General features: G+C 37.5%; 4 protein-coding genes across 5 annotated transcripts; 1 reads left to right on the forward strand and 3 right to left on the reverse strand.

Moving 5' to 3' along the window:
• Window positions 1–18,603: 18,603 nt before the first annotated feature.
• On the forward strand, window positions 18,604–69,184 carry LOC127636073 (signal peptide peptidase-like 3). 2 transcript variants are annotated; one of them, XM_052116451.1, is made up of 10 exons: window positions 18,604–19,033; window positions 34,575–34,652; window positions 42,449–42,537; window positions 42,973–43,092; window positions 43,248–43,326; window positions 46,836–46,966; window positions 47,100–47,206; window positions 50,342–50,687; window positions 51,052–51,161; window positions 66,363–69,184. In XM_052116451.1, the coding sequence occupies exons 1-10, from the start codon at window positions 19,011–19,013 to the stop codon at window positions 66,432–66,434; spliced, it is 1,155 nt and encodes a 384-aa protein (XP_051972411.1). In that variant the 5' UTR covers window positions 18,604–19,010; the 3' UTR covers window positions 66,435–69,184. The 2 variants fall into 2 exon arrangements, with proteins under 2 accessions (XP_051972411.1, XP_051972412.1); XM_052116452.1 differs by having other exon boundaries at window positions 46,854–46,966.
• A 26,362-nt stretch (window positions 69,185–95,546) lies between these two features.
• LOC127635686 (cytosolic purine 5'-nucleotidase-like) lies at window positions 95,547–112,739 on the reverse strand. Its single transcript, XM_052115894.1, has 18 exons — window positions 112,577–112,739; window positions 110,114–110,187; window positions 109,910–110,027; window positions 108,374–108,469; window positions 105,793–105,884; window positions 105,484–105,541; window positions 105,148–105,241; window positions 103,038–103,091; window positions 102,115–102,198; window positions 101,966–102,007; window positions 101,591–101,692; window positions 99,294–99,360; window positions 99,028–99,198; window positions 98,799–98,850; window positions 98,402–98,462; window positions 98,122–98,298; window positions 96,303–96,395; window positions 95,547–96,079 (listed from the first exon to the last, which is right to left on the reverse strand). Exons 1-18 carry the CDS (start codon window positions 112,687–112,689, stop codon window positions 96,074–96,076), a joined length of 1,554 nt encoding a protein of 517 aa, XP_051971854.1. The 5' UTR covers window positions 112,690–112,739; the 3' UTR covers window positions 95,547–96,073.
• A 3,148-nt stretch (window positions 112,740–115,887) lies between these two features.
• LOC127635474 (solute carrier family 2, facilitated glucose transporter member 11-like) lies at window positions 115,888–127,649 on the reverse strand. Its single transcript, XM_052115561.1, has 12 exons — window positions 127,544–127,649; window positions 127,364–127,462; window positions 126,961–127,121; window positions 123,659–123,783; window positions 123,435–123,564; window positions 123,177–123,325; window positions 121,294–121,484; window positions 120,863–120,973; window positions 120,019–120,120; window positions 117,700–117,775; window positions 117,483–117,610; window positions 115,888–116,896 (listed from the first exon to the last, which is right to left on the reverse strand). The coding sequence occupies exons 1-12, from the start codon at window positions 127,565–127,567 to the stop codon at window positions 116,678–116,680; spliced, it is 1,515 nt and encodes a 504-aa protein (XP_051971521.1). The 5' UTR covers window positions 127,568–127,649; the 3' UTR covers window positions 115,888–116,677.
• Window positions 127,650–128,146: 497 nt separating this feature from the next.
• LOC127636092 (spindle and kinetochore-associated protein 1-like) lies at window positions 128,147–135,539 on the reverse strand. Its single transcript, XM_052116479.1, has 7 exons — window positions 135,472–135,539; window positions 134,695–134,786; window positions 134,435–134,559; window positions 132,094–132,197; window positions 131,787–131,927; window positions 131,160–131,329; window positions 128,147–130,912 (listed from the first exon to the last, which is right to left on the reverse strand). Exons 2-7 carry the CDS (start codon window positions 134,780–134,782, stop codon window positions 130,764–130,766), a joined length of 777 nt encoding a protein of 258 aa, XP_051972439.1. The 5' UTR covers window positions 134,783–134,786; window positions 135,472–135,539; the 3' UTR covers window positions 128,147–130,763.
• Window positions 135,540–141,103: the final 5,564 nt, after the last annotated feature.

Raw genomic sequence — 141,103 nt, forward strand, 5'->3', positions numbered from 1 at the left:
GGTTGGATAATGCTGTAATATGTTGCTTCTGTGCCAACTGTTTCTGTGACAGAAAATCCCCTTCCTCTGCAGCCATTGGTCCCCTTCTTGTATGGATGGATGTGCGGACAAATAAAATATCCTGCAATAGCTTGTGGGTGATTGGAGCATGCATCCCCCAGCCCAACCCACCTCACACATCCTGCCCCCCTTTTGAGGCAATGAGATGCTGCCTCACCCCAGGCAGCTAAGGACAACATCCAGTGCATTTGTGCCTAGTATCCCAAACATCACTTAACACTAAAGGTGCATCCCTGACTCACTCTCTATCTTCAAAAAACAGCAAAAACACATATTTTCCAAGAGCACTTAACCAGTCACAAAAAAAAGAAATTTACAATTCTTGTTGAACTTAAATCTGTTTTGTATACTATTCTGATGATAGTGAAACTTTGAAACGTCACTTCCATCAGCTGTCTAACAGCAAGCGCTTCAGTGTACTAAAACACAGTTATGTGTCCCTTTTGGGACGATACTATACTTTGAAAATTCATACACTACATGGCTGAGTGCATAGTATATTTTGTAAGTGCATAGTTTATAGTGGGACACAGCTTCACAAGCACGTGCACTTTTAGGTGCGTAGACCAGGTATATTCTATTCCAGGAGGGCCACCATCTTGCAGAATTCAGCTTCAACTGTAATCAAACACACCTGAACCAGTTATTTAAGGTCCTGAGGATTTCTTGAAATTTACTGGCAGGATTGGAAGTTAATTTTTCAGGATTTGGCCCTTCAGTGGATTTCCAAAACGCAGGATGGTAGGGAAAGAGTTATTCATAATTATGAGCAAAGCACTACCTGATTGGTTAGGGTTAGATTAGGGGGGTAAGGTTATGATCGGGTTGTAGATTTTTATAGATCAGGTAGTTCTTTCCTGAGGAATATTATTGAATTGTCCAACCAGTTATGGCTTTCCTCATGAAAATAAATGCCTATTCCCCTCCCATCTTACATTTAAAAAAATCAAGGCCTTGCACAAATGGGTGTGAAAAGCCCTGCACTAGGCCAAAGCTATTTAAAATCCACTTCTAGTGAGCAACCATCCAAAATCGAGAATAAGCTCCAACCTTAATCCAATACACCTGGGACATTTGATCAGGAAGTTAACTTTGCATAAAGTGGCCATCCAGCGGAGTCATTTATAATGTATCAAACATATCTGAGCCATCTAATCAGGGTATTCAAGATTATCTGACAATTTTAGACAGGTGTAAGAGCAGGGAAGATAAAGGTGCTTTAAGCTATTTTTTTTAATGGAAAACTATGCAAAAAAATGTTCCTACTCCCTGATATGCATGAAATAAGTGTCCTGAGATATCTCAACGGTCTCTGTGACAGCTGTAGACTTAGTAAACAGCAAGCAAAATGTGTCCACGAACCGTGGGCATTGATGCTTTTCACCTGTCCACGGTGAAGCGGACATTCATAATGTTTGTCAGTTGAGGCCGCTATTGTGTCACTGTTGAATTTGACAGCCACAAGAACAAATAGCGTTGCTCCTTTGTTGGATTTGGTCTCAAAATTATCTTTGGAAGGTGGAGTTTTGGAATGAGGAGGTGTGGCTAATTCAATGGCTCAGTCACGTGAAAGCTTAAGAACGCTAAAATCACTTACAGCACCTTTAACTTTACAGAACATGACCCTCCACAAATGGAATTAAATAGCTATGCTCTTACATACCAGCCGGCAGTAATTTTCAAGGAATCATGAAGGGGTCACGTGGCGCCATGCAAAGGTCGGACATGTGAACGGTGAGCTCTGCACACTTTGCTAGTTTTAATAATATTTATGTCATAAACCTGTGAGATTTGAAATGCTCATATTCTTGACTCTACTTGAAAGACAATATTTCAAAGAATTCAAAATCCTCTGACTCTGGAAACATTAAAAGACACTTACATGATAAAGCTGAAGCCCCTGAGGAGGCCGCAAGCCCGGAACTCAATTTATATTGTGCGATGAAAGAGATTCAGCGTCAGCTGTTGAACATGTTGGCAATGATGGAAAAGGTCATTGCTGACTTGAAGGATCTTGCTGTAATACATCGATCGATCACTGCCATGGAGACAAAATTCATTGAGATGGTTACAAGAGTGTCGGATGTTGAGAAACGGAATGAATATCTGGAGTCATCGGAGAGGGAATTAGCTGCTAATCTGCTAGCAACCAAGATAGACTTGGAGTGTGTCCGGTAAAAGTTGGAAGACTTATAGAATCGTAGCCTGTGAAACAACATCCAAATTGTTGGAATTCCTTAAGACGAAGAAGGTCGAGATATGGTGAAAATTCTAGATGGGCTCTTCCCAAGTCTGCTCGACATAACAGGCCATAAGATGGAAATTGAGCGAGTTCCGGCTTGGAGATCCGCTGAGGGAGACAGGCCCTGATCAATTCTGGCAACATTTCTGAGATCATCCAATAAAGATCTCATGTTATGCGAGGAAAGGAATAAAGGAAGGCTTTCTTGGAAGAACCACAAAATGTTCTTGTTCCCAGACATTGCAAATTTGACAAGAGAGAAACGTGATCAATTCAAGGAATGCAAGAAACTCGTATATCAACAGAGGTCGCTTTTGCACTGTTGTTCCCGGCCAAATTGAGAATAGATACTAAGGATGGCCGCAAAATATTGACATGCCCACAGCAAGCAATGTCCTTCATAAAGTCAAATGAGTGAATAGCATATTGTGTGATACATTCTATGCAGCCGAGTGGGCCTGACTCACTGAACATTTACTTGACCGTCCGAGGAAACTGAGCGCCTTCTTTGTTTCTCTTTGTGCTGGTTCCGCCTTGCAGCTGGTGTTTGTTTTGTTTGATAAAACTCCTTTGGGACAGTCTGTGGATGAATCTGCACGTTCTTTGTGCTTACGCCTCCTGTTGGTTGGAGTTTGTTCTGTGGAATATTTCTTGCAAAACATTGGTGTGATTAGGGCATCTGTTGCACTCATGTAACTGCCGAATTGGCCTGACTCAATGTCCTGAACATTTACTGGACTGTCTGAGGCCTTTTGTGTTTCTTTTTGTGCTGGTTCCGCCTAGCAGCTGGAGTTTGTTTTGTGGAGGAATACGCCATCGGAGAAGCTATGTGGATGAATCTACATGTTCTTGTGTTTATGCCTCCTTTTGGATGGAGTTGTTTTATAGATAAAAGATCCAAACGAGTGTAAGGCCTGATCCAGTTAGAAGTAAAAAATACTGTCAGAAATTTTGGCTAAACGATTAAGTAAAGTTATGACATCTCTTATACATATTGATACGGTGGGGTTTATTCGGGGCTGCAGCTGTTCTGATAACATCAGGCATCTCATCAATATCATGTGGTCAGTGGCGAATGATCAGACTGCCATCTCACTTGATGCCAAAAAGGCGTTTGATATGGTAGAATAACATTTCGGAAATATACTGGTTTGGGAATATTCTTATTAGATGGATTAAGTTACTTTATAGACAGCCGGTAGCGGCGGTACAAACAAATGGATTAACTTCAAATTTTGTTATGTTACAGCCTATTCCAAAATGGATTAAATGCATTATTTTCCTCAAAATTCTACACATAATCCCCATAATGACAACGTGAAAGAAGTTTGTTTGAAATCTTTGCAAATGTATTAAAATAAAACACACAAAAAATCACATGTACATAAGTATTCACAGCCTTTGCCATGACACTCAAAATTGAGCTCAGGTGCATCCTGTTTCCACTGATCATCCTTGAGATGTTTCTAAAACTTGATTGAAGTCCACCTGTGGTAAATTCAGTTGATTGGACATGATTTGGAAAGGTACACATCTGTCTATATAAGGTCCCACAGTTAACAGTGCATGTCAGAGCACAAACCAAGCCATGAAGTTCAAGGAATTGTCTGTAGACATCCGAGACAGTATTGTATCGAGGCACAGCTCTGGGGAAGGGTACAGAAAAATGTCTGCAGCATTGAAGGTCCCAATGAGCACAGTGGCCTCCATCATCCGTAAATGGAAGAAGTTTGGAAGCACAAGGACTCTCCTAGAGCTGGCCGCCCGGCTGAACTGAGCGATCGGGGGAGAAGGGCCTTAGTCAGGGAGGTGACCAAGAACCCGATGGTCAATCTGACAGAGCTCCAGCATTTCTCTGTGGAGAGAGGAGAACCTTCCAGAAGAACAACCGTCTCTGCAGCACTCCACCAATCAGGCCTGTATGGTAGAGTGGCCAGACGGAAGCCACTCCTCAGTAAAAGGCACATGACAGCCCGTCTGGAGTTTGCCAAAAGGCACCTGAAGGACTCCCAGACCATGAGAAACAAAATTATCTGGTTTGATGAATCAAAGATTGATTTCTTTAGCCTGAATGGCAAGCGTCATGTCAGGAGGAAACCAGGCACCGCTCATCAACTGGCCAATACATCCCTACAGTGAAGCATGGTGGTGGCAGCATCATGCTGTGGGGATGTTTTTCAGCAGCAGGAACTGGGAGACTAGTCAGGATTGAGGGAAAGATGAATACAGCAATGTACATAGACATCCTTGATGAAAACCTGCTCCAGAGTTCTCTGAACCTTAGACTGGTGCAAAGGTTCATCTTCCAACAGGACAATGACCCTAAGCACACAGCCAAGATAACAAAGGAGTGGCTACAAGACAATTCTGTGAATGTCCTTGAGTGGCCCAGCCAGAGACCAGACTTGAACCCGATTGAACATCTCTGGAGAGATCTGAAAATGGCTGTGCATCGACGCTCCCCATCAAACCTGATGGAGCTTGAGAGGTCCTGCAAAGATTAATGGGAGAAACTGCCCAAAAATAGGTGTGCCAACCTTGTAGCATCATACACAAGAAGACTTGAGGCTGTAATTGGCTGTAATACATTTGCAAAGATTTCAAACAAACTTCTTTCACGTTGTCATAATGGGGTATTGTTTGTAGAATTTTGAGGAAAATAATGAATTTAATCCATTTTGGAATAAGGCTGTAGCGTAAAAAAAAAAATATTTAAAAGTGAAGCTCTGTGAATACTTTCCGGATGCACTGTTTATGCCTTGCCTCCAAAGGATTATTAATTCCTTCTCTAAATTCTCAGGATACAGAGTTAATTGGTCTAAATCCAAAGCTTTGTGTCTGACAGCATTCTGCCCAGTAATGGCTTTTCAGCCAGGCACCTTCCAGTGGCCCAAATAGGGCATTAAATATTTGGGTATTTTATTCCCAGAAAGTTTGTGTGATTTAGTTTTGACTCCTTAATAAAAAGCCATTTTCAAGCAATGTGGGCAGGTGGACTTCATTACATTTATCTATGATTGGGAAGTTTAATGTTATTAAAATTATTTGTATTACAAAATTTAACTACCTGCTACAAACTCTCCCTATAGATGTTCCCCTCTCTTATTTCAAGCAATTTGATGTCCTTCATTTGAAGTGGTAAGCGTCCCAGATTACATTTTAATAAGTTTCATAGACTGATTGACAATGGTGGGCTAGGCCTACCCAAGGTTTTGTTTTATTATTATACATTTAGTCTCAGATATTTGGCTCATTGGTCACTTCTACCTGAGAGATCCCCTCCCTGGATTTGTATTTAACAGGAAGTTCTTGCCACTATTTCGCCATTGCAAAGCATTTCTATCCAACTAAAGGAGAAGATAAGTTACACCCTGTTATCTCGCATTTGCACTTTGTATGGACAAAATTGTCCAGGGTGCTTAATTTGGACATTTATCTTAAGCCTCTAACATATGACTGAACCCAATATTATGTATTAATAAGTCCCATTTCTGCTGGTCAGAGTGGATTGTGAGAGGGGTTGCTACACTCGGTGACCTATATGAGAGTGGAGTGTTGAGATCCTTTGAAAATTTGTTTTAACATTTTGGGATTCCCAGGGCTTTTAGGTATTTCCAGCTGTGTCACCAGCTCTGTACTATTTTTGGGAGTAGCATACACCTCCCTAAAGTGGCAGACACTCTGGGATTGGTGGTTACTGCTTTTGGAAAAGGTCATGAGGCATCAGTGTATTACTCTAATTTTGTCCCCGGCTCTGTGTTTTGGGCGATGGGGCAGTCATCGATATAGGAGATAAATACATAAAACCAGTGTTATGATAAGCAGACAGATTGTTTTAAAGGGGATGGAAGTCAGCTTGAGCACCTTCGATTCGGGAGTGGTGCGAGGAGATGGGGAAGGTGGCAGCTTTCGAGGAGGTGTTGTGTAGAAGGCTGGGGATCTGGGATTCATTTGATGGGAAATGGGGCAATCAATTGACGTTTTTGGGGGACACTCGGGTAGGGACTGTGAAGAGAGAGGCATAGTTTTAGATGTGTATGATTATTACATTTATTTTATTTCATTTATTTTTTTATTTTATTTTTCTTATGTGAGACCACAGGGATGTTTGTTTGGGGTCGGGGGTTGATTGGGGTGGAGGAGGAGTAGTAGTGGGAGATAAATGTTGAATCATTGTATATATGTTTTGTTTTTCTTTGTAATTTCTATGAATCAGTAAAAATGTTAATCTTAAAAAGGAATCCTGAAGACCTTGATAAGCTTGCCCGAATAAGTTTGATTAGGGCTGGAGCTAAACTCTGTAGGATAGTGGTCATGAAAGAGCTGATTTGAATAGCCCTTGTTGAGATGGATTGTTCGGTTACCTTATATTTTCTGACACTACTGTACACACATAGTTTAACTTGTAGGATTTATCATAAGTAGAAGCCTTAAAACACAAAATTTGAGCTAATATACACATCTGCCATGCAAAATAGGTGCAGAGCTTCTGAAATGATAAACGTTGAAATGTTGTATTGCATATTCCATTTATTCTAGACAACTTTCATTGGCACTGATCCTAAAACCTACAGAGATGCCTACATAGGCAGCATCGCAGGTGCACTCCCAATATAAAAGATGTCTCAAAATGTAGTTCTATTCCAAAAGAGCTAATATACCTTGTAGAATAACACGTATCCAGAATGCACTCCGAAGATTTCAATTAAACAAAAAGTCCTTTCAAGATGGCAGACAAAGCAAGAGAGATATACATATAATTCATTTAATAATACTCAATTACAGTAACCAAAGTATTTGTAATTCATTACTTTACACCCCTGGGTAAATTTACCCAGAGGTGTAAAGCAATGAATTACAAATTCATTTATAAAGTACAAAAAAATCTAGAGTTGCTGCTAACTTGCAGCAAACTGGCAGCAAATTTGTTCTCTCATTAATTTTCTGTTGCAAATAAGCTTCGCTGCAAACTCTTCACTGTCACCAAAGGCTTGCCGAAGGTTCACCACTACTGATGAAGAGATGCAAACTTCTGACAAACATTTGCAGCGAATAACATGCTTGTTTGCATGTGAAAAAAACTTTGTGGTGAATCTGCATCAAGTTTGCTACAATTTTATGGCAACTCTAGATTTTTTTTGTAAGGGCCGTCATCAACTTAACAACGTGCTAACACCAGACTATATATAAGAACCACGACATATTAAACAGAAAGTGGAGGTGAGGATCATCCTGAAATGTTTACACTGCAGACATGAACAATACATGCATGTTTCATTTAAGTAGGATTACGATTACGACAGTAATCACTGTACAGGGCTTGATTAAATTGGTCTAGAGTGAATGTGTCAAGTGAGGTGTAAGAATATCGACTATAAATGCTTTTTAAACAGGCATTTTAACCTGGGCCTGTTTACTTGCTGAGGGTGATTTTATGGTACATTTCTATAAACAGCTCTCTTGTGGGAGTTGTAATGTATTTGCAGTCTGTCCATGCATGCGAAAGGAAGAGCACATGAAAAATGCTTTGTAATTCCATGAAATGACACAATAGTGCATTGGCTTTATAAATATAGCAGGTAAATCAGATTTTGTACACTACTGTAACAGCAAATCAGATGTGTCCTTACACATCAATACAGCACAGCATTTGATCTCACAATAGCATATATATTCATGCGGGCCATGCAATGAGAATCAGACAAGATGCTAACCATTTTCTTGTTTTTTGTGCTTTCTTCAATCACAGTTAAAGAGAAACTGAATGCATAATCTGCTTGTGCATGCTGTGATGCATTTCAGAAAAGGTTCATTCAGAATTGTAATTAATTAGAGCCATTCAAGGCCCATGTGTTCAGTTGCTTGCGCCATGTTTAATAAATTCTTACAAGATTTCAATGCATTAGGACCACATAACTCCAAAAGACCTGTAGTAGTGATGAATACAGGACCACGGTGCTGCATGGGTTTCAGGGGAAATGGATGTCACAGATGCAAGATGTGACCACAGGCGCCTTATCAGATATAGCAGAGTGAAGACAGAAATGGAGAAATCTGTAGTATAGTTCCACAACATCTCATTATGAAGTATTTGTTTAATGATTGTGAAGTTCTTCCGGCTGAAAATAGATGCCGTATTGAGTAACAGAGGAAAAATGCCTACTTTGGCAATACTTTCAAGGGGTCCATGGCTTCCTAGAATTGCGCCATCCATTATAAATGTTTTAGAACACAGGATGTTCTGTGTTAAGTTACAGTTGTTAGGGTTTAAAGGTGAAGTGTTATTTCTGCACCACTCACCAAAAATGAAATTGCGAAAATAATGACTTTTTGTTTTCAAACAGCTTTCCTGAACATTCCCCATGTCTGCCATTGGTCGTAAAAAAAACAGATAGCTCCGCCCCAAACTCATGCCGCCAGTTTTGGGCTGGAAGGGGTGCACAAAACTACTTATTTTCCTTATTGACTAGTAGGTTGGTTGTCTGAATGATTCGTTTTCTAATTGGTCTTTAGAAAGTCTTGTATAATTAGGTTGGTTTTGACTAATTGCTTGTTTGACAACGACTTGACCATCATGACCCATCCCTAAAATGGATAAATGTTTTGAAAGCACCACAGAGCATCAGTGTTTACACTTTTCGAGATAATCAACTTACAAATGGCTAACTTATAGTTGTCTTTCCATATTGAGAACATCGATAAAATTACATACACCACCTTTAACACATTTCACCATCATTTTACACATTATTTCGGCATTCAGCATTTAATTCCACATAATTATAGCTTCGTCTAAATGCTCTTTTTGTCTGTCTCTCTCTCATTCTGCATCTTCCACCTCTCCCTTTCTGTCTGTCTCCACGCATTTCTCGCTGCTTCCTGTCTCCCTAATCCGTAATCCTGTGAAAATCGGGCAGGCGAAACAGGGAGGCTTTGATCAGGCTCTTATATCAAAGGTGGATTTGGTGTCAGCTCACCCGGATTCCACAGAACCCTGGAGCCCCACACATGAGCTCATGACAGCAGTTCACCAACACAGAGACACCATGATCCTAATGACCTGTGATGCCTTATTATGCATATCGATTTCTGAATTTGTGGAATTTGCACGTTGACTTCCCATTTGAATGCAGACTACTGTAAGTGCTACTGTTATTGTTTTAAGCTAATGTGTGTAATTTCACCACTAGCAAATGAAATAGCAAACAAATGATCGTTTCAAACAGTTTTCATGAACACTCCACCCTTTCCATCCTTGCAACAAACAAAAAAAGTACATGTAAACAGCATACAGCTCAGATTTCACTGACATCATTACTTTTCAAGTTTCATGTCTTCAAGTTATCAGCAATAGAGGATTTCGTAATAATAGCACTGTACTATTTAACAGCTACAACAAAGATTCACAACAAAGAAAACTAATGATAAATAAAATATCATCCATGGCATTTTATACAGCAATGTCTTTGATAAATACCAGCTACGTTTTAATTTGTAATCCTTCTAATCATGTTGAAGGTAATTTAATAATTGGTGTTTAGTGGATCAAGACCCTTGCTAGTGCCCTAAATAGGTAGTGGAATGAGACACGCCCTCGTTTTAGGTTCGGCTGCTACAAGGGATATGGATTTAGTTTAATATTGTTAATATATGCTACATCTGATGGATATGACTTACTATGGGTGTACACTGTATCGGTTTGAGTTGACATGTGCTGTGTTTTTGTTTTGTGCAGGTATCAAATCCTCTGTGTGGTGATGTTGAGTAGCTTTGCTCGCCCAGGGGATGTAAACTTTCCACTTCCTGTACAGTGATATCACATACCCCGACTGGTAACCAGGGTGCCCATTTTGACTTGGACAGAAACTTTAAACTCAAGGGAAGTGAATTTATCTCAAGCCAGACATCTTATCTTTTAGTTTAGCACAGTGTTAAAGCCAGTTGTGTGTTTAATAGGAACCTGGTTTATATCAACAGTCCCTTTAAAAAAAATTGTTTCCCCAAAAATGAAAATTCTCTAATCATTTACTCACCCTCATGCCATCCCAGATGTATGACATTCTTTTTTCTGTAGAACAAAATTTAAGATGTTTTGAAGAATATTTCAGCTCTGTAGGTCCATACAATGCAAGTGAACGGCGACCAGCTCAAAAAAGCACAAAAAGGCAGCATAAAAGTAATCCATATGATTTCAGTGGTTAAATCCACGTCTTCAGAGGCAATCAAACCAGTTTTGGGTGAGAACAGACCAAAATATAATTCCTTTTTTACTGTACATCTTGACATCAGGAGTCACCTTGGTGAACATAATTTCAAGCTTGATTACACTTCCCAGAGCCATCTAGCACTCTGTGCATGCATCAGCATATCACTTCAGAAGACATTGATTAAACCACTGGAGTCATTTGGAATACTTTTATACAGCCTTTATGTGCTTTTTGGAAATTCAAAGTTCTGGCCACCATTCACTTGCATTTTATGGACCTACAGAGCTGAAATATTCTTCTAAAAATTATCATTTGGCATGAGAGTGAGTAAATGATGAGAATACTTACATTTTGGAGTGAATAACTCCTTTTAAGGGAGAGTTCACCCAAAAATGAAAATTCTCTCATGATTTAATCACCCTCCTGGAATCCCAGATGTGATTGACTTTCTTTCATCTGCAGAACACGAACAAGGATTTCTAGAAGAATATCTCAGCTGTGTAGGTCCATACAATGCAAGTGAATGGGTGCCAAACATTTTGAAGCTTCAAAATTCACAAAAAGGCAGTGTAAAAGTAATCCATATGACTCCAGTGGTTAAATCCATGTGTTCAGACATGATATGATAGGTGTGGGTGAGAAACAGATCTATATACTGTATAATATTATAGAAAAATTATTTCCACCAAAAACTAAGGTTACAGTTTACAATGTTACTATAGTAAACCATAGTTAAATTGCAGTATTTGTGTAGTAAAACCATAAGAACCACAACTATATGGTTTTTATTACAACAGTTTTCATTTTATTGTATAATTATTACTATGGTTTTACTATGAATATCAAGGTTAAAATATGGTTACTGTAGTAAAACCATGATACGTTTTTTGAGAGGGAATGCAAAACTTATTGCGAGGGAATACAAAATATTGCGAGAAGGCACAACTTAATGCAAGGGCACGCAAAACTGTTTCAGCCTTAGTGGCTGCGTAGATTGTTACTGCATTAGAAAGCTAAATATTAAACCAGGTGTCATCTCCAAATAAAAGATGCTAAACCTTTTTTTTTTTTCAGAACTACCTTAACTTTTGAGTCAGTTTTGCAACTGCTTTTAACCAACTAGTGTCAAGGTGATTTTAGTGGATGTATAAAGTCAGTTCCTCTCAAGTTCACCTATGGTACTTGGTTTGACATTTTGTTGTATTATCCAAAAGCATTCATACATTTTTCATTGCAGCTTATGTGTCCAAATACAGCACTGTAAATGAAAGGTCAAAACATGAGTTTCATGTAACAAAACAAAAACAGGAAGAGAAAACGTTGATGGAATAATGTACCGGTTTCACTGATCTCAATTCAGCCATTATAATCAGTTCAAATTGATGTCTGTTACAGTAATAGCAATGAAACATTACATTTCTCATGCACCTATGTTATCAGGTGCTTTGTATCAGCAAGTGTGCATGAGTATTGGAGCCAGAGTTGCTTACAGGAAGTATGGTATCTGCTAATCAACCAAGATTTAGATTGGACCGTATTTCTTCTTTTGCTCTCTCATTTCTGCTATTTCAGCAGTTCCTGTCAGGGAATAATTCACCCCCAAAAAATGAAAAAAATTTCAACATTTGCTCACCCTCACCTTCCATGGAACACATAAGGATTAATTGTTACATTAGTTTGGAGCAACATGATGGTAAGTAAATGAGGACAGGGTATCTATCTATATATCAACTGACAGCTGTGCAAGGATGCCGTTGAGACGTCCCTCCAATGCCCATTGATTTAGCAGAAGTTCATTAGTGTGCTTATTGACAGATGGGTATAAAGTAATGTATTGCGATATAGGCCTTGATGAGGAGGTGCAAACCATCACCCACCCCTCTTATGACCTAGATAGCATGTCACATCTAACACATTACCCTCCTTCTTGCCCACTTCATGCCTTGTGTTTGCTACTATAACACACCTGAAGCCTAACAGTCTTCATTTATTTGATGGTAAATATTAATACAGGCATTCAACTGTGTAAACATATATTGTAAATATCTGGAAGTAATTTTGATTCAGTCATTAAAAGGATACACTGGATATGTTACATGTACATTTCAGACAATACTGAATATAGTGGTCATTCACTATTGTGAGTCCACATTCAATGGATGATGGTGGGCTGTTGAAAGTCCTCTGTTTTGTTAGTGAAGCTTAATTTTCTCTTTCACTGGTATGCCATCTAGTGGTTAGAAATTATATTATGAGTCAGCATGAAAGGAAGTTGACTTGAGTCTTCTGATACACAATAAATGTCTCAAAGGAAATTAAAGATGTGTGTAAGAGAGCTGCATTCATGTGATTTTATTCATGTTACTTCTAGATTGCATTACTTGGTGTTTCGGTTGTAAAATATTAGGTAAGTGCTGCTTACAAAGGAAAGCATCATTACATCTTTACTTTTCCCTGATAGCACAAGTACATCACAGAGACATCTATTTGATGTGTGTTTACATCTGGAAGACATAGTTTTTACGTTGTTTGCTCATCGCCAATATATCTATAAGATGTTACCTCACAAATGTAAGAAATAAAATTAGTCGGCAGATTTCTTTGATACGTTTAGAATGTATGTAAATCTGATCTTTTTAAGATGCTTATCAGATGTTAATTATAATGTGATGTTTTCCAGATGAAATGCTCTTAATCAGAAAACTCAGAGATGTATGTGTAAACCATACTTAGGATTAGGCATTTGAACAAACCTCAAAACTATGGAGGGACAAATTACTCAAAATTAAATCATGAAATAAATATTTTAATTAATAAATAAATGTGCAATGAAAAACAAAAAAAAAAAAATAATAAAATAATAATTATATCCCTTGTATTTAATTTTCACGCTAGTTTGCAGCCACTTTAATTTTAGCATTATCTTTAGGTTGATTTTTCATTTAATTCTTCATGTATTTTCATTTTCATTTTCAGGGTTGTGGCTGCATGTCACTCAATTAAATGATTGTAAGTTTTTAGATGGCAACTTCATCTGCACTAGTTAACAAGAAATCTTTTATTGTACCAAGCTCAAACACATCTAAACTCACTAAACAGAATGTCCAAAGAAATACATTTTGACAGCCACTGTCGTTGAGTGCTGTGCCAATAACGTAACCCTGAAAATGAAAAGTCACGAAACAAAAATGCTTAGCTTAAAAAGTGCAAGCTTCAAGCCTTTTAATTTTCAAGGTTAGCAAAGATATGACTAAAATTAAAATGTTTACAATTTCAGTGTATATTTAATGATTTTATTTTAATTAATTATTTAATTTTGAGTAAACTGGCCCTCAATATGGAACCAGTATTAAAACTATGAAATGCTATTACAATAATAAATTACTATATCTACTGCTTGAGTGACTTGAGCAACTGCATTACAGTAGGTGGTAGACCGGCTAGATCTTCCGTGTCCCGTCCAAGGGCCAGATGTGGAGGTTCCAGAGGTCTGGGTACGGATGCCAGAGCGTGCCCCGTCCCTGAGAAAGTAGGTCCTTCTTCAGGGGAATTTACCAGGGAGGGGCTGTCGCGAGAAGCATAAGGTCTGAGAACCAAGTCCGAGTGGGCCAGTACGGAGCCACTAAGGTGACTTGCTCCTCGTCCTCCCTGACCTTGCACAGCACCTGTGCAAGAAGGCTCACTGGGGGGAATGCATACTTGTGCAGCCCCGTGGGCCAGCTGTGTGCCAGTGCGTCTGCCCCGAGGGGAGCCTCTGTTCGGGCGTACCAGAGCGGGCAGTGGGAGGTTTCTCGGGAGGCAAACAGGTCTACCTGGGCCTTGCCGAACCGTTCCCAAATCAGCTGGACCAACTGGGGGTGAAGCCTCCACTCTCCACTGGGCAAGCGTTGTCGTGACAGCGCGTCCGCTATCAGATTGAGGTTGCCGGGGATGTGAGTGGCACGCAGTGACTGCTGGCTCCAAATGAGGAGATGACGGGCGAGTCGTGACATGTGGCGGGAGCGTACTCCGCCTTGGCGATTTATGTACGCTACCACCGCGGTGCTGTCTGACCTGACTAGGACATGTTTGTCCCGAACTAAGGGGAGAAACTTCCTCAGGGAAAAGAAAACAGTCAGCAACTCTAGGCAGTTGATGTGCCAGCGCAGCTGGGCCCCTTTCCAACGGCCCGCAGCTGCGTGCCCGTTGCACACGGCGCCCCAACCCAATCTGGAGGCGTCGGTCATGACCAGGACGCGTCGGGACACCTGCTGCAAGGGTACTCCTGCCCGTAAAGAGCAGAGGTCTGTCCAGGGTTTGAATGTCTGGCGGCAGGCGGTGGTGATCATCACACGGTGCGTGCCACAGAGCCTTTGGAAAAGTTTTAAACGGACCATTGCTCCTGGCTTGAAGGAAGCGAGGCATTTCAGCACTGACTGCGCACGCTTGTTGGTGAGATGTGCTGTCATTGAGACTGAGTCTAACTCCATGCCGAGAAAAGAGATGCTCTGAACCGGGGTGAGCTTGCTCTTTTCCCAGTTGACCTGAAGCCACAAACGGCTGAGGTGCTGAGCACCTGGTCTCTGTGTGCACATAGTAACTCTCGCGAGGGGGCCAAGATGAGCCAATCGTCGAGGTAGTTGAGTATGCAGATGCCGGCTTCTCGGAGCGGGGCAAGGGCTGCCTCTGCGACTTTTGTTAAGATGCGAGGGGACAGAGACAGGCCAAAGGGGAGGACTTTGTACTGATATGCCTGGCCGTCGAACGCGAACCATAGAAAGGGTCGATGTCGCGGCAGAATTGAGACGTGAAAGTACGCGTCCTACAGGTCTACCGCTGCGAACCAATCTAGATGCCGGACGCAAGTCAGGATATGTTTTTGCGTGAGCATTTGAACGGAAAACTCACAAGTCCAGATCGGTCGTAAGCCACCACCTTTCTTGGGTACAACGAAGTAAGGGCTGTAGAAACCCTTCTTCATTTCGGTTGGAGGAACAGGCTCTATCGCGTCTTTGAGTAAAAGAGTAGCGATTTCCGCGTGCAGGGAACCGGCATGTTCACCGTGTACTGCGGAAAAATGGACGCCCACGAAGGGGGGCGGGCCTGGCAAACTGAATTGCGTAACTGAGTCGAATGGTCCGGCCCAGCCAGCGTGACGGGTTGGGCGGTGAGAGCCACGCCTCCAAACTCCGCGCTAGGGGCACCAAAGGGACAAGTATTTTTACGTACCCGGCGGGGCTTCACAGCGGGGCGGAGCAGGTAGTTCGGAGCCGGGAGGCAAGGTTGCGTCCCGAGGCGTTGGTGCTGAGAAAGACTCAAAGCACTTACCTTGCTCCGCACTCCCAGCAGGGGGCGGGTTCATGACTGAGAAGGAGGTCCAGTGCAGGCGTCCTCTAGACTCATCAGAACAGGCCGGCCGGGGAACAGTCCCCCACGACTGAGGTCGGTGGTCCGCGTCCAGTGTGCCGGGACTGTTGAAATCTGGCGGCCATGTGTTACGTTTCCGGACCACGAGGGTGGCCATCGCCTGTTCGAGTGCAGTTCCTGCGGCACGTCAAGAACAGGACTGCCCAAGTGTCTTGGCCGGTGGACTTGCAGGAGGGGGCCATGGCATGCAGGGCGGAGCGGTCTGGGACCGTTGGAGCGAGAAAGCTCGGCTTACTCAGCTTGTCATGCACGTCTAGGAAGAAATGAACCGGGGGGGGGCTGTGAATGGCGCACATGCCCGCGGAACCAATCAAGCCCGGGGAAGCATTGCAGAACTCTGTGCGTCAGGCTCAGACTGGGCAAGCAGACCCGAAGGTGGCCCAGGCGAGTCATCCGCATCAGAAGCCGCTGTAAAGCTCTCCGAGGCAGCGGTGATGTCGTCATCCAATGCAAGCATGCCGGAGAGGCGGGGGGTTTCGAGGGGATTTTACCCGGCGAAACGGAGCCCGTCATTATCCCCAGATCGTCTTCATCACCCACGGCGCCTGCCCCAATCCCGTAGGAAGGAGGCGAGGCGTGGGGGGGGGGGGCGGCTGAAGTGGCTTTCTCTCATTACAAAAGAAAGCCGCGACCGCAATGCTGCCATAGCTATGTTCTCGCACTGAGAACATAACCATTCATAAAACGCTGCCTGTGTGTGATCGCAGCCCATGTATGCGAGGCAGCTTTAATGACCGTCAGTGGTGGGGAGAAACTGCATCCAGAAACTACACAGGGGCGGAAAAACGACTTTAAAAAGACGCGTCCTGAAAAGGACGTTCAACGCCAGGTGTGTATTTGCTCTAATAGAGGAAAATACTCTTTTACAAAGAAAATCACTCTTTCAATAACAATGTTTTCATTCTGGAATAATTGAACAGTTGTTTAATAATATAAAATAAAAGATAATACAATTCTGAGATTCTGCAAAAAACATTTGTTAGTTTTCAGTTTTCATTCTGTGAACTGTTTCTAAACCTTGATAAAAAAGAAAACTGATAGCCTTTGTTGGCTTTAGGTCATTATAGTAAAATGTATTGTACTGGGAAAAAACATGTTTGTGTAATATTTGCAAGGTCGATCTTTTAGTATGGTGATGATTTTTCAGGGTTGGAAGAGGTAAGAGATGTAACCTTTAGTTATTTGCTTTTAGCTTTGTGAAGCATGTGTCTATTTTTAATTTCACAATTAACCTTTGCTTTTCGTAATTACTTCCCCACATTCTCAATCATCTTGATCATCTGTAATATTCAGTAAGCAATTTTGAACATTCTTAAAATTTTATAATATACTGTAAACTTACAATTAGTTTGGCATATGCACGCCTCATGATTGAGCACTCTTTGAGCAAGAGAAACAGTCTGACACTCAGACTTTCAAAAAAAAAGCTCTTCACTCCAGGCAAAACTAACCAAACCTGACAAAACAGTCCCTTAGGGAAATCCAGTAATGTCGTCAATTGGAAAAATTTATACTATATTAAAAATCTTTCTTTCTTTCTTTCTGCTTTCTTTGTAGAAATCTGATTCTGACCTAGCGGCATGGCTGCAGCATTATTTAAAACCAATAGTTTTCATTTTCTGATGCCATTGTAGAAATTCAATATTCACACTCAGCCAGGATTAAATTAAATGAATTGTCCAATAACAGGGCAGTTACTGATATTAAGCCAGTAGTATTTAGCTGGTCATGTGATCATATCATGGCCGCCCCCACGAGGGGACCCTCTCCAGGCAAAATAAAAGTCTTCGGGGCCTGTGTGGCTCAGCAAGTAAAGACGTTGACTACCACACCTGGAGTTGTGAGTTTGAATCCAGGGTGTGCTGAGTGACTCCAGCCAGGTCTCCTAAGCAACCAAACTGGCCCGGTTGCTAGGAAGAGTAGATTCACATGGGGTAACCTCCTCGTGGTCGCTATAATGTGGTTCTCGCTCTCGGTGAGGCACGTGGTGAGTTGTGTGTGGATGTTGCAGAGAATAGCGCAAAGCTTCCACACGCGCTACATCGTCGCGGTAATGTGCTCAACAAGACACGTGATAAGATGCGCTATGAGTTTTGTCCTCCGCCACCCGGATTGAGGCGAGTCACTATGCCACCACAAGGACTTATAGCGCATTGATGATTATGATTATGACATGTCTTTCAAAAATACAATTTATTTCTTAAGGAGTAAAACTTATTTATTGAGGAATAACTGAGAGCACCTTTAATGATCAGATTATTGTCAAGTGTCAGATGAAAAAAACATATCTTTTAATATAATGTAGTAAAATTAAAGTACAGAAACTATACAAAAATATAAAATAAACATTAATGCTCTAGGCTATATGATGGGCTAAAAAATTATAATAATATATGTAGTCTTTAGGTATTGTATTATTTCCTGAAGCATTGAATGGCTAGTCTACTTAATACAAAGGAAATGAGAAAATATAATGAGGATGGCACTGGCATTTAATCATAAGAGTGATTATTACCCTGTATCACCTCTGTAATGCTTGTCAGTTTTCAAATGTATTGCATTATTTCTCCAGCTCGCTCGGCCAACTATTGGTTGTGAGTAGCATGTCACCTAGTGGCAGAGACTGTCCCTTCAATCTCATCATTTTGGGCAAAGCCGTGCACGCGCATTTCTTTGGCAGAGGCGACATTCACGCGCATCGTATGTTCGCCATAGAAAACAAAGCTATCTGTGCGCTTCCAATACAGCTAACAGGGCAAACACAGTACAGCTCTCTCGGTCTCTATCTCTCTCTGCAGGTACACACAAGATGGGTTTGCAGCTCATCTAAGGGCCTTTGATCGCGGGCCTGTTCTGACAGTCAGCTGAAGTCGTATTTTTACGGACCGCTTTTGTTTCTTAGCCACGGCTAGCAGCAAAGCCACAGTCATTGTCGTTTCTGCTGCGAACTGCCGACGGAAAACACATCGACATGTTGTTATCGGAGCGGGCTTATTAAAGAAGGCGAAACCGTGTGCTCGTGGAGGAGATAATCTCGTCGTTTGAGCCGAACCTGAGTCCTCAACGCCGACTGCCTCACTGCCTGACTTACTGATATGGCGGAGCAGAGCTACTCCTGGTGAGTGCCAACAAACATTACCATTCACACACAAACACCGACATTTAACACGCTTTATACACGTATATACACGTATAACGACTGTTGGCATCTAAAAATTATTATTTCTCTACCGCGATATTTTTGCTCCTGTCCAAGCTCGAGGCGTATTTTGCTTCTAATTTAGCCCATTAGCTCTCATTTATACGGGGTTAGTGCTTTAATCCAAACAACTGCTGAACAGAACATTCATTTGAACTATTTCACCTCATAAATCGTTTCTTTCCAGTTGCAAGGCTGTTAATGTACATTTCCTGTCGTTTGTGTGTGTTTGTGTTGTGTGTCTTAGTAGTGACAAAGAGAATTGCAGTGCGCTAGCGTGCTAGCACGACCATCATAACCCGAAACATGGTTATTTCAACATGATCTTGTTGATTTATCTTCATTTCATGGTTTCTGATACGAATCTGTGCTTTAGCTGTGGGCAATCGTATATTTGGTCGTGGTGGCCGTGGTTTAGTGTATTAGCTGCTCTAATCCTCTCTTTAAGGAAGAGAGCTGTGTAAGACATGGGCTGTCTCAATCTCTAGTGAGCTGCCTGCCTAGACAGCATTTTTGGACACCACAGTCGCTCTCGGAACGTTAGAAAATGCGGATATGATACTCTAAAATGATATACAGGTAGGCAGCTTACTAGGCTTTGAGAGACAGTCATGATGTGTAAACAAAGTCTAAAGATCAGGGTGATTTCCTCTCTTATTAGGCTCACTCAAGCTACTTCTAGGCTGTTATGAATGGCCTCATGTCTCATTTTTCACCTTTTGCAAGCTTCTGGGTCAGGGAAGAGATGTTTGTGGTGGTCATTATTAGATGTCTTGAGAACTAAACCTCAAAGTATATGGGTTTTGGGCCTATGTTGAGATTTAAGTGGGAAATGGACTAATATATATATATATATATATATATATATATATGCACTTAAGCAGAAATCATTCACTAATTTGAAGTGTAAATCTTTGCTGTACATTTGAGGTTTACAATATTTTTTTATTTTCTTTAAGCTTGAATGAATATTAGTGATAATTTTATTTATTTATACTGAATGAAAAAATAACACTCAAAGTAATATAGTGCTGAACTTTATTACAAAAATAAACGGTATTGACTGAACCAAGAAAATGTATTTTACTTTTTTTAATTAAATAAATATTAATATATATGAACTAATATAAAAAAAAATTAAGTCAGCTGATTTATACATTTATGTCGTTTCCATAGTCCACAAGAGGGCGCAAGAAATACATAAACCATATGGCACAGTTATATTATTATTTATTACTACATAGAACATTACAATCCTGGCTGTTAAAAAAGAGCATTCAATTTTCAACTAATGTGCATAAAATAAATAAATACAAGTTTTAGACGGTCCATATTCTCAAATGTTTAGTCAGAAGTAGATAGTAGACTTTAATAGACAGTTCACATGGTGTTACACTTGCACTGATTCCTACTACTCCAGACTTAAGCTTCATAATAACAGCGAAATACCACATTGTTTTTTATTGTTGTATGTAGAGTAGCTATATTTACAGATAGCAGTGGTATTCGGCTGAACTTGGTGGTGAAGCGGCTCAGACTATGAGCACAGTCCACGGGCTGTTCAAACAAATGGTCCTCAACAGACATGAACTGAACGCAAGGATCTCGAGACACACATTTCCATTTCCAAGCAATGACATGTACATAACTGTATACATAATAACATGTCTGACAAACATCTATGGCTGCTACATTGTGCCTTGTTGTTCCAGTGTATCGTCTATTTATTATTATAGGCTGTTATAAAATAGTATGTTACATAATGTACAAAAGATTACATAATCAAAATATAATGCATCATATTTTGTCATTATGTGAAGATTCGCTGCCCAACTCTCGCGCGTCTGTCTGTTCTTCCTTCAGGTTACTGTAGTTGCTTAATAAGTGTGCACCAGTTTTTTTAGTGACCGTCTGAACGGTCTATTTTCAAATAGTAGGAGACGCTATGACCATTGTTTATTTAATATGCACGTTAAGATGAAGTTGTATTGTTCCATTTAGCTGCACTCTGTCTAGCTGTTTGAAACACTCGCCTGCTGTATATGTGCTGCTACAGCATGTTGAGTCCACTGCTACACGCCTGGTGTGTTCGCTCTAGTGAGGAAAGCCGCAATGTTCTGTATTGTTGTTTCTGTGATTCATCAAGCGTTCCATTCTACTCTTAAGAGTCTGAATTTCCACCTTTCAACTGGGGAAAGTGCAACGGAATGACACTTTATAACAGACATTTAACTTGAAAATCTTCATTCATCTCGTCGAGATGCAGGTGTATGTCACACAGTGCTGGGAAGTTTACAGTCAGTGACAAACATTCACTTTTATTATATAATATCCATTAATGAGTCAAAAATCTTACATTAAATGATGATAAATTGTGTTTAGTAAATGTTTTGCAGAGACTGGTGTTTAACCCTCTGGGGTCGACGGACGTACCGGCGCGTCCTGCTGGATTTTTTCGTCATTACAGCGGAAATAACATAAAATTCTACGTATTTTGGGGCATACAGATAAGTGTAAGACATCATTAGAGACTATAAAGGGTCTATTTTTATTTGTGTACACTCACAATAACAACAAGACCTTGTGCTTTTGTAAAATAAAGAAAATAAAAAGGGCGAGCTGTAAGCAGTCTCTGGGTTTGTGAGCCTGTATCTGAAACACGTCACAAAAATGAACTGAAACTCCGTGAATACTTATCACACAAACATGAAACATATGTCTAAATGAAGCTTCAAATGTCTACTTTTAAATAAAACAATTCACATTTAAAACAAATATTCTCCTGCAATGTAATCTGTATAAAACAAAGCGATGTACAGTTTCTCCTGGTTCAGCGAATTATCTCTAAAGTGATCACACCCACCAGCAGAGTGTGCTATTCATACGCTAATGTGCTGAGACGATCAAATGGTAAATGCCCCCGGCTGTGCCTTAAAAACAAAGTTCATTCACTTTTCTGTGCATTTGAAAGACAGCACGATACTCAAGTGAGAACTCCTGGATAGTGATGAAGAGTTATAATTTTCCTCAGAAGAAGAGCGGGACTCCAATGTACGTTTGTATTTTAAAGAGACTTAATCCAGCCGAGGATACAATTTCAGACGAGTAAGTTATTTAGTTTTAATTAGTTGACATGCCATTTTATATAAACATGCACATATTTTTCTAGTGGGACTGTTTCCAGACTTGCCAGCCAGGATTCAGAGTATTGAAATTTGAAATGTCCTATAGGCAAGTTTTTGTTACATTTAAATGCTGTTTTGGCTAAAGCGGGTATTTAAATTGTATGCTGTATGATATCAATATGTTATAAAAATCATATGTTTAGATTATATTTTATCTAGTGTTTATGCTGCCTCATTATCATCAACAAAGCTTGTGCTTGCAAATATGTGTTCAGGTTAAATTAGTAAAATGCACTTTAAATCAGCATATTATAATGATTTCTGAAGGATCATGTGACACTGAAGACTGAAGTAATGATGCTGAAAATTCAGCTTTGATCACAAATTGCCATTTACAATATATTTAAATAGAAAACGGTTCTTTGAAATTGTAAAAAGAGTTCAGAATATCACTGTTTTTACTGTATTTTGGATCAAATAAATGCAGCCTTGGTGAGCAGAAGAGCCTTCTTTTAAACAGTAGTGTAGGTCTAAAATTAAGTCTTTATGTAAAGAGAATGTATAGTCAGATTACTTCTTTTAACTTAAAACTTGACTTTGATCATTAAGTCTCCTCACATTCATTCTCTTTCTGTCACATTCCTCATTGATGGGCCCAGGGGAGGGGTCTTTTGTCTCCTCAGGTGTGAATTACAATCAATATTCATTAGTTCACATCGCATATGACCTTTCTAACACTAAAAGTGTCTCACAAAAGTTAAATGACTATATTGTTTTGTATGAATGAGTGATCAGGATGGTTTTCACATAACATATTTTTTTGTAGTAAAAACTCTAGGCTACAAGATCTAGTTCTGAAAATGTGTTTTTTGTAAAACCATGCATAAACGTTACTTTCTCAAAAATACAAACATGTTCACTCATGTTGCTCTCATATTATTGTAGCCCAGTTTGTGATGAATACAGTGTTATCAGACTTTAGCCATTAATGTGTTTTTAAGCAACTGAACAAAGAACAAATGTCAAAACGTGTCAACTTCTCCAGGGCCCAAAACAGACACCAGAGGGTTAAAACATGATTAATTACACTCTTTTGATGATCATAATGTTAGCATTGCAGCATCGTATAGCATTTTGGTTGCTATGAGACATCTCTGACAATTAGTGTACCCTTCAAAATCACAACCTAATCAATCTCAAAATTAAAAATAAGCTACCTTTTTGGCACGTTTGTGTTTAGTTATCCGGTAATTGTTACTGAATTTCAAATTAATTGAGAAACGCCACATCATGCATCGTTTTCATGATCGATCATTGCTGCCATGTCCGAGTACTCAAGTACACGTGCCCATCCCTAATATAACAAATGCAAATAGATGGTAAAAATTATGACATTTTAAATTTGGGTACAAAAACATTTAAGGTAATTTTGTCACATTGTTGTAACCGCTTGAGGTTAGCTTTAATGTTAGCATCCTTTCAGCCTTGTTGGCAAACACACTGCTGTTCTCTACTAATGCAGCATCTAGTCAACAAATTAATTACTTTATAATGAAATGAAAATGTGTAGTGTACTGTATACATTTTTGGTGTTGATGTCTTAAATCAACATCGGAAATGCTTCGCTCCATACTGAGTACAGTCTCACGTGTCAAAAACATCACAAGGCAGCAGTGAAATGATCGCTCAGCTCCGCTCCAGCACCGGACACAACGGGGAAAAGCTATCGGTAGGTATTTTTGCAGATAACCGATAGTTCCAGAAATCTGTTATTGGTGCTGATTAATCGGCAAAACCGATAAATCGGTTGACCTCTAATAGCAGCATTCTTCAACTACTATCTTGTGAGGGCCAGATTATCCAGATGAAAACTTGGCAGGGGCCCAAATTGTTTCCGGATTCATCTTAGCTAGCACTTTCATTACAAATGACATGTTATTTTAAAAAAAACACCCTTAATACTGTGCATATTATACACTTATTTATAATAAATAGTCACAGGGTATTTTATATATTGAGTTATGTTTTAAGGTCTGTTAAAAAATTCCTTCATAAGAACTGGCTCTTAACTAACAAATAACTTTTGATCAACTTTACTCTGGGAAAAAAAAACAATAATAATTTCAACATTTTAGGTCTATAGATAACAAATTATGAAAAATGAGGAGGAACATTTAGATATGCTAAAACTCTCTCACAGTATCAACCCACATTTGAAAACAATGGCCATATAGAATTGTCATGTTTACTTAAGAATATATTTAAATAATTTTCTTTTTGAAAAAAAAAAAGAATAAGTTCAGTTCCACATTATCACTTTTTATGAGACCCTAATTAGATGAGACATACCCATTTAACACATCGAGAATAGTGAATAAAAGCAAACTTTTCAGCACATTTTCTGTGAACGTTCGGTTTTCATCATCTGTTTATATTATGTTGTCTGAGATGTGCGTATGGGCTGACAACATTTCTGTAATAACTGCAATAATGTTTTTACATCTGTAGATTTGACCACACTCCACTCACATACTCAAAATCCTGCCAAATGGTAGGTGCACACTTATTTGTCATTAGTTAAACTTGTGTTATTTTTTTGCATTAATAGTTGCCTTTACTTTCCGATAAAAAATGAGGAAGAGCTTGTTAATAAAAAAAACTACGCCCTCTGTTGTGTGGAACTGACCATACGCTGAGCCACTCTCTCCTTAGTTACTTTAGCATATGCCTTCAAGATTTCTACCTGTGCCTGTTAAGCTGAAACAATCGCACTTAGAGTAAATTACACCTTTTGTCAACTGTGCATTCATATCTAATATAAAGGTGCACCGATACCAGTTTTTCCTTACTGATCCCATTCCGATACTGAAAATCTCAGTATCGGCCAATACCAGTGTTTTTTTCTTTATCAGTGTAGAATATCTTTAACTCACTGTGTGGAACTGATTTGGGGTGCTCTTTTTATATGAAAAGCACAAACCTTTAACCACACATTATTTCAATATAAATGTGTAGCCCATTAAGAACTTGTACTTGCACTCGTGGTTTGTGTGAAAGTGAATCAAACTCACAGTTGTTGTTAGGGATGCACCGATCATGCGATAGCTCTGTAAATCACAAAAGGCTGTGTTTAATAAGTAAATATATAGTACGCAGTGCCAGTGTGTCAGTAAATGGCGCTACTCTGTTTACACACACTTCGCAGCTATTTTTAGCCTTCACAGCAGTGTGCAATATTTGAGTGCTACTCACGAACATCATCTCAGCTATAGATGCTCAATAGTTCGGTTCACTTATAATATGCATTTAGAATGGCACCGGTGGTGCATTTTGCCACAATTTGAATAAGAAGCCAATTAAACTACTGTGAATTTGCGTGCAAACAGACACATACAGGACTTCCTGGAGAGTTCAGAATGTCAAAATAAAAGCCTGGGGGTTTAAAAAGTGCACGATTTAAATATATTACTGTTATATTTAAAATTAAAAGTCAATAATAATAACTATTATTATTATTGTCATCATAAGTATTTGTTTACAATTATAACAATATATTAAAATTTATAACAATTGTATGGTATGACTCAACGAGAAAGGAGGAACGCCTTGATGGGAAAGCAAGACCAAAAGGCAATTGAAAGGATCCGGTGTCCAGCTGCGGGGCGTGGCAGGGAGATGTCCCTGGCTGCCGCCCCTCCACCAGGAGATGTTCCGGGATTAATGGGGCGAAACATCTGTGATCGGTGGCTCCTGGCTGACACCCTGTAGCTGGATTACTGAAGGCACCAGCGGAGGTGTGGCAGGCAGTAATTCCCAGCAGGTTTAGACATCTACCTGTACATCTGAATAAGAGCCACATTTCTGATGATGTTGTGTTTCAGCACTCTAACTTTTTAGAGGTTAAGTTTATATCACTAAAACGATATTCACATTTCTGTACAAAGCTAACTTATGTTGATGTTAAGTATGATGGACAAATGGTCTTTATTTACTATAAACACCCATTAAAAATGTGTTACGGACATGACCGCTATGAACTTCATAGCAAATCATATTTATGTCAATGAGAGAATCACAAACCACCACAAAAAACCACTTGTGCCACCAAACGGATTTGCAAAAATAGGTTTTTAAAACATCTTTCTGAATATGCCCTTCATCTGCTGTTGTTCGAACCTTCAGATAGTCCTGCCCACAACTCAAGTTATTGGTTGTGTACACAGGAATTTTATAGTGCCACAGAGATTAAGTGTTTACAGTTTTCGAGAAAATGAACCACAGAATGACTTGTAGTTTTCTCTTCATATTAAGCTGGAATACTGAAAATGTTACATACTTCAGCTTAAAAACTGTTAAAAACAGGTTTCTACTTTGCACCGTTTTCCCATAATATATGGCCATTAACAGGCCACATTATGTTTTTACTAATATCATTAATTAATATCATTAATATCATTAATTATCATTATCATTAATACTAGCCACATTATGTAGGTAGGTTGGAACTCCTAAGAACATGTAATGATTAATTTTTATTAATTGTTGATTTCACATAAATGGGGAAAAACCGTCGATATGGACGTGAGGACTGTTCCCTCTAAGCTGCACGTGTGCTTGTAATATTTCTCCCACCCAGACAGAAAAAACATCCATGCACTGCTTGCAGGCTCTAAGGCCGGCCACATGGTTTAATGTTGCCCGTGGCTCATCTACCGTAAAATCGTTTTTATTTTTCATTGGATATTTCAGTTAACTTGCATTGGGACCTAACGCTTCTCCACAAGCGTTTAACATGCTCAGGGTTGCCAGATAAGAGATGCAACACCCCCAGTTTGAGATTTATACTTGCGCAAATTGGAAATATTCTGCCTAACGTTATACTTATTTAGTGCAATCTGGCAACCATGCATGTCTCACTTTCTCCTTTGAACAAACTCAACGATCTGTATTGCAGTATTCTGCTCAAGTAAAAGTGTTATACGGCTACTCTGTGTCCATTCTTGAGGCTGCTTGTGATGTTTGGTGCTACTAATTCTGCAGGTAAACCTTCTCAGTGATTAAATTAAATATAAAAGTAGATATCGGCATCATGGAGGGGTAATCGTTGACATGCAAGCAAAAGCAAGCCAGAAATGAATAATGTAAATTAATTTTGTATTTTTGCAAAGTAAACTCGGCAGCTTTTGCGACAAACATTAAAAGTACTATAAATGTAGTTTTTTTTTGTGTTATTATTAAAACTGAATAATAAATTAATAGGGAAGTAATACATTTATAATCTCCACCTTTATTCAGGTTTTTAATGCCTGATAGAAAAGTATCTATATTTGTAGAGCAATACAATACTTTAAACAATTGCAGAATAGTCTCACTTGTCACAGATACACTTCAGAAAATTGAGTACATTACTATTTCTGGGCTTAAAAGATACAAAAACCAAATCAATGCAGAACATTGTATCTCAAAAGCAATACAATGTGGCCCCTTATGCACTAAAAGCCCTATGTGGGGCCCCTTTACCAAAATAGTTAAAAATATTAATAATTACACACATCACCTTTACAAATTTGTTTCAGGATTTTACATGAGTAAAAGAAACCGTTATATTTTGACAAAATGTTTGTTTCATTTGAAATGATCTAAAGGTAGAATCTATTAGACCTCATTTTATATCAACAGTGGCAATTTTAGTTAAAGTTTCAAGATGTGTTTCAGCTAGTATTTATTTTTCATAAATGCATTAATTTATTATTATATTACTATTATTTAAGACTAGCACACTGACCATGGTAATGAGGAGCCTTTCCTTCTGTGTAATATGTGTATAAATATGTAATATTAGTTAACAAACGGGATAATAACGGGCTCATATAAGTAAATATGTTCTTCAATTTTTAAAAGGGGGAGAGACAACTTCCTGTAGATTTTGTTGTTGACATCATCAACAAAAATAATGTCCTTGTACTGGAAAACCATGAATAAAACTATCCAACATAAAAGAAAATGCAACCCAGGATACATTAAATACAGGTTACGTTTTTACTATGGCAGGTCGACATGTGATTTCCAATGTAAAATCTGTCCTGAAGCAAAACCAGTTGAGAACCACTGAGTTAATGGTACAGACAGAGCAGTCTGGCTGTGCTGTCGTGCAATTACAGTACATGTCAACTGTTAATAGTCATAGGACATTACTTCAAAAGTTCACAGCTGATGTTATTTTTCATTTAGTAGTTCATTTAACATGTAAACTAACATGCTTTAGTTATATAACATGTTATAGTTACATACTATTTTTATCATGTTTATAATTCTGTTCGCTTTCTTATTTTTTCTATTTATTTTATTTTCAAAAGGGAGATGTTTTTTTTACACATACTTCAATAATATAAATGGTTTCAAGTTTCAATTATAATAAAGTGTTTGCTCGAAAATAAATAGATAAATAAAATAACCCTTCTGTTTTCACTGATAATAGTAATTGTGTAATACCGTTTCTGAGACTGTTTTCATACCGTGAAAATCTCATTCCGTTGCAACCCTAGTCAGCACAACCCTATGTGCCTTTCTCTCTGTAAATGAATAAAATGTTCAGACAGTCTCCTTGCTTTTTTTCTGACACATTCAGAATCCTTGACACTTTTGCGCTGCTACTCGCTTCATGTATGCGCTTGTAAAATGTATATTTATTACGCTTTAGTATTTCTCTGTAATGTAGAACATTGTAATGTTACTTATAACATTCTTTCTCAGCCATGGAACGCAAACCATTTTCTGATGCCCCCAAAAAATATATATTGAAGTAATTAAATTAATATCATAAAAGTGCGAAACTAGTCGACTAATGGCTTAAACTAGGGGTTTTCTTGTGTAGAGAATTATGAGGTGGCCGGCTCCGTCAAATTTCGTGCCGCCACCAACTGTCAACGAAACTCAGGCAGTCAGTCAGTCAAGTGCACAGATAATGCTCGAGCATTTACATTTATGCATTTGGCAGACACTTTTATCCAAAGCGACTTACAGTGCACTTATTACCCTCCGGAGCAACCTGAAGTGCCTTGCTCACAAGCCCCTGCCACCTCTTTGAAATTTTTTGTCACAACCTCCACAAAGTTAACACAACTACCTGACCAGCCTTCATTTGTGACTGCCAGGTAAGGATGTTTGCCCTAAACTTCGACATTGTTTGCCACTGCTGTGAAATTAAACCACTTTAAAAAAAAAATCTCCATAGAGCCAGCAGAACATAGGCAATAGCCCTCCATTAAGTTTAACAACAAGCAAGCTAATCAGGTGTTGGCTCAAAATAGCGTCGTATAGGGTCGAAAATGCCCCCAAAATGCAATATTTGAATTGCTCCTGTTTGAGTTGTTTTTTTATATTGATAACATAACATAGTCAATCCTCTGTGGTCACTGGAGTCGTCGAAGCGATCGCCTGAATATTTCCCCTGATAAAAGCAAAATCTATTATGTGTTTCATGGCCTTATTTCAGTGACTTAAAAATGACTAAACATGCATAATCTTGATTTTCAAAAAAAATGCAAACATGTACATCTTATGTTTGGATGCTCTTATGTTACAACACTGCTGAGAAAGTGATGCAGTTTATTTATTCATTTTGTTAATTATTCATGCTTGACATGATGACTACAATCATGTCAACTGTATCTGGGCAACATTTTTAATTGTTGTCTCAAAGCAAGTTATGACATTTGGAACCAAGGTAGCCTTTTTTTATCAAAAGTCCAAAAAAACTCTCCAAACAAGTGATCTGATGGTTTTACTGAACCTAAGAACTACTTACATTTGTAAATGCCATAATAAACCAGAAACATAATTACATGGAATAAGTAACAAGTAATCAGATTCAGCACTGTTTCAGTTGTGCGCATTGTAAAACGAGACCTGTCAATCTCAGCGATCAGTCCAATCCTAGCTATAAAACAGTGGCCGATTGGTCTCTACACATCTTCCCTTCCCACCATACCCACTCACATACCTGAGATCAGAGATGATCTTATTATCGGTTTAAAAGGTTAATCAAGTTTGCTGTTTGTTAACTGTAAATGAACACATTAGCTGTTATGTTGTATTTAATTGCTCGGGAAGATTTGAGGGATCATTGAATGTGACCTCTTCATTACGGACATGACATTTGTGAAAGCAGCACTTGCACGATGAGGGGAAAATCATCCAAAACTCGTAGACTTTGATCTCTGAGACATCTGTAAGATATCCATCAAGGCAGCATTATTTCTGTAACTGCTGATCTCCTGGGATTTTCACACACAAGTCTCTTGTGTGTTTACACATTAGCTTCCACTCAGCTGACAAGCAATGAAAGTAGCTTCGTGGTTAGCTAGTTAGCTATAAGCTCATTGCCACGGAGAATAAAAGATGGATGTTGTGTATTTACTTTCTAGCATTGTCTCTCACAAATATGTAACAACATAGCATGAAATCAACACTCAAGAGACACAATACACCACCGCAATGTAGAATGCTGAGCTGCAATGTTGAATGCTGAGCTGCAAAAGGATTCTCTGATGTTTACCTTTCAATCTGCTACATTACTGACTGCACTGACAAACTATAGCTAGCGAACATAACAAACCGATGTGATAAACATGAGTGGCATGGTTGTCAGGGACAGGGTTAACATTATATTAGTTATATTGAAAAGGGGAAATGATGGGGTCATTGTTTATTAACTTTCCTGTATGTTTTTCACAATCTAGTTAGCAACTTACCGAGATGACACCGCTTAACTCGTTGAAAGGCTAATATCGGCCTACCGATATATCTGTCAGGTACTAGAAATTAAGCTTGCATAACGTTACAATGCATTTTTACGGGTGTTTGAAGTAAAGTGAGTCCATTTGTCCATCATACTTAACATTAATATTGTTTTAATATTATAAACGTAACCTCTAAAATGTTACGGATATGACACAACAACATCAGAAATGTGGCTCTTATAATGTAAAAAAGTGCTGTTATGACATAGTAAGTTTTTCAGATAATTTCTTTTCTCTGAAAAATTATTATTGTTAACGTCAAGTGAAAATAAATAACACTTCAATCTCTCTTTTGCTATTATAAAATATGTTTGAAAATGTTGTTTGAGAAATGGTGCACTCATTTGAAGTGGATAAACGATGGACAAACCCTCTTTTAAGTTGTTAATTTAGTTATATGTTACTGTATTGTAGTGCTATAATGGATTTATTTTTTTATTTTTTTTACATCTCACAATGATCAATTTATTTACAAGTTGTAATTTTTTATTAATTTCAGAACTTATATTTTAGCAAGTCATAATTCCAACATGACATGAATGCAGCATTAATTATTTCTTGAGGAGTATAGATTTCTTTTTACTTGGACTAAAGCATCTAGATGATGATTCCCATTGGAGCTAAAGTATATTCAAGGGCTTCCTACGGTGTTTTCGCAAAATATATTTGGCGGGTAACAATCAACTACATTACGCTAACAGAAATACAAATGTCTAGTAGGGGTCAAACTCTAAATCTTTGTCATTTAGGTCATTGCACAAAGATTGCACATACCATGTTACTTCTGTTGTTTACTAAAGATTACAAAAGACTTTTCACTGTGTGAGAATTAAGTCTGGGAGGATCCAGATGCATAGAATCATGTAAAACTGTGTGCTATACCAGGACACACCCTTAATGGACATCTGCAGACATTTATGAATGAACAAGAGCTGTAGACTTACTGAGTTCTTGTACACTTTCAAAAGTATTACATTGGAATTGAATTGCACAGAACAAAATTATGCTATAAAGTTGCAACTTCTGATAAAGAGTAGGGGTGTAACGGTGCATCGATAAATTAACCAACGATGCAATGTCATCGATACACAACATAAAGATCGATGTTTATTTTTTTAAGATGCACCTTTATTTTAATGCTCTAATCCCAGCCACGTCTGTACACATTTCCGTCATGCGATGCAGCAACCTTATGATATTCATCTCGCTTTATGAGCACTAAATATGCGTGATTGAAGTTGCGCTCTGCTCTATCCATGTGCATGTTTCAACAGGGACCTGTGGAGTGTCTCACATGCGTGGTTAAATCAGGATTCCCTCAATATGGTGCCGCATGCGACACATTTGAATTCTACAGCCGTGGCCAAGTGTTGGCAGTGACTTATGTTTTGTTTTTTGCAAAGTTTCCTGCTTCATTATTTGTAGTTTATTTTTTTGCGTGTTTCTATGGTGTTTACCTAATTCTAACCCACAAAGCAATGAGCTGTCATCAAATTATTGATCATCACTTGTATGTGATTTGTGTATGTGAGTGTGTGTGTGTATGTATGTATGTATGTATATATATGTATATATGTATATATATATATATATATATATATATATATATATATATATATATATATATATATATATTATTATGGCTGCACGATTTGGGGAAAATGTCATATTGCAATTATTGAGGCTAATTTTGCGATATAATAAACAAATGGTAACATGAGTAAACTTGCTTGGTTATCAAGGAAAATGCACAAATAGATTACTGATAATGCTGAAATGTGTATTTCTCAACTCAAACATACGACATAGCAACAACAACTATAAATGCTGTGTTTTCAAATTAAAAAAATATTTTTACAACATTAAATGATAACATCTTTGCATTACTGCAAACTTATTTTCTCAATATTACACCTAAATAAAATGGAACAATAAATAAGAACATACACATTTTCATGAAAATAAGATTGTCCAAACAAACGGGGACATTTAAGCAGGATGTAACATGTACTTTCTATAAACTCTTTTGAAAAGGAAACTGGATATAAAAGTGTGGCTCACTCAAACCACTAAAACTGTTGTTGTTGTTGCTGTTGTGTTTTTTTTTTAAATGACCAACTGGTATTTCCAAATCCTCTTTCTAAAAAGTTCTATTTATCGCTGGTACCTCTTGTCCAGTGTGTATCATTTTCTGAAATCCCACTTTGCTAATGGTGCATCACGTCTCTATATCTCTGTGAAGACTTGTCATATTGCGTGACACTTCTCAAAAACATCTGAAATTGTGCTTTTTGTTTACTGGACTTTTTAATGTAGTTTTAGTCAATGAAAACTGTTGACGTTTTAGTAACATTTAGTCAAATTGAAATATTAGCCACTGAACACTGTAAACATTTTAGCCATAAGAGTATTATTGAAAAGCATTTGTCAATCTTGTCTATCCAAAACCTATATATATATATAGTGTGCATCACCCGGCAGAACTTTAAGTCTCGACTCCTGCTCAGATTGTGTCTGTTCCGTGACTGGTTGAAGCGGCTCTGATCGCACAGAGAATGACAGTTTTGGAGTTTGTGTTTATTTACCTGGCACGCTCCCATATAATATGAACTTGAATTAAGGATGAAATAAAGATATATCGCCAAGCAATGATCTGTATTATTTTTTCTGGCCACCAGTTCAGTGTCAGTCTGTCGGCATCTATCTCCACGCTGAACACCGGAAACTGACATGACATGACCACACGTGCCACTCCCTAAACTGAGACTGACTGGTCTTTTTATTTTTTTATTAGCGCTGTAGAAAATGGGCAAACAGCTCTCAGATAGAATGGGCTGTCACGTCCACACATGCACTTATTTATTTAATATAATCGCAGCATTTTGCCGTGATATAATCGCACAGGCTGACATCGCAATTGCGATATGATTTATTGTGCAGCATATATATATGTTGTGGGTGTCCCAATGTGGGTGCTGGATTTGCACTTTTCGGAGAGCTCAATAAAATATACAAATTCGCAGGCGCCTGAATCAAATTGAAATTGTATCATGGCAGACTTTGAGGTATCGGCAAACATTGAATCACTACAATGTATTATGATGAAACTGGTGATTTACACCCCTAAAAAGTGTGTCTGTGTGATTTTAATGTGATGCTTTCTTATACATACATACACACACACAGAGTTGAAGTCAGACGTTTACATACAGCCAGATCTCTTTCTTTTTATTTACAAACGGGAAATTCAGGTAATTCAGGCTAGAGTGGCTGGGAATGTCGTAAAACAAGGCATTTGTCATACATGGTTCCTCAATGACTGAAATAGGCCACGCTTTGATTCACTTTTCACCTGCACACAGGGGTCAATAGCTGAGAGCTAAACATTGAGGTCAAAGGAGCTTCCATTCAGAGTACATTCAAGTTCAGGGTTTGAACCAGGACAGGCTGTAGACTGACATTTTTTGTGTCCATTGTATGACCTTTGGTGTTTTTCCTATTAAATGGAAATGTACTTTCTCTTTTTCTTCACAGGGCATACTCTCTGGTGGACTCCAGCCAGGTGTCAACCTTCCTCATCTCCATTCTCCTTATCGTCTATGGGAGCTTTAGGTGAGCTCTCACTGCCTGGGTTCATATCTTTTTGATTCTGACCTTCACACAGGGGGCAAATCAGTATGAAGTGCATTCCACTTTACCAGAAAGTCAATCATTTTGAAAAATTTAAAATTTGAAATGCGTCATTCCAAAAATTTGCGTGGGACACATTTTTTTTCAAAAGCATATGTTACCAATATGGACCAATTTTCCATCCTTGCTGTGCATGTACAGTTGAAGTCATTTAAACTAATTTTTTAACCACTCCACAGATTTAATATTAGCAAACTATAGTTTTGGTAAGTCTTTTAGGACATTTACTTTGAGCATGACACAAGTAATTTTTCCAACAATTGTTTACAGACTGATTGTTTCCCTTTTAATTGACTATGTCACAATTCCAGTGGGTCAGAAGTTTACATACACTAAGTTAACTGTACCTTTTAAGCAGCTTGTAAAATTCCAGAAAAAGATGTCAAGCCTTTAGACAATTAGCCAATTAGCTTCAGATAGTTTAATTGGCTGATTGGAGGTGTGGATGTATTATTAGCCCTACCTTCAAACTCTGTGCCTCTTTGCTTGACATCATGGTAAAATAAAAAGAAATCAGCCAAGAGCTCAGGAAAAAATTGTGGACCTCCACAAGTTTGGTTCATTCTTGGGAGCAATTTTCAAATGCCTAAAGTTACCACGTTCATCTGTACAAACAATTGGATGCAAGTATAAACACCATGGGACAATGCAGCTATCATACAGCTCAGGAAGGAGACTCATTCTATCTCCTGGAGATGATCGTAGTTTGGTTTGAAGTGCAGATCAATCCCAGAACAACAACAAAGGACCTTGTGAAGCTGGAGGAAACAGGTAGACAAGTATCTATATCCACAGTAAAAACAAGTCCTATATCAACATAACCTGAAAGGCTGCTCAGCAAGGAATAAGCCACTGCTCCAAAACCGCCATTATTTTGAGAACCTTGTGGAAGGATACCCAAATTAAACCATTTAAAGGCAATGCTACCAAATACAAACAACCTACATGTAAACTTTTGACCCACTGGGAATGTGATGAAAAGCTGAAATAAATAATTCTCTCGACTGTTATTCTGACATTTCACATCCTTAAAATAAAGTAGTGATCTTAATTGACCTAAGACAGAGAATGTTATCTTCAATTAAATGTCAGGAATTGTGAAAATCTGAGTTTAAATGTATTTGGCTAAGGTGTATGTAAACTTCTGACTTCAACTCTGTGGATGTGAACTACTTATAATGCTCCCACAGAGAAAAATCTCAAAAATTGAGATTTCTGGTTCAGTCGAGGCTTTATCCCTAACCAATTTTACCACTGTATTGAATAAACACCAAGGATTGTTGTTATTAGAGGTCGACCGATTAATCGTGTATAATAATATGAAACCATTTGTCTGTGATGCAATTTAGCAATTCGCAGTCAGAGAGAGAGAGAGAGAGAGAGAGAGATCTCGCTCACGCGGTGCCACAGCGAGCACAAAACGAGCCCTGCTTAATGAGTGACAGAACTAAACATTCAAACGTAGCCTGGTTTAGATCTGTGATTATTAGTCTGATTTTATTTTAGATTTCGCCTTCCAAAGATTATAAAAAGAATATTTATACATAAGCCGTATTCTGTCTAGCACAACTTCCTTCCCTTCACAGCGGTGCACTGACATTTCTCCCTAAAACTCAAACTTAACGTCAGAATCAGCACGATCGGTGACTGTTGTAAAATGCTACTGTTGCTAAATTGCAGGACGCGTTTAATAATAAAAAGAGCGCAAGAGATACCGTTCCCAAGGCGGTGCGTGCTCCGAAACACACCGCAAAGAGACGAGCAAAGTATAGGCTACTTTGGGTTTCATGTGCGCGTCTAAACGATCAACTATACACAAAAATATGTCAAAACGACCGGCTTGGAGAATCACTTAAACACAGTTTATGTCTTAAATGGACGTAGTTATGGAAATAGTTGGGGAGAAAATCCAGGAGCCTATTAGATCTGAACTCGGTCTTAAAGGGGAAGCAGTCTAATGAACATGCTGACGATTGAGCCATTACTGCGAAACTAGTTGTTATTTTCTATGAGTTTGCTAAAATATGTAGATTTTAGTGCCTGTCTGTAGCTACAGACACTTTCCTTTCATGCACTACGGAATGCCTCTTATTTTGTATTCTTCCACTTGTGTTCCATTTTCCGAGCCACTCTCTTGAGAGCATGAGTGTGATCATTGTAGCATGGTCCTGGGCTTTTATTTTTTTATTGTATTTCTCTTTAATTGTTTTTAATTGAAGGTGGGCGACAATATCAAGTAGGGCTGCAACAAACGATTATTTCGATAATCGATTTATCTAACGATTATTATACTGATTAATCGACGAATCATTTATTATTTTGACGACTAATCAGTAGGCTTTGAACGATTATTCAGCTTTTGCAATTAGTTATAACATTGAATTATACTTATTCTAACTAATAAATAAAACAAGAAAATCGCTTCAGCTTATGAAAAAGTATTTTTAATTAACTTTGAGCCAACTGAACAGGTCAGTCTCCTCAGGATTTCTGATTCCATACAACTCAATAATCATTGTTTCCTTTAAATAGAAGCAAAAAAAAACACTAAATAAAAATAAATCAGATGCATTACAGACACACACAAAAAATTATGTTTGAATGTAAACAAATCTCTATTAAATAAGGCAGCAGCATTAAGAGCTTTATTTGTAAGGGTTCTGTTTAGCACCAAATTAAAATGAAGAAAGGTCAGCATATCAACGTGCTCACGTGACAAGCTTGCTGTTTTTTGTGAGCAAATATTTCCTGCAGCAGAGAAGAGTGGATGTGGCAGGAATGCAAAGAAAATACCTTGCAAGCTTTGGTACGTTAGGGAAACTTCCCTAATTGTCCTTCCACCAACCTAGGGGATCTTCTTGTTTGGGTATTTGTGATTCTGAGAAGTTCATGTACTTCCTTTCTCACCGCCTGAATCTTTGTCCTCGTGCGACAACGCCTTTTCACTGAGGCTGTCTGTGTCAGACTGGAGGAGGTTTTCTAGTGCTGACTCTTCCTCTCTCCTTGGAACAGTGACACCCTGACCCTGCCCCTACTTCTGTAGGTTTCCATGTCTCTTTTCCTGCTTTAATAACCAGGACTTCGACAGTGTTTTGAACCTCTATACTCCGTTCAGCAGACATAAACTTAAGCTTTCTAAATCTTGGGTCTAGGGCTACTGACAGAAGAAATGTGTTGTCTTTGTCCTTGAAGAAAGTTTTTATATCCCCCCACCTCTCTGTTAACTCTTGAAAATTTGGCTAAAAAAAGCTTTTTCAGGTGTTGTTTTGAAGCTAAAGGATTGTTGCCCAGACCTCTGTAGCCCTTTTGCAAGTTGAGGAAGGCATGACAATGTTGCATACTCTTGACCACTAAGAAGCACATTGAAAAGGCTGCAGGCCCTGGGCCAGCTCTTCAAGCAGTGACCACTGATCAGGCTTGATTACAATCAAAGTAATATTTGCCCCTTGATGTCACTTCAGGATCAGAAAGTGTGGCAGTAATGGGCCAGTGCTGCTCCAGTACTCTCTCCACCATAAAATAGGTGCTGTTCCATCGGTACTGATATCTTGGATCAGCTTATGCTCTGGTGTGTTCATCTGCTGCTGCTTTTCCTTCAGCTTAGTATGGGCCAGTTCACTTCTCTTAAAAAGGTCCTTGCAGCTCCCAAAGCTTTGCAGATGCTGGTCTCTTTAAGGGAATTGTTCACAATAAGCTGAAGTGTGTGTCCAGTACAGCGGACAGAGACCCAATTATGTTTGTCTGCCAGCAATTTCATTACAGCCACAACATTGGATCCATTGTCATGGACGACTGCTTTAATTTTGTTTACTGGAATGTTGAATTTTGCAACAACCTCTTCCAGCCATGTTGCAATGTTGGCACCATTATGTCATTCTTCAAGAGGCCTGTGAGAAACTTCATTTTCCAGTCTTTATTGATAAAGTAACATGTGACACCAAGGTGTGCTTCTGAGGCAAGGCTAGCCCAAATGTCAGCTGTCAGCGCAATGAAGCTTCTTCCATCCTGAATAGTTGAAGGTTAAAGGTTAAATACCTTTAACCTTTAAAAGACATCAGTTTCTTTTAGTTGAATATTTTATTTTAATATTCTCAATTTTAACTTTTAGTGGTTAAATTGCTGTTTAGGCATATTTACAGGGTGTTCAGTTTGAAATCTGGATTGTTCCTGTATTTGCATTAGGTGTATGCATACCTTTTGACAGGTTTTTTCATGTTTTTGTTCCAGTAAACTTGTAAATTGTGTTCTTGATGGAAGGATATATCCAGAGTTGAATGCAGAAACCATTTCACGAAAGCCTTGTCCATCCACTATGGAAAGGGGTCTCTAACAGTCATGTTCAGAATTGAATCCATAAGAGTGGTGGCTTGCTGAGGAGTACAAGAATTCCTCCTCAAAAGAAAGTCATCAATAGGACCACTGCTTTTCTTTGAACTGAAACAGAAAAAGGGGCATTTGCTTCAGGGCACGTAGAATGCTAACATATTAATCTGCAAACAATTATTACTAGTATAAAATAAAATGTTTAACTACAAAAATATTTTTGGCACACAAAATGAGATGAAAGGGAGAGAGAGACATTCTCATTCACCATGACAACTGACTAACTGATGCATGATTTTGTAAGTCATTTGAATATGGAACAAAATAAAGGTAAGTGTTAAGACAAATCACTTACCTTTCCTATAATCACTTTCCTATAATACCTTATAGTGTTATGATAATCAAAACAGTCCTGACTCATGAGCACATTCAAGCTTTAATCTATGCAAACCAAACTATCACTTAACTGCAATTGTTTTGTTTTTTATTATTATTATTTTTGCATTCTATAATAAAAAGATACAACACTTGTTAGTTAGCTCAAGCTGGAGCACGTTCACCTCTCACCGTTTCCATCCCCTCTCATGCCGAAATGTTTCCTCTTCAAATTCTCCAACACATTGTGCTCCCATGAAAGGCAAGTTCCGCCTTGCATGTATTGCACACAACTGCATTTTTTGTTTGAAGTTTTGTAAAACTTTCCCAAACTCTACTAGTGCGACTTTGTTTGCACTCCATATTAAGTTGCGCCATGTTGTGTTTTCTTCTATTTGATTTTGTAGGGGAGGGCTACATTCAAGTCTAGTGTGACAGCGCCACAGTGGTCAAAACACAATATTGCAGGGCCCTTATATTATTAGGTCATATGAGATCAAATGACTATTCGACGCCAATCGTTAAATAATTGTTAAATAATAAATCTGGAAGATTATTAATGAAGCTATCTTTAGTGGTCGAAAAGAAAAGTTGTACCTGAATGATAGGGCTGGACGATGTGGGCAAAATTTATATCACAATATATTTCTTAATTTCGGTCGATACGATATAATTCCGATATTAATATGAACAATATAAAAGCCTCTGAAAAACTGCCAAGAACGCCCACAATAGATGTCTGTACCTAGTACAAACTTTCAAAAGTCTATGAAACCTCCTATAAAACTATATAATATTTAAGAAATAAAAACTGTACAAATAAATTAATGTTCACCTTTTATTTGCACTTAGCCTTCATCTAAACAAGAAATGTTTTGTGTCCCCCCCTCCCTTGCACCACAGTGGTTTGGTGATTATTTTCTCTTAAATACAGATGATGCTGAGTCATTAATAAATTAGTCATGACAAAAGTTATGATAACCAATGTATTTTTTCATGAGTCTGCAACGTTAGCGATTTATAACGTTACCTAGCTTGTTTGTGAACTGATATTAGCCTAATATTGTAGATCTAACATTATATTGTGTTTTGCTCAATATGATGTTACATGGCAGATCAGTGGGATGGCTGCAGTTGAATATCTAAGTAATAGACCCCTCTGTCCCTGACGAAACCTAAAATACTGTATGTGACCTGTGTGATGTCTCAAGGCAGCTAGCAGATGTTCAGATTAGTCAGGTGGTCTGCTTCCTGACCTGGGCCCCAGTTAGTTAAACACTAGCACTACTTGGACTATGAGTCAAATTATTAGAGTAGTGCGGCACCTTCCCTGGAGGGATGGAGTCCGTCACTCTTTAGCAGGTCAGGTCTACCCCAAAAACTCTTCAAATTGTTTATAAATCCTATGCTATTCTCTAGCCATTCAGTGACTTAGTCTACCATATATAATTCCTTACATTTAGCACATTTGAATCCCTCACTGCTGATGGAAGAAGCTATAGTAAACATGTGACATGTAATGCAGGAAGCAATAATATGACTGGATGCCATGACTTGGCACAATTGTTTGTTGTTGGTTGTTCCTGTGTGGCGAGGGTTTGAGATTGATGTGAATACCTCACACAAATGTTTATTATTATGGTTGTTCTTGATAAGCGGTGCTAGAGAAAACGGGGTTGTGCTGTAAAATGCATACTGTTTAAATGCGATAAAATTTGAAAGTGGGTGCGCACTGTAAAATGCACACAGTTGAATCGCGATAGGAGAATAATGTGGGGGGAAACCTGATGTGTGCTGAAAGTGGCAGATATTAAAGATTAAAATCTGAAAACGGATAGATAAGAGATGCTAAAAAAGCTAGCAGGCTACAAACACAGACTCGAGCTAGGCACCAGATGCAACAGGAAGTCATACCACTTGGTTTGATATTTTGTCAAACATGTTCACAGGCTTATTTTGAACATATGCTCTGTTACTCCTTTTAGACTGAAGTGGACAGTTAATCAAATATAAATCGTGACATGTACTAATGTGATTTATTAAACCGCTGAAGGGTGCAATCTTAGAGTGATGAGCTGCTTGCTTTAAATAAATCTGACCACTCATACTCTGTTTCTCAATGTCTGTTTCTCAATGTCTGTAGAGTTTCCATTCACGTTGTTTGAGATGACAAAGCAGAAAACGAATCCACTGTGAACAGTGCAGCACATATAAACTACTAATTTATATAATTAAATCACAGCATTTTCGCTTTAATCTCAACTCAACTTTATTTATATATCATTTAAAACAACAGAGTTGACCAAAGTGCTTCTCAGTAATAAAATTGAAAACGTAACATTTTAAAATTACCATATACACCGTAATTACCAGTAATCTAAAATACAAAAACTATGTCTTACATTTCATTTGTCAGACTCAAGGCCAGTGTATAGAGATGAGATTTCAGACATGACTTGAAAGTCTTCAGTGATCATAATATTTATCCAGAAAAGTTAAACTTCTGTCAAAAAACACTTGTTATAATAAAAGCATTATTCAAAATAAAAGCTAGATGTTTGAAATTGAATAAATAAATAAATAAATAATAATATATTTCAACTGTATAGCATAATATTCTCTTAAATAATAATACCAATAACAATAATTAATCGATTTATCACAAGCGAGACAGCTGTTGAATAAAGGTTTGGCAAACAAATGCAATATGTTGTTATATTTTCACTTACTAAAAGTTTTAAGAATTAATTGATTATACACTATTTTGAGGATTAAATTAAACTTTAAAACATTAAAATAACTAAACTTATGTGTTCAGTAGCACATTATCATGACATTTTGGTAATGTGACAACACTACCTCTAGTAGATATTTTATGATATTACACTTTCATACAATCATTTTGGCTTAGTTAACCTAAATATTTCCTATTTATAAGTGACCGAAAGTTCTACCCAATTGAAATAGGTTTTGCTCAGCAAGAATTGACATAAATTCTGATAAATTGTGTGTCCACCCAGGTCTTTAAATATGGACTGTGAGAACCAGGAGAAGGACAAGGATGGAAACCCCATCCCCAATGGCTCATTTAACAATGGCAACTCCAACAGTGAGTTTTGACACAATTACACCAAAAATACAGAGGCTATGTTCAGGATGGAATACTGGCTTACTGCTTAATGTATATTGCATGCTACCTGTTTTTTATTTAATGTTGTGTAAAAATATGTGATTATAATGAGTGAAAAAAGCCGAATGATCTGCCAAAAAAAGAAATAAAATTCATGGCTGTAATTTATTATTCACACTGAAAATGGAAGGTCAAATCAAGCACATTGTGAAATATAGCATTCCTCATAGTGTGCTCTGTTGCATACTGCACATTTTAGCAAATGTAGTAGGTCTTTTGGTATTCTGTGCATATTGGAAATTAGCATTTTATGAACTATTGAAGTAGTATGCTATTCTGAACATAAGTCATTTTTAAACAGAACAATGAGAAAACCCATGTTCTGTTTCCTTACACATACATGTGCCTTTACAGGTATTCAGACCATAGACTCAACACAGGCACTGTTCCTGCCCATTGGGGCTTCTGTGTCTCTACTCGTCATGTTTTTCTTCTTCGACTCAGTTCAGGTGGTGTTCACCATATGCACTGCAGGTACAGACAGCCCACTGACCTTTTACCAGTCCTTTCCCACAAACTGACCTCATTCATATGCTGGACTGTGTAATAGCATGCTTGAGTAACATTTACGTAAGTCTTTCCCTTTGTCCTCTCTTTCCATCTATATCTCCCTCTTTATCCCTCCACAGTTTTAGCGACCATTGCGTTTGCATTCCTCCTGCTGCCGATGTGCCAGTATCTGACCAGACCCTGCTCTCCACAGAACAAGTAAGATCCATCAGTGATTGCTGATCCATCATAGGGGTTCACCTCTGTAGACACATGTCAACAAATCATGAATTATTGGGCTACTGAACATGCTTTTTTTAATACTGTTGCCTTATATTTCTCATTAATGTGAAAATTATGACTTAAAGTCTAAATTTTTTTTATTTGATATTTATATATATTAACTCAGCAAAAAAAGAAACATCCCTTTTTCAGGACACTGTATTTTAAAGATAGTTTTGTAAAAATCCAAATAACATTACAGATCTTTATTGTTAAGGGTTTAAATAATGTTTTCCATACTTGTTCAATGAACCATAAACAATTTATGAACATGCACCTGTGGAACGGTCGTTAAGACACTAACAGCTTACAGACGGTAGGCAATTATGGTCACAGTTATAAAAACTTAGAACACTAAAGAAACTTTTCTACTGACTCTGAGGAAAAACTACAAAAGAAAGATGCCCAGGGTGCCTGCTCATCTGCGTTATCATGCTGCATGGAGGCTTGAGGACTGCAGATGTGGCCAAGGCAATAAATTGCAATGTCCGTACTGTGAGACAGGAAGGACAGCTGATCATCCTCGCAGTAGCAGAACACATGTAACGACACCTGCACAGGATGGGTACATCTGAATATTTTACCTGTGGGACAGGTACAGGATGGCAATAACAACTGCTCGAGTTACACCAGGAACGCACAATCCCTCCATCAGTGCTCAGACTGTCTGCAATAGGCTGAGAGAGGCTGGACTGAGGGCTTGTAGTCCTGTTGTAAGGCAGGTCCTTACCATACATCACCGGCAACAATGTCGCTTATGGGCACAAACCCACCTTCTCTGGACCAGACAGAATTCAGAAAAGTGCTCTTCACTGACGAGTTGTGTTTTGTCTCACCAGGGGTGATTGTGATCCTTCGTTTTCGAAGAAGACCAACTTCGTCACCGTCGTAGAGTAGGGAAGGGAAGATATGTTCATTGATCAGCATCCTTGTAACGTCTCTTGCCCGCAGCGTGATCAAGCTCCGTTCTCCATAGAAGATGCGCTTTGGTAATCGCTCGTCCGACGTGCGTGCGACATGTCCACTCCAGCGCAGCTGAATTTGTTTCAACATTGTAAAGATGCTGGGTAGCTTCGTTCTCTCCAGGACTTAAGTGTCCGGGATTCTGTCCTGCCACGTGATGTTGAGGATGCGCCGCAGGCAGTTGAGATGGAAGTGGTTCAGTTTCCTGGCGTGTCGTTGATAGACGGTCCACGTTTCCGAACCATACAGCATGGAGGACCGGATGACGGCCTTGTACATCCGTAACTTCATGTACAAGTTAATTCCACGCCGATTCTAAACCAGTGAGAGCAAGCGTCCGATGTTGCAGCTGGCTTTTGAGATTCGGGAAATAACTTCATCGTCGATCAACACGTGTCGAGAGACGGTGCTTCCAAGATAGGTAAATTTTGCAACGGCAGAAAAAATTCTTCAATTCAATCTAGGCTCTCTACGGACCTCAAGCGGTGGGCACTTCTCCTCTTCTCAGCTCTGATCGATCCACTATCCTCACAGAAAAATCTCAGAAACTACCCTAGTCTTCTCTTTACTGTTGTACATGAAACTGGTGTTGAGCGGGTAGAAATCAATGAAGCTGTCAGCTGAGGACATGTGAGGGTTCTATTTCTCAAACTAGAGACTCTGATGTACTTATCCTCTTGTTTAGTTGTACATCTGGCCTTCCACATCTCTTTCTGTCCTTGTTAGAGCCAGTTGCCTTTGTCTTTGAAGACTAATGTACACTTTTGTATGAAATCTTGAGGTTTTTTTGGCAATTTCAAGCATTGTAAAGCCTTCATTCCTCAAAACAATGATTCACTGTAGGGCTGCACAATTAATCAAAATAAAATCAAAACCGCGATGTGACCTTGTGCGATTATTAAACTGGAAGGACTGTGATTTAATTAAATATTCTGCTTTCTTCAAAGTTTATTTGCACTGCAGTCTATATTAAGTTAGAGCATTGTTGGTGTTTTCAGAGCGGTTCAGCACTCAACAACTCCCTCTCATGCTTAGAGTAACAGAAGTGCTCTTGAGTTCGGTTCCGTTTGCTTACGTGCGCTAAATGCTTTATTTACACTAAACTGGCGCATCCTGCATGAAGCGCTTTTTATTATTATCTGTGGTAGCAGCATCTCAGTCTCCGCAAGGTATCATAATAATAACGCGGAATACAAGATGGGGAATAATTCAAACATCTTTATTAAATTATTGCTGAGCAAACAGCATTAACAGTAACACCTGCAGTGTCCAGAAACTTCTCTTCCTCCAGTCTCCTTTCATTTGTTTACTTAATGCTCCCCACGGAAACAAGTGAAAGCGGAACTAATATTACCAACATCCAACAAAATTAAAAAAGGAAGGAACGTACATATAATAAATATATATTAAATATTTAGTTACTATACTATAATGCATTACTAAATGAAATATAAAAAAATAATGAATAAAAATAATTAAATGAAATGGTGACAAACTAACCAAAATTTTCACTTTAATTTTAATTACACCAATGGGTTATCAGTTCAACTTCAGTTTGATATTAAGCCTCATTCTTTAGGACTATCTTATATACAGTAAAGAATAATTTGTGTAAGCCAACTAGTTTTTAAGGCCTTGAATAAAGGGTAACATTTATATTTAAAAAATTATATTTTGTGTTAAATTGCATTATTCAATCAAGAAAGAAGAAATTCTCTTTCTTCTTTAGTGTTCTTGTTCTAGCCATTCACCATCACAGAATTGAATGTAAATTTCTACTTTGTGTTAAATTAGATGATTTATTTAATAATGTTTTTCAAAAGAAATGTGTTCTGCTTGTGTTTTAAGAATGAGGCCAAAAGACTCTTTAGGTCTTATAGAATGTTTGAAATCTTACATAATTGTACTTTAAAAATAATTTTCAAAATGCAGAAGTCACCTAATTCTTAGAATGACACATTTCCTAACAGGATCTAATTGAGTGTCAGAAATTGATCAGGACTATATTGTATTCCTTTTTTTTCTAACTTATTATTTAACATTTCAGTGCATGCTAGGCCAATCTAGTTATGGGTTTAGTGCCTCTGTGTAGCTGTCAGATATCTGTACTCACGGATAGTGTGTTGTGTGTGTATATTATGATGTGTGTTTGATTTTATAGGTAACATCCGAAACTGTTTCAAAAGAGTGAAAAAAATTTATTTTTAAACTCATAAAGTTTAAAAATGTCCCTATGCCCCATAATAATATTCAATTCTGACATTGATCTAAGTTCATCAGAACATTTTCCTTTTGTTAGTAGGGATCAGATTTACAACATGGCAAATTCCTTTATCTCTCGATGCAATCTTGAACCTTTTTTTGTTTGCTTTTGGTGGACAAATGTTCTCTTGTGTATTAATGGATAACACTGTTAGATATTAGTTGCTGGGGTGTGAAAGAGGGCTGCATTCACAATGATATGGGGATAATAGTGTTTTCAGTGGGTCTCATGTCTCCAGGATCTCGTTCGGCTGCTGTGGCCGCTTCACGTTGGCGGAGCTTCTCTCTTTCTCTCTCTCTGTCTTGCTGGTTCTCATCTGGGTGCTGACCGGGCACTGGCTGCTCATGGACGGTGCGTCAGCATGCTTTTACACCGTGTGTGTGTGTGAGAAACTATATTTAAATATGTTCCCTTGTTTACCTCTATCTGTTTGGAGTAGTGTAGTTTTATTTGGGTCTCAATGTTGTGTTCCTGTGTCCTGCAGCTCTTGCCATGGGTCTCTGTGTGGCCATGATTGCCTTTGTGCGACTGCCTAGTCTCAAGGTGTCGTGTTTGCTGCTGTCAGGCCTGCTCATCTATGACGTGTTCTGGGTAAGCAATCAATAAATCAAGACACACTGGTACCAAGGTTGGCTGGTATGACTTTGTATACCTTACATGAGAGTGAGTCATTTTAGATATCAGTATTGGTGGACAGTATATTAAATAAATATATAATCCTGTTGTAATGCCTATTTGTTTGGATAATCCAGTGACTTTAGTTAAACAACACAAAACAGTCAAATTTAAAGTTAATATTACGTTAGTTTTGCATTAAGATAATAGTTAACTTAAAACACAACCTCATGTCGTTCCAACACTGTATTATTTTATTTCTTCCATGAATCACAAATTAGATGTTAGGCAGAATGGCCATGCTGCTCTTTTCCGTACATTCCTAAATGTATGCTGTTTCACTGATTAGCTACCCGTTAGCCAGAGCTCTCAAATCTAATTTGCGCTTGCACTTATTAAAAAATGGTGCTTTAATATGCATCAGGGCAGGTTTTCTTATTGGTTGTCATCTGGGATGCACCGATGCGATACTGATTGGTATTAGATCTGATACTGATGTTTTTAACCCAATCGGTTATCTGTCTGCTCCAAATCAGATACTGTGTGTTTGTCGTTAATGTCAAGCCCAAAAAAATGCCATAAAAGAACCATATAAACACCAGCAATTCATATGACTTGTGCATTATATTTGAAGTCTCTTGAAGACATAAGATAGCTTTGTGAATCTCAAAAGTCTGCATTTAATAAATAAAAATATAGTTTCTGCTCAGATACTGAAGCTTTTAGATGTATCGGGACAAGCCCGATCCAAATCCGATACTGTGTGTTAGTTTTGTTTGTTACAAAAAGGATTCTGTGAATCACAAAAGACTGATTAATAAGTAAATATAGAGTATGCACAGCACTTTCGTGAATTGTGCTGCTTTGTTGACACAAATGGTGACGCAATCGTGGCTATTTTTAGCCTTCACAGCGGTGCACTACTCAAGAACAGCATCTCAGATGTAGATCCTCAATAGTTCGGTTCACTCATATGCATTTATAACAGCACCGGTGGTGCATTTTACCACAATTTGAATAAGAAGCAAAAATTAAACTACTGTGAACTTTCCTACAAACACACCCACAAAGGACTTCCTGGAGAGTTCAGAATGTCAAAATAAAAGCGTTAGGGTTTAAAATTTCACGATTTAAATAAAAAAGTAAATGATGATATTAATAACAATTAATTATTATTATTATTATTATTGTCATCATTAGTATTTGTTTACCATTTATAACAATATTTAAGTTGAATGGGTTCCCAAAAATAACTGTGAATGAAAATTGGAATGATGTCTTGCAACTAAATTGAACAAAAGAGAGATCTGAATCCTTTAAAGTCCAGATACAAGATGAAAAAATTTTTTGGGGAAAAAAGTCAAAAATAAAACACTGGTTTCTTTTCTACTGAAGACTTGAAGACTGGAATTACTGTTAATTTTGCTGCTACATTATCCAGTATACTAGTTAAGAATGAAGCGTTTCTTAATAAGCTATACATTTATATTGAAAAAACATTTAGTTAGCGGTTTGTTTCTTTACATATTAAAGAGTACTCCCAATTAGCTCCATACAGTATTGTAAAGATATTCTAAACTGATTAAGCAAAAAAACATCACTGGTATCAGCTTGGGATCGGTATCGGCGAATGCTGAGATTTCCGATATCAGAATCGGAACGGAAAAGCGTCCCTGGTCTGCATGCACAGCACGCTTCAATAAATGAGCTGTGCTCACACAGAATCGGAACGGAAAAGCGTCCCTAGTCTGCATGCACAGCACGCTTCAATAAATGAGCTGTGCTCACACACACGCATGGGCTGATGACACGCTCTTGTTTTCAGCTCTCAAAGTGGCTTGCAATATGTGAGAACTCCACACAAACTACATTGCAGATGTTGAAGCTCCATAGTTCGGTTTGATTATAACTTGTATTGAGAATGGAACTGGAGGACTATCCCATAAACAGACACTCTAGGTCAATGTCTTCCATGTTAATTTAAAAAAGAATGAAAATAAAAATAAATTACAACTAAAATACATTACTATTGTATAGTATAAAAATACAATGATATTTAACTTGACTGGGTTCCAAAAAAAAGCTGTGACCTTATAGTCGAGTGATATACTATTACAACTGAAGTGACATAAAAAGAGATCTGAATCCATTGGACCGAGTCCAGATACAACTTTAAAAATGTTTAGAGAACTGGCTTCTTTTCTGCTGTAGAACTTTACTGGAATTACAGTTAATTTTGCTGCTGCATTATCCAGTAGACACTTTAAAAATAATGTTTTTATTAAAAGGTTACACATTTTATGTAAAAAAAAAAAAATAAATCCCTCCATTTTATAATGAAATGGTGTGTAGTTAGATTTTTTTTTTAGTAAAGTGTACCTCCAATCAGTTCCACACAGTGAGATATTGATATTCTAAGCTAATTAAGAAAAAAACACCGATATCGGATGGGGATCTGCCGATACTGAGAGTTCAGGTATCGGGAGAGAAATCTTTTTTTATCTGTGCATCCGTAGTTCTATATTGTCATATTACTCTGTTTCTCCATCACTCTCATCATGTGTAAATAAGGTGAAGCAGTCCTGGCCACTAATAGCAATGCGAAAAAAGGGTATTGCAAAACCCCTGCAGGTTGATGCGTTTCTACCATCACAGTGCCACCCAGACCTAATGCCACTTTAACACGTATAATGGCTGCTTTTGAGATCGTTACACAAATATCCAATGTATGCTGTAAACACTACATATTCATTTTTACTTGGAGCTACTAGGAGTTAAATGGATAGTTCTCCCAAAAAAAGAATGAAAGGGAATAGTGACCGAGACTGTGAGTCCTTTATATGCTAATCTCCTTTTGTGTTCCACAGAATAACGAAAGTCATGCGAGTACATTATGACAATATTTTAAAATAATTGCAACCATAAAAACGTTTAACATTTTTGGCCAGTCTTTGATTTGCAATCCTCATGCCACCTGAGTGCTGACTGTCAAGACCTTTTCGTCAGTGTCAAAAATCACTCCAAACATGCTTACTCAAGCATTACATCACTCCCTCTCAACATCTTAAAACAGCAGGGCAAGCCTGACTCATCTTTCTCCCTCTCCTGTAGGTCTTCTTCTCCGCCTACATCTTTAACAGCAACGTGATGGTGAAGGTGGCCACGCAGCCTGCTGACAACCCCCTGGACGTTCTCTCGCGCAAACTGCATCTTGGCTCCGGCATGGGGCGGGACATCCCGCGGCTCTCTCTGCCCGGCAAGCTGGTGTTCCCAAGCTCCACTGGCAGCCATTTCTCCATGCTGGGCATTGGCGACATCGTCATGCCGGGACTGCTGCTGTGTTTCGTGCTCAGATACGACAACTATAAGAAGCAGGCTTCAGGAGAAGTGCCCAATGTGTCCGGTCGCATGCAGCGGGTTTCCTACTTCCACTGCACCCTCATTGGTTACTTTGTTGGTATGTGCCATGTCATATCTGAACACACCCTCCATTTCAGTTGGTGATTTTGATGGTGACTGATAGTTTGGATTGAACGTATTCTTACAATTAAACACATCACACTTTTGCGCTCCAAACACGCACATGCTTGTTCACTCCCCTCTCATAGTCTGCTCTAAATAAAAAATAAAAAAATGCTAGCTTTGCATTATTCCACAGTCTTTATCTCAACCAATTCAGTTAAGGGGCAGCACTGCCACTGAATGGTGAAATACCAGGAAACACTGACATGACACTTTGTTTGTGATTGACAATGTTACTAATTTCCTGTTACATGCTCCGTCATCTTCAGGGTTTTATATGTTCTCTCTTTCGGTCTCAGGTCTGCTGACTGCGACAGTGGCCTCTCGGATTCACCGTGCAGCTCAGCCTGCCCTCCTTTACTTGGTGCCCTTCACCCTGCTGCCTCTGCTCACCATGGCCTACCTGAAGGTATGTCTGTTTGTAGCACCAACACCAGAAAGTGTGTACCCAGAGGGTGCAAAATGTCCCATTTCTTAGAAATGTGGTGTCAACTTAATTTCCAAGAATTGGGATTGTGTGCTTGTTCAGAAACAATGCAAAAGTCTACATTGTATCATGTCTCCGTTGTATAAGCAAGATGTGTGCCATATCCGTAACATTTCCGTAATACTGCTGTATTATTTATCAGCCCAGCACTCTAACACACAAACACACCTGTGTATGTATCTGCGGGTACTTCACATTGCTTCTATTGAAGCATAAATTGTACGCTGAAGTTGTAACAATGTTTATTTTTCAGAATTTGAAAAGTGCACACTTTGTGTTGTTTATATTTTATTACTGCAATGTCGGAGTACTTTAAGTGGCCATCAACAGCCAATAGATAATATTATATAAAATAAATCCACAGATTTGAATGGCATCAAATCCTTAGCTAAGTAGAATGTGACCTCCTTCACCTCTTTCCATCGTTTGCTGTTTTTATCGTATTTTTTTGACTGCTCAAAAGTGTCAGTCAGTGATAACTGTTTATGTTTCGGGACCCCGTTAGATACAGATGAGTGAGGTTGTACTGACCTGAGTAAAACACACTCAGCATGTTCCTTCGGATGCTTCCTTTTCAGGTGGTTGAAAATATTTGTTATATTACCTCCGGAAGAGCCGACCGTTACCCGACAAAGTTTACAGAGAACTTTTCTCTGAGAAATGTCTGAATGTGCATAGCCAAACCACTGCCGCACAACTGATTTTGAGTCTTTATTTCGGCACCAGCTCCTCATCCGCCATGTTGCTTTTTCATGAGACACGTGGTATAATTTGGCCAATCAGCACAGCCATCTAGTACACAGTCATTGTTTAGTTTTTACATTATTATGAGGATATAAAAGATAATATATATCTTTATATTATATGATAATATAAAATCGTCAGATCGCCCACCTCTACTCTCTACTATTATTCTGACATTTCACATTCTTAAAATAAAGTAGAGATCCTAACTGACCTAAGAAGGAATGTTTTCTACAATTAAATGTCAGGAATTGTGAAAAACTGAGTTTAAATGTATTTGGCTAAGGTGTATGTAAACTTCTGACTTTAACTGTGTGTGTGTGTGTGTGTATATTTCTTTAATATAATTGTACATAACTATGAGAAAATTATGTAATTTGTATCAGTTGATTTTGTCAGGTATGTAGTTGTACTTGTCAGACATGTAATGTGCAAAAACACTTCGAGATAGAAATGGTCTGGGGTGAAGAGCAGGTATGTGTGCATAAAAATAGAAATGGACAGAGCAAATTATGATTAGAGCAAAATCATCATTCCATAAATGTGTTTTTCCTTGTGGGTGTATTATATGTGCATTTTAATTATTTATGTGTTGAGATTGCTGTAAGACCTCTATTGTGATTAGTGTGTTTTTGGCATGAGTTTGTTTTGTCCAAAGATGAATAAGGTCTATTGTTTTTGGTAAAGGATTCTGTGGCATGTGTGCGTTTGTGCATGTATCTTTGTGCGTATGTGGATGGGTGTGACCATCATGCCTGAAAAGAGGGCTAATTATGGAAAGGTTTGGTCTGATTTGATCAGTACTTCTGCTTGTGTTGAACACATGCTATTTGGTTTTGTATCTTTCAATAGTGATGGTAATGGTTGTGCAAATGGAATAGAGGAAGTATAACAATGTTATACACTTGTAATTTATACATTTGTAGAAGAACAGTATTGATGCATGCATGCATGTTTGTTTGTAGACTGCACAAACCTCTTCTAAATAGAGGTGTCATGACTGCCAACTAAAGGCATGGGCATGCTTAATTTTTCTGTGCAACATTTTGTCTTGCACACAGTCCAGTGTTCTAGCATAGCAAATTATACTATATGAACCATTTTCACACTTCTGGGTATTGGAATGCAGAGAAAAGGATTGTAAACCTTGATAGCAGTGAATGGGAGACAACAGCAAATATAATTTTTGCTTATCCATTTGTTCCAACATCAAAAGAAAAACATCACTGTTACATTTACACAGCTTTTCAAATGAAGAAAAAAAATAGAGCGTGGATTACGACAGTCAGAAGAGAGATGATGGCAAATTTTCTGTCACTGAGCTGTATTAGAAGCCTCATTGCAGCTGTGGTAACTAGTTTTTTATTTTTATTTATTTGTACTAATTCCCCAAAAAAATTGCCCTAGGTGTGGATGTGAGTGTGAGTGTATGTCTGTCTATGTGTGGCCCTGCGATGGACTGGCGACCTGTCCAGGGTGTCCCCCGCCTTTCGCCCAATGTTAGCTGGGATAGGCTCCAGCCCCCCGCGTACACAGGATAAGCGGTTGACGATGGATGGATGGATGGATGGATGGATGGATGTACTAATTCCAGGTTAATATAATACATGGTACAATTTTATAAATTTGCAATAAATAATTTACAAATGTAATGTTATAGATAAATATTCCCGTTTGGCCGATATTTTAATTTTAAGGTCGCCTTTTTTTGAAAATCATCTGCTTGCATGTGAAGCGACAGAGACTTGTAAACAACCAGTCGCAGTTAATTTTGTTGTTGCGTTCCATCGTGTTACTACAATAGTAGACCAGTGTGCAACACATTGTCATTTAAACAGTGGCATATCAGAGCGCATTTGAGCTCATATTTTTAAAGTGCTCGTCTGTTTCATTCTCCCTCTCTCTCCTCAATAGTTCCCTGTAACATTTAACTGTCTTGTCTAATGATAAAAAGGCATATATCAATATCATACACCATCTGCAAATTTGCGCATACCTTGTTTAAACGGATGTAATAAACCAACCTCACACAGCTTCAGCAAATCCAGCATCGTGTGGGACGCTCAAAAATATTCCTCTGAAGCACGCACTTATTCTAACAGTCTCTCCTCAACAGTTCCCTGTAACTTGTCGAATAATAAAAGGCAATTATCAATAAAACTTGCATTATATACCATTTACAAATATGCAGATATCTCGTTTAAACAGATGTCATTCACGAACCTCACGAAAATCCAGCGTTTTCTTCCCGTTGAGTGCTCATCTAATATCTTCCTCTGAAACGTGTATTCTATCAGCCAGAATCCAAAACTTCAGGATCAAAAGTTCCTCTCATTCACAAATCATGACAGTGACTCCATAACAATCCAAGCAGGCGATCCAGGCTGTTTAAACTTTCAGGAGATTGAGGCTCACGCTGGATCCAACGTCTACTTCAAGGCTGCATCCGAAACCAGGAAAATGCTGCTTTCGGAGGCTGTATACAGATGTATGATGAAAATAAGGTGCTTTTCAAACTGTTCAGAGACCAGTTTACTTGGAGTCCCTATTAAGCTTTTTGGGATTTTACATTTCCTTGAGTGTGTAATATAGCTGTTTGTGCATGTAAAAGGTCTCCAAAGTTACAAAGCACAAAGTCCATGCCAAAGGGAGTTACTCTCTCCCACAGAAAACACTGCCCCTGAAATGCTTGGTTTGCAGTCCAGCCATTACCTCTGTGACATAGCTATGTCACTATGTAACACATTTGCATAATGCCCACCCTCAAACAAAGGTAGTTACAGTGCATCTGGAAAGTATTCACAGCACTTCACTTTTTCCACATTTTAAGTTACAGCCTTATTCCCAAATGGATTAAATGCATTATTTTCCTCAAAATTCTACTAAAAATACCCCATAATGACAAATATTTTCAAATTTATTGAAAAAAATGAAAAAATCACATGTACATAAGTATTCACAGCCTTTACCATGACATTCACTTTTCCACTGATCATCCTTGATGTTTCTACAACTTGATTGGAGTCCACCTGTGGTAAATTCAGTTGATTGGACATGATTTGGAAAGGCACACACCTGTGTGTATATATAAGGACCCACAGTTAACAGTGCATGTCAGAGCACAAACCGAGCCATGCCGTCCAAGGAATTGTGTGTAGACCTCCGAGACAGGATTGTATCGATGCACAGATCTGGGGAAGCGTACAGAAAAACTTCTGCAGCACTGAAGGTCCCAGTGAGCACAATGGCCGCCTCCATCTGTAAATGGATGAAATTTGGAACCACCAGGACTCTTCCTAGAGCTGGCCGCCCGGCCAAACTGAGCGGTCGGGGGAGAAGGGCCTTAGACAGGGAGGTGACCAAGAACCTGATTGTCACTCTGACAGAGCTCCAGCGTTTCTCTGTTGAGAGAGGAGACCATTCCAGAAGAACAACCATCTCTGCTGCACTCCACCAATCAGGCCTGTATGGTAGAGTGGCCAGACAGAAGCCACTTCTCAGTAAAAGGCACATGACAGCCTGCCTGGAGTTTGCCAAATCTCACCTGAAGGATTCTCAGACCATGAGAAACAAAATTCTCTGGAATCTCCTGAATTGAAAGCGTCATGTCTGGAGGAAACCAGGCACCTCTCATCACCTGGCCAATACCATCCCTACAGTGAAGCATGGTGGTGACAGCATCATGCTGTGGGGATGTTTTTCAGCGGCAGGAACTGGGAAACTAGTCAGGATCGAGGGAAAGATGAATGCACCAATGTACAGAGACATCCTTGATGAAAACCTGCTCCAGGGCGCTCTGGACCTCAGACTGGGGTGAAGGTTCATCTTCCAACAGGACAACGACCCTAAGCACACAGACAAGATAACAAAGGAGTGGCTACGGGACAACTCTGTGAATGTCCTTGAGTGGCCCAGCAAGAACCCAGACTTGATCCCGATTGAATATCTCTTGAGAGATCTGAAAATGGCTGTGCACCGACGCTCCCATCCTATCTGATGGATATAAAGAGTATATATATTTATATATTTTCAAAGATTTCAAACAAACTTCTTTCACATTGTCATTATGGGGTATTGTTTGTAGAATTTTGAGGAAAATAATGCATTTAATCCATTTTGGAATAAGGCTGCAACATAACATAAATTGTAGAAAAAGTGAAGCTCTGTGAATACTTTCCGGATGCACTGTATAGCCGAGGCCAGGATGAGTTTAGTTAGTGTTTTTTCTTCACTGCTAAAGTAAAACCCCTTTGTATGGACTTCCATTGTTACCGTGATGTAGCGAAATTACCCCTTTATAATATCTCATCTGAAATGTAAGAGCTACAAAATAAAATCTTTGTGAATGTCCTGCTCAAGTCCTGCTTGCGAAGGTGGTTCAGGTCAATCAGCTTGTTCCTCCAAGCTTTAAAGAGCAACATGCAGATTGAATTTATAACTGAATTAATACTTTATATTGTCTGCAGAGGTCTTTTAAAAACACATATGTAGAAATTACTAATGAAATCTTATTTGATGTAGAGATTTTGATGAAAATGTGCTAGGCTCTGGAATACGCCTTTCCCGCTATCAACACGTCATATGACGTAGGGCGAGGCAAACAAAAGAGCTCGCGGTCAGCTCTCATTGTGGGTGTTGATGTAGTTAGGGCAGTAGTGAGAGACAGAAAGTTTTAGATCGAGTTTTAGAGAAGCCATAATGGTAAATTATTGTGTTTGTGCTGGTTGCACGAATTCCAGCCTGTCAGGACATCGTGTCCATCATTTTCCTTCTAGAAAAAACAAGGCTTTTCGGTCTTGAGTGCGTTTTGTGCAGGTGAAGAGAGCAGACTTCACTGCCGCGTCTGTTACCACACACTCAGTCGTTTGTGGCGCACATTTCACTCCGGAGAATTATCGACCTGGAGATTTGTTGGAGTCTCGGATGGGATTTCGGAGTAAGGACCACGTGAGGCTGATTACTGATGCTGTTCCCTCGGTGCACTCGATGGAATCAAGTCCACCGCCAAAGTGTACACCGGATTTTGGCGCGGGCTGGACTGGAGGACAAAGTGCTAACGTTAGCAGACATTCTGTGCAACGAAAACGAGGACTTAGCAGAGTAAGTCTTACTTTTAATTATTTTAACTCTTAATTTGCTCATAATTATAGGCCTGTGGGCCATCATAGGCATGTTTGTCCACACCGGAGAACTCGGTTTCTTCATTCGCATTCATTGTAACCTGAGCTTGAACTTGACCAGACTCCCTCGCCCATCGTCACTTCCGGTTAGTGCTTTATAGACGCTGAAATTATTTTATCACAATTTATCTCAAAATATCGTTAATGGCTAAATATATATTACACCAGTTCAGAAAATCTAGTTGTTTTATCATCAACATACACTATGCTATATAGGGGTGTCCAACCTGCATGTTGCTCTTTAATTATCGGGCACGAACTGGTATTACAAAACCGACACCATTGTTACCGTAGTTTCAATAGTGTTTACAGCTGCTCAGGAATCCTTGGGTGATGAAACTGTTATAGTAAGGGCCGTTACATTTCGAACACACTCTCTAAGTGGTTGACCAATCACAACAGACTGGGCTTGTCGGAAAGGAGACAGAGGGTTAAAAGAGGTGCTGCAGCAATGTACAGTATGTACAGTTTTTCTTTTTTTCTTCTTCTTTTTTTTTTTTACATTAAAGAATGTAAACCTATTCTAGTAGATCCCCAAAATAAAATGATGAACCTGTAAATGAGCATAATATGGGCTCTTTAGGAGTTCCATTCATTCAAAACAGCTGTCAGTTAAGCCAATGACTGATTAGGTAGCAAGTCAGCTGCCTTAATTTTCGGGTGCAGCCCAAGGTAAATGCACTTCATGTGTGCTGTAGTTAAATGTCTTATTCACTATGCACTATATGTTCAATTGGTTTGATTTGGTATTTTTTGAGTTGCTGGTTGCTGGACTACTATGTGTACTGTTATTTCCTTCCTAATATACCTCTTAACCAGCACCCCTATTTTTGAGAATTTTCTGAAAATGACATACCCAAATACAAATGTTTGTAGCTCCTAAACCATATGGTCCACAATCATAACTTTTAAATAAATAAATTTTTTTTAAACTAGACACTAGAAACTTTGTTACCCAAGAGTCATATTAATTCAAAAGTAGCATAGGAACAGAGTAAAACAAGGTCAAATTTACATGAAAGTGACTCACGATTTCTATGAATGAACTTCATTTAGGGACAAATGTATCAGACTTTTATGTTAAAGGCCTGAAAACACCATAAAGATAAAACTGAATGTCTGGCCATGTTCAGATTCAAATTTGAAGATGATACTCCCAAAAATGTAGTTTCTGTAAGCTTTTATTCAGGGAAAGTGTAGGCATCCTTTCCAAAAGGCCATTTGGAGACTCCAAATGGACATCTGGTAACCAAATGACATAATGAGTAAACACTACACACTACATACATGTATATCAATTCAGAACTGTTCTGCTCAAACCACACAAGAAAAAATGATTTCAGCACAACATTTTAACATTTTAACAAAATACTCTTTATTTTGAACAATTCTGATAGCAAAAACAGTGAAACAAAAAAACTCACTTCATGTATGCATTTCAAAAGTGATCGTTTTACAACTAATTAATAAATTATATAAAAAGAAAACAACATTTGTAATTGCAACAGTGTTTTTTACTCAAATAAATTACAATAAACTGATAATTATAATAAATATCCAATTACTAAAGAAAAAAAAAAAGCAATTACAGTATTTACAGTATTTATGTTGATCCAAGGCAGTCACTAACAAGGTTTGTTACCAACTGGAAACCAAAGCCACTGAAAGACAGGAAAGATAAAGATAAAGATATTTTTGTTATATACATCATAAATATAATGTGTGTGTGTGATATAAATATTATGTCTTTATGTATAATATACAGCTATCACCTAGCTACTCGTGTAGCCTCGTGTCTTTGCTAGTCATTTTATAATCAAAAACATGATATGAACAGAAAAACTGCCAATACTTCATAAACATAAAAACTCAAGACGATGTGTTTCAACTTACCGATCTAATACGGGATCGAGTCCATGGAGAAACATCTCCTCTTCAGCCGAATCGACACTCGACACCGTGCTCTCTCTGTCTAAGATGTCTGTTTCTGCGTCTTTCTGCTGTTCTTCGTCGCTACTCCTCATTACCTCCTCCAAAACACTCTCAACACCACAAAAACTCCTCTTCAGTCGACGATCCATGATGTAGATTGTTAGAATAAATCCGCGCGTTGAAACGAGCTCCGTGTAGCAAAACAATGGTAAGCGCTGTGCGTAAAATGACGAAGAGCGCACGTGGACGCACTTGTATTAGACCTATGTATTAGACAGATCTTCTGAGGTAAACTAAGCAAACTGTCAATCACTGCAATCGTGTTTTAGTTGGTTAATACTCCCATCCATCAAAATTTTGCTGACCAGACATTGGGTGGCTTTTATCCAGTCAAAAACCGAGGTCGCGAGTGACAGGTCCCACAGCCTGTTGTTGCGCTCCCTTAATATTTTGGTCATTACAGAGCCTGTGATTGAAGGAGAGAAACAGGGAATGGCTCATTTTATCGGAAACAGTCCAAACTACGGGGAGAGATGGTTTTTGAACATTGGAATACAAATTAGAATCGATATTTCATTGAAAGTGAACATGATGGATTACTCTAACTGGAAGCGCTCATGAAAACTGAGGAGGATATTTCGCTTTTTTCCCTATTTTTTGTTGTTTTGGATTAAAAAGTGGGATGCATTTTGAAGAGTAGACCCTTACATTGAAATGTATGCTGGTGTTTCTTGGATTCGTCCGAACTGATCTGAACCATAGGAGATGAAAGATGAGTATTGCCGTTCATTTTGTTCATATTTACAGGGTCGGTCTGTATTTAACCCTTTCCTCTCTGGTGTATTGATTGCAAAAACAAGTTCAGAACGTGATTTTTGAGTGTTTTAGCTTTCAAATGATGCATAGTTTATGATAGTTGATTGAATATTTGTTATAAAACAAAGGTAATAAAATTATAAACACGCCCCCACGGCCCGCCCACGCCCCCCTGCGGGTATAAGGCGTTAACAATTTCTTCATGTGCAAATAAATGACAGAAATCTGAAGAAACTGCTATCTGCCTTTTTAAATACAATATTATTTTTTAGATTTGTGTGAAATTGAGTAAATATAGTGCTAATTAAGAATTTATTATGCATTTATTTTTTAGTAATTTTATGATTACATTGTGTGACATATTGGCTTTGTATCAGCCCATCGACCCATTGAAATCCCCATATTGGTCAACCACTAGTACTAAGATTGCTGACAGGGCTGAGAATCTAAATCCAGATTTTTCACTTAAAGGGATAACTCACCCAAAAATGAAAGTTTACTGACACTCATATCACAGGTGTGTATGACTTTCTTTTTTCACCGGAACACATTTGAAGAAATTATTAAAAGCATGTTTTTTGTATTGTTAGCTCTGTAAAATGGGTTAATGGTATATATTTCTGTTTATGTATGTAGATAGATATTTCCATTCATAGCTTTCTCTTCCTCTTCTCCCTGGGGTTGTTTAATAACACTTATCGTTATAAAACTATATTTGATTTAGATTTTGAACTTTGACAAATCAGCATTCCGTGGGAAAATAATTAAATCATTGTTCTTCGAGTGCCACCTTGTGGTGGAATAATGCAAGGACACCACATACTGTGTCATTGCGTTTGTGTTTGAAGAATGAGTTGAACGAGTTAAGGTGAAAAAAGAGGTAGAAAAAAAAAACTAGCGCTCAGAGCAAGATCTGCCCCACCTATATCTTTGGTCATGAGCCGCATTACATCAATAATTACGTTACTGTGTTAATTCAGGATTGATGTGTTGCTTTAAAGTGCAAGCAAAAACAGTATAATAACAAAATTACAGTTTGGAAAAAAATCATAATTTCGCTCGTCTTTCAGGCGTATTATTACAGTATTTTTTTTTTTATTTAGTTTTTACTAGTGCGGGAACGCACCCGCACACCATAGAAGTCTAAAAAAAATTACTGACATGAAGAGGAATTAAAACTACTGAAGCTCCAGTAATTATTAAATTCCCCCACATCCACATATAAAATTAATCCTGTCCGAATAGGGTTTAAGTCTGTCCCTCAGCCTTTGTTTTCATTTCCAAAAAAAATTAAAAATGTAGATCTATGGCTTATGTATGCTTATTACCTTTCTTCATTAAGTAGATACTTTTATCCAAAGTGACTGACAAATAAGAACAACAGAAACTATTCTTCCTAAGGAGAAATTAAGAAGAAAAAAGCTGTTAATTTAAATTTGGTATTTCTGATTTACAAGGAGTGGCTGAATGGCAAAATATAACTGTTGAGACATTTCTTGTTGCGTGGCGGCTCCTAGTGGACAAAAAGTACAACAGCCTTTTTATGTACAGCATCAATTATAGTATATATTACGGTTATAAACTGCTAATAAAAAAGCAGGCTCCAGTTGTGCCAGCATGAGAGAGAGAGAGAGATAGAAAACGACACAGAGGATAATTTTTCCGTGTCAATGAATGAACACCCAAGTTAGTGCAGAAAGGCATTTTAAAACTTTGGATTCAATAGTTTGCGTTGCTCAGGTATGATCATCGCACACAGAAAATGTTTAGTGACTTTTGATCCAAAGTGGGCAGAGAAATAGCGGGGAAAACAAATTGAATTACCAGAACAAGCCATTTCAAGAAAGAGACAGAGAAAACACGGCGATAGTCAAAAGCATAAAAATGCTAGTGACTGGAAAGAACTAAAAATAAAATTCAACATTGCCTATATGATTGCATGTGAAGAGCTGCCTTTCACCACATTTTCCTCAGATATTACTAATGAAGAAAAATGGACTGGATGTGTGCAAGACATATGACAACGACACAGCATGTGCTGAGTTTATAGGATGCATTGCAGATGAGATCAAAGAACAAGCACTGACAGACGCTCAGACAGCTAATTAAATCTCTATTATCACTGACTTTGGCACAGACATTTCTGGGAAGGACAAAGTATTGCATACTGCAGGCACATTTCTACAGATGTAGCAGTGAACCGGATTATTGGTTTAGCTGAGCTTGAACACAGCCATGCACTTGGAGTATTAATCAAATAAAATGCTTGTCTGGTGATGCTAAACATACTGATCATGTTTGGTGGCAGGAGAAAATTACAGCCTTTTGAGCAGATGGGACCAGCGTTGACATGGGTGCCTCAGGTGTAGTATGTGCACTCTTAATAGGACAAATAGAACACATTCCTTTCACTGTTTGCCACACAGACTGTATTTAGCCATGTTGGGTGTTCAGAAGTCTCTTCCAATGATTGACAATGTCTATGACTTGCTACAGCTGGTATAGAAAACATACAATTTTAGGCCAAAAAGCAAGCGTGAGTTGAATCAGGATGAAGTTAGTCTGCGCCATACCTTCTGCAGTGAAGACACCACTGGTTGCTTCACATTTACTGGGCTCTTTCTATTTTTCTTGCTTCTGAGCACACAGATCAGGGTCAATATACAGCTGTGTGCCTCAACATGCAGCACCTTGCTGCATCATCCAAAAACAATTAAGAGGAAGAGCAAAACACATCTCACAACAAATGGAAAAGTTGTCTTGTGTTTTTTTCACTTTCTCCATGACCTGTTTGAAGAAATCACAAAGTGGAGTCTTATGCTTCAGAAGAACTCACTTATTCTTCATCAGGCTGTAGCAGCTATTGATACCTGTGTTTGTACAATCAAGAGAATGAAGGACAGCCAGTGAGGATTGGAAAGTTGGAGGAAGTTCTCCATCACACAAACTTTGATTCAGTTTCTCAGCATGAGAATTTGGTGCAGCAGGTCAAAGCTCAAAGAGAAACAGACTAGACTGACAACACACACAACACTGCTCAAGAACTACAAGAAACGGCTGGATTGCATTCCAGCCATGTCTTCTGTAAAGTATGTATATCACTATGTAACACATTTGCATAATGACCGCCTAAGGGGTACTTTGGCCCCGCCCTCAAACAAACGTAGTTATAGCTGAGGCCAGGGTGAGTTGGGTTATGGTTGTCGTCATGTCGAGAAGACACTGTTTTCACTGCAAAAGCAAAACCTTTTGATTTGACTTCCAAAGGCAGAAGAATTGAAGTAGTTCAAGCTGTAATATTACAGCCACTATCTACGGTAGTCCACGGTTAACTTGCTCACTAACTCTCCAGTACACCGATAATGTCCAACCAGGAGAAAGCCTCTGTTCTCTGTTCATAGCTCGTGTGAAAAAAGTTTGGCTACACCCATTCCAGCAAAAGATGACTAGCTTAGTTGCACTACGTGTCTTACTTGAAGCTTTGTTAGGTTCGCAATAATCAACAGTGTACTTGTAAGAACTAGAAAATTAAAACTTACTACTGTGAAATGTCCTGCTGAAGTCATGCTTGCGAAGGTGATTTTGGTCGATCAGCTTGTTCTTCCAAACTTTCATTATTGGACTCGGACTTAAACTGGTACAGCAAAAACCGACGCCATTTTGTCCATAGTAACAATGGTGTTTACTTCCTGTTAAGGAAGCCTGAAACTCTGTTATGGTAAGGGGTGTTACATTGACCAATCACAACAAACTAGGCCAGTTGACCAATCAGAGCAGACTGGGCTTATTGGAAAGGGGGGATTTAAAGAGACAAGACACATGCGCTGTTTGCCACAGTATGAATAAGAGGCCATCATCTCCTTCACGCACACAAATACGACACACTACGAATGCTTGATTTTCTTGAGGTGTGTCCAATCATATCGGTCTGCAGAGCCACAGATTAGTGTTAAGTGTACAAACAGCTGTGAACACACTCAAATTACCTGTTTCTCTATTGCTGCTCAGAGATTTCAGCTCGCGAGTCACTTGATAAAATAAAAAAGTCTTAGTTGAAAAGTACTTTTTTGTAATTTTATTTCATTAAAGCTGTACATTTATTTGATCATAACAATTTGATCATAACATTTAATTAAAACATTTAACAAAATTACATCAGAAAAGGCATAATTTTGTATCTATAAGACTTTATGCAGATCTTTTAGATAAGTCATTTGTTGTGTAATTTCATCAAAAATCATAGTTATTTTATTTGTTCCCTAAGTATCGAGTTAGTATCGATACTGAGGTACCAAAAAATCCTGTTCTTATCACAGACCAGTTGATTCACATAAAGGTATTTTGGAGTGTTAAAATTAGAACAAGGTACGTTGTCTTTTATTTTTTATTATACTGTGTTTTTTTTATTTGTCAAACACACTCAAGACCATAAATAGTAGATGGCAAATGACAAGTTATTATATAGTATAAAATTTGACTAATACTTGGATACTAATATTAGATACTAATAATTTCCAAACAAGAGAATACTTGCTATACAGGAAAATATTAAGAGACTGCTGCAAAATTATACATTTCTCTGGATTTACTATTTATAGGTATGTGTTTGAGTAAAATAATTTAGAGCATTTATTTGCAGAAAATTACAACTGGTCAAAATAACAAAAAAGATGGTGTTTTCAGACATTGAATAATGCAAAAAAAAAAAAAACAAGTTCATATTCATTTATAAACAACACAATACTAATGTTTTAACTTAGGAAGAGTTCAGAAATCAATATTTGGTGGGATAACCATGATTTTCCAACACAGCTTTCATATGCATCTTGGCATTCTCTCTACCAGTCTTTCACATTGCTGTTGGGTGACTTTATGCCACTCCTGGCGCAAAAATTCAAGCAGATCAGCTTTGTTTGATGGCTTGTGATCACATTCCATTGGTTTTCAATGGGGTTCAGGTCTGGAGATAGTGCTGGCCCTGACAGGGTCTTAATCCTTTTAACATTATTAATGTCCTGACTATATATTGTGATCAGTTGAATGCCACTTTGGTGAATAAATGTACCAATTTCTTTCCATAAGAGAAAAATGTGTACATTATCATGAGTTGAATGCCATACAGTATATACACACACACTCACATCAAAATTTATAGTCCGGACATTAATAATAACATGAAAAATGACCATTACAATTTGAAAACAATGTTAAGAACTTCTTAAACTACTTTTCTCATCAAAAAATCCTCCACGTGCAGCAATGACAGCTTTGCAGATCTTTGGCATTCCAGTTCAGTTTGTCCAGATACTCAGGTGGCATTTCACCCCACACTTCCTGTAACACTGGCCATAGATGTGGCTGTCTTGTCGGGCACTTCTCACACACCTTACAGTCTATCTGATCCCACAAAAGCTCATAGGGGTTAAGATCCATAACACTCTTTTCCAATTATCTGTTGACCAATGTCTGTGTTTCTTTGCCCACTAGAGAATTCTAGGTAGAATTCAATGAAGCTGTCAGCTGAGGACATGTGAGGCGTCTATTTCTCAAACTAGAGACTCTGATGTACTTATCCTCTTGTTTAGTTGTACATCTGGCCTTCCACATCTCTTTCTGTCCTTGTTAGAACCAGTTGTCATTTGTCCTTAAAGACTGTAGTGTGCACCTTTGTTTGAAATTTTTATTTTTTGGCAATTTCAAGCATTTCTATAGAAACCTGTTTATTTTTTGCCATTTATGACCTAATATTGACCTTAAGACATGCCAGTCTATTGCATACTGTGACAACTCAAAAACAAACACAAAGACTACGTTAAGCTTAATTTAATGAACCAAATAACTTTCAGCATTTTTTTGTATAATGGCAAGTGATTTTCTAGTACATGAGTAAATGATCAATTTAGCATGATCACTCAAGGATAAGGTGTTGGAGTGATGACTGCTGGAAATGGGGCCTGTCTAGATTTAATAAAAAAATAGTTTTTTACATCAGTAATTGCCTGATACAGTTTGTGATCAGTTGAATGCCACTTTGGTGAATTAAAGTACCAATTTCCTTCCAAAACAGCACTGTACATTATTCCAAACTTTTGGCCACCAGTGTATATTTGTTTAAAGATAATGTAAATATTAATTAATTTGTTTTTATTATTATTATTATTATTACTGTTCTTGTTTATTCATCGTGTTTTTTTTATTTTGTTTTTTTTTTATTTAAAGATTTAATCTAAATATTTAGATATTTATTTTCATTTGTTTTATTTATATATTAATATTTTTGGTTTTTTCCATGTATGTATTTATTTATTTTGTTTTACTTCATGTTTTTGCCATTGCCCTTCAGATTTGTGAACTTTTTAAAGACATTTATCTGCAATTGGTGTCACCCTGTCACATTGCTCTTGTTTTGATGTGATCTTAACCCTGTCTCTCTTTCTGTGTGTCTCCACAGGGTGACCTACGGCGCATGTGGTCCGAGCCCTTCCACACCAAGGCCAGCAGCTCACGTTTCCTGGAGGTATGATGCTGCTTTGACCAGCACAGATTCCCTGCCCTACCCACCCACCAGAGAGAGAGAGACAGAGTTCGGAAGAGAGGAACTTAAATCGTCTTCTCATCGTCCCTCATTCCTGTCGTCATCCTCCAGCCAGCAGATGAACAGGCGTACACAGACTTCACTGGCAGATGGATTCAAGCGTTCCACACATCTTCATATTCCTCATTCCTTACATTCTATCCATCCTTTTCCTGATCCACTACTGTCCATTCAAATCATGTCTTTTTCCTCTACATCTTTTCTTTCTCAGCTCCATTCAATCTTGAAGCTTGTCACTACATCTTTCTTAAAGGACAGTTCACCCCCCAAAAACAAATTCTGTCATCTGTCAACCTGTATTAGGTTTGGAACAACATGAGGTTGAGGAAATTATGGCAGAATAATGCATTTTGGGTGAACTATACCTTTAAATTTCTCTCTCTCTCTCTCCCCCTCTTTCCTTCCTTGCCCATCACTGCTTCTGTTTTCTGAACTGAACCACACTTTACCGGATTCTATGTTCACTGGACGTAACTGGAGCCTCTTTGTGCTCCAAATGCATTTCCATTTTTACCATTCGGCACCATTATGGATTTACAGACTGGGATGTTTTTTTTTATTTACTTCTATAAACGAACCGTGGACGAGGAACGTCGATTCCGCCACCATCATTGGATGACGATGACCCTATAAGGGACCAGCACACAGGATAGCGATATATTTTCCCCTTTACTTCGATCTCTTTCTCTTTCCCCTTCTGATAAATCCCCCACCCCGCATCCATCCTGCCCCCTTTGCAGATACATGTATTTTATTTAGAAAGATTTTATTCTTGACATATACAGAAATGATGCATTATAAATTGTGGGGGCGTACAGCTCTATGTATATATGTGTACACATGTATTAAGGGTTATCATGTTGCGGTGCAAGTGTGCGTGTACGTGTGAATGAGGGCAAAAATGTGTTTAAAGAGGAACTATGTCATTTTTCTGTGTTTTTAGATCTCGATGGAGCCGTAGCTGAATGAAATGACAAAGGCAAATGAGGGGAAATTTTTTATTTTTGGGGGGGTTCTTTAAATCCACATAGGTCACTTTTTTTTGCCTACACATCCTTGTCCATATGACACAGTGGGAGGGCTGTTTGCATGGTTCGAACAGGCCAATCTGTGCACAGCTGGACCATTTAAGAGGAGTGTATGTGTGTTTGTTTGAGATTGTGTAGATGTATGAATGTATGACGTTACGTCTATAGGGGTCTGGATGGGCTATTAATGGCACAAGTTAAAATTCTGTCAACATTTGTTCATCAAATTGTTTCAAACCTAAATGAATTTAAAAAAAAAATAAATTACTTCTGTGGAACACAAAAGGCAATCTTTGACTAAATGTAAGTATCTGTCACATTCTCTTTTGTTGCATTTTTTTTTTATGCACTGAAAGTGAACGAATAGTGACTGAGACTTAAGTTCTCTTGTTTTCCACAGAAGTCATACAGGCCTGGAACGCCAGTAGGATGAGAAAAAGATTCTCACCAAATCTGTCTAGAAAATGTCCTGATTAAATATGATCTTGAGAATCATCAGTTCCATGAGAATCATCCGGTTAATGATGACAGAATTTTTTGGGTGATCTATCTCTTTAAATAAGAGCTCTATCACCCCACTTGAGGAAAATTTTAAAGGATTGTACTAAAATCATTGGACCCTAGTTATTTAATCAAGCCCATGAATTTTTTTTCCCACTAGTATTTTGTTATTTCAAGCATATATATATATATATATATATATATATATGCATATACATGCTATATAAAAAAAAAATAATAATTTTGTTGTAGTCATTCCTCCCACACAATTGGATCCATAATAGATTAAAACTGAAACTGATGGTGTGTGTCCAGTGGGGTTGAATGAGTGCGTGTGTGTGCAATGTTGTAGAAAATAATGCATTTTGCTGGCTTCGTCTGTTGAGATTTGCTTTTTTTTTTTTTTTTTTTTACCTGATGTTACCTGTTTTTTAATCTGTTAGTTGTCTGGCCTTGCATGTCAATTGTACAGCGTGTCATTCTTCAAAGCTGCGTTTCCAGGGAAACGGTGGTAGTGCGACACTCTGAAACTCTGAAACGCAGACTCGTGAACGAAGAGTCTCGCACAAGATAATTAATAAAACGAGAGAGAGAGGCAGAGGGGCAACAAGACTGAACCACTTTGCCCCTCAGCCCCACTTTTGGACAAACATTGGCAATGCGTTGCCTAAATATTCAGTATGAACGTTTGCCTGATGGCAGTGGGACACGGTTAAACTGAGCATCATGGACATAAATCCAACACACTGTCCCTCTGCCACCCTTATAGACATTACAACAAAAAAAAGAGAACCATTTAAATGACGATCATGATGATTGCATTGAAATAAACAAAAGGGGGTTTTTTTAATGGAAGATTGCTTTTTTTTTGTTTTGTTTCAAACCATTATCTGTCATTTTCCCCCACTTTTCCCCTAATGCTGTCGATTTTCATTTTGTACTACTTTTTATTTTTTTCATTGTCCTCCCTGCCCGCAGAGGGCGCTAAGCTCTGTTGGGCTCAACATTAACAGCCAAAAGGATTCTGTATACAAATTTGAATAAATAAAGTGTAGTGAAACGTTGATCCAAATGAGTTGTACTGAACACATTTCAGCTCTCCTAAACTTCCCTTCTCTTGTCAGGATTCTGCTGTAAATAAAACATGACTCTTACTGTATGTCCAAGTGGTCTCATTTCTCTCGCTTTTAATTAGTGGTGTTTGCTGTGATGTATATCAGTATTACTATTGTGCATACACTGTTTGTGCTACCACTGTAAATTATGCCTCAAATCATGCAGGTGTGCCATTATTTTTCTAGGCAGTCAGACTTGCCATTTTTGACAGATGTTAATCAAGCGGTTTACAAAAAATATGTCTGTTTTAATTGCCATGAAATGAGTAATATCACAGCAATATGTCCACATGTTGCACAGTTACACTTTTTGTGTTGTGGGTTGGAATTGAACATTTTCAAATCTTTGTTCACAATGATGGTTTTGCACATATTACCTACGCTTACTGAGTACTTTATTAGGAACACTATACTAATAATGGGTAGGTCTCCCTTTGCTTTCAAAACAGCCTCAATTCTTCATGGCATGGACTCCACAATATGTTGGAAACATTCCTTTGAGATTCTGGTCCATGTTGACATGATTGCATCACATAATTTCTGCAGATTTGTCAGCTGCACATTCATGCAGGGAATCTCCTGTTCTACCACATCCCAAATGTCTTCTATTGGATTCAGATCCCATGACTGGAAAGGCCACTGAAGAACAGAACTCATTGTCATGTTCATGAAACCAGTTTGAGTTGACTTTTGTTTTGTGACATAGTGCATTATCATGCTGGAATTAAGTTCCAATGTGTTGTCTATTCTGCTCACTACGATTGTATAAGAGTGGTTATCTGATTACTGGAGCCTTTCTGTCAGTTTGATCTAGTCTGTCCATTCTCTGGTGTACAGGTGAGTGCTCAGTGAGTGTAAATGCACCAATGATGACAGAGGTGGACATTTCAATATTTCTTGAGCTTGAACAGATTCAAAAATTATTATTTTAAGTGTGTGTGACATTTTTAACATAAATGACAAGAATTAATAAACAAAGAGCAGTGTTGAAATGTGTATACAGGTTTGAGTGCTGTTCTAGATGATTTACCAAAAGTGGCCCAATTTATATATCTATAGATTGGAAATATCAGTTGAAAACTTCTCAAATTGATAAGTTGTGTAGAGTAAATAAATATATGCACTCAACAGGCCTATATTGTAATGGCTAAATTCAAATATTTGAAATAAGTGTGCAAGGAATGAATTCTTATAAAGTTGGTGATGAATATTAGTGAACCATCATTGGCCTTGCATATGGAGAATGACAGTTTGTTTAGTTTCGCACTTGTATTCACGTGAACCATTTTACTCCATCAATGTACGTGCTTTAGCCCAGATTGTTCCTCATGGTGTGTTTGCATCTTACATTGAAAATAAATTCAGTATAATTGCCCATTCGTGAATTTGTTACATTAAATACTGAATTTGTTACATTAAATACTGGAAATTGCAGACAACAGTGAATATTTAAAATACATACATTAAAGGTATATTCCGGGTTCAATACAAGTTCAGCTCAATTGACAGCATTTGTTCATGGTGCATATTGATTAACACAAAAATTCATTTCGACTCGTCCCTATTTTTCGTTAGAAAAGAAAAAATCTGGTTTATCGTGAGGCACATCCAATGGAAGTGAGTGTTAAAATACTCGGTTTAAAATTAGGCCTTCAGCTACAGGATGTAAACAATATGAGTGGAAACTTGATTTTAGCGCGATTTAATCGCTTAATAACCTTTTCTGTGTAATGTAATATCCAATTTTACAACTTTGTTGCCGGGCATGAATATATAACATCGTAAACACTAAAACAACCGTACATTTTTATTTAAACAACTTTACAGCTCAAGTGTAACAAATGTTTTAACAGAAGAAATGATGTGTGCTTTTATAAAATGATAAGTTTCACGTTTATGCCTTTAAACCCTCCAAAAAATTACAACATTCAGTTCCATTTAAGTGTCTGACCGCGATTTATTTTTTTTATTTTGTAAGAAAAGGAGGCAGCCACATTCACTTTGCAATTTTAAAATGAACCACAAAGTGTCAGTGTTAACACGTCCTGTATCTAAAGCTGCAGCCGTGATACTGCAACATTCCGTTTTTTATATTATTCCTCTTTCCCAAAATAAATTATTAAACAATAAAATTATTAATTATATATAGAAATGCTAGAGTCAAATGTAAATATGAAAAAGATTTAAAGGAATAGTTCATGCAAAAATCAGAACTCTTTTATCATTCACTCTTTTTTTTTTTCTTCTGGCCATAAATTAAGATTTTTAGAAAAATATTTAAACTCTGTTGGTCCTCACAATGCAAGTGAATGGTGGCTAGATCTCTGAAGGTCCAAATATCACCTAAAGGCACCATAAGATTATTCCATGTGACTCCATACGATTACATGCGAGGTGGTTTAATCCATGTCTTCAGAAGCTATCCAATTGATTTTGGTTGTGCTAGATGGCACTGTCTTCAAATCTTCATTTGTGTTCAGCAGAAGAAAGTCATACACATCTGGGATGGCATAAGGGTGAGTAAATTATGAAAGTGTTTTCATTTTAGATGTACAGTTGCATAATTCGATTGAGAATAACTGCGCTATTTAGTCAAAATAGTTTCAAAATGTCCTCAATAGATTTCTGACTGAACAGTTCTTCATTATTAATGGTCCAAGTTAGTGTCGTGTGACCGCTGGTTTGTAACGTCACTTCTCATGCAAAGATGTGTTCAGAAAATGGCAGCTCGTGCATGTGATGTTTGTTGAGTCAGCTAGTCTTAACACAACAAGAGCAGAGAGAGGGGTTACTGAGTACTGACACAAATAACATTTTTACTTTGCAAAAAGTGGCGTGAGAAAGCACGAGTGACTGTTAGTTATAAACCGGTGTTAGAGATATCTTAACCTTGATAAGTTTAATCATTGTGAAAGTGACAGACCATTGATTTCCCCCAAGAGAAGCCATTTTCCTACTGAAGATCATAATGCATTTATGTTTCTACACTGAAAAATTATTGAAATAACATCTCATTAGACAGAATATTACAGGGTTGTTTCTGTTATCCTACTCTAACTTCTGCTGTAATCTTCAACATTATTCATTTATTACTTGATTATTTACTGAAAGGCAATAAAGTTAACCATATCCAATCTAAAATGCTGGAAATAAAGTTAAAGTTAGCAATTGTTCAGTGAGAGTTTCAAGTGTTAAACATCTTTTGATATTAAACTGATTTCTATGATTTTATATTTATTTATTATAAAACATGATGGAATGTTTTAGATTGAGAAAAAACAACTTATACCACTGAATATGTCACTTCCTGGGGAATTACATTAAAGGAACTAGTTGTTTACAAAAGTCGATTACCAATTTAAAAAATGTTTTCAAGAAAACTATTTTGTTGCCAAATCGCCAGTTCCCTGACGATTTGACATTGCATCACTAAGCTGACGCTATAGGACTCTCCTTCTATATGACCTAGTTGAAACCTACAATAACAGCAATTCTACACATGGTACGCAAACACCATTCCTGAGAATTTTCTTCCTTCAAGACAGCGATTCATCTCTCGTTTAAAAGCCTTCTACTACTTTGCCATTGACATACGCGAGTCAGTGGGTGGGATCTTCATGGCAACTAGAAGACTCTCCACTCCCCTGTAGTGTTCAGACAAAGATTTACTTCGATTTGCCGCTTGACGATTCACTTGTGAATGGGCCACTTCAGCATCCTGATTCCTAGCAGCGCTTCAGCAGAAGTTTTGTATCCTTATAAGCTATTGTGATATTGTATATCTCGCCTTGATGAATATATATATATATATATAACTAAAAGAGCCACTTACGTGTTCGCATCTTTTCAAAGACGTCTTTCCGTAAGTGTTCATTATGTGAGGGAGATCAGCATGAGAGCTGCATTCACTGTATGGGCAGTGGCCACAGAGACAACTCTCATAGAGACACTGTGAGGGCATGAGTCTCAAGAAGCTTCGCTTGCGAATCACCCTCGTTCTGAGGGACAATTCATCCTCCCGCTTCCTCCCACCCTCCTCTTCTGTGACTTCCGAGGGATCACATGAGGAGGCACGGTGGGGCCGCGAGGTCAAGCAGGATAAATTTGAGGTTGATCACGTGCCAGCACATGTCCCGCAAGCCCCTCAATCTCCACGACGTGTGTCTATGCCAATACAGTATGTGCATGTTGAGCTTTGGCCCTCTGTAGAAGTGCATTGCCTTGCCATCCCTTCCCCCAGCGAGGGCGAGGAGCATGCACGTGCCACTGGCAAGGAGATACGTCACATCCTATCAAAAGCGGACGAAGAGCTCAGTCAGACAAAAGTTTTGAATTGTCTCCTCCAAAGGAACATGAAAATCTCGTCTTGATGAATGGTTCTTGCAGTCTGGACACTGTCAAGCGACTCTATACCACGGATCTACCCTGTTCTTCCCTGAAGTTCATAATGAACTTACAAAATTCTGCCGTGCCCTACTCAGCTCGCTTGCACAGCGATTCCACTCTCCACACTAAAGTGGACCATAGGGAAGACAAAGTTTATGCCCAAATACCCCCTGTGGAAGAGGCAGTAGCAGCACATCTCTTCCCAGCGAGTAGCATAGCATGGAAATCATGCCCCGTTCATCCTTCCAAGCTGTGCTGATTGACATCCGCACTGGCTGGGAAAACTGGGCCTTTTTGGCGGCTATGTGGATAGATTTGCAGAGTGCTATGTCACGACACAGCAACACTCACAGGCTATGAGACATTTTATGCCAAAACAGAGCAGCACTTCATCACAAATGGCCAGCGCCCGGCTGAAAACCCCACACCTTTTCTCTCAGCGCTGCCAAATGTCGGCTGAAGACGCTTTAATCACGTGTTTGCAAAGCACCCATTCAAAATGTTAACTCAGAAAGAGATCTTATCACACATTCGTCCTCAGGACTGGTTTGCATTAATAGATCTGAAGGACGCGTACTTCATATACCAATTTCATTAGTTGGAGGGAACTGCATATCTATTTAAAGTCCTTCATTTCAGTCTATCTCTGGCTCCCCAAACATTCTCTGTTTCGATTCAGCACTCGCCCCATTGAAAATGAGCGGTGTGAATGTTTTGAATTACCACAGCAATTGGTTATTATTAGCCAATCAGAGACACTACTGGGCGAACACGGAGACTTGCTGCTTGAAAATCTGGCCAAATGTCAACTGGGTGAAAAGCACACTTTTCCAATATGGCAGCAGCATCTGCGGTCATACCGTTAGGTCTGTTACACATGAGAACTTTCAAGTACTTACTCAAGCGATGTTCCACATTGCGCCTGGAGTCTCAGGCACATGCGCATCGTGGTGACTTGACGCTGTCTGGCTGCTCTAGCACCATGGACAGCACCAGCCTTCCAACAATAGGGTGTTATGCTGGGTCAAATTTTCAGAAGGAAATTGCTGACCACAGATGCATCCAACACAGATTGGGGCCACTTTTATACCGGACAGCTTTGTGCCTTAAAGGGTAGGGCTTAAACACCATAACCAATTGTAGAATTGCCATTATTGTAGAAAGGTTTCAGCTAGGTCGTAAAGAAGGTCATTCTCCATAGCATCAGCTTAGTGACACAGTGTCTTGTTCCCCTCGTCTCAGGGAACCGAGATTACATACATAACCGAGACGTTTTCCATTTTAGCAGTTAGTGTATTGCACTTGAGGACATTATTTCCGCCTTACATAATTCATCTTTCAAATTAATCCATATATGTTCACTTAATAGCAAAATTGTGATAAAAGCCAATAAACAAAAGATTTAAAAACATTTTATTTTAATGTTAAGACCTATATGATAGGGACATGAAAATATACTGACACAATTGTGCAAAAATAACCAACAATTGTTGACTACAAGTCCAGACAACAGAGGATTGCCTATTACCACATGCATTCTTAATGCTTAAAGTATTGATTTTAATCTATTTGCCAGTGATAAATCAGCCAGGACATCAGGGCTGTGGGGTTTGGTGGGGGGAGTGGAGATATTTGGGGTTGTTACGGTCAAGCAAGTGTTACAGAGATGCTGGGACTGTGGAATTTCTAGTGTCCACCCATTCATGTATTTGCCAGAGCACCCGAAGGCTCTTTACCGCTGAAGTTTGGTTGGCCATAGGGAATCCACTTGGAGCATGAGGATTGTGACATGTTATCTGTGGGGAATAGGCAGTTGAGCTGAAATATAAAGTTTACTAGACAGCGAGTGTGTCTCATGGAGTTGTATGGAAAGAGCAGAGATCATGTACACACACATTTTCGGGTGTGCCATAAAAATAAACAGCTTGAAGAGCTGAACTTTGGTTTGGCATTAGTAAAAGGAATGTTCTGGATTCAATAAAAGTTACAAAAATGTAGTCAGATGTATTACAAAACTTGTAATAATATGTTCGAGTTACAAGCTGGCAAAATCGTAAGATATCTTGTACGAAAACATATCACTTTTATTCCTATTGAGACAAACCATTCAACAACTGTCGACTGTTGAGCCCAAAAAGAGTTGTGGTATATTTCGAGTCCACTGTCTGAAGCCATATGTTTTTAAATCTCTTATATTAAAATTTACCATGTTGGCCATACACACAAGAACCAATGGAGTTTAATTTCTTCTCCTCCAGTGACCAGGGCTTCTGGTGTATGGATGAACACTACATATTTCTTGCGTGTGTCATAAATCCACCGTGGCGGATTGAATACACCAGATTTGGAAGCTATTGTAAGGCATCAGAGCACTTGGAATATAGTGTACAAATCGGATTGATAACTGTTATGGTGGTTTTTTTGGAGCGTGTTGGAGCATGTCAGCCCCAGATTTTATTCACTTTACTTTTGGAAATGCACAGAAATACCATGACCTCATCTTGACAGATTCTAAATGAAAATCCTATTTAGGTTTAAGTTTGGGATAGGGGTTAGATTATAAGATTTTTACAATTTTGTCTTTTGATTAATGGGTTCAAATTATTAGTTCAACAAGAGATTGGTTTAGTTACACTGTGTTGACAACATTTGTGGCATGATGTCAATAATTAAGAAATTATTTTGAATTGTCCCTCACTTAAAAAATCACATTTAAGGTACCTATAGTGGAAGTAAATGGGCCAAATCAATACACATTCAAATGCACACTGTTTAGAAAGTATAGCTACGAGACTAAAGGTGGGTCCCACACCGCACATTTCTGCACTATTCGATGCATTTCTTCAACCATAATGACCCTCATGGTGGGCCAGGAGGGGAACACTCAGAATGGATATATGAACTATAGTCATATTGTATGAATTAACCCCTTCACGAACCCAGTCGGGAAGGAAGTTTTATATATATAAAAGTGCTTGTAACTTTATTGGGAAATACAACGGTCTGAACGCAGGCAGTTGTGTGAAATGATAAAGAACCCGTACTAAGAAGAGGGGCATAAGTAAATGTTTTGCTAACAAAATAGCAAGCGCTTTAGACAGAGAGGATTTGTGATGAGAGAGATGTTACATCTAAGTTGTAAAACCTAGTGAATCTGTTTTGAGAAGACCATCCTGCTGCAAAACATATGTCCTGTACCATTTGTCCATGCCCATGAAGAGGCTATGCCTCTAGTTGAATGTGCTTTAACACCAATTGGGCAATTCTCCCCCTGTGACTCGTAAGCCAAGGTGATCGCGTTAACGATCCAGTGAGAATGTCTTTGTTTGGAGATGGACATTCCTTTCGTTCGTCCTCCATAGCACACAAAGAGCTGGTTAGACAGTCTGAAATGACTGGTGCGTTCAACATATACAGTGGGTATGGAAAGTATTCAGACCCCTTAAATTTTTCACTCTTTGTTATATTGCAGCCATTTGCTAAAATCATTTAAGTTCATTTTTTTTCCTCATTATTGTACACACAGCACCCCATATTGACAGAAAAACACAGAATTGTTGACATTTTTGCACATTTATTAAAAAAGAAAAACGGAAATATCACATGGTCCTAAGTATTCAGACCCTTTGCTGTGACACTCATATATTTAACTCAGGTGCTGTCCATTTCTTCTGATCATCCTTGAGATGGTTCTACACCTTCAATTGAGTCCAGCTGTGTTTGATTATACTGATTGGACTTGATTAGGAAAGCCACACACCTGTCTATATAAGACCTTACAGCTCACAGTGCATGTCAGAGCAAATGAGAATCATGAGGTCAAAAGGAACTGCCTGAAGAGCTCAGAGACAGAATTGTGGCAAGGCACAGATCTGGCCAAGGTTACAAAAACATTTCTGCTGCCCTTAAGGTTCATAAGAGCACAGTGGCCTCCATAATCCTTAAATGGAAGACGTTTGGGATGACCAGAACCCTTCCTAGAGCTGGCCGTCCGGCCAAACTGAGCTATCGGGGGAAAAGAGCCTTGGTGAGAGAGGTAAAGAAGAACCCAAAGATCACTGTGGCTGAGCTCCAGAGATGCAGTCGGGAGATGGGAGAAAGTTGTAGTAAGTCAACCATCACTGCAGCCATCCACCAGTCGGGGCTTTATGGCAGAGTGGCCCGACGGAAGCCTCTCCTCAGTGCAAGACACATGAAAGCCAGCATGGAGTTTGCTAAAAAACACCTGAAGGACTCCAAGATGGTGATAAATATGATTCTCTGGTCTGATGAGACCAAGATAGAACTTTTTGGCCTTAATTCTAAGCGGTATGTGTGGAGAAAACCAGGCACTGCTCATCACCTGTCCAATACAGTCTCAACAGTGAAGCATGGTGGTGGCAGCATCATGCTGTGGGGGTGTTTTTCAGCTGCAGGGACAGGACGACTGGTTGCAATCGAGGGAAAGATGAATGCGGCCAAGTACAGGGATATCCTGGACGAAAACCTTCTCCAGAGTGCTCTGGACCTCAGACTGGGCCGAAGGTTCACCTTCCAACAAGACAATGACCCTAAGCACACCGCTAAAATAACGAAGGAGTGGCTTCACAACAACTCCGTGACTGTTCTTGAATGGCCCAGCCAGAGCCCTGACTTAAACCCAATTGAGCATCTCTGGACAGACCAGAAAATGGCTGTCCACCAACGTTTACCATCCAACCTGACAGAACTGGAGAGGATCTGCAAGGAGGAATGGCAGAGGATACCCAAATCCAGATGTGAAAAACTTGTTGCATCTTTCCCAAAAAGACTCATGGCTGTATTAGATCAAAAGGGTGCTTCTACTAAATACTGAACAAAGGGTCTGAATACTTAGGACCATGTGATATTTCCGTTTTTCTTTTTTAATAAATGTGCAAAAATGTCAACAATTCTGTGTTTTTCTGTCAATATGGGGTGCTGTGTGTACAATAATGAGGAAAAAAAATGAACTTAAATGATTTTAGCAAATGGCTGCAATATAACAAAGAGTGAAAAATTTAAGGGGGTCTGAATACTTTCCGTACCCACTGTATGTGTAGAAATGCAAGGACTTCTCATCGTCCAAATTAAATGGAGGAGGGAAAAAGACTTGAAGGTGAACTATCTGCACTCTGAAGGGCATGGCTTAAACCTTGGGCACATAGAAAATTCTGGACATGAACAGTTGACTGACAGTGCTTGCGATTCCCAATCCTAGGGACAGTCTGAGGATGAAGTCTCCATTTGCCTGGCATCGCTCCTTGGCATGAAAGTAGGTCCACACCATAATTCAGACTGCCTGGGATGTCGTATGTCGCCCGCAAGGAGAGGAGATGACGCTCGCTCCATAGGAGGAGGTGATGCGTCAGTCTCATAATTGGCAGTGAATGAATTTCGGTTTATGGCGGTTTATGAATGCCACAACTGTCGTGTTGTATGAGCGAATCAGAATATGATAATTTGCTATTTCGGACTGAAAAGCCTTCAAGGCTAGGAAAACAGCCAACAGTTCCAGGCAGTTGATGTGACAAGCCCTCTTCGCATCTGTCCTCTTTGCACATCACCCACAACCTATGTTGGAAGCGCACCACTTTCCGCCTGAAAATCTGTCACAGCATGACACCTTGCTGGTAGAATGCAGGAGATGTCCATGGTGCCAGAGCAGCTAGACGGCAGTGAGATATAGTGATTTTCCATCGGCGCAAGGCTCGTGCTGAGGTGGCTGCCTTCATTTGGGCCACTGCTTGCGCGGATTTACCAGCAGCTCGGCGGCTACTTTTGGTGACACTGAGGCAGAAGGCGTGGGGTTTTTAGCCAGCCGCTGGCTTGAGACAGAGTGAGAGCAAGCCAGCTGTTTTGCAGTACTGCTCCATTTCGGCATGAAATGTCTCATAGCTTGCGAGTGTTGCTGAGTCATGATGTAGCGCTCAAACTTATCCACAGAGCTGCCAAAAAGGCCGGCTAGGGAGACCAGAGCATAAAAGACAGTGTCTTTTTTCTGCATCACACATCTCTGTGATGGTCAGCCAGATGTGACTATCCAAAACCACAAGGTTACCCATTGACTTGCCAATGGCATGTGCAGTAACTTTCGTGGCTTGCAGCGCTAAGTCTATAGCGGTGCAGAGCTCTTTGGACGTTTCCGGATCATAGCCTTGTTCGTCCATCTGTTTGAGGAGCATGGCTTGAAACACTTGAAGCACACCCATCGCGTGGAGTGCCGGACCAGCTTGGTCCGCCGCTGAGTATGCTTTTCCAGCCTGTGCGGACGTAAGTCGACACGGTTTGGAAGGATGAACTGGGCGTTACTTCCATGCCCTGTTACTCGCCAGGCAGAGATGTGCCACTACCACCTCTTCGACAGGGTTTTAACCTTTGTCTTCTCCATGGTCCTCTTTGGTGAGGAGAGTGGAATCACTGTGCATGCTGAATAGGGCGCATGCCAAGATTTTGTAAGTTTGTTATGAACTTCCAGGAAGAACGAGGGAGATCTGCGTTATGCGGTCACTTAACGAAGTCCGGACTGCAGAAATCACTCATCAAGGCAAGATTTTTCAGGTTCCTCTGGAGGTGCCCACTCGAGACGGAGCTCTTCGACCACCCTTAAAAGGACGTTGTCAGTGGCACGTGCACGCTCCACGTCCTTGCTAAGGGAAGAGGCGGCTTCGTGCCTAAAAGGGCGGTGCTTAAACACCATAGCCAATTTTAGAATTGCCGTTATTGTAGAAAGGTTTCATCTAGGTTGTATAGAAGGACACTCCGTATAGCGTCAGCTTCCTGACGCAATTTTATATTTACTGAGTCGTAAGGGACCTAAAGTTCTGACAAACTCACTCGTCAAATAGTTGGAACTACACCGCTCAATGAAACATGTGCTTTGATCCTGAAGGAAACTGCTGCATCACACATTTCTTTCCCTAATTGTCCGTTGTTGATGTCGTATTCTGTGAATGAAAACCTTTTTAACAACTTTGTATAATTACTACATATACAGTACATGTACAGATAATTCAGATACAAGGAAAACCTTATTAGAAGTAAAAAGTACTTTTCTCTTTTGTTTTAAGTTTAATAAGTCTTCATTGAATTATTGTTGGATATGATGTGTTAATACAGATTTAATGCTGACTGGTTTTGACACAGAAGCAGATCTTTAATTAAAATTTTACTTCACTGATAATTAATTGTATGCTTGTTACAATTTCTGTAATGATAAATCTCATTTGTTTATTCTGGGGCAAGTGGCTTATTTTGCGCTTGTTTTTCCAGACCAGATTGCTTGCTTCTCTTGTGAGATCTGGCAACACTGCAATATGTATTTCATCACCCCTTAGCTCAGTGTAATGTCATTTTAAAAAGAACGTTATTAACCGTTCTTTTATTTTGTTCTAACCGGTAACCTTTTGGAAAGGAGGATGTAGAAATTGAACCGGGTCAAAAAAATACAGTTTTTGCTCAAAATGAAAAACATTTCAGTTTTAGTCCCTGTGTGTAAGTGTGTCATTTGGGAAACAGTGAGACTGAACACTGACGTGTGACAGAATCACTTTCTAACGACTATGTAAATCCAGTTAACCTCGGCACTTCCACATGATATGCGCAAAGATACAAGAAAAACACTTTGCATAGAGAAAACACAATTACATAACTGCATTCAACTAGGACAGTAGTCCCAAAGTTACCAGGGTTGAGAATAAACTCAATGACTTTTACAGTTTAATATATTTTATATTTATAATATTATCCTAAAGTTTATAATTTCTCTTTTAAATTTTTCAAATGCTTGGTTTACTTTTTAGTTTTATCCAGATTTTGAATTTTTTATTTTTTTTTAAAAAGCCTATCTAGTGATGGACCTAATATGCAAATTAGCATGCGCTATAAACTGTGCAATGCATATCTATATATATATATATTTTTTTTTTTTCTGAAATCATATTTTTGTACTGTCCCTATTCAAAACAACTAACAAAAAAAACAAAAAAAAAACTACTTGCAAAGCTTTACAGCTCAAAAATAACATTTTAAGGGAATAATTAATGTAAGCTTTAACAAAACTACGAGCTTCACATTTTTGCTTTCAAACACTCTGGAACAACTTGCCCTATATACTTCTAGTAAAACCTTATTTTAACTGCAATTTTCTGTTTTATTAAGAAAATTAATAAAAACTCGAGGAACAAATCAAATGTATTTTCCGACATGGTTTCATTAAAGTTGTAATAATTAGTACGAGATGGTGAAATCGTAAGAAACTGTAAGAGCTGGCTTGTACACAAACATACAACTTTTACTCCCTTAGAGAAAAATATACAAACCCAAGATCAATGTTATTACTGTTATTACTGTTTCTATCAATATTATTTTCCCCATGTTCAAACCCAAACCCAACATTGGTTTTAATAGGAAAATCACTGTTGTGTGTGCACGGATGAAAGACAAATAGGTTTATTGATAACAGTGACACATTTATTTTTGATAAACACATTTTGATTCATGTAGGTAGGACGACACCTATGATTACATGTCTATTAATACTACCATGATCCAATTATTGTTACAGCAGTTAAACCTATCAAAGCATGTTCCATTGAATGAAGAAATAGTTTGTTTGCTCTTTAAATAGTGCATGTGCATGTATCCTTTACAAGACATGTAAATGCTTTATAAAATGGCCAACACACAGCGGTGTCGAGTTACTGTAGTGGACTGATGAAAGCAGGCAGTATGTGGATGCTTTGATTATAGGTAATGTCCAGGGCTACTCCCCAAACCCTCAGGGCTTGTTTGAAAAAGATCTGCTTGCCCATGTATGGTGTGGGCTCCCCATTGCCCTTTGACCTCTATGTACATTGCGCATGTATTCTGTGAAATGAAGCGAGGAATTCCTCTGAAGTTCAGTTAATGAATTGGAGTTTTTCTACAAGTGCTACTGAGGAACACATGGGTGGCAATGTGCCTTGGACCAGTGGCTGTTACACAGTTGTGTCTCCAGTTTCAACTGATGTTGTAAGTGAAATATATTTATGTAGTTAATGCATAGCATATCCATTAAATAATTATTATTTTTTTTAAATCAACATCAAGATTTTAGCTTACAATGTATGTGAATGTAAAATTTGATGTGGTTCTGCAGTGTGAAATATTTTTTTTTTAAGTATAAATATTCTATATGGTTGCTCAGTTAATGAGGTCATAAAAGCTGCATACTTAATAATGATAAAATAATTAGCAAAATACTGTTCAAATTCATTTTAAATGGAGTATAGCATTTAGTATTTCATGTTAACTACCGTTAATTTACAGCCTTTGGAAATATTACTGCTGCCAATTAATTCTTAATGAAATGTCTGCTCTGAATAGAATAAAATAGAATAGAGTAAAACAATGTTTTATTGGCCAGGTGAGCTACAGGAACCCGTCATGGCATTTAAGCATTGAATAATGCTGGAATCCACTGACTGAAATTGCACAGCTTAATATAGTGATGTCAGTGATGTTTGTAACGGTTCCTCACACTGTTTTGGACAGCCACCCACACAGCTGGAATGTCGGGCATGCGCTCAGTACACCCGATTTAGGGTGGAAAGGGTAGCGAGCACTTCTTAAGGGAAAACAAGGGGGGATAGAGAAGACTTGGTACTGGAGGTGGGGTCTCCGTTTGTGGTGAATCTCAAAGGGTTTGACATCCCATCTATGTCACCACCTACTGTGATGGCGATAGAAAAAGATCATCAATTAACCTGCTGTTTTGCTGAGAGAACTGATCAATGGCTATCTATCACAGTTGTTTTTCTCAGTTCTGATGGGGGAAAAACAAAGAGGGAGAGACTGAGCAAGAGACTAAGTGAGGGAGAGGCAGGGGATTGAGAAGGAGAGGGTAGGCAAGGAAAGGTTAAAGGGCAGAGGAAGAGGGGATGAACATTTTTGGAGGAAGGGAATTAGGAGTAAAGAAAGAACAATAACAAACCTGTATACCTCCCAAGTCTCAAAGGTTTCCTGTTCTCTGTTTGCGACACAGTTCAGGTTTGACTGCTGGAGAAGGAGTCAGGAGGTGCAACTGCATCAGTGTTTTAACGAATAAAAGATTTTAAGATTTTAAATAAAAATGTTTTTGAAGTCACAACGTTGGTCTTTACAAACTGTACAAAGAAAGAGGAAGATATTTCTGATAACCCTAATTATTCTTGGAAAAAACAAGAATTCATTTGGAAAATGGTTTGTGTCAGTTTTACCTTGTTTTTCCTGGACATTTCTGCCATTATGAAGTTTTGGATACATGTTAATGTTTCTAAATAATGTTTCTAAAATATACTCTCAGAGAAACATCTAAACAATTTACTACATGAATCTAACATTAAATGTTTGTGTCATTTTCACTCATTTTCAGTGATCAGGCAAGAATTAAAAATTCAGTTGGAGAGACATCTGAATCAGAACTTTATTAGAACTTTAAAGAGCCTAATAGATTATTATCCTCACCTGCTTGTGGAAATTAATCATTTTCTTTATTTTCTTTATTTATAAATAAAAAGCAATTTTAGAGAAATGAGAGAATCTTCTTCACCAAAAGAAATCCTTTTCAAACTGTTTTATTTCATTATGTTTTTCTGTTGTTACAGTTATATTTTGTCAAATTCAGTTAATTGTTTGTAAATGTTATTTATTTTATTGTGCATTTCCATTCTCACTGTACAAGAAGTATTCACTGTGTTCATTCCAGATTTATTCAAAAGTTGTTACAATAGTTTTTTTAATGTATTATTTTGAGGTAAATAAAAAAGACAAGTTTTCACAAAGACTTAGGAGAGGTGTCTTTTATACTGTAAAATCAAAGGTGATGTTTGTTGCACAATAGGAAAGAAAACATTTATTAAATCTGACCCAACAGATTGAATTTAGTGTATCTGAATAAAACATACAAATAATTCCAAACCCATTTCTTTAAATTTCATCAGCTGCAATTTTGTTTTTATATTTCAGGACATTTTAAATTGAAATGTTGCATTGGATTGATTACAACAAAAACATGTAAGCTATTTCTAATATTTTAGAAATGCCTAAAAGACTCTCTTCTTTCAAATGAAGCATTTCCTGCTCTGTTTTGTGTTCATTTTCATTGGATGTTTGCAAACAATATTGCTAACTAGAAATATAATCCCTCTTAAAATGAATATGATTCTTGAATTTGAAAGATTTACTTTTAACTGTTTTTTTTTTCTAAAGGGAAAACTATTATTATATATGTTTGTTTTTCATTTCCTGTAATGAGAGACTGAGTTTTGCTGCTAGATATAAATACATTTCCACTGTCCTTCTAAATAACATTGTGGTAGATCTTTGCCAAGTTTTTCATGTTTTCTAAAATGCCAAAATAGGCAATTGCATTAATTACCTTTTAGGTTTGTTTGTTTGTTTGTTTGTTTGTTTGTTTGTTTGTATTCAGTTAACACATTTGTAACTATTAAAGGAATTTCTCTGTGAATGTATGGTATTTTAAAAGCAATTGCAACATGCATTGTTGTTAAATTGTTCTCTGCATGTTTCTGAGCAACATCAAACCTTGGACAGAACATGACATGATAACCTTGTAACCTTTAAAGCAAATCCACCAACACAACATAGCAAAGGGCTTGCATTCAAATTATTTACAAAAAGCTACGTATGTGACAGCAGTGATGAGAATGCATATACAGTTTAAAATCAGAGTTTCTCAATTTGATTTGAATGGAAAAAAATCTATTAAAAACTTGCATACTTGTGGAAAAAATAAACCTTGCCACTGATAATCTATCAACTTTTAATGTGTGATATAACAGGCAAGGTGCATCTCTTGAGTTGTTCTAATCACAAGTGGACACTAGAGACTGGACAAGAGAAAGACAGAGGGAGAACATGTATTCTCTTTTTCTTCGCAGCCTGTTGAATGCATTGCTCTGGCTCTCATCAAACACTTTTTACAGAAAAACGGCACAATCAGATCCCTTTAGATTGGGGGAACAGAGAGAGGGATGGAGGTTTGGTTTCCCACCAAACAATACCATTATTTCAGCTCCCTTGGCCAAGAATGCCACATTTCACAGCCGACTACCCTCCTCCTGATGTCAATCAAAGCTTACTGAGGACTCAGGCACCTCCCAGGACCAGCCCTTGTGGTTCAGCCCACCACTGTGGCCCGACCCGCTGCAGTCTGGCCATAGTGCATCCTTTGATCCATGTTCCACTATACTGGTTAAGGTTGCCCCATTAGAGAAACACACCTCTGAAATATTCATCATATTTGTAATACTTTACAATGAGGTTGTATATGTTAACACTAGTTACATAAATGTTACAATGAATAGAAAATGATTAATATTTATTAGGCATTTATTGATCTTTGTTGATGTTCATTTATGCATGTACAAATACATTTTTTAATAAATTATGTTAATCAGTCATGAACTAACAACGGAAAATAGCACATTTATAAATTAACATTAACAAAATAAATGCTGTGAAAAAAATGATTGTTCATTGTTAGTTTTTGTTATCTAATGCTTTAACAATTTTTTTTAACCTTATTGTAAAGTGTTACCAAAATATTTCAGTAAGACTTTACAATAAGGTTATTTGTTAAACTCAGTAAATAAATTAGGTATCATGAACTAACAATAATATTTTTTTCATCTTGAATAATGTTAACTGTTAAAATAGAATTGTTCATTTTTTGTCTGTGTAATTTATATTCAATTAACTAATTTCAGCATATAAAACATTTAAATAAATAAAATAAATATTAATATATATGCAGCCTAAAAACTAACATGAAACAAGTTTAATAAATGCTGTCAATATATTGTTTATTGTAAGTTAATGTTAACTATTGCATGAATTAATGTTAACGAATACAACCTTATTGTAAAGTGCCAAATATTTTTTAATAGGTTTTTATAAATTTTTTACGTTTGTTTTAAAATGTTCTCCGTGTTTATTTTTTATGTTTTGTTTTTTTTGTGTGCGTGTGTGTAAAAATCAAAATAAAAGAATTTAGAAAATATTTATTTCATTGAATAGTTAAAAAACTATTGTTAGGCTGTTCCCCGTTGTAAAACCATTTGTGTGACATAATTCAATGGCCGTATAAGGATAAACAACAACACAAAATATTAATATATATATATATATATATTAATATTTTTAAATATGCTATGCATTAATTGTTTATAGAAATAATAATAAAAAGAGAAAAGGGGAAGTGTTTGTCTTCATAGATAAGATTAAATAGGATTAAACTACAGTACAGAGTCTCGCGCTGGACAGGAGAGGACTTTATTGATGAGACATTTGTGAATGAGCTTACAGTGCGTCGCGTATTTGTTGTTCAATTAAAGTATGCGGCGGCGGTATCGGATTCGCGACCAATCACAGAACGAGTCGGCGCGCCGAAGAGCTAAAAATTCAACCAATTACTCGTCAAACGGCAGAGACTAGCGCAGCAACGGACCAATCGGCGCAGCGCATGCAAATGAGGCGTTCGCTTCTGCTGGATCTGAATGTCAACTAGTCAAAGATGGAGTCTTGACGCTGGAAGGCCGCGAGGCGTCTTCACATTTGCTCGTTTATTTCTCGTAATCGCGCGTGAAGATATTTTTACTTGTGCTCTTGAAAACGGAGAGTCTAAACGCACACGCCGTTTGAAAAACAGGACTGGAGAAGAAGGCGTCCAGGTCTTGCACCTTTTCCCTCAACTTTTCCTCTTCTCTAACTCGCTATTCTTTTTTTTCTTTTCTTTTTTTCGACGGAGTGTCCAACCCTTGGTTAGCTGCTACCATTAATGAAATTTCCAAGAATTTGGGATCATTGGGTGGAAATGGCGGGAGCTGTAGGGCGTAAAGGAGTGTTTGGGGTGGATAGGATCAGCAGAAGCTCATGTGCAGAATTAACTGATCGTTTTCACGCGCATCAGGACCGTGTGCCACCAAACACTGGGTACGAACAAATCCTTCCAGTAGTATACTACATGTATGTGCATGCAGAAAGATGAACATGCACGACAAGCTAGTTAAATGCACGCGCGGATGGTGTGATCAGGTAAGATTTACAGTGTGAACGGTTATATAAACACAATCATAATCGAGTCAATATTAGTCTAAATTCGTTTCCCTGCTGAAGTTTATTTGAGCTGGTGATGATTGATATTTAATCCGAAGCTAAAAACAAAAAAACGTGCAAGTAAAAGTGGCGAGAAAAAAAACACCGACTTAATGTCAGTTAACGGAATCATATTGCAATTAATACGAACATGATTTCTTGTAAAAAAAATAAAATAATGAAGGTTAGATAAGAATTCTGAATGTTCACTAAGATTGTCCACGTGTCTTTTAAAATGCAGTTTTTCTATTAACTTTAACCTGTTAAACATTGTTTCCTCTCTTTGGTAGCGCTTCTTTGAATATCGTTTGTAAATGATCGCGTTTAGATTTCTTGTTTTAAAATGTTGCATAATTTCGTACTACTTTTTTTTTTCTTCGTTATATCGGTGTTTGTCATTTTGTGCATATCCCAAGACCAACATAAGTGCATCGTTTTCCCCTATGCACATTTGAAAACGTTTGTTTCTATTATTTCTTATGCAATTGCAACTGTCTAATATTTTATCATGTTTTAACGCATTCCAGTCGCTATCATTGGAATACTTGGAATTGTAATACTCAGTTCAAAACTGGGAATGTCAAACGTTCTCTTGACATATATGCCTGTTACTCCTGAATTTAAAGTTCGATCAGAAAGACACCATTTTAAAAAGAACAAAATGTTTTCATAAAAAGAAAAAATAGCTTTCATTTTAAAGCAGTGTCTCACAGAGAGGCAAACCATAAAGGAAACAGATGTGGAAAATATGTGAAGCTTTCAGTGGTCAATGTTGATAAATGTGGATATGGGAAATATTTGAATGATTGAAATTTCAGCAGACACATTTCCAGGAATTTGATGAAAGGTATTAACTGCTCAGTTAAATGTTGCTCTTGTCTTTGATTTTTTTTTTTTTTTCTTCTTTCTTGTCACATCTGCTTTTTTGGAACTTAAATGCACCATAATTAAGGCTTATGAAACATGTTGAGGTGGATAAGGGAAAGGATTGCATGGAGAAATTAAGGCAAAAAAACTCTATTGACAGTATTTTGTCCATTGCCCTTTTTCTGTTGTACTACTGTCCAATCAGAAGAGCAGTGCAATATTAAAAGGGCATTGGCTGATAGAACAGAGACTTCCACCTCCCTCTGTTGCCTTAACCTCTCACCTCCCCTCATGGTTTGACATTATTTAACATGCAGCAGAGCTACTGTGAATATATGCACAGGCCTGGAAACCTGTGAAACCACTAAAAGGCATAGTTCAGCCAAAATGGAAAATTCTTTCATCCTCGAGTTTTCAACCAGAATGACTGCTTCAGTCACCATTCAGATTCATTGCATGGGGGGAAGGAAAGATGCAATGTAAGTGTGGTGACTAAGACTAATGTACTAAACATTTAATTTTGTGTGTCCACAGTTTTGGAAACTTTCATTTTTGGGTGAACTATTCCGTTAATCCTGAAACACAGAAAATAGATTTATCAATCTATTTAAAATTGTCATTGAACTTGCTTTGAATCGGTTTCATAAACGTTTTAGTTGTAAAATGGTCAAAGTTGTAAATGGCTTTTTTTTTTTTACATTGGAACCCCCTTTAGGCAAAGGTTAATTCTTAAAAAAAAGATGCTGGTGCTGCATGTAATTTATTTATTGCAGTGATACACTCAGATTGCTCTAGATATACTTTAAAGACTTGCAAATGCCAGATTGCTCATCAATAAGATGGAAAACCTGGCAGTAAAACTTTAAATAGTTTTAATAGTCATTGGTCAAAGAAGATGGCTGCCCCCATGTCCACATTCTGATGTGCTGAGGTCAGCTGCTCTGACGATGTTGCACTACTGTACCATCCATTCTAGCAGTGCAATAGTATTGTCATAGCATTTAGCCTCTGCCTTTACTCAACTGTCAAGGCATACAAGTGATGGACTAGAAGTGCCCCTTATTTCCCTTTATGTTAAACTCCAGTTGTGACATTTGTATTGTACCCGTTTGATCAATAAAATCTTAACTTAAAGTTGAGTAGACAGCATTTTTAATTTTTTGGAGGTCTGGGGATCGAATAGCATATACATGTATGTTATGAACTTCATGATTGGGGATAGATCAATGTATTAGCCAGGCTGAATAATTGCCTGAAATTTCCCATTTTGAGATTATCTGCTTTGACTGATAACTTCCTGATTGATTACATCACCTTGGTGTTCAACTTTTTTTCTTTTGTGAATTGAGTAAATATTACAGAGCAGCAGTTTAGTTTCTCTAATAGTTTTGTATTATTTTCCAATACCTTTATCCATCCCTTACAAAAATTAACTAGGTTTTTACATCAGTAACCATAGTTTATTTATGGTATTTGTAGTAAAACTATAGTAACCAGAACATTTACCATGGTTTTACTATAACCAAAACTATCATGCTTAAAATATGATAAAGGAATATTCGAGGTGCAGTACAAGTTGAGCTCGGTAGACAGCATTTGTGGCAAAATATTGAGTACCACACAAAAATTTTTTGACTCGCCCCTCCTTTTCTTAAAAAAAGCAAAAATCAAGGTTACAGTGAGGCACTTACAATTGAAGTAAATGGGGCCAATCCATAAACTTTAAAATACTTAATGTTTTTTAAGGATAGCCACAATACATAAACAATATGGCTGTTAACCTTTGACTTACTAAACTTTTCTGTGTAAAGTTATATACAATTTATCAGCTTTGTTGCCATGATGACATAATCCTACAAAAACGATGATTTAAGCAATTTAACAGTCATATAATACATGAGTTTTAACAGAAGAATCAACGTGCTTTTATAACATTAGAAACTTCAAATTTTTGCCTTTAAACTCTTTAAATTGGCCACATTCACTTCCATTGCAAGTGCATATTGTAAACTTGATTTTTGCTATTTTAAAGAAAACGAGGGATGAGTTAATAATTTTGTGGTTATCAACATTATGCCACATGCTGTAGATTGAGCTTAACTCGTATTGAACTCTGAATATTCCTTTAAACCGCAGTGATAATACAGGAAAACCAAATGGTAATAAAAATGATAATTGTTCTGATTAGTTTTACTATAGTAACACCATAGTTCATTTGTGGTACCATGTATCATGATTTTTTAATACCATGAGGGAATGCAAACTATTGCAAGGGAATAAAATATTAAATTCAGCAATTACTTGCTACATCTTATTTGCCATCATTACAAAAATTTACTGAACTTAATTACATGTAGGAATTTTCCCATGCAAATAAATAAAAAAATCTTTGTTTGAACTGACTTGTTGTAGTTGTACAAAATTAATTTTGTCAGACTATCTAGATAAGAGCTAAACCGCTGTCTTAAGTTGGTCCAACTAACTCCAATATAACAAAACATTAAACATGAACAAATCTCTTCCTATTATACTCAAAAATGCATAAAATAACTTTGTTTCAACATTTGTTCATCCCATCCAGTCCCCTGAAATCATGCTGGGAAATGGAAATCCCCTGTACAGATTCATCAACGCTACAAAAAGTATTCATGTAGTGCTAACTCAAATTGATTAAGTAAAATTCTATTTTACAAATTTAATTGTATAGAATATAAAGAAATGAAGGCAATGTTCTAGAATTGTGTTGCTTTTTAATTAAGTAAAATGAACAACATGCAAAAATCCTTTTTTTGAGTGTGTATCGGCATTATATCGGTCACCCTGTACTCTAGATATTGTATCTGAATTGGCTATTAAAAAAGACCGCTAGTCTTGATCAGATTGAATGTTTGCTTTTTCCAACATGTGATGGGATTTTTTTGTACGTAAAGCCAAGGGGAGTATGGCCAAAATAAAGGTGCATTGCTTTTGGACCCCTCCCTTGTTGCAGGTTAGTGGGGGGAAGGGAATGTTTTCAGTGGAATGCAGGTTGGCAAGTCCAGTTGTAAGTATAGGGGTGGGGGATGGGTCAGGAGAGGGGCCCAGGACTGCTAAATGTGTCTCTCGACATTGCTGAGACAGTCTTTAACATAACTGCGTGAATCAACCCTATAGCCTCTGAATCATGCATACCATGCCTGTATGCTAGATGCACTGTATTTCTGTTCTTAACTCTTATCTATGGTTGATTTGATTTGAGGCTGGAGTGACAGAGAACTCTGTTTATTATCACGAAGAATTCATAACATATTCCTGTTCGTAGTAAGGAAGCCCAGTTTAAAGTATGCAACCCATTTCATTTATTGTTGTAGTGTGAAATTGTCAGCCTCATAATCACGCAACTTATACAAATGTCTGGCACTTATGCTCCAAGATGCAATCATCTATACCAGAGTAAAAATCCAATACTCAATCCTTGCTTGCAACAAGGCATAGTGCAAATTTAGGGCAAGCATGCAGAAAGTGCCCCGGGTTAAATGTTAACCCTGTTTATCCATAGGGGTGGGAAACTGAGCAAGTGGAGCACCTCAACCACTAAGTAACTCATGCAACTTGTTGGGGCATGTTTGCAAGGGTTTCTTGGAAGTATTGGAATGTGAGGAATGGGTGCTATCAAACTCGACACATCATCAAGAGGTGCTTTCGGTTCTCAGTGGCAGACTTCTCAACAATCTGATGACACTGTTACCCAATTTCACAATTACTTACTCTTTTATGCCCTCCTGATAATGGAGAAAAACATTAGATTTGATTTGTTAAAACATATGTAACAAGTTAATTACCACTGAAATGCACGAGTGTTTTTGCTTATGGGGTTTCATTTGAAGGTTGCTCAAAAGAGCGGTTTAGCACTGAGATATTTAAGGGTACACAGATTTAAGCCAAGACTTCGCCCTTAACATTGTAATTCATTATCAGTAATGAAAATGTTGGCCAGTTTCATTCACTAGTACCAATGATAAAAGCCTTCAACATCCAAAGAAATTTAGCGTAAGAATTTTTATTGAAGGCCTTAATTTCCTGGAGGACCATCAGTACAAGGGAATCTATGAGGTTGGGTAGACCAGAGGTTGGATTGCGTAAATCTCAGATAATTTTGAAATTATTTTCAAACAGGGCTGGGTATTGCCAAGCCACTCACGATACAACATGCATTGCTATACAGGTCATGATTCAATATATTGCGATACATCACGATACCATGATTTGATTTGATTACGATTCTCAAACTTTCAATTCCAATTCATTTGGAAATATTTCAGATATATCCTGATGTCTGATGAAGAGCTTGTAGCTCAAAACATCATGGTTTATTCTCTTGGTGAGTTCATCAAATTGTTTTGGGAGTAACAGTTTGCCGACTTGTTTGAGTGTTTACATGATATGAATACACAAATTGCTGAATAAAGTATTTTTTAAATATCCCAAGAAAGTTTCACGATATATCGATATTTGATTGCATCGGCACAGCTCTGAATGTGTAACATCTAAATGTTCTCATTTTTTACCTACTCATTCTGTCAGGGCATTGGAATGTTAAAATATATATCAAAACTAAAATTAAATCTGCTAAAAATGTTATAGAAAAAATACCAAGAAATATTTTTTAAAATATATAAGTTTTAGTTAATGGTGATGGGTATCAACTATTTTGATGTAAGATTTGTAAATCTGTGATAAGCTGTACTAGCTGGCTAACATCTGTTTTCAAAAGAGTGTGTGAGGGGTTGGTTGGCACACTGATTTTGGGTGGGTTAACACACTGGGTATAAACAATTGATTTCATGCACACTATTTACCTTTAAATACACACATATATAACATAAAATTATGTATAATATTACTACTTATTAATATTAGGCCTGTTACACATGCACATGGTTCAAGCCAATGAGTTCCTTTTGCTTTATGTGAATAAAAATGTTTTATATTTAAGATTTATATATTTATACAAGCTTATGAGTTCAAGATAAGATTAATTCTGAACTGTAAATATGTATAAATTAATTGATTGTTAATAAAATCATATTACATATCATAAATCATAAATTCTCATATTTATAATAGAAGGCAAACAGTTGTTATTCTGGTTTAAAATAAACTGTTGTTTATTTTTCTCTGTGTTGCTGCTCTAAAAACAATAGTGGTGCAGCACTGTGCCAACTAACCCTACAACCTGTGCCAGGGTTGGCTGGCATAATTGCACATAACTGTGACCATTAATTTACAAATGTCAATACAAGTTTGGTGACATTGTATGTGCTTGTTTTTACCTAAGAACTTTAGCTTTCATTTGTGCCCATCTTAATATTTGTTCCACCAGAGATATTCAACAAAGTATGAAAAGTGTGCAAACCAACCTCAATCTTTGTTTATAGTCCTACATGTGGATTAATTAACTTGTTTCCCTATCATACTCTTCTTAAATGACTGACTCGCTCAGAGTAAACTTTATTTACATTTGAGTGAGTACAGGCCTGACACTGTTTTATTGATATTGCATTAACTTATCATTAGATTTACTGCATTTTATTATGGATAATTATTTTAAGTATTTTAATCGATGTCTAGGATGATAAATATTATTCATTCATATCGAACAAACACAGAATGGCTTGGTTTAAAATCATTTGAAAGAAGATGGTTCGACTTACATAATGTTGATGGGTGTTGTGGATATCATGAGAAGCCATCAATCGAGATCTTAAACATTTCTCTCAACTTCTACAAGGCTGTCATGAACCAAATCTAATTTAACTAATTGTAAGATTAATTATAAAACGAAGTAGCCAAAATCAAATTCTATATATATATACACTGGCAGCCAAACGTTTGGAATAATGTACAGATTTTTATGTTTCAGAAGGAAGTTGGTATTTAATTCACCAAAGTGGCATTCAACTGATCACAAAGTATATCAGGCCATTACTGATGTAAAAAAAAACAACACCATTACTATTTGAAAAAAGGCATTTATATCAAACCTTGTCCTTATGACAAATTGATCATTTGGTTCTAGAAAATCACTTTCCATTATATCAAACACTGTTAAAAGTTATTTGGTTCATTAAATGAAGCTTAACATTGTCTTTGTTTGTTTTCGAATTGCCACAGTATGTAATAGACTGTCATGTCTTATGGTCTATATTAGGTCAAAAATGGCAAAAAAAAGTTTCTCTAGAAACTCAGTAAATAATTTGTCTGAGGAATGAAGGATATATGATGCTTGAAATTGCCAAAAAAAAAAAAACATTAATACAAAGGTGTTCCCTACAGTCTTCAAAGACAAAGGACAACAAGGACAGAAAGAGATGTGGAAGGCCAGATGTACAACTAAACAAGAGGATAATTACATCAGAGTCTCTAGTTTGAGAAATAGACGCCTCACATGTCCTCAGCTGACAGCTTCATTGAATTCTACCCGCTCAACACCAGTTTCATGTACAACAGTAAAGAGAAGACTCAAGGGTTCAGGCCTTATGGGAAGAATTGCAAAGAAAAATCCACTTTTGAAACAGAAAGAAAAGTTTAGAGCGGGCAAAGAAACAGACATTGGACAACAGATAATTGGAAAAGAGTGTTATGGATCTTAACCCCATTGAGCTTTTGTGGGATCAGATAGACTGTAAGGTGAGCGTGAGAAGTGCCCGACAAGACAGCCACATCTATGGCCAGTGTTACAGGAAGTGTGGGGTGAAATGTCACCTGAGTTTCTGGACAAACTGAACTAGAATGCCAAAGATCTGCAAAGCTGTCATTGCTGCACGTGAAGTAGTTTTTATTTCAATTTAGTAATTGTTCATGTTATTAATGTCCTGACTACGTTGTGATCAGTTGAATGCCACTTTGGTGAATAAAAATACCAATTTCTTTCCATAAGAGCAAAATCTGTACATTATTCCAAACCTTTGGCCACCTGTGTGTGTGTGTGTGTGTGTATATATATATAAGTTGTTTTATTTATTACAGAATTAGTTTAAAATAAAGCACTTTAATCTCAATTAATGAAAAATAAAGAATGCATACAGAAAATGTAAAGCTACATTTCAAATCATTCTCAGAGGCAGAATATATATGAACAGTTTCAAAATCAACCTTTTATCATAACTGTACATCCCTGTGTTATTGTATAGGATGCAGTCACTGTTTATCAACAGTGACCTAATTCCTCAGTTTTCCTCCTTTCATGAGCGACAGACAAAATGCTAAATACCATCATATCAAAATATCAGATGTGTCTATCATATATTCAATATAAACTTCTTATAAAATGGCTAAATGTAGGTTTTATACTTGCTATACAAATAAAAACATTTGAAAAATAGCTGTAATTCTTAATAATGTGACATCACACACTGCAAATCAAACTTGACTACACAAGTGATGCATATTGTAAAAGTTAAACACATTCAAAAACTTCACCCATTTCTCTCTGGGCAACAGGATTATTTCAGGCACATTTCTCATCTTGTCCACAGTTTCCATCGTCACACTTGCATTAACGCTGTAAAGATGTCAGTGATTTAAATCACTTTATAATCAAAACAAATATTTAGTCAATTAAAATCAAGAGGCAATTATTTTAAGGGAAATATTGTTGTAACATTTAAATTATCAATGCAAATCATGATTTATTGGTATAATGCATTATAGGAATGTGCTAAAATGCTAAATAAATGTAAACCCGAGATAAAAACAAACAAAAATGAGATGTGTGCAATTTAAACCTTGGGGTCTGTGGTTTGGAGTGTGTGAAAGTTCGAGAGCTCTGATGGGGTCTGTTCCCGTGTTTGAGGTTCAACAGCGGCCTCATGAGGCATCTGAGAAATATAAGATAGTAACACAACACTGGCATTAACACCGGAGTCAGTCAAATTTAATATTCATTCATCACTTACATACTGGAAATCGTGACATCAGAAAGAATATGAAAAATACACTTAAACCACACTTACAAAACTTAGGAATGTCAATTGCATTAGATAAAAAATGTCAAATCAAGTGTCTTTCGCTGTTTATTCAATTACATTTCAACCAACTGGTCCCAAGGTGATTTTAATAGCTGTATGAAGTCTGTTCTGTCCTAGCACACATGAAAAAATATTTGACATTTTTTCTTTATTATCATAATATAAAATGTTGATTTAAAATAACTACACTGGATTGGTCTTGTTGAGAACTCAATTATCCAAGTTTTTGTTGGCTGAACTTCTACTGAACGTAGTTATTGAAAAACTACACTCAAAAAAGAAATAAAAGATTTACATATTTAAATTACATCACAAAATTCCATCAAATTTAATCTTTAATAAAATTAAAATAAATTTATAAGGTTTTTTTTTAAACGTAGTTAAACTACACAATTATATTTGATGGAATTTGCAATGCATAAATCTTAAAAATGGGCTAATATTGTTTATTTATTCAGTCAAGAGAACTATGCGGATCACACTCGCATATCGTCACCTTCCTAAAATAATTGCCTAAGTCATTTTTTGACAAAAATGATTTTTTTGCATAAGTCATCTCCTCATGATGCTGGCCACCTTTGGTAAAATCGCCCACATCCTCAGTTGAACAGATCATGCAATTCTACCCCTATAGTATAATGGCCTATGTCAAGTGTGTGACTTAGGCCGTTTTATTTTGCCTAAGTCAAAAGGCAATGAGACAATTTTACAAGTTTTTTAAGATGGCAGGTGCATCAAGAAGATGGAAAAGCTACTCATGCCTCCTCAGAATGATGTTTAGTTTGTTTGTTAGTGTTTTATTGTTGACAGAGTTGTCAATTTAAAATTGCCTAAGTAACAAAGGCATGTTCAAAAATCTGCCTAAGTCATTTATTCCCGTTACGTTACATAATTGACATGCATTGTTATTAGTATGTCAGTAGTCATCTTATGCCATAACCTTTTTGAGTGACATTATCAATAAATATCATATATTCAATTATTGGTTCAGTGTTTTGTGTTTTCTGAGAAAAGTGAAAAAATGACTTAGGCAATTATTTTAGGAAGGTGACGATATTCAGATTCCCAGCATGCACAGCGGAATGCAAAAAAGTCAATTCAAACTAAATTCTATATTTAGTTTGAAATGACTTAGAATGAAGTTAATTGAGCTAAGAAATTAAAGCCGACTTAAAAGACATTAAGCTCATTTAAAACACTTTTTCCTCTTAAGTTGATACAACTTCATTTTAAGACCGCATGAACACTTAACTTTACGTTTTTACAGAACCACAGATGTTCATTATTTTACTGTGAATATGTTCTACTAATGTTTGACAACCAGAAAGTACCAAATACTTTTCTTTTCTTACATTTTGTACAATATATCTAATTTTATCTATAATTGGAAAACCAACAAACATGTTTTGTAAAATGTTTTGCTTGTAAAATAACTTTTTTTTTGACATTTAAAACAATGATGTTCATAATGTTTTATTGTGGCCACTGTATATATTTCTTCTTAATCTGAAATAAATTCAAAAGCCTTCAAATTTCACTCTTATTATATTTATAAAGAAACCATCAGAAACCTTACCAGAACGAGTGGGGCTCTGAAGAGATAGCTGAAGGGGTAGTTTAAGAGGTTGAGGCAGGAGGTTGCGTAAATATCTGCATAGCGCAATAGCTGACTGGCGAAGAGAGTTTTTGTGGAACCACAGCGTAAAAGGCTGCCCATTTTCCCATAGCACAAGTCCATGCCATATGTCACCATCTATAACATGAATAAAAAAAAACATTTATTAACAGCATTAACATTGTCAAGCCATTGTCTATTGTGAGTCAAAGAGTGAACTGAGAAGATCTAGTGAACTTACCTTAATCCTGCTCTGAATGGCACTGATATCTGGGCACTCTCGACTTTCACTGTCCAAATGCCTGATGGGACAAAGTGAGAGGTTAGATTAAGTCGAAATGTTTGTGTGTGCATCATGCTTAGTTTCCCACAAAAATGTCCCCAAAGTCTGACAAAAAGGACCAAATAAAGGGCTTAAATTATGTCTTTTGTATCTACAAATGCCAAAATATAGCAATTCTAATGAGCTTTAATTCAAAAGAATAGATGTGAAGGGGTCTGCGCAGAGCTGTGCAAGTAAAAGTGTAGATTAAGCGCTCTGTAGCCATCTAGCGGCCATGTCATTTATTGCCACCTGGAGTTGCTCACTGACACTGGCCAATGTCATTTAACATGATGTGAGACACATTCATACTTACTGATACAATTCTGCAAGGAAGATGTCAAGATGTCTCAACTCCTCAAACATACCTGTACAAAGAGACCAGATGACACTATTTCAGCCCCACAAATGTCAAATGTGCAAGACTTATTGGAAAGCCATGGAACAACCTGATTTTGGTTTGTAAATAATTGTATTGTATTTTTCTTTTTTGTATTTGAATTGTATTTCAGTTAAATATTGTAAATGATTAGATAATCACAGACCAGTTTTGTCTGCCCACACATGCAGCTCCTTAGCAAGCTCAGGAACCACCAAAAACGTCTTCCAGCCCTGCCGCTTCTTTGACTTGAGAATGTCTCCAAAGATATGATCCCCAACATAGAGGATGTCTTTCCCCCTAACATCCAGCAAATCACACACAATGTCAGAAGACCCTAAGAGAGGGGTTGAATGAGGATAACTGATTTAAGCAAAATGACTGCCTTCAAACTCATATCAACAACTTTCCTGTTAAAGTGAAATTCTTTACCTCCAGAATACACTGTCCCGTGCTGCAGGAATCCCGTGTATGTTCCAATACGCAGCTTGCCAGTGTCCTACATCAGAGGTATGACATGGTTTAAATACAATGCAATATCAGAAAAGACATATCCTGATAATCCATTTACGTCAATGTGATTTATAATTAATCTGAGATTTAATAACCAAAAGTGTTAACTTTAATTTTGAATCATTTATTATTATATGTTTGTTTGCGTTAATTTCACAGTCAAGAACCAGGTCTTATGTCACCCCAGCAGAAAATAAATAAATTACATTTTGCATAAAGTCTATTTAGGTCCAAAAGTTTCTTTGCACTGTGACATTTTTTTTATGATGACATTGCCGCCCAAGTCCTATTACTGTAATGCAAAACTTTGTATTTATTTTTCATTATTGTCAATGATAAATCTCAGATACTCATTATTGAATTACAGTAATAAAAATTATCATGTCTACTCTGGAAACAATAATTTTTTCTGTATATTTGTGTGTGTGTGTGTGTGTATATATGTGTAAATAACTCCGCAAAAAAAGAAGCGTCCCTTTTTCAGGACACTATTTTACCATAAACAATTTATGAACATGCACCTGTGGAACGGTCGTTAAGACACTAACAGCTTACAGACGGTAGGCAATTAAGGTCACAGTTATAAAAACTTAAGACACTAAAGAAACTTTTGTACTGACTCTGAGGAAAAACTACAAAAGAAAGATGCCCAGGGTGCCTGCTCATCTGCGTTATCATGCTGCATGGAGGCTTGAGGACTGCAGATGTGGCCAAGGCAATAAATTGCAATGTCCGTACTGCAAGATGCCTTAGACAGTGCTACAGGAAGAACAGCTGATTGTCCTCGCAGTGGCAGACCACGTGTAACAGGATCGGTACATCCAAATATCACACCTATGGGACAGCTACAGGATGGCAATAACAACTGCTCGAGTTACACCAGGAACACACAATCCCTCCATCAGTGGTCAAACTGTCCGCAATAGGCTGAGAGAGGCTGGACTGAGGGCTTGTAGTCCTGTTGTAAGGCAGGTCCTTACCAGACATCACCAGCAACAACGTCGCCTATGGGCACAAACCCACCTTTGCTGGACCAGACAGGACTGACAAAAAGTGCTCTTCACTGACGAGTCATGGTTTTGTCTCACCAGGGGTGATGGTCGGACTCACGTTTATCGTTAAAGGGATGAGTGTTACACCAAGGCCTGTACTCTGGAGCGAGATTGATTTGGGAGGTGGATGGTCTGTCATGGTCTGGGCGGTGTGTCACAGCATCATCGGACTGAGCTTGCTGTCACTGCAGGCAATCTCAACGCTGTGTGTTACAGGGAAGACATCCTCTTCCCTCATGTGGTGCCCTTCCTGCAGACTCATCCTGACCCTCCAGCATGACAATGCCACCAGCAATACTGCTCGTTCTCTGTGTGATTTCCTGCAAGACAGGAATGTCAGTGTTCTGCCATGGCCAGTGAAGAGTCCGGATCTCAATCTCAATCAATCACATCTGGGAACTGTTGTATGAGGGCTAGGGCCATTCCCCCAGAAATGTCCGGGAACTTGCAAGTGTCTTGGTGGAAGTGTCGGGTTCCATCTCACAGCAAGAACTGGCAAATCTGGTGCAGTCCATGAGGAGGAGATGCACTGCAGTACTTCATGCAGCTGGTGGCCACACCAGATACTGACTGTTACTTTTGATTGTGACCCCCCTTTGTTCACATTATTCAATTTCTGTTAGTCACATGTCTGTGAAACTTGTTCAGTTTATGTCTTAGTTGTTGAATGTTTTTGTGTTCATACAAATATTTACACGTTAAGTTTGCTGAAAATAAAAGCAGTTAAAAGTGAGAGAACGTTTCTGTTTTTTCTTTTTTATTTAATGAATTTTGCTGAATATATAGGAGCATAAATACTTTACAATTTAAGATACTGTAGTATATAATTTATATAATATATAATGATATAATTAGGTCAGAATGGATTTTCTTTATGCTAAATATATATAGTTTTTTCTTTTGGGGTAAACTATGACCCCAACATTTTCTTCCATTTAATATTCTCATTATTCTTGAGTAACTGTAAAATAGCTTTTACTTCAAAGTTATCAATAAATGTTTTTTATTCTTGCCTAATAACGACTAAAACTGTAATCATTTTATCTTTTCAAGGCATATATATATAATTTAAAGATACATATAAGCCTATCTAAAATAAAAATCTTTATGGTATTATCTATAACTATATTTATGGACACAGTAAATAACTAAACACAAACTCACCGTGTCTACCTGCCGCAACACTGTCCCCCCTGCAAAGAACAAGGGCTTCTTTGTGTCCACCACCACCAGATCAAAGTAAGAACACCACGATTTTTTGGGGTTCTAGATATAAAAAGTACAATGTGTTATCTTGAACCTTTATAATTAATTATTAAAATAATAATAATATTATATATATATATATATATATATATATATATATATATATATATATATATTTATTTATTTATTTATTTTTTTTTTTTTGTGGTTTAGACCAAGAATAGTCAAAAAGGGGTTTTATAAGACTCAAAAATACTGCAGAAATAAATTATTTAATGTCAGAAGCCTACAGTTGTGAAAGTAACAAAGATAAAACAAATTCAGGCTACTCACCTTTGAACCAGGTGGGGAATCTAATAAGTATTTCATTATACCCTAATTGGAGAAAAGATTGAGAAAAGGGTGATTATAAACATTTAAATGAATGGGAGCCTGTCCATGCCTGTTTACGTTTATTTCTATGGGGCTGGCGTTCTCTTTACCTCTGTGTAATTGAAGTCGCTGTTGGTGGCCAGGAAAACTTTGGCGACTTCTTTGATGCGGCTCAGTAACACAGGGAGTCTGGGCTAAACCGAAACCAAAAGATACGTTTGTCTGTTTGTGTATAAATGCATCAGGAATAGCAAGAATTAGGGATAATATGGCCATTTTGGCCGATAACTGATAATTAAGTGTATTTGGAGGCCGATAACGATACATTTGCAGATAATTCTATATCTGGATATAAATCTACATTTGGTGTCAATTTATAAAGCCACATCCGGAGCACTTCTAATGAAATCATTCATGTAAAGTGGATTATTGTTTTTATTATATAACAACTTCAATTGCAGAAAACAAGAAACCTGCAAGAAACACCTAAAACTGTAGAAATCATTTACCAAATGTTGCCTACTTTGAAACAGTTAAATAAACTTTACATTCCTATGGCCTTTAATAAAAATAAAAAAAAAGGATTGCACTTGATTTAAACCAGAGAAAAGACTAAACTAATGAATGCAAACAAGTCTCAAACTCACTGTAAACACAATATTCTTTAACATACAAAAATGGAAAAAAGAAACAAAATGCATTATGACAAATAAATACTGTATATTGGAGTGTTTACTCCGATCCAGTATGATCCTCTAAAGCAAAGCCAATCAAAACCAACATGGCAAGTAACACGTGCCTAAAAAAAGCCATAATTTATTCGCTTTAATATATCGGCCAAATGTTCTTATCGGACTAATAATCAATAACTTTAAATTTCACATTTAACAGCCAATACCGATATGGTTGCCGATATATTGTGCATCCCTAGTAAGAATGCATGGATTCTATGGGCACAGGTGTGCCAAAATATAATTATTAAATTAAATGAATGATAATTAGCATACCTTTTACTGTTTTGAGATATACTTACATCTTTAATCACATACTTGTCCAGGTTCTTCAACGTTCTCTCTTTCAAAGTGCCCTAAGGGGAAAATAACACACTGACCATTGTATTCGTACTCTTAATATATATATACACACTCACCTAAAGGATTATTAGGAACACCTGTTCAATTTCTCATTAATGCAATTATCTAATCAACCAATCACATGGCAGTTGCTTCAATGCATTTAGGGGTGTGTTCCTGGTCAAGACAATCTCCTGAACTCCAAACTGAATGTCAGAATGGGAAAGAAAGGTGATTTAAGCAATTTTGAGCGTGGCATAGTTGTTGGTGCCAGACGGGCCGGTCTGAGTATTTTACAATCTGCTCAGTTACTGGGACTTTCACGCACAACCATTTCTAGGGTTTACAAAGAATGGAGGAGAATCGGCCGACTGATTCAAGCTGATAGAAGAGCAACTTTGCCTGAAATAACCACTCGTTACAACCGAGGTATGCAGCAAAGCATTTGTGAAGCCACAACACGCACAACCTTGAGGCGGATGGGCTACAACAGCAGAAGACCCCACCGGGTACCACTCATCTCCACTACAAATAGGAAAAAGAGGCTACAATTTGCAAGAGCTCACCAAAATTGGACAGTTGAAGACTGGAAAAATGTTGCCTGGTCTGATGAGTCTCGATTTCTGTTGAGACATTCAGATGGTAGAGTCAGAATTTGGCGTAAACAGAATGAGAACATGGATCCATCATGCCTTGTTACCACTGTGCAGGCTGGTGGTGGTGGTGTAATGGTGTGGGGGATGTTTTCTTGGCACACTTTAGGCCCCTTAGTGCCAATTGGGCATCGTTTAAATGCCACGGCCTACCTGAGCATTGTTTCTGACCATGTCCATCCCTTTATGGCCACCATGTACCCATCCTCTGATGGCTACTTCCAGCAGGATAATGCACCATGTCACAAAGCTCGAATCATTTCAAATTGGTTTCTTGAACATGACAATGACTTCACTGTACTAAAATGGCCCCCACAGTCACCAGATCTCAACCCAATAGAGCATCTTTGGGATGTGGTGGAACAGGAGCTTCGAGTCCTGGATGTGCATCCCACAAATCTCCATCAACTGCAAGATGCTATCCTATCAGTATGGGCCAACATTTCTAAAGAATGCTTTCAGCACCTTGTTGAATCAATGCCACGTAGAATTAAGGCAGTTCTGAAGGCAAAAGGGGGTCAAACACAGTATTAGTATGGTGCTCCTAATATCCTTTAGGTGAGTGTATTTTTTTCACATTTTATGTTGCAGTCTTATGTTAAAATGCTTAATTATTAGCGACCTCCATAATTACACCTTCCTGGTGTAATGAACAACGGCAATGGCTTTTAGTCCATTTCACACAAATCACAAGTAAAATGGGAGATTATCCATTCATAAACACTTTTCACTCTGTTCCTCACACTATGCTATCTTATGATATCAAACACTTTTAACAAGTGCATGACTTGTAAAGCAATACATTTTAAAGTTTGCATTACATAACCATTTATAACTACAGTATGCATTTATTAGGTTGTTCAGACGCAATGTAATTGTGCGGTAGCTCAACTGATAGAGCATTGCATTTGCGATGCAAAGGACAGGGAACAAGTCTTGATTCGACACGTGAGCCGAAAGAGTCATAGAAGCACCACAAAATGACGTGGTTGTTCCAGCAATTCCATTAGTCATCTCACATTTGCTTTTTATGACACTATCGGTTAGGTTTAGATTTAAGGTTTAGGTTAGGGAGGACAGTTTTGCTCAATTCAATTTTATTAAGACCCGATTGCGACTGCTGCATGCATTTCCCGTTTCATTTTTTGATTTGTAACTAGTAGCATTTAATAAACATGCAAAACAAATAAAAACAATTTAAGAGCAAATAGTTTACCTAAAAATGTGTGGCCTCATCTATGGACAGCGGGTGTAAGTTGTGGAATTGAAAATAATTATAAGCTATAGAAAGTCGAGAACGTAGAGCGAACACAAACACATAACCCCCCATTTTTAGTATTCTGTATGCTAGTAATAACATAATATGACCACATCAGCGTACAAATGTTAGAGAACATTTTAGTGTTTTTTAGCTTACAGTATCATGAAGGTAATCCATGGCGTCCCGCACATCCTGAAACATGCTCCTGTATGACATAAACAAGTCACCGTGTTTGAACCCTTTCTGATGGCTAAATCGAGGAAAAATAGAGAGAAATACACATTTTAGAAATCTGATGATCTCAAAGTTTCTTGTCACATGCTCAACCAGTGTGGCAGTAAAATATTTTTCCAGCAAGGTACAAAACAATTATGGTGCTTGTCCATGCAAATCTCTCTGTCACTTTGGTCCCTACTTTTATTATCATAGTTTTAAGTAATAACTGTGTAATAACTGTGACAATAAAGGATTGTTAAGGAATAATTCACTCACTTTTTGTATCTGGTGCTTTTGGTGAAGAAGTCAACGAGGCATGCATAAAGATATGTCTCTATGAACAGGAAAGAGACCATGCAAGGCATAAAGAACGTCATACAGGTTTAACACAACATAACAACATAGTCAATTATAACAGGATTTTCATTTTTGGGATTTTCATCCCTTTTAACTTGACTGACAGCTGTGCATGTAGGCTGTCCCCCGATGCCCATTGATTTCGAGTAAGTTCATTAGTGCTCTTATTGACAAACTGTTATAAAGTAATTTATTACAATTTGATGAAATGTGCTACTGTCATTGTACCTGTTAGGTTGAAGAGTGTATTGAGGATGTAGAAGCGTTCAGTATCATCCCTCTGAATGAACTTGTTTGGATAAAACCCATCTATCTGATCACTGAAAACAGACAAATCTTGATGAGAATACAAACAGATAGACAAGTACAATTACACAAATGTATGCTGCACACGACACATATACACCATATGAATTTGCATACCAGTAACAAGACCATTAAGTTACATATACGCTTGTGAAGGAATAATAACAGACTACGGTCTACCAAGATCATATGTCTCATCACCACCCAGTACTACTGTTCTTAACAAACTGATCTCTTGCTAAATAAAACATTGCTTACATAACCCCATGCTGGGATGCCGCCTGATGAAACCTCCTTTATTATGCTGTCTCATGTGTTAGGATACAAGGATACAAACTTAGGGTGTCAATCCTGTTGTAGATCTAGATAAGAGTCACCTGAAGTGGTAAGGGTGGTCTGTTTTCATGGTTTTTGGGCTCTTCTAGTCATGCTGGGAGACAAGTTAGACCAGCTTAAACTAGCTAAGACCAGGAACCACCTGGTTTAAGATGTCTTTTCAGCAGGGTACTGAGGTGATACAGATATAACCACTGTGCCTTATTCCTAACCTTTATTCTATAAATATGTGCAAATGTAAATCCTGCACACAGGGCCATAGCAAGGCATTCTGTGTCCCCTGACTGTATATTGCTCTGGGCCCCTTTCCTATTAAAAAAGTTTAGAATTTTTTGTGGGCCCTTCTGGACCTGTAGGCCTCTAGAATCATTACCACCTTTCACCCCACTAGCTACAGTCATGCATACACTTAAATCTGGCTGCATGTTTTAAGGAGAGCCAGGCCTCGGTCCAGACCTTTTGAAGTGGAATACTAAAGGATACTATAAAAGTACCCAGAACCTGAAATATCTTTGTATAAGCCAGAGGTCAATGGGCCAGTTCGCCTCTTCTAATCCTCATCCTCTTTTATCTGTCTAATGAAAACCATAACAGGAAACCAAGAAACCCATAAACCAAATCTACACTCCACAAATCACTGTCAAACTCCTTTCTACACCAGGTGAAAGGATGTAAATACACTATTTGTGAGTTGATTACATCATCTGTGTTTGACCTAAATAGAGTAGTTAGGTCTCACACAAGAACATTTCCATGAATAGTAAACAAATAGGGCTTGAAACACTTAAATATGAAAGGAGGCGCTTAACCCTCAGAAATAAAGACCCCATGAAATTCTTTGTTCTTCCTGTAAATATGTCTTTCTGTTCAACAAGATCACACGTTAAATTGGCATGTTGCTTCCAAACGTTCATGGACCCCATTATCAAACCCAACTGTGCCTTGCCCTCTTATTCAGTGTCTGGGTTCTGGAAGAATTTTTCCAGTTAGTTTTTTCAACAGGCTTTTCATAAAATCCTCCATAAAAGAGCACTATGATCCAAACCAACCTACTCTGAGGTGAATCACAACATCACTAATTTTGTTTTGAGAGAAAATAGTATTTGAAAATTGAACAAAAAGACAAAAGGTACAAGACTGTGTACTTAGCATCTTTCATGAGGGTACGAACTACAATCCCATGAAGCATTGCGAATGATTTAAATGAATAAAGAACTATGTTAATATATTAAACTATTGTAACTATAGAAACAATATTTTTTTACATTAATTGTAAAATATTCCGATAAGTAGACTAAGGGTAAAGGGAGACTGACTCGATTATGTCACTTACATTGGTCATGGTAGTGGGCGGTTGCTCTGAGGCAAATTTTGCAGGAAAATTCATTTTTTACTTTCAGAAACAGACCGTTGCACTCTATTGTGACAATAGACACTTATGCATCATTTTAAACACGTTAACCTTTTCCTCTTGCGCTACAGATCAACCTCAGAGATGTGGGATCTGGACCCACAGCAACCAGGAAGTAATCGTGTTCTCATAAAATGTTTGGGGTTTGGATTAGGGTGTAAGGTAAATTAAATATGAATTACTGTTTACTGTATTGCACCATTTACAACTAAAAATACATCTCACTTTTGGCACCACTCAACCAGAAACTGGAGTTCACACATGCCCATACATTCAACAACAATTCCAACTTTGGCCACTGAGGGCAGTGATTCGAATTTTGGTAAGCACAGACAGATTTAAGCAGCAGAACTTTCGACCGCTGAATTCAGAGTGAACAGTTTGTCCAGTTTCAATAGGAAATGCATCAACACAGAAATGAAAACTAGGCTCGTCAAGCCATTTCATGGGGTCTTTAATATTTATATATTGAATTGAAGTGAAGTGCATTAAACCTCTGTTTTTGAACTCAAAATGCTTTCCTCTACTGTGTTTGTCTGTCCTCTCAGATCCTACTCTTTATCAGTTTTAACAGCTCTTGACTCTGTCCGTCCTTCACATTTGGTTTATTGGATTTAATTTACCCCCATTAACTTTTTCCCATGCAGCATTCTACTTTGTTCGAATCTCCTGTTGTCAGAAAAAGGTTCAGGGGGCATTTGCGAGCAAACTCTGACTCAATACCTCATTGACCTGCACCACAATGTATCATCTCACCCTCTGAGGTCCTCAAAGCCATGAGTGCACACCAGGATGTTCCCATTGGAGTCTATTTTCAGCAGGTTGCCATACGTGGTGTCGTACACCAGGCCGCTGTAGAGGAAACCAGAAAGAGGCAGAATGTTGAAAGAGTGAGAGTGAGGGAATGATCTTCTAGAAAGTATTGAAGAGAAATGTATGGCCTCTTACAACAAGTGCTCTCAAAACAAAAATTCTATCATATTTATATTCACATTCACAGTAAGTAAATTTAATTGCCAGCATTTGGTAGTCAGCCCGTTTTATTAATGACCTCTAGTGACCCTCTGCTTTTATGAGACTCATGTGTAATATCCAGATATTTCTATTTGTGTGGTTACCTACAATTTCTATCATCCATGCACAGGTTTTTAATAGACAAACAGACTGATTTCTTAATTTTCAGCCAATTAAAAACCTGATCATGCATCAGCTTATACTTGAAATACTAAGTTTATACCAGAGAAATTAAATAAATCTCATGGACTGCTTTTATATGCACACAAACATTTGGATTAATATCAGCCCTCTCTTATTATGTAATGAAGAAAAAAAAATTAAACATGTAAAAAACAACAACACATTAACCTGATTGTCAAAACCCAATTGAACAAACATTCCCGTTTCCAGAGATACAAATACAGCTGTTAATTGCCTGTATCAAATAAACACCTTCGGAATTTTCACTGTGCATTTATATCTGCGCATGTTTAACAAAAGTAACTATGAGTGCTATAAAACAAGAAGGTAAGCTGAAACATAAAACGTTTACCTGGTTTACTTTCTTAATTCATGATTAATTGGTGCATGTTATTCTAAATAGTAAAAACAAATCCTCTTATTTTATCAACCCCTCCCCTACAAACATCTGGCTAAATTCTGGTGTGTTACACCCAGTTCTTGCGATCCAATCAAATCCCATAAGATAAACCCAAGACCCACCCTAAATTAACTTTTGTTGAATTTCAAAATTTTCCTTTGAAAAACATTCATTTGTGGAAGTAAAACATTTCATGTTGATTTGACAAGAAATTAAATTAAAAAACGAATTCAATGTTAAATGTTTTAGTTTATTCAGAAAATGTTGATAACAGTGTGTACAGGGATTTTCCAAAAGCTGTGAAGCATGTAAACCATTTTTCTGAAATGAATATCACATAGCACCCATATTTACTTTAAAATATATTCAGTCACAGTGAATATTCTGAATAAGGCATTAACATGACCAAATATTCTGATTAATACATATATTAAGTCTTATTTGGATTTCAAGAAACCAGATTATTGTCTTAGTTGGACAACCGGGCTAATATGTTCACATGATGCATACATAATGACAATATGACCATATTCCGATTTTAATCTGAATTGTCTTGTGCATGTACACGCATTCAATGTTCTGCATCTCTTTTGTATCCCCTCCCCCACCCATCTACAGTCAACAAAAGCCTTCATCATGAGGTCACACACCCAATATACCCTAATCCAGATCCATTAACACAGAGTAACACTTACCGTGTTGGGAAGGTGGGGTCGTATGCATATCCCAGTAGCTCATGTGGGTAGCCAATTGAAACAAGTCTGTCCCGGAGCAGCTCAAAGCCCATACTCTCATACTCTGGAGATTTGTACACTGTCGAAACAAGACAGTTGCGGTGAACCTGGCACTTCACAAATAGTCTGACAACTTCTCCCAAAGGCACAATAAAATGCACTCACCTGCCAAAGTGTAATCCATGTCAAAGCCATAGCACTTGATGTTTTCGAGTGTCAAACTACGATTCACAAATACCCTAAAGAAAACATAGGAAAATAATATTTGTATCTGATAAGTTACATTTAATAATCAGAATATGGACAGAAAACATAAAGAAATGACTTATGGGGTTTTGGGTGAACTGTGCACTGTCAATACAGCTGTCATTGAGATGCACCTAAACCGGATGATAAAAATATATTGTATTCCTAAAATTCAACAAAGACAGATATTTCATTATTGGGTGATCTATTTCTTTCAATTCACTGATTGCTTTATCCGTTTGAATATAGAGTATAATATATATATGTGTGTGTGTGTGTGTGTGTGTGTGTGCAAAGCTTATCACAGTGTCTTATGTATCAAGTCAGCACACATTTTTATTCTGTTTTTACCAGGTCTCACACATTTGATGTCAATCCAGCTGGTGTGAGGTAAAGTGCATTTAAAAAGTGCAGAGATGTTCAGTAAAGTTAAAAAGACTTATTGGCCGACACTTTTTTTTGACAATATCTCAATGTAAACCAGTCTCATTATCATGACTGGAATGAAACGGCAATGACTAAGCAATCTAAAAATAGCTGAAAATGCACCTCCTTTAAAGTAGGTAAAATAAATAAATAGATTTTTTAAATGTTGCAAAATAATATGCAGGTTTACCAATATCCAGTAAAAATTTAAACATTTACACAACAGCCAATAATTTCTCATTCACCCTGCAGGTTTACACAAATATGATGTTAGTCTTAATGATTAACTGTATTTAAAAAGCAATTTTACCACTAAAAGCTTCCTCTGTCTCACACTGCTGAGAACCAACTGTATGGGATTCCTATAAAAGTCTCTGTAACATTTTACAATAAGTTTCCAAACATTAACATAATTCATTAGGTATAATGAACAACAATTAACCATTTATTTTTTACAGCATGTATTAATCTTTGTTAATGGTAGTTAATAATAATACAATTGTTCATTGTTAGTTCACATTGACCAATAATAACACATACCAATAACATTTTTAAATCATAAGATGTATATGTTGAAATTAACATGAACCAAGATCGGGACCTGTGTAGCTCAGTGATTATTGACGCTGACTACCACCCCTGGAGTTGCGAGTTCGAATCACAGGGCATGCTGAGGGACTCCAGCCAGGTCTCCTAAGCAACCAAATTGGCCCGGCTACTACGGAGGGTAGAGTCACATGAGGTAACCTCATTTTGGTCGCAATTAGTGGTTTTTACATTCAGTGGGGTGTGTGGAAAGTTGCGCATGAATCGCGGAGAGTAGCATGAGTCTCCACATGCTGCGAGTCTCCGGGGTGTCATGCACAATGAGTCACGTGATAAGATTCGCAGATTGACGGTCTCAGCAGCGGAGGCAACGGGACTTGTCCTCAACCACACGGATTGAGGTCAGTAAACATGCCACCATGAGGACCTACTAAGTAGTGGGAATTTGGCTTTCAAAATTTTTAGAAAATGGGATAAAAAAATAAGTAAATAAAATAAAAACATTAACCAAGATCAATAAATGCAAAAAGTATTGTTCATCATTAATTAATTTTAACTAATATTAACAAATGCAACATTATTGTAAAGACTTACCAAAGTCTTTTTGTTATAGGTCTAATTATTGTGAACTGACAAAGAGGTGTGTGTGTGTGTGTGTGTGTGTGGGGTGTCATGAGTATATGAATAACTAAAGAGAAGAAAATTGCGACAATAAAGATTATGGTGCTTTTATGCTTAAATAGATAGGCAAGACTTTAAGCAAACAAATGCACTGAATAAACTAACCAAACAGTTTCCAAAGAAAACAGAAATAGGTTTAACCTGTTGTCTACCCATTAAGATGTACTTTATGTAGTTGTTTAATGATATGCTCTGTTTGTTTGGTAAAAGTTATTAAGCTTTTAGATTGCTATTATTATGTGGAGTATTTTATAGTCCAATATTTTATTATATATTTTCCTCAACGTTGCATGTGCAAGTATCTATGTGTCCAAGAGCATAATTACACTTTCAAGAAGTAAACTGTTATTACAACTACTATTTTGTGTACTATTTATTTTGTGCACTATTTATTGGTCTTTCAGTGAATCTATAAGAAATTAGTTATCACCACGACATGAAGTGTCGATATCAATGATAATGTCCAAGTGTGAGCATGATACATGACAAGTCCTGTGAGGAATAAGCTATTAGACCAACAACATCAATAATAGTAACAATAATAAAGCGTTATGAAACAATGAAAAAAAGAGAAAAGCAGGACTTTACGTGGTGTCGAAAATTAGAAAAATAATACAATTAAATAATTCAAAAGGGAGACAAATGATAACGCGGGCGGTTCATAAATTGCTCGTTTAAGTGGGCCAACCTGTTGGTATTTAACCTCTGTTGCTATCTACCTGTTCTCACCTGTGGTGAACGTCTTTTTTAGCAGTTCGCACCTCCACCGAAAGCTTCCGATCCGCGCGCAGCGCCGCGTTCTGTTCATTCACGGTGGGTGTTTGTGTCGAGAGACTCCCCATATCGGATATCTGAGTCCAATGAAGCTGTCACTTTACTTTGGCATTTAAACTGGACCATGAAGCTGACATCACCAATGCTTATAAGCATCTCTATATACGTAATTTGGGCGCGGGTGTTGTGCACGCATACACAGGTCGCTGTCACGAAAGGGCAGCGAGAGAGGCTCGAGCACGTAGATTGTGTTATCAGACAGGCACACGCGCTCACCTCTGCGCAACACTTGAGACTACACTCATTATAATGTGAAAGTAACCCCGCATGAATACTTCATTTAACCCACTCTTCATTCTCACGAGGACTCCAGTGAACATTTTTTTTTTTAAGTTAGTCTATTTTGCATATACCTGAAAGTCTCGGTTTCAAAAAGTTAGTTAATATTTCCACCATAACTTCCCAGGACAAAATGATACAGTTCATGTTGTCAACCTATATGGGGTAAGTTGTGACGTTGGGATAGGCTTTTCAGCTAGATTTAAAGAGGAGAACAATTATGAAAGTAAAAACTGAAAATGGTAAATAAATAATTAGTTGTGTACAACAGATAGGCCTACGAACTAATACAACTAACTCTTTTAATGTGTTTAATGGTTAACATCGTAACATTACAACTGAGGTTACCACCCGTCCCGAAAAATATGGGATCGTCCCGTATTTAAAGATAAAATGATTTGGCCTGTATTTAAGCTGGTCAGATGCGTAAAGATGAAATAGTTCCAGATCGTCAATTTAACCTTAATGTTGGATACGGTGGGCAAGGGACCGTCTGAAAAGTCCACAAATGGTGGTAAAAACATTTTTGTTTTTTAAATATATATATATATATATATATCAAACAATGTATGAATACAATCATAACGACAAGTGCAGGTGAGGAAAAAAAATAAAAAAAATAAATACAAATTATAAATAAATTAAAAAATATGTAGGTATAAACCATCCAAAATGTATACATAAATAAGATATCAAAATAAATATATTTTTAACAAATAAATTCTGTTTATTATTTTTATGAGTCATGGGTCTGGAAAGTTCTCATTTTAAGCATATAAGAAAGGATATACAATTTGTATTAATAACGCATATTACATTTATTGCTAAACTGTGGAGGATGTGGTTAGGGGCCATGTGTCGTTTATTTTAAAACTTCAAAAGTGGCAACTCTAATTACAACATACTATATAAACAATATGACAACTTGCCCCGACCTCATATTTATGAAAAACACCCATGTCCTGATCTCACTGGTTCAACCTTTCAGTTTTACACCACTTTAATTCCAGTTTAAGATTGCCTGAATATATGCCAGCATGGCTTTTATGAGTTCAGCTGTTAACCCAAGAGCTATTATGAAGATATAATGATATTGTAATTTTAGTTTGGAGGACAGGCCTACAGTTAAACATGTAAAACAGTTCTGAACTGTGTTTGAAACCAACAAACAAACCCACTTCTAGAGCAAACAAGCTTTTGTCTGATTGCTGGTTTGACTCAAAACCTTACAGTTACTGGTATAAAACCCATGTGACAACTAGCCCCAGTCTCCACAATTTTTTTTTAATTTTTTTTATCAGTACTTAAAATGTATAGTTAGAATAACTGCCCTGGAATCTCAATTATCTACGTTTTTGTTGCCTGAACTTGTTGTTATTGAACTTATCACAAAAAAATATGCAAGTCAAGAGAACCAAGCACATCACGCTGGCGTATTTGGGATTCCCATCATAAACTGCAGCATGAATAAATTATGCAAATTACAATGTTGCTGTCTTCCTTTTTTTATCCCCTTTTTCTACCAATTTGGCTTGCCCAATTTTCACTACTTAGTAGGTCCACGCGGTGGCGCTGTTTCATACTTCAATCTTGGTAAACTCAAAAGACGTGTTTGATGGTTGTCACCATCATTGTGATTTGAGTGTTAGGCATTGAGTGCCATACAGGTCTCCTTGACAACTTTAAGTCTGAATTTAGTGCAAACATTAGACATTACTTTGGGTTCAAATGTTCTCCGAGAGCGGCGCGTTTTCGATTCGGCACCCATATTAACAGATGACACCGTCTACACAGCAAGCGTGAGTCTCGAGGTAACGCGTCCTAGATGCGTCAGTGAACGGATAGTTTAGCGGCTCTGGTGCAGTATAACACTAAAATAATCAGAAAACTGTTGAAAATTCAAAAGCAAAACAAAATAATTCAACCCGAACATATAGTGCACTACAATGTACATGTCTGCATGCAAATAAACTCAATAAAATAACTTAATAAAGTAAAGAATTAACAAACTGACAGACATTTTGCCATTATTTGAACAGATGTACAGTTTAGACACAACATTAACCAATCACAACCAAGTGTGCTGATAAAGACGAACTGCCCGCTGTTGTCCTTGAAGCGGCGATAACCTCAGCTTATTACGACCTTATTAACGAAAACATTTGCTGTAGGACCTCATAGATAACTTTTGAGTCGCTGCTATTTCTCACATAAGAGACCGGCCAGTGTGAACGTGTGAGGATGTGTGATCCAATCATCGACTGGCCATTTACATCAAACAGTTTAATGTTCCTTTGATTATGGGATGTCGCTAAATACTAGGTTACAAATCATTCTAAATGATCATATTATTATTTGAACTTGTTTGAATTGAATTTTATTTAACTATTAAAGTTGTTTACTTAAAGCGACATTAAGCTCATTTAGCAAGTTAAATTGATTCAGTATTTCCCACAGGATTCTTTGAGACTATGGTGGGTGGACCTCAGACCCTTTAGGGAATTTTTTTTACATTTTAAAGTTAAATGCAACAATCTGGTGCACTTTGAGAGCAAAAAAACCCCCAATTTGCTCTTGTAAACAATTTTGTACTCTAGAAGTAATTTAGTCATAAACACATTGGTTGTTTAGATATGAATCGTGATGACACTGCACAAAAGTCACACCAACAAAGCATGGTAAACGAGATTGACTTTAAGTTCACAAATAGTCAAAACACGAAATCGACCAGCATACAGAGCCTTCAAAGAAATGAAGCAAAAGTGGTTACCTGTGTTGAACTTGCTCTTCAGAAGCTGAAAATAGTTACGGTGTGAGAACTGCTGGTCCACCACAGTCTAGGTAATTAATGGAATACACTGTGAAACACTTTGTCAACTTTGTTGTTAAAGCAACTTACCCTCTTAAGTTGACCCAACTTAACATTTTAAAGCAGCATGAACACTGTTAAATTGAAACAACAAGATTTATTTTTACAGCTTATGTCCTTTACAACATATGCAGGGGGATGGGTTGTACTTGTTTTAGTTATTTGGGTTACCTCCTCCCTGGAATACGCCCCTGCGTATGTCCATAGTAACCATGGTTTCCATATCAAAATACCATTAACTTGCTACAGATATTGTTAGTACTGTAAAGTCCTTAAAGAACATGGTGCCCTTTTCAAAAAGTATAACTGTGGTATCTGAGGCGTTTTTAGAGCACAAGTACACCAAAGTAGACTAGAAGCAAAATATGAATTGTTCTAGCTATATTAGTTTAAGCATTAAACAGTAAACATTAAAGTAATTATCTCCCACTGTCAGAAAGCATAATAAATATGGATGATATATGACTGATGTCACATTGTAGAATCATTTCAGAGGAGTCCAATATTTAATTTGGCAACTTTATGGTGTGGTAAGAGGTCAAGACATCCCTGAAGACAAGACATAACACTCAAGAGAGGCTGCAGCCTTACTAATCACTCTACAGAGGCATCAATAAAGGCATTGCACCAGAGAGCAATTGTATCAGGCCAAACCTGTATCGGTGTCCCTCAGCGTGACAAAGTACAAATCTATTGATTCAACATTTGGTTTGCCTATAATCGAAATGGGATTTTAGGTTTGGTATTATCACACTTGATGCCACCAACAAGAAAGCAAAGCAAACCACATGATCAAAGAACGATTATTGAGTATTTATTGACCAGCTTCTGACTATATTACACTGGGGCTAAAGCTTGGTAGATACAGTGGTCTGGAAGTCATTGATATGTATCGAGTTCATTCTGGACATTAGTAAGTGTCTGGGTTTCTGGTGCATTCTCTTAAAGTCCTCAGTGATCTCCAGAACAGTTTTATTCTTTGTTTCTGGCACGTTGCACCAAACAAAAACACCAGAGAAGAAGCAGACCACAATAAATATGAGGAACAGAAAGTAGTCCAAATGCTCCTGCAAGTGAGAATTACACACAGAGAAATATATTAGTATGAAAGGAAAATATGGCAACATATAATTGTCCTTCACATTCTCACCATTTAGAGAAACTACAACAAACTTTATTGTTGGAATTGTAAGGGCAGTCTCTTACAAAAGAAGTAAACTGTTTTTAAACCACATGACATTTGATTAATGAAATGTCCTGAAATTTATATTACACATATTTCAGGACACATCTGGAATTAAAGGATATTTGTTAATGAGTCACTCATTTGAACTTGTACAAGTTTCAAACAGAAACATGATATAACATGAATTTAACTTGTTGATAAATTGATACTTTAAAATATTTTCTTTAACATTTTGTGTTGTGGTCCAGAGTTACTATATGGCAGTCCTTCCCTTACCATAATATTTTCCAATTTTGTTTCTCTCCAAAAAAATGCAATGGGACAAATATTCCAGAAAATAATGTGCACCATATAGTGCTAAATGCGTAAACAGGCACATTATGTTTTTTAACTAATATAAGGAATTTAGGCATTCAGGACAGGTAACCTTTGAATAAACTCCCTTTATAAAAGCACTCATTGCTCACCACTATAAGGGGAAACAACATGCCCACCAGAAAGAGCCCAACCCAGTTGATGGTACAGGCCACAATGAACGCTGGTGGTTTATAGGACTGTGTGAAAATCTCACCAGGAAGGGGTGCTGTTACCGCAGCTGTGGAAGAGAGAATCCACAAGCAAGCAGTGTTGAGCCACAAAGACTGTTCTGAATGTCACACTATGAATATTAAAATATGAATATACCTGGCCCACTAGAGAAGAAGAAGATAAAGACAAAGATGAGGACCATGCTGCAATATGGCATCCAGGTTACAAACTCCTATAACACAAAGGCAGACACATCCAAACCTCAGGTCTCAGGACTAGTTTAATGCACCGCAGACATGATACTCAATACAGTATGTCCCAAAACTAGTCCGTTCATTTAAAGTTGACTCATGCCTCATTTGAGGCATATACATATATATATTAAGGCATATACAGGCATTATACTACTTGTTTATAGTATATCCCTTAACTGAGTCTTAATTCATCTTAAAGCAATAGTTCACCCAAAAATGTAAAATGTTGTCATTATTTACAATCCTGTATGACATTCTTCTGTGGAGCATTAAATATAGAGATATGGGGAAGCATGACTGAGATTTGAGTTGAGCTCTATTGTTCGATCTGCAATGAAGAAAATGAATCATACAAGTTTGGAGTATTAAAGGCCCTAGTACACTCATGGCAAAGTGCTTCTTCATTTTTCTCTCAGAGCCAAAAGGAAGTTTGAAGCTGCTGAGCAATAACATACTGTTTGTGAACATTCAGACACCAGCCACGCTGCTGTGGGAGGCTGCATTTAAATATGAGGATGCACAAGACTACATGTAAAACATCAACTAATATGACATTAAAATGTGTTATCAATGACTTCATACCTCATTCTATGAGTAGAATTCACACAAGATTAAAAGAAGAAGTTTTAATTACTAAATGATGATTTAAAGTCAAATTTCGTGCCGCCTCCAGCTGTCTACAAAACTCTGGTGGGTGTCTTCATGGAAAACACTAACAAGCGTTGCACTCAGTGGATTGTCATTTGTAACTACAAATCTCGGCAATAATAATAAAATAATTCCGTTGTTGAATAATTGCTTGATGTAATTTAACGTAACTTGAGATCATATAAATCTATAATGATGACAAACGAGACAAGAGGAACGCTGCAGCTCGAGTGTCTGATAGAAACACAGATCACAGCTTGGTGATATATTAACTTTAATAAAGGATGAAATAAAGATATAATACAGGAACGTGCCATGTAAATAAACACAAACTCCAAAACGTTCATTCTCCGTGCGGTCAGAGCCGCTTCAACCAGTTGCGGAACAGACACAATCTGAGCGCGAGTCGAGACCGGGAGAGATTTAAAGTTCTGCCGGGTGATGCGCACTCTAACACTGAGACGCTCGTCTCACACCCCCCGCTGTCTGCAGCTCACAACGTGTAGCATCATTGATGAGATCATCATGATAAGATCAATCTTATGTGAAAAAGAACACTAACATTACAACAACAATAAAATGCGCGCGCGTGCGTTTGTGTGTGTATATATATATATATATAGGTTTTGGATAGACAAGATTGACAAATGCTTATCAATAATACATTAAAACGTCCAGACTTTGTCAACTAAAAATTGACTTAAATAAAATAAAATAGGATAAGCTTGACTAAATATGATAAAAACTAAAAAGAACATTTGACACAGGATTAAGACTAAATAAAAAAAAAACAGCTGACAAAATTAACACTAGTATTCAGTTGCCAGGTCATTAGGAGTGTATTAATGCAAAGCCAATGTTTACGCATTTTTAATGTCATTTTTTTTATCAACATGGTACTACCTCCGCCTCATTTTGAGCCAGGAAAAACTACAGAGCTACAGAAAATAATGTGTAATTTGTAAATGTTTAACTGTTGCATTCATGGCACTAATGTGCTATACGCTGACATATGTGCCAATTACATTCTGTTATTGTAATTTATGATGACACTGATACTACTCCAAAGATGAGGGTATAAATGGGAATAATACAGACAAGAGAATGATGGTAGATGAATGATGATAGGCATATCTTACTTTGGGCAGATGTTTGAATGGCTTCCAGCTGCAGACGGCACTTGAGTGAAGCAGCATATCAAACAACAGAGTGAAGGGCCACTTAAAGAGTATTTTGAGTCAATTTGATTCCTTTTGCAGACTAATAATAATAATAAATAATAAAAAACGCACAACAAGTTTTTGGAAAATGTTTCTATATGAACGATTGTACAGATGTAGGTAAGTTGCACCAGCTCGCTACAAAACTCTGCATGCCAGTGAGTTCATGTTGACTGTTCGTAACAGACTGAACAGCAATTAGCTGGAGCTCTAGGTCACACCTACCGATGACATGGACTAATGACAGTAAGAAGGTTTTTAGCAGCTGGGATTTTTTTTTCTGGAAAGTTTGCCCTGCAAGCTGTTGCAAATATACTGTAGGTGGTGTGAGAAAATGAGTAAACGCAGCAAACCTGTAAGTAGAGTGTGAGCGTGAGGAGGGCCAGTGAGGCTGCCATACACAGGTAACCCCTCAAGAGAAGCACTCTCTTCCCTGTGCTCTCAATGATCATTACCTACATAAAAACAACACAGAAAACAGTCACGGCCAAATGAAAACCAATACAAGGTTCCTTTCAAATCAGGTCATGCAATGCATTGAGTTCAGTTGAGATATTTAGGTTCTTTAAGGTTAAAAGTTCTGTTCCAAAACCTAGTCGGCTGCCTTGCTGTCTGAGGAATACATAAGCAACTGCCTTCTAAGGGGCCCTTCACAGAGGACGCGTTCTTGCATCCTTCTGCACAATTTTATAATTGTCTGTTAATGTAAAATCTTTGACAATTGCATTGTCTCTAGTGCGATGAGATTTTAAGATGCTGTCAAGTTAAAAGAAGTTCAACTTTTAAAAAACGCATCTCCAGAACTCTGTATTCTGTTCCATTCAGTTGTGGTTTGTCAAGCTGTTTTTGAACTTAAGGCATGTATAAAGAGATTGGCCCCTACAGCACCGTTCTAACTGAAATGGAACCTCATAAGTGACAAATTTTCAACGCTCTACTCTCCTCATACACTCCTCAACAGTTGATTTAAATAGAGTGTGCTAAGCTAACTACGCAATATTCTGATAAGCATAAAAATATAGTGCACATAAATATTGGATAAATTAGACAATTCTGAACTATTTGTATCTATCATTTTATGTATTGAATTTGCGTTTCATTATTCTTGCAATTCCATTTGGTGGCAATAGCTTTAAAATGTTGCCTATTTAGGCAGCTCACAAAGGTTCTGGAATGGAGTCATAGAGAGAGGCTCACACAGGCGATGGAGGTGGAGACTTCACACAGGCCTGTCCCCAGGGCGGCATAACGCAATTCCTCTATGGGAACGCCGGCTGCTTGAAACACATCAAATGAATAAAGATAGACCTGCAAAAACATTACAAACACTGAATTTACAGGCCATACAAACATGAATGTTTCTAGGCTTCATTATTCAACTTATCTTAAGACAGCGAATTACCAAAATAATTGCTGTGAATCTGCAAAAGGAGAAATAAAAAGCTGCATAAAGACGTGATTTATTTCCATTTGGGAAATAGTACATTTCTCTGCAAAATCATTAAGCCTATTTCCTGAAAAGACAATGTGGCATATGGTATGTGTTTTGACAAAATAAGCATTCTCATTCCAATCATTCTCAGATTGAACTGGTGCGGGTGGTGTGACGGCTCTTTGTCTTCACTCACAGCGTTGATGCCGCAGAGCTGCAGAGCTACAAAAGTGACGACAATGGTGAGGAGCTGCCAGCGCACATCGTGGTCGAGGAAGAGGTCCTTGAGCTTGTGAATATTCACGCCCTTCAGTGCAGAATGCTCAGCCAACATCTCCTCCATCTCGGGTCTAGGATCCTTTCTAGCCCCCCACAGCCTGCGTAGAGCTAAGCCACAATGTGAACACAGACACACATTCACCAGAGTACTCTTTGTAGCATTTAGGCACTTTCCATGAATAGGGCACAATTTGGTGTCCTATTACTTGTTTTTAAAGCGTTTGAAACAGACACCATGATTTTGTTGTAAGAACTATTATTCATGTTAGATAAACTATTATCTAACATTAAATTAACCAAGAAAAGTAGGTTGTTTGAAACATATCAAATGTTTGTACACGTTACGGTTAAATCAGCTTATTCAATACTTAGTTTGACCTCCTGAGGTTCAACATTTTCTGAAGTTTAAGTAGCTCTGTACTTCTGTGGCCCTTAGAGAAAGAGGAGAATTTACTTTCTGAAATAGCTTTGCATACTCTTACATTACGTTTCGTGTTCCTTCACAATACTTTTACATTCCCTTGCAATTATATTGGGATCTTTTGCAATAGCTTTATTCATCCCTTATGAATATTACATGGTTTTATTGCAGTAATCATAGCTGAACTATGGCATTTGTAGTAAAACAATAGTAACCACAAAAAAATCCACTGTTTTACTACAGTAGCCATATTTTAACCATGTTTGTGGTAAAATCATAGTAATAATACAGGAAATTAATACTTATCAATTATGTAATAAAACTGGATCATTCTGCCAAAACACATGGTTAGTTTTACAATAGTAACACCATGGTTAATTTGTGGTACATGTATCATGTGTTTGAAAACAATGGGTCTTACCACAATAATATTGTCACAACAGTCATGATTACCACAGTTTTACTATAGTAAAACCACAGTTATTGTACCAAAGACATGTTCAAAATGAATCATGATGTTCCTTTAGTAAAACTGTAGTACTCATGTGTTTTGGCAGAATTATTATGATTTTTATTACCATAAGTTTGGTTTTCCTGTATTATATGCATTAAAATATGGTTACTGTAGTAAAATCATGGTAAATACTGTGGATATGTTTTTCCACTTCCATGAATTCCACTTATAATCAAAGTTAGTCTTGTCAAGGTTTCAATCTTGAAGTTGAAGTGCCATGAACCGCAATTCGAACACAGGGATCCAGAGAACTGTTTTACTAAGTTGACACAGCAACCTAACAACACTGTGTTTATGATGCGATGCACGCAAAGAGAGATGTTATGCATAAGTAATAATGTACAGTAATATAGTGCATTATGGTATTAGATTTTAAATATATAAAATCTTTATAATGAGTAAATATAATTATATATTGAATTACTCTTATTTGCGTTGCTTTCTCTGCAAATATTTATTTATATGATAAATTGCAATTAATGAACGACATGTAGGGTGGAGCCAGGCAAGGGTCAGCGATCATTCTGTGGTGGCACAGACATTTTTGGTAAGTATTTTCATATAGTCGGGCAGGGTGGGGAGAGATGGTGGTTGTTGTAGAAAGCAGAAGCGCGTGGGATGGCCAGGCTTCAGTATATGGTCCACTGGCCACACCCTAGATCCGCCACTGTCAGCATGTCATGTAATTAATTAGATTAAAAAAATGTAATCGATTGACAACCCTAAAAATAATAGTACTGTATTTAACATTACTATAGTATTGTAATCTCCACAATAACATACTGTGTTGTCAATCAAAAGCTGTAGCTTTGCAACATAAATGTCAGTGTGTGTAAATGTCACAGAAGAGGTTTTGGATTCTTACCCGTCTCACAGCCATCTTTGTCTGCCCTCTCCAGAAGAAGATACCGTGGGGACTCGGGGAGAAAGGGCAGTGTGAGTAACTGTATAAGACCTGCCACCCCACTGACAGCCAGCAGCCAAGTCCAATGCTCCTCAGTGCCCAACAGCTCACTAATATACGCAAACATGCACAGGTTGAAAAAATATGAGGGTGAATAGATGACAACATTTTCATTTTTGGATGAACTTGCTCTTTACTAACATCAGTCCAACTACCCACCTGATTCCAAGCAGCTGGCCAAAGAACTTCCCTAATGAGACGAAAGAGGCAACAGACACCCCAACCATTCCACGCAACCTCTTGGGGGCGCACTCCAACAAATAAAGTGTGTGGACAGTCAAACTAACACCTGAACAAAGCATTTGACCTCAAACCACTATTATTCAACAAAAAGACAACATGGCATAAAAGATGTATATATACCAACAATTTTTTCAACGCACCAGCGTTGATGCCATACAGGAAGCGTCCCACCATTATCATCTCAAACGAGAGGGCGGTCTTACTCAACAACATCAGGACAGCTCCACAGATTGCCACCACATTGTTCAATAGCAGAGTTCTCTTCCTACAGTGGGTTATAAACAGACACGGAATGAGAAAACACACTCCACTGGCGAGATACAGAAACAGAGTGTAACCTGAAGAGTCTTAATCTAAAGTAGGTGAGTTTAATGAAACATCAGTGGTAGTTTGTTCCCCCCTTAGCATTTTTTAAATCAAAGAGCCATGTTGTTAAACTACTTTAAAGCTTTGCGTTGGGTGGTTCTTTGCCCCACATGTATTTCCTAATTGCTTATGCCTCAAAAGTATAGAAAATGGCTATTATTACCCACAAACCTTGATTTTGTGACCAGTGATATTTTGAAATTGACCCATATCCAATGAGAAAATGGTCGAATGTGTTTTTTACATTCACATAATGTAAAAAAACAACAACATATGAATCCAAATGAAACTTTAATTATTTTAAAGTAACACAAAAATGACTACAAATGATTTAGAACAGAGTAGTTTTTCAATATTTACGATTATACTGTAAATCACTGTCACGAATCAGCCACCTCTTGATGCTGTTGTAATCATGTATGAGGTTCACAGAGTGAGTCAGGGGAAGAGATGGGTATTTGTTACCATTATGGAGCAGCACGGCTTTGAGGCTCCTGGATGAGCTGTCAATGAAAAGGTGCCACTCATTCTGGTTATAGGCGATTCCGATTGCCTCGAACAGACTGGCACATTGTGGCAGAAGCAGAGCCCATCTTGACAGGTGAAAAAGCTGGAGGAAGGTTGGTGATGCTTCTTTTGATCTGCAACTTGCATACTTTCATCCAACAAGTTCCACTAGCTTGAGAAAAGACATCAAAAGCTCGGCATTGGACTTGGTGAGACCAAGATCTCTAATCAAGTCGTTGATGTCTTTTTGGTTGGGGTAGTATGGGTTTCTCTCCTCAGCTCCACCTTTGAAATTGTCATCTGGATCTACGACGTCTTCCTCGCTCTCTGACTTGCTGCTCTCTTCTAAAGAGGGCTGCTCTCTCTCCAGAGGAGTGGGTACAGGGAGCTCATGGCAGTGTGGCACCGGGGCAATGGATGAAGGAAGGTCCGGATATGTGATAGCAGGGGCATTCTTGTCAGTCCGAAGTTTGGAAGGGTCCAACATTCAGAAGTAGCAGTTGAGTGGTCAGTGGGTTTCTCTCATGACTTATGTGTAAGAGATTTTTCATATATGATATATACAGTATTTTCAATAACATTGAAACTTGTAAAACATTTTATTAAAACTAAAAACGTAATATATATTTTTTTACATAAAATTCCAAGCAACAATTGTCCATCTTACCATCCAGAGTGCTCGCAGGTGAAATGAGGTGTCCAGAGTTTGTTGTGATCCCTGACAAGAATGCCGAAATATACCTTGATAAATTGGCCGCAGACATAGCAAAATGTGTCTGCCGGATGCTTGCAGCCTCTTGATGCCATCTCAGAAAAATGCAGATATGTATCCACTTGAGCAGCTGGAACTAAACTGAACTGGTGGGCTTAAGGCCCTTGTATTTATACTACTATTTATATTACTGGAAAGTTCTAGAGGTTACTCCAAGTTTACTCAGCACTGAATCTATCTGGAATGTTCTGGAAAATAGGTCTATTTCAAAATATCACTGTTCTGGTCACAAAAGCAAAGTTTGTGGGGAATAATAGCCATTTTCTATACATTTGAGGCATAAGCAATTAGGAAAAAACTACTCACTACCCAGGGACCAAAAAAAATAAAAAAAGGTTTTATTTAAAACAGTGTTATTTATATATATTAATTATCTAAGTATAACTATTTTAATCATTATATACTGAATTATTGTTATTTGAAGGGCATTCTCAGCAAATAATTACATATGCGATTAATTTGATTAATTAATTAGCATATCATGTAATTAAGGGGATAGTTCACCCAAAATTGAAAATTCTCTCATCATTTACTCACCTTCATCCCATCCCAGAAGTCTTTGACTTTCTTCTGCTGAACACAAATTAAGATTTTTAGAAGAATATTTCAGCTCTGTAAGTCCATAAAAAGTGAATGGGTGCCAACATTTTGAAGCACTTAAAAGCACATAAAGGCAGCATTAAAGTAATCAATACTCCATCTCCAGTGGTTTAATCCATAACTTCTGAAGCAATATGATAGATGTGAGTGAAAACAGTTCAATGTTTAAGTCCTTTTTTACTGTCACTCTTCACTTTCTTCTTTTATGGCGATTCACATTCTTCATGCATATCGCCCCTACTAGGTTGGGAGAATTTATGGTAAAAACTGACTTGAATATTGATCTTTTTCTGATCTACACCTATCATATCTCTTCTGAAGATATGCATTAACAACTGGAGTCTTATGAATAACATTTATGCTTACTTTATATGCTTTTTGGAGCTTAACATTTTGGCACCCATTCACTTGCATTGTATGGACCAACAGAGCTGAAATATTCTTCTAAAAATCATGTGTTCTGCAGAAGAAAGAATGTGTGAGAATTTTCATTTTTGGGTGAATTATTCCTTTAATGATAACCCTAATATACATTTTATTATATATACACTTTCATGTTATGGATCATCGTGGAAGAACACATTTTTTCCCCAAAATGCTCTAAATTACCTAAAATATTTATGTAATTATTTATTTTATAAAGTTATCTGTAAATAATTTAGTTTTAATAGCTGTGTAAATTTGGACAGTAATATTTGAGCATGCAGTTTTGAACTTGAATTAAATCAAACTTAAAATTCAAATGCATGTGATTCAAATTTAGAACTTACATTTAAAATGTTTAACACACTGATTCAGATAAGGTTACACAATTTCAGATAGTATAATTCAGGTTTTACAGTATATTCAGATTTGGGAAAATTCAACTAAAATTCAGATTCAAGTCATTTTTGCACAAATATCAGTTCATAGCACTAAACTTAGTTTAGAAATGTATATAATCAGTTGAGGGGGGAAAAAAAAACGTTGTAGGCCATTCTACTTATCACGGGATAAATAGCCATAATTGGTCAAAACTAATTGTTTTATTTTGTTACAAAATATGTGATTGGCTAATGCAATTTTCTTTGCATTTACTATTCCTCTTTCTGTCTTTACAAATCAATTTCAATATCCTGTGGGATCAGGCCAAGTCAACTCAACTCAAATGAACTGAAAGGGTGCCAACTCTTAAATTCAGATTTTTTTTTGCAGTACCTGCCATACACGGCTGCCAACCGTCCAGCTTTCAGGGTGCCAAACAGTCCTCCAATGCAGTAGATGGACACAATGAAGGACCAGATGAGCGACAGCTCCGATGGCTTCAAAGAGCGTCCATAACGTTGCTGGCAGGTGCTGTTCACCAGCGCTTTAATAAACTTGTAATGTAAGCACAAGTCTCAGATCATTATGTCAGTCATTTCATTTTATTGAACTGTGGTGCTTACAGGTTAGCACCGTCTCATAAGCTGTGATATGTTTTGATTGTTTAATCCTCTGGGAATGTCTCCTCTTAAGACAGCAGCTGAAAGGCATTTGATTAAAAGTGATCACCTCCAACACCCCGCAAATTCTAAGCACAAGAGAGACTCTAAAACACACCAAACCATGAGGTACTTACAACTGATGGAGAGTTCAAGACAGAAATATTGAAGCCATACTGGAAGGTCCCACCTATTCCAAGGATCCAAATAGCTGCAACAAGGACAGGACTTCTCAACTGCAGAAAAGGAAATATTGTTTTCTAAAAATATAACAAAATTACTATGTAAATTATTGGATAGTATCAATAATTTTTTACCAGTTGAGTCAAGGCATGCGTCATTGTACATGTAAAGAAGTCTCTGCTACAGGCAGTCTTTATGTATTTTTCAGAGGAGACTGAAGATGACAAAGCAAGAACACAAATGTCTAACTTACTGTTGCAAAGTAACTTTTCATGCTTGGTTGAACTTTGGGTGAGAAAATAGAGTAAAGGTGATTAGACGGATTAATCTTCTCTCCAAATACAGCTGCCATCCCACAGTGGCGTAACTAGTTTTAAACTTGGGGTGGAGTTTTGTACATTCGGGGGTCCACACACACAGATGGGTTTCCATGTTTTATGGGGAATTTCCATAATGATTTTTATACTGTACAAACTGTATTTTCTATCCCCTAATCCTAACCATCACCTAAATATTTAAAAAATGTAGTACGTATGATTTACAAGGTGTTCTTCTGGTATTGATAGTAATAACACACACACACACACACACACAGTATTCACATACAGGAAAGAATTGGGTGTCTACAAGTGTTGAACATCCAAAATATTTTCAGAAAATAAAGCTTAAGCACCAAGGAGACAAGATACAGAAGCATGTGTTTGTAACATTAACTGCTGAGTTTATTTACAAAAAATACATAAAAAAAATTTCACACAGTACTCAGAGAGGAAAGAACTGGGTCACTATGTTTGTGTTTATAAGTGTTGAACATCCAATCTCCTGTCAGCTCTGGCTCACTGTCTTGCTAGAAAAAGAGGTCTCTGTGTCATCCCATGATACATCCATTTATAACACAAGACCCATTAGTGTATAGTATAATCACAATATAAAAGCCACAGCTATCAACAACAAGAACACACATGAACCAACATTTTAAAGGTCCAGACCTGTATGACTGATTTTCTTCTGCTGAACACAAACCGTTTTGGTTCCCATCAACTTCTTTAGTATAGAAAAGTTGCTTTTGTAAGTCGCTTTGGATAGAAGCGTCTGCCAAATGAGTAAATGTACATGAAAAAAATAAGAAATACAAATGGGAGTCGACGGGAACCCAAAACTATTTGGTTACCAACATGCTTCAAAATATATTTTGTGTTCTGCTGAAGAAGGTCATACAGGTTTGGAATGGCATGAGGGTGAGTAAATGATGACTGAAATTTCATTTTTGGGTGAACTATCCTTTTAATCTGACAAAATCATCTCAATGTAAATATTCCTGAACTTGGCATTTGACTGACTGCCTGTGTCTGGAAGATGCTCTGACCTGTTGGTGGTCCTGAAGTCTGACCACACTGACTAGCCTCAGCTAGGGAGCTGCTCTGGGGTCCAGTGGTGATGCAAGGGCTGGGGCCTGTTTGACCTGATCTGCCTGTTTGTGCTTCTTTAAAAAGATATATCTCCCTTTCTTTTCATGTTTAATTGATCCTGTGCAAAAATATGACAGCCTATGTTTACATCTAATCATCCAATTACCAAAATTATCTTAAATTACAAATCCTCATTTTCATAACTGTACATTAAAATCAACTGCCAGTCCAAGTTACCAGTTTGACCATTGCTAGCCCAACTCTGAACTGAAGTAACTGAACTACCTAATCGATTTCAAACTGCTAAATGTTAACTCGCTGAAGCTGTATCCTACTTCCCCACATTAGCTAAACATTTGTATACTGTAACTTACTGTACGATATATGCGTCTATTACTAGCGCAGATGTAAGCGATTGTTATGCTAAATTGTGAAACAATCTCTCTAATCTGATTAATTGCGCACCTATTGAAGCATTATTAACTCACACATCGTCTCATAAAATTTATTCAGCAAACAAACATGATGCTAAACCTTAAAAACATACTTCAAATATGACATTTTCTTATTCTTCTGTATCTTGCAACCATATTCTTCATCCTCGGCTCGTCGTCCGTTTGATAACTGCGTGAACTGCCGGCGAACGTAAAAAAAACTCTTATGACAAGTTAAATAAGATGTGAATCAGCATCAGCCAGTAGCGAATAAAATATTGGGGTGGCCAATCGGAAGTCAGGGGTGTCCAGTGCCACCCCGGACCCCCCTCTGGCTCCGCCTCTGGAGTCACCCCTTTTGTAAATGTATTCACAAAATCAATAAAGCTGAAATGCAACATCCTCTTACACTTTTGAAATAACACGAGTTATTAACATTATTTTTAATAACACGAGGTTACAAAATCTGCTATTTTATTTGAACTAACCTGCCAGTGTCAATATTTTTGACACTTTGTCATATAAATAATTCCATAATTAATGAATAATTTCTTCATCACAGATGAAGTGACACATCCTCAGCATGATAACACAATATATTAACCTACAGAAGGATGATTTGACATATTCAATTAACAAAAACAGACACTGACATTTTTGACAACCATTCAGTTATGATTAAAGGGTTAGTGTACCCCAAACATTTTTCAAAAGTCATGAGTTTGGAACAACATATGGGTGACTAAATTATGTAAAAATGTCATTTTAGGGTGAACTATCCATTTTAAGTAATATTTCCAGGTTCAAAATAAGTTAAGCTCAATCAGCAGCATTTGTGTCATAATGTAATTTTGACTAGCCCCTCCTTTTCTTTAAAAAAAAAAAAAGCAGCAAAAATAAAAGGTCACAGTGAGGCAATTTAAGTGCATGTAAACATGATTTTAGTGTGATAAAATCACTTACTAACCTTTTCTGTGTAAAGTTATAGCAAATATTACAACTTTGTTGCCATGATGATGTAGTCAACAAACCCTAAAATGACAGTAAAATGTGTTCTAAAAAAACTTTAAAGCTCAAATAATACACAAGTTTAAACAGAAGAATTAATGAAAGTACTTTTGCAAAATTATAAGCTTCACATTTCTGCCTTCAAAACCCTCCAAAAATTGGCCCCATTCACTTCCATTGTTAAGTGCCTCACTGTAACATCAATGTTTCCTTTTTTTTAAAGAAAATAAGAACGATTCAAAATAAATTTTCATGGTAATCAACATTAAGCCACAAATGCTGTCGATTGAGCTAAACTTGTTTTGAACCCGGAAGATTTCAAAAGCAGTTATCAAAGACAAACGGCTCTCAAACAAGACGTGGATTCTCTTGAATCTCGTTGAAAACAAGCTCAAAGCATTTCCTGGGAGTTCAGATTACTAAACTCACTCTTTGAGCTTCACATCTTTAAACTGCTTGCCACAAAACATTAGTGCATAGTACTTTTTAAAACTGCCAAGCTTTTAGAGCAGGATGAAGCGTGTGAGACCACCTCCTCTGACCTCCTTCAGACGCTGGCAGTGACGCAGCATATTCAACATGCCTCTAAAGCGCTTGTCTACCTTCAGCTGAGCAAACTCAAGAATGTCCTGCTCCACGATGAAAAAATGACCTGCAGGAGACAAAAGGGGTTGATGGATCACCTATCTCAGCACAAGAGAGCTTATTAAATACCAGACCAGGATAAATGATCTTCGTTATTGGAACACTTTTACCAGTTCATGCGCCTGTGGCACTAATAGTTTTAAAGTCCCAAAATGACAAGACTGTTAATACATGATGGACTGCAGTGCTAAATGTGGCCAAATAAACCTTTGGCCTGTGGCTCTGTACCAGAGAGACAGATAAAATGGTGATACCCTTGGTGTCCTTTGTTTCTTCGTCTTTAAAGCGCTGGTGGAGTGCACGGGATGTGTTGTTCAGGGTCTTCATTGACTGATGGACGATCTTATATTTTGCCATTACAGCAGTGTTGATGCTTTGCACCGCAGCATTCAGCTGATCATACGTCACACGGCCTTTCATGTACCTGTGACAGTGAAAATTAAACGTAAGCCTTCGAAGCACTCTTCTCTCCTAAGAGTTCTTCTACTTTTGTTTTTTGCAATTAGTGTTTTTCACACACATATCGCCACCTACTGGGCAGGGAAAAGCATATTTTGGTAAAAAAGAAAATTGACCATGTTTTACCATTTTCAGAGCCGAAACATTCTTCTAAAAATCTTTGTTTGTGTTCAGCTGAACAAACAAAGTCATTCACATCTTGGATTGCTTGAGGTCAATAAATGAGAGAATTTTCATTTTCGGGTGAACTATTCCATTAAGTACCCCATGGGGTATGTGTACATATAAGGCAACATACTATTGTTGCCAAATATTTGGTCTTTGTGTCGGTGCCTTTAAATGGTGTCTAGATAGGCAGCTTTCAATGTTTTGGAACAGAGGTATTTTAGAGAGTTTGTTGAGAAAGATGAGAAAGGACTCACGGTGGTATGCTGTCAAACTCTTGGACATTAATGAACTCCATCTCTTTGATCTGGTTGCGCTGAGGTTTCCTGGGCAGTGCCTGATCCTGAGGGGCAGGTGGTGCATCTGTCTGCCTGCTCTGAACTGCCACCTGTCCTCCTCTGAAGAGAACAGAAAAAGCCCAACTCATCAGTTTCAGTCAAACAGAATTCGACTGAGGTTATTAGTGTTGAAATGAGATTTTTGTGGTTTACTCTTAATGATGACACAAAATGATTAAGCGACCATCCCACCCCCGTATAATAATAATAATAAAAAAGAAAATACTCTTGCTGAGCTGCTTGTTGGCCTCTTCTGGGCATGTGCAAAGGGGTGTTGCTCTTTAAGTGATGGACATCCTGTTCATCCTCCTGGAAAAACTCTACCAGATCCTGTCAGAAAGAGAAATAAAAGACTTATGAAAGAGAACACAAGTAAAATTGTAGACCTGCGGATGGATGGCAAAGAGCTGTGGATTTGTGGAAAGAACAGGGAAAAACGATGCTAAAAATAGAATGAAACTAACAATATAATCGTGTGTTCGGATTAGCGGTAGACCGATATATCGATTTTACAATTATTCTGTGCCGATAGTTGCATTTTGGAATTATCGGTTGTCAGCAATAATCTTTGCTGATAGTTTTTTTATCATTCATTATTATTCATCCGTGGTCATCGCAGGAGGATTCCACAATGTAACAGCGGCCTCTAGAAGTGAAATAAATAATGTATCCTCACTTTATCAGTATCTTATAAAAATATCAATTTCAACTATAAACTGATCAATTTGATTAATAAACTTCATATCTTAAATGTTGAATAATAATAATCCTTATTCTTCATCATCTAGTGAAATGTACACTCACCAGACACTTTATTAGGTACACCTGTACATCTACTTATTCATGCGATCGTGTGGCAGCACAGTATTTCTGTAACTGCTGATCTCCTGGGATTTTCACACACAACAGTGAAAGAGAATGGTGCGAAAAACAAATAATGTGCAGCAGTTCTGTGGACAGAAAGGCTACAGTAAATTAGATAACCCCTCTGTACAATTGTAGTGAGCAGAATGGTGTCTCAGTATGCATAATATTTCGAACCTTGAGGAAGATGGGCTACAACAGCAGAAGACCACGTTGGGTTCATCTTCTGTCAGCCAAGAACACAAAACGGAGGCTGCTGTAGCCCACCTGCCTCAATATTCAACATGTTGTATGTTCAGAAATTTTTTTCTGCATAGAACTGTTGTAACGTGTGGTTATTTGGGTAATTGTTACCTTCCTGTCAGCTTGGACCAGTCTGACCATTCGCCCACAGAACTACCACTCACTGGATGTTTTTTGTTTTACCATACCATTCTCTTTAAGCCCATCTGGCACCAACAATCATGCTACGGTCAAAATCACTGAGATCAAATTTTTTCCCCATTCTAAGATCCTGATCCGTCTCTGCATGATTTTATGCACTCCACTGTTTGGATGATTAGACATCCGCATGGATGTTTGTTGTTGCCAGATGGGCTGGTTTGATCATTTCTGTAACTGCTGATCTGATTTTTCTTGTCTCTATAATGTACATCGAACGGTGCCAAAAACCAAAAAAACATCCAGTGAGGGGCAGTTTTGTGGACGAAAACACCTCGTTGATGAGAGAAGTCAACAAAGAATGGCCAGACTGGTTCGAACGGACAAAGTCTATGGTAACTCAGATAACCGCTCTGTACAATTGTGGTGAGAAGAATATAATATCAGAATGCTATTCTGAGACACGGGTTGTTGCTGTTTTAGCAGCACGATGGGGGAACTACACAATATTAGCCAGTTGTTTTTAATGTTGTGGCTGATTGGTGTAGACTTTAAAGCTTAATTTGGTTGATACTTAATATAGAGCATTGTAAAAGAGCCAAGTGATTTTAAAATATGAGTCTCCGGTTTCACGCTTGTATATAGTTGAAAGTCCCGCGTTATGCACCAAATCAGATTTATTTTTTTAGGTTATTATTTTGGTTAAACATCTGGGATTTTATTAATTAATTGTTGGCCTCTTGTAGTCTATATGCCTGTGCCCTTCACAGTAAGGAAAGATACGTTGTTGTTGTAAACATTTGATACATTTACTTTAAAAAATATTAATTGGCTATCTGCATTTCCCACCACCTTAGTTATTGGTATCAGCAAAATCCACTATCGATTAGCCATTAGTTACAGTTGGACAACAAAATAAAGGGTTATCAGCGTTTAAAATGAAGGTCAAAATGCACCCCATAGATTTTGCTGTCAAAGGCAGTGTGTCCAACTCCAAGGTATTTTGACTCCAATTGATCTGTCGCTTGTTAATATGGTTAAAGTTAATAATAAAATATTTTTCCCAGTGTTTGACTAGTAAATAAATCACACTTTTACTGTTGCTAATACATTTCCTAGTCAGATTATGATGCATATTCTTGGGCCTGTGCAGTTCTTGGTAATATTTTGGTATTGTGTTGAGTCGCCACTCGCCAGCCACTTGATGTCCAAAGTAATATTTGTTCCTGAAGTGAAACCAATTGAGAACCAACAGTCAAGAGAATTTACAATGACTCAACACCAAATATCCTAATATGTAAAGTTTAATGAAAACATCATACCTTTAAATGCTTCAGTAGATCTCTCTGCTGGCCCACATATCTCTCAAAACGATCAAGGAGCTCGTTGATGGCATTGACTTCTTGTTCAATTTTGAGAAGCGTCCCCCGTTTATCTGGATCTTTTGCTGAAGAAAAATCATGACTGATGTGCCATAACTAATCACACCACCATAAGATGTCATAATAAACACCAGATATACAACTCAAGTTGTGAACCAATTCATCATTTCAGAGTATCAGTTATAGCAAATGCAGCATACCAATAGCTCGAAGCTCCAGGAGTCTTTTGATCATGGAAATTTTGTCATTTATATGTTGTGTCACTTCCTCCAGCTCACAGTGATTCATTATTCTAAAGAGAAAACAAATGGTTTATAGCTCAACAAGGCCGCAAATTCAAAAACATGGGTCATATTTTCTGAAATATATACAGAAAATCCCAAACTGGAGCGGGCAAATGGTTCAGGGGGACGACAACATAAACCCCCCCAATCCAATCCAATAATATAGGGGGGAATTCCCACCACAGCATGTAAATAAACACAGAATTTGTGATATTATGGAGGAAATGTTTGACTTAAAGAAAGGAAATGACAGAATTAATTTCGTATCCTACACGAAAATTACCGCTACATTGGTTTCCACTTAAACTCTTCACAATCTTCCTATCTTATTTGAGTTTGTTTTCTAAAGGCGTAGTCTGGAGACACAATGAGCATAATAAGCAGCCAAGGTGTGAAGTTTATAGCGCTGAATGCACTGAACACTGTGCACGAGAACAGCAGCAGTGCGCGCTCACGATAAACAGTTTATCGGCGGTTCAGCAGTTCTCCCTCTAGGCTCTAACTACGTCTGATTGAAATCTTTAGTAGGCAAATACTCCGCAAACAATCAATCTAAAAATTAAAAAGAACATCAGCTAGTTGTGTTGTCAAATACATTTCCGTTTGGTCGAGATCTAACGACACAGTTGTTGCTTGACTGGCAACGTTATCATTTAAACAACAACAAAACCAAATACGATTAATGATACTAACTTGTCTTGTGGTTTTCAAAGAGACCGAATAACATGTGAATGCAGGTGAAGACGAGGAGGATCGCGCCAACGTTTAAACACACGCATGCGCAAAAAGCGCTTCTGATTCAACGACGCACTTTCGTCACGGAGAGACCCATCAGCCTAATCTTACCTCATACAAAACAGTCAAATATTTTCTTTGTATTATATCTCTTTGACATTTTGAGGATGCAATTCTTGGTTCTATAGATTGAAAATAAATAAATGAGTTGGGTGTGGCTGATTAATCTTGTCTTGCTTTAGGCCAGTGGTTCTCAATGATTTATTTGGTCACGCCCCCATTTAAACAAGAAAAACATTTGCGATTGGCTCATTCTGGCCAGCGCTGAAAAAATTAACATGTACCACGTGACAGTGCCATCTTCATGCTGTTTCAGAAGTGGATCTCTTGACAATTATTTACCAATGATGAATAAAATCCTGAAAACCTAATAACCACTGAAATAAAAACGGACTTGAGACCAAAGCAGTCACGTGGTGTCCCTAGTTACGTGACTAAGGCCAGATGGCTCTGGGCCAGACCAAAAGGTCCCCCAACAGCCCTTCTCCGCGCGTTGTGTTATTGAACGGCCGATAGCGGTCACGGAACTGTCTCCGCCAGAAAATACCCCCCAATTATTCAGTATTTTAAAAATAACCGCTCTCCCCCCACAGAAATGACACATTATTTATAAAATTTAAAAGTGATATTGATGTTAATTGTACCATTAATTGTAAGTTGCCCTGGAACTGTGGTGCATTTATTTTGGCATTGCCCAGTTGTAAGACCATTTTGGCAAAATGTCTGTGATTTTATCACAAGAAACATTGATGACCAATTTATGTTGTTTTGGAAACATATTTTATTTGGTATTTGGGAGAACAGTAGAATCAAGCATTGTCAGATTTATATAATTAATTTTATTCTTTTAATGGCAAAATTTTATGTTCATAAATGTAAATTCTCCTGTAAAAAAACTTATTTTACTTCATTCAAGAAAGAAATTGAGCTTTATATTGATTCACTCCGATTTTCTATGAAGCAAAAAGCAATTAAAACATTGAAAATTTGTAATTGCTTTAATATCTTCATATAAATTAGCAATAGCCCCCTAGTGTGAAAGTCTTTGTTATATCTATGTTGTATGTCAATGATGTATACACAAGTGTTTGTACAAACTTTGTTGATAATAAAAAAATAAAAATAAATAAATAATAAAAAAAGAAATGACACATTATTTTATGTATATTTTTATTAGTATAAATAAAAAACAGATAGTGTTGAGTAATAATTTATAGAGAAAACTATTCAATGAAAAAATATATAAAATAAAAAATAATAATAAATAAAACATTTCCAGAAAAAAATATGCAATAAAATAAAATTGTGTTATGGACAGTACACTTTCAGTTTAATTTAGTCGAAAAAACCTACATTCCTGTGGAAAAAAAGCAGAGAGGCTCCACAGCAACATGCCTCTCTTCTGGGAACTCTGCACTGACTACATTTTTCATGGCCTCAGCAATATATTCGTCCTCCATGCAGAGTATGCACTACAGCTGAACTGATCCAAGAACATCTGAGTTTTCTACACACCACTGACTTCCAGTCTTAAGGTCCACTATGACACGCCCCTGTTAAATACCACAAGACAAATGAGGACAAGAAAGTTATAAAATATAATATATAGAATTAGCAGAAAATAATAATCGGAATATATCATGAATATTTTTAAAGCAGGACAATGGCAACAACATAATCTTTTGTCTGTGTAAAATAAAGCATAGTGGACAAGCCAGAAAAGAAAAAAAAAACGAATCCATTAATTATACAAAAGCCAGATGATTACATTAGGTCTCAAGCTATTGAATTCTTAAGACCTTTTAATACCCCATAAAAGGACAATAAACCACCCCATGACACAGTGGGATAGGGCAATGAACCTACCTTAAAAAATGATTGCCTTTTTTTAAAATGGTCTTCCCAATGTTGCTGTATTTTTCTGTGTAATTCGCTTCAGGGCAGGGCATAAAGGACAATGGAAAAGCCTGCAACACCATGTGCTCTGTAGTAGCACAGGGTTTTTATCCATTGAAAAAACTGAATGGAGCATCTATAAAAATGGATAGAAGAGACCAGTGAAAACTGTACAAATGTACAAAATCTCACTATTGTCTGGACTAATATATGCATTTTTATGAATCTTATGACTTTTCATGTGTGGTGGTTAATACTTGTTCTCAGAGAAGTACCACTCACAAGTATGATCAAATGTTTAAGATTTTTTTAAATGCTTTATTCCAAAAATGACAGTAGGTATTTTAATGTCAATGATATCGTGTTGGCACTGTAAGCAAGCAGCACAGCATTGATTTCATTATAATATCAGTAAACTGGTTATTAATTTAATAAGCTTGCAGTGAATACACACAGTTGGAAAGTTACCACCTTCACTGTCACTCTTTTAATACAAGAGGGGTGGTAAACTTCTCAATGAGTTCACCGTATTAACAAAATAATAAAAATATGATGGTATATTTCATACGTTGTTTAACAATTTTGTTTTATGTGATCCAGTTAGCAACAAAGCGATATAACACCATACCTACAGTTGAAGTTAGAAGTTTACATACACTTTAGCCAAATACATTTAAACTCAGATTTTCACAAATTCTGACATTTAATCGTAGAAACCTCTCCCTGCCTTCAGTCAGTTAGGATCACTACTTTATTTTAAGAATGTGAAATGTCAGAATAATAGTGGAGAGAATGATTTATTTCAGCTTTTATTTCATCACATTCCCAGTGGGTCAGAAGTTTACATACACTTTGTTAGCATTTTGTAGCATTGCCTTTAAATTGTTGAACTTGTGTCAAACGTTTTGGATAGCCGTCCACAAGCTTCTCACAATAAGTTGCTGGAATTTTGGCCCATTTCTCCAGACAGAACTGGTGTAACTGAGTCAGGTTTGTAGTCCTGCTTGCACACACACACTTTTTCAGTTCTGCCCACAAATTGTCTAACGGATTGAGGTCAAGGCTTTGTGATGGCCACTCCAATCAATACCTTGACTTTGTTGTCCTTAAGCCATTTTGCCACAACTTTGGAGGTATACTTGAGGTCATTGTCCATTTGGAAGACCCATTTGCGACCGAGCTTTAACTTCCTGGCTGATGTCTTGAGATGTTCCTTTAATATATCCACATCATTTTCCATCCTCATAACGCCTATTTTGTGAAGTTCACCAATTCCTCCTGCAGCAAATCAGCCCCACAACATGATGCTGCCACCCCCATGCTTCACGGTTGGGATGGTATTCTTCGGCTTGCAAACCTCACCCTTTTTCTTCCAAATATAACAATGGTCATTATGTAAAAACAATTACATTTTTGTCTCATCAGATCAAAGGACATTTCTACAAAAAGTGAGATCTTTGTCCCCATGTGCTCTTGCAAACTGTAGTCTGTTTTTGGAGCAGTGGCTTCTTCTTCCAGGCTGTGCAGCCTTTCTGGTTGTTGATATAGGACAAATTTTATTGTGGATATAGATACTTGTTTACCTGTTTCCTCCAGCATCTTCACAAGGTCCTTTGCTGTTGTTCTGGGATTGATTTTCACTTTTCACACCAAACTACGCTCATCTCTCGGAGACAGAATGCGTCGCCTTCCTGAGTGGTATGATGGCTGCGTTGTCCAATGGCGTTTATACTTGCGTACTATTACTTGTACAGATGAATGTGGTACCTTCAGGTGTTTGGAAATTGCTCCCAAGGATGAACCAGACTTGTGGAGGTCCACAACTTTTTTTCTGAGGTCTTGGGTGATTTCTTTTGATTTTCCCATGATGTCAAGCAAAGAGGCACCGAGTTTGAAGGTAGGCCTTAAAATACATCCACATGTACACCTCCTATCAGAAGCTAATTGGCTAATTGTCTAAAGGCTTCACATAATTTTCTTAAAGGGCACCTATTATGGAATTTTGAAAATTACCTTTCATGTAGTGTGTAACATAGATTTAAGTGAATAAAAAAAATCCTGCAAAGTTTTATATATGAAAGTTCACCGTAAAAAAAGTTATTGTCTCTCAAAAGTAGGAGTCGACTCTGAGTCAATGTAATGAATCGTTTTTCCAATGAGTCATTTTCCTTTTCGTTGTGACGTCAAACCCACTCATTGCGCGCGCAGACACCAGGGAAAACTTGAAAACATCATGTCGACAACAAGACGCTGTGTTCTGAAGTGCATATCAAAAGCGACCTTTTTTTCACTGCCCAGGGACGAGCATGAGAAGAATCAGTGGCTAGAGTTTATATTTACAACTATACCACACAAGTATAGCCCGAACCTTGTGCTGTGTTCGCGTCATTTTAATGACGATTGCTTTACTTAACATGAATGCTTTCAAGTGTGGATTCATGAGCGGTTGATACTGAAGGAAGGTTCAGTACCAAGTTTATTTGGATCAGCTTCCTCCTCCGAATCACAACCTGTTAGTATTATTAATAATTGTTGCTTTTATGTGTTTTTTAGCATGCTTAATAAGTATTTGTGTGTGTTGTGTAAGTTACGCTCAGCGCAGCTTCTAGATCTCCAATGTCAATTTTTTGGAAATATGTGAAATGTTTGTCGATGTTATTGGAGTTGTCATAAAGAATGGAGCAATAACTTGTAGTAATGCAGTGCTTTACCAATATGTTTATGCGTTGGGCTAACGCAAACAATAACTGATTGGGTGTTTACCACCGAACTTTGGGCTATGATCGCTAACATAAATCATCTCAAATTCCTTCTCTGATTTTGATTTTTTTACTACAAAGCGGTGATGGGCGTTCCGTTTCCGACAATCTCTGCACAGAGTATAAAATTACAACTGACTGGGTCATCTGACCAATCACCGCAGATTAGCGTCACGCAAAGGAGGGGTTTGGAAAAATGAGTCGTTGAACGAATCATTTGGGAGTCGGTGAGCAAATCAGGTAAACATAAATGCATATTATAAGACAACAAAAGTGTTTTTTGTCATTGCATGCATGTAAAACTGTTGTTGGGGACTCCCAAAACAATATTAGGAACATTTTAAATGCCATAATAGGTGCCCTTTAAAGCTGCTTAAAGGGTAACTAAACCCTAAACCAACTTTTTTTAGTTAATGATCTGTAAGCATGGGGCTTTATTAGTACTGGTCATTGATTCAAGTAATTTTTTTGACATTTGTGTAGAAGTGTTTTAATTCTACAATATATGGTGTAAAAACGTCTGAGTGCTGCCCTCTTCAGGTTGAACGGTGGCTACTGCAGTTGAATGTTCCTATTGGCTGTTGCGGTACTTCGTGACGTAAGCGGTGACAGCTGACGTAAGCAGGTTCCAGCTCACCACGCCAGATTCATGTACATGTCGTCTTGCGACCGTGTGAGGAATAATAATAACATAGAGTCTGACAGCAGCTGTCAGTTAATCCGTCACTACGAGTCTCAGGAGCCCCCCCCCCACCCCCCCCCCGCTCAGCCCCGCACTCGGTTCGTTCCCTCTATCCCCGCCGGGGTCTGCCCACTTTTCCAGCATTTTCAAATATTTCTAGTGGGTGGAGTCAGACTCTGAGCAGGTGTTTAGT

The sequence above is a fragment of the Xyrauchen texanus genome, chromosome 43 (assembly GCF_025860055.1).
Source record: "Xyrauchen texanus isolate HMW12.3.18 chromosome 43, RBS_HiC_50CHRs, whole genome shotgun sequence".
Taxonomy (NCBI): Eukaryota; Metazoa; Chordata; class Actinopteri; order Cypriniformes; family Catostomidae; genus Xyrauchen; species Xyrauchen texanus.

What these genes read in the sequence shown, in the direction of transcription:
- LOC127636073 (XM_052116451.1), top strand. Translation starts at nt 19,011, where the DNA reads ATGGCGGAGCAGAGCTACTCCTG. An exon ending in ATCGTCTATGGGAGCTTTAG is followed by an intron (nt 34,653 to 42,448) that starts GTGAGCTCTCAC and finishes GTGTCCACCCAG; the next exon opens with GTCTTTAAATATGGACTGTG. An exon ending in GTTCACCATATGCACTGCAG is followed by an intron (nt 43,093 to 43,247) that starts GTACAGACAGCC and finishes ATCCCTCCACAG; the next exon opens with TTTTAGCGACCATTGCGTTT.
- LOC127635686 (XM_052115894.1), bottom strand. Translation starts at nt 112,689, where the DNA reads ATGGGGAGTCTCTCGACACAAACACCCACCGTGAATGAACAGAACGCG. An exon ending in GACCCCACCTTCCCAACACG is followed by an intron (nt 108,470 to 109,909) that starts GTAAGTGTTACT and finishes TTTCCTCTACAG; the next exon opens with CGGCCTGGTGTACGACACCA. An exon ending in ATTCCCCACCTGGTTCAAAG is followed by an intron (nt 101,693 to 101,965) that starts GTGAGTAGCCTG and finishes TTTTATATCTAG; the next exon opens with AACCCCAAAAAATCGTGGTG.
- LOC127635474 (XM_052115561.1), bottom strand. Translation starts at nt 127,567, where the DNA reads ATGACGCATGCCTTGACTCAACTG. An exon ending in GGCCAGCTGCTTGGAATCAG is followed by an intron (nt 123,326 to 123,434) that starts GTGGGTAGTTGG and finishes TGCGTATATTAG; the next exon opens with TGAGCTGTTGGGCACTGAGG. An exon ending in CTTCTTCTCTAGTGGGCCAG is followed by an intron (nt 117,611 to 117,699) that starts GTATATTCATAT and finishes TCTCTTCCACAG; the next exon opens with CTGCGGTAACAGCACCCCTT.
- LOC127636092 (XM_052116479.1), bottom strand. Translation starts at nt 134,782, where the DNA reads ATGAATCACTGTGAGCTGGAGGAAGTGACACAACATATAAATGACAAA. An exon ending in CCTGGAGCTTCGAGCTATTG is followed by an intron (nt 134,560 to 134,694) that starts GTATGCTGCATT and finishes ATTTTTCTTCAG; the next exon opens with CAAAAGATCCAGATAAACGG. An exon ending in ATCTACTGAAGCATTTAAAG is followed by an intron (nt 132,198 to 134,434) that starts GTATGATGTTTT and finishes TCTTTCTGACAG; the next exon opens with GATCTGGTAGAGTTTTTCCA.